Source organism: Clarias gariepinus, chromosome 8, assembly GCF_024256425.1.
Source record: "Clarias gariepinus isolate MV-2021 ecotype Netherlands chromosome 8, CGAR_prim_01v2, whole genome shotgun sequence".
Taxonomy (NCBI): domain Eukaryota; kingdom Metazoa; phylum Chordata; class Actinopteri; order Siluriformes; family Clariidae; genus Clarias; species Clarias gariepinus.
In genome coordinates, this window is record NC_071107.1 from 18591828 (window position 1) to 18711627 (window position 119800).

The 119800-nt window shown below is 36.2% G+C and overlaps 5 protein-coding genes across 7 annotated transcripts; 2 read left to right on the forward strand and 3 right to left on the reverse strand.

Moving 5' to 3' along the window:
* Nucleotides 1-6693: 6693 nt before the first annotated feature.
* nkx3.3 (NK3 homeobox 3) lies at nt 6694-8645 on the reverse strand. 2 transcript variants are annotated; one of them, XM_053502706.1, is made up of 2 exons: nt 8106-8645; nt 6694-7823 (listed from the first exon to the last, which is right to left on the reverse strand). In XM_053502706.1, the coding sequence occupies exons 1-2, from the start codon at nt 8422-8424 to the stop codon at nt 7372-7374; spliced, it is 771 nt and encodes a 256-aa protein (XP_053358681.1). In that variant the 5' UTR covers nt 8425-8645; the 3' UTR covers nt 6694-7371. The 2 variants fall into 2 exon arrangements, with proteins under 2 accessions (XP_053358681.1, XP_053358680.1); XM_053502705.1 differs by having other exon boundaries at nt 6695-7844.
* Nucleotides 8646-11615: 2970 nt separating this feature from the next.
* On the reverse strand, nt 11616-16414 carry nkx2.3 (NK2 homeobox 3). The gene is made up of 2 exons (XM_053503043.1): nt 15680-16414; nt 11616-15173 (listed from the first exon to the last, which is right to left on the reverse strand). Exons 1-2 carry the CDS (start codon nt 16017-16019, stop codon nt 14548-14550), a joined length of 966 nt encoding a protein of 321 aa, XP_053359018.1. The 5' UTR covers nt 16020-16414; the 3' UTR covers nt 11616-14547.
* An 11426-nt stretch (nt 16415-27840) lies between these two features.
* got1 (glutamic-oxaloacetic transaminase 1, soluble) lies at nt 27841-38388 on the forward strand. Its single transcript, XM_053503040.1, has 9 exons — nt 27841-28087; nt 31554-31735; nt 31959-32082; nt 32695-32807; nt 34202-34306; nt 34442-34592; nt 34701-34866; nt 35994-36136; nt 37264-38388. Exons 1-9 carry the CDS (start codon nt 27976-27978, stop codon nt 37401-37403), a joined length of 1236 nt encoding a protein of 411 aa, XP_053359015.1. The 5' UTR covers nt 27841-27975; the 3' UTR covers nt 37404-38388.
* A 4056-nt stretch (nt 38389-42444) lies between these two features.
* On the reverse strand, nt 42445-60801 carry LOC128528856 (metal transporter CNNM1). Its single transcript, XM_053502015.1, has 10 exons — nt 59385-60801; nt 53612-53755; nt 49364-49504; nt 49058-49227; nt 47970-48069; nt 47182-47327; nt 46761-46980; nt 44887-44991; nt 43979-44089; nt 42445-43664 (listed from the first exon to the last, which is right to left on the reverse strand). The coding sequence occupies exons 1-9, from the start codon at nt 60799-60801 to the stop codon at nt 44046-44048; spliced, it is 2487 nt and encodes an 828-aa protein (XP_053357990.1). The 3' UTR covers nt 42445-43664; nt 43979-44045.
* Nucleotides 60802-65131: 4330 nt separating this feature from the next.
* Nucleotides 65132-117639, forward strand: hpse2 (heparanase 2). 2 transcript variants are annotated; one of them, XM_053502960.1, is made up of 13 exons: nt 65132-65582; nt 67974-68128; nt 68318-68479; nt 83877-84050; nt 86742-86913; nt 90916-90963; nt 93898-93991; nt 96995-97101; nt 98264-98378; nt 103593-103738; nt 110069-110215; nt 113148-113175; nt 115381-115547. In XM_053502960.1, the coding sequence occupies exons 1-13, from the start codon at nt 65329-65331 to the stop codon at nt 115423-115425; spliced, it is 1647 nt and encodes a 548-aa protein (XP_053358935.1). In that variant the 5' UTR covers nt 65132-65328; the 3' UTR covers nt 115426-115547. The 2 variants fall into 2 exon arrangements, with proteins under 2 accessions (XP_053358935.1, XP_053358934.1); XM_053502959.1 differs by lacking the exon at nt 113148-113175 and having other exon boundaries at nt 115381-117639.
* The last annotated feature ends 2161 nt before the right edge of the window (nt 117640-119800 follow it).

Genomic DNA, 119800 nt, shown 5'->3' on the forward strand with positions numbered 1-119800 from the left:
TCTGCTATAACTAATAGCTTTTTAGGTAGAGAATGTAATTCTTTTTTTTTTTTTTTTTTAGGCACCTTTGTTTTGCAACATTGCTTTACATATGCCTAAGACATTTGCACATCTTTGCACCTTAGATCTATACAAAGGCAGACCCTTGTCCTATTCCATTTAAAGCTATTTCATTTAGAGTATTACATACATAAGAGAGTATAACAACATATATTACCTGAGAGAGAGAGAGAGAGAGAGAGAGAGAGAGAGAATGAAAGGCAAAAGGATACGCCACACTTAGCATTACATAAAAGAAACTCATGCAAGGCTTGATATGAAAAGAGCACTTCCCTTAATAAATTCATCTTTTTGTAGTGCTCTAACTGTTGGAATGGTCTCCAGTATTGAATGCATAATAACTGGTCTTGTAGCAGCAAGCAAACTGTTGGCATCTGGGCATGGACACAAAAGAAAAATGCCTTGGTAGCAAAAGCCTCCTTTAGCATACCTTGTTCCAGTTTTTTTAAGCTTCATTCCTAAATGCTGTGTATAAATGCAAATAGAAAATCTCAGGTGCATATGAGTTCTACTTAAGCCTGTTACATGTGCTTTTTAAAACAATCATGTGCTAGCTTTAGAACGTAAATCAGGTTGAGAATAATATGCTGTGAAATGACTGTTTGAAGAGAAGCACAGCAATGACATTTGCGCAAGAGCAAGAACGAATTCAAATGCACCCAAATAAAATAACATGTGACCGGCAGATTTACACATACATTCCCTTCCAGTGGATCTTGCTTTCCTCAGGGCTGGTAGACCCCTGCAGACTAGCAAAATAGATGTTCCAAAGAAGCTGTTTTGTGTCCCGTTTATTTACTTTTCTATATACTTCCTACAGAGCATAAAGCCGTATTCACCTGGACATTTACTGAGGTTTCATGCATTAGTTAGAGCAAACAATAAACTCAACCAATAACTCTTTTCCATGGCTTGAAAACCTGACCTGTATTTGGCAAGAATGTTCAGACTGATTTGTGATATGATCATGGGGGAAATATACAATTTAGCCTTTAAAGATTTTTCAGAATTTACATATTTCATGGGTGACAGCTTATTTAGAGTATACATACTAATAACATGCACTACATGGATTAAAGCAATTGAAATTCTGGACATTTGTTGCCAGATCACATAAAAATAACCAGTTTGACAGGTATATATAGACCTAGGTGACAGCATGTCTTTTGATGGTCCGGTTCAAAGTTCAGTAAGAACTTTGCGTTGTTGCTTGGTGTCTGGTCTGCACCTGTGATGTACAGCCAGACATGTCGAGACCTCACAATCTCAATCCTACCTATTTCTTCTGAGAGGAAATGACCCAAAGGTTCCCTAAAGGTACTTGACAGGAGAACTGGAGATTTAATCACTGTTTACTTTCTTAGAGACATTTGTCACAACAATACTATAAGTGTGTGTGTGCTTGCGCATTTGTGCACGCGCATGTGCACTCGCATGTGCATGTGCGTACACACATGTCCGTGCTTGACAGTTTTTTCTTTGTTCTGACATCTACACAAGTCACCATAAGCAATAATAATCCAGGTCAAAGATTCCTATAACCTTTAAGATGCTGCTGCAAACTGTCATAATTTTTACCCCTTAACTTACAATTTATAAAACTGATTAAATTAATAAAATGCTACACATTTGACCAAACATTTTATTTGAGGACACAAACGCTATGTTCAAAAACATAGCATTGACATACATGTTGAAGTCTGATTTTATCCACACTTGAGCATTGACTTGTGGCGATATAAACAAAATAATAACAAAATATCAATAAATCATGTGGCTTTCCAAGGAATAGAGCAAAAGTTGGATTTATTTTGAGTTATTTGATTTTGATACATCTTGAGAGTGTAATGTTGCAGGTGGTGCCTAAGTAACAAACAAATAAAAATTAGGTTTTTATTATTTTTATTATTATTTTGTTTTTCTTTTCTCTCTACAGCATATCTTTTATTATTTTAGTTTGATGATTTTATGACATCTATAACAAACACCCTACTAGATTCTGGTTTAAATTGTCTAATACCTTTGCAGTTAAGGCCTATTTCAAAGTAAGACATAATCACACACATAGTCTGTGTGAAAAACAACTACCTTTACCCCAGAGAACTTTATCTACACTCCCATAAGACAGAACCAGTTCAAGGCCAGACAGTCTTTGTTCAGAAAATTCTTGCAAATTCAGATTGGCTCAGCCATAGTTCACTCATATGTCATGCATGCTACCTGACTAACCACAAAGGCAGTTTTCCAGAAAGAGCACAAGGACCCAGGAATTTATGCCAAGTCTGCGCTGGTAAGACGCTCTAAGAGCTTGTAAGTGGATTACCTATCTGAGCAGTGATAGGAGACGCTGTCTAGTGTCAATGCTTCTTAATACACTCCTTGTTTTTCTTATCTGTGGTAATTAAAACATTTAAATTCTTCACACAGAGCATAGGGAGTGAAATATCAGCCTGTTGGGAAGTATCTCGAGGAAATGTAACAGGTTGGAGGATATCAGCCTTCTCGGCAGGCCATCTATGGCCAGTGGAGTGGAGAAATATTCACAGCACAGTGCCAAGAAACACCATGTTCCCACACTCACAAACATATTGCACAGCCAAAGAGGGATATTTCTTTCCTGAACCTTTTAGGCATAGCAAAGCAATGCTTTCTGTATGTCAATATATTATTCTAATGTCCATAATGTGTCATATAATTCACTTGTTATTCTTAATAGGCCACTTTTCTGAGCATGAGATTCAGAATGCTTACGTTTCATTTAGGCAAATGTGAGGTACACACATCAGTAAGTATGCATGTCCTGGGTGGGCCAATTTGTTAAGCAGTCCCTCACTGACCTTGTCTGTGACCTTCTCCAGTGCTTTAGGAAGCATTAGTGAAAGAGATTGTTTCAATGGCGTCCCATAGTGTGGAAACATCCACAAGAAGGTAAAGAGGAGGGCTCAGATCCTCATCACCTTTTTCCATGGAATTAAATCCTGATGACACTACAAGGCTGGTGGGGATTAAATGTGAACAAAGAGAAAAAGTTCTTCCCAGTATAATTTAACTTTGTATTTAAATTCTTAAGATTTATACTATATTATTTTTAAATGCCATTTGCATTGTAATTCGGGTCATTAGAAAATTTACATGTATATTGTGAAGGACTAAAGAGAAAAAGTTAGTTTTAAATATGTTAGTTTGGTTTTTGATAGAAAGAAGAGTACTGGGTGATGGATTCAGTATAACAGAGAGGAGTTCATCTCTTATGGTTTCTACTGTAAATGTTTACATTCCACCATATGGTGATGTTATCAGCTAATAGTTTCTGGAACGGTCCGAACAGCCCTGTGGGATGGATTTTTGACAGAGGTGGGGGCCTATGCAGTATGAAAGAACTTATGTGCCTTAAGAGACAGGGTCACTGGAAAGCTGTGCTCTCTCCAAACAAAGGTATTAACTGCAGCCCATTTCTTTCCTCTCTCTTGCCCTTTGCTCAGCATAGCTGCTTTAAATCCTTTACCACAAAGTGCTCGGAGCTGCCTCTTTCAATCCATATGTTCTCACCTGGAAGCTCCTTGGCTTAGTGGATCTCACACTTTGTGTGTGTGTGTTGTGTATCTAATGTGATAAAGGGTGATTTTTGTGCAGTCTTTCATTGTGCATTGAAAATCTTTAACCTTTCAAAAAAGAGGTCAGTCAACAATATTAACAATGAGAAATGTTGCTAGCTACGGAAATTGCACTTTGTGTGCAATGTCTCTATTAGTAATAAACAACTATACCTCTGTATGATGATTTTTGATGCAGGTTAACAAAATAGAAATGACTAAGAAAAAGCCAAAAGCCGAACCCCTGGATTGCTGTATTGTGTAGCCTCCATAGCCTTTTTGTCACACCTATCTTAATTCCCCTGCAAATCACAAGGGATTATGGTCTGTCTATTGTGTGTGGTATAATTGCAGGTATTACTTTTAAAGTAGGTTAAAGTGATCTAGTCGTCTCCAGACATTTCCCCCCAATTTGTCAGTAATGCATATGTGTTTGCATCTGTACATGTGCGTGTGAAGTTCACATGGGGGTGGAGGGTTTATGTGTGTGTGTGTGTGTGTGTGTGTGCGTTGGCCTAAGGCTTGCTCACGCTGGTCCACACGAATTCAGGAAGCAATGCCCTTCACGTTGAAACGAAGTGTTTGCATACTTCTCTGCTATACATTTTTGCATAGATGCAGACATGTGTAAAGTCTACGTCATAAATGTGTATGTAAATGTATGGATACAGACACATGCATATACATACATGCACGCATACATGTAATTCGGAACGGTGTATGAATTACAGCACTTTAATATACATGAATATACCCCCTCCCCAATCCCATAACCCCCAACTCCCTCCCCTAATTTCGAATTTGATCTGTAATCAGTTATGGTATACATGACATCTTCATGACACCTACACTTAGTGGATACTGCCAGATTTTTTTTTTTAACTTTACAGTATGGTCAGACGAATGAATCCTGTTAATTAAGCATTGGTGCACAATTATATGCCTGCTTGCAATAAGCAGTATACAAAAACACTAATTTAAATTCCACATTCAACATTAGTTCATTTAGAGATTTGTGGGATATGTGAAAATACAAAAACATTAAAAACAATATCTTTAGTGTTGGAATAAAAATGTTAATGAGTTGACGTTTAAAAAAGTAGTGGACGTGATATTTTCCTGTGTGAGTTTCAATCACAAACTATAGCTATAAAAATATATGCAGAGCTTCTTGAAGAACTACTTTTCCGCCTGTCTCATCATTTATCATAGAGCATAATATTAAGAAATATTCAGTATCATAATTACATTTAGTTATTATGAAAAATTCAGTCACTAAAGTGAATCTATAGAAAAAGTATAAAAGTGTGAACGAGGACGGTACGTCGGGACCCACTGACAGATTCGGGAAGCTTATGGAATTCAGAGGGATTTTAAAGAAAACATAATACAATAAATAAATATTTATATATGAATATAAACAATAAATATTTCCTATTTAAAAAAGGTCTAAAGAATAAAATATGGTACGTCTAGATAGATAGATAGATAGATAGATAGATTTAATGACGGTGGGTCGTTATGGAGGTGTTGGCCTTTCAACAGCACATTATTAATGTATTTTGTCCAAACTCCAAAACTGTGTTTTGAAACACTGACATGGTCTATTGACGGTATCTGAATCATGCAGCTGTGTGCAAAGACCTCTTGAGCTCATACGATATGGACTCGGATATACTTAATACAGATAATGATACTAATAACTACATCATATTATTTTTTATAAAGGTTTTGCTTCTTTACATTTTTAATAAACCTTTTATATGTTAAATATAATTATCCTCCCCAGTGCTAGAAAAAACCTATCTATTTTTATTAGTCTTTATAATTTTATTAGACAGGTTGACAACATTATTATAATAATATCTTACAGGAAATATTCCAAAACATACAATGTAATCAGATGATTTTGCAATTTAACACAGTGTAATTTATATCTGTACTCACTGCTATAAATAGCATCCAGCTCATATTTGTTCCATGCCTGTTCCTCAGCCAGGCCTACATCTGTCCCTATATATCTGTCCCTCAAATTCCAATGTTATATATATTTATGCATATGTACCATAAATTGGAATGAGGTACGATTTGACTATTAAGACAACATAAATCCCCTAGTAACAAACGTAGATTTCCCCCCAAAAAAATTATATAATTTTTAAATAATAATAGATTAGGCTATCTTTTAAAGACGATATTTGACCAATGTGCATTCTAATCATCTTTCATACATATTTTTTACACATCTATTTATTATTATTATTATTATTATTATTATTATTATTATTATTATTGTTGTTGTTGTTGTTGTTGTTGTTGTTGTTGTTGTTGCTGCTGCTGCTGCTGCTGTTGTGCTAAGTTAATGTACATTATCATATTTGTAATAAAACTGCTTATAAAAATATGAATCTGTGCGGTGTGGGGTGTTTTTTAATAAATGTTTATCTTGTGGTAAAGTGAACTAAAAAGAAATAAAAACAGATACGAACTTATACCGGATTTTAAGGCATGCAGTGTGTTTTTAATTGGATTTAAAAACCGTTCACGCATTTCTTTATTTTTGAACACATCAAAGCCAATTTAATATTTATTTAAACTAAAAAAAATTTTTTATTATTATTATTTGTCCAACTACAAACACAAAAAAGAATGAAAACTGTGCTGAAATTATTGTGCTTCAACGTGTTTAATTATTTTTTGGTTCAACATTATTAAAATATCATGCGTGTGCTCTTGTAAGTATAGCGTTACAAGAGAGTGAATTTCGTTACATTTTCCTTTTTTGAAAGATTAACATCTTTTAACATATGCGTGGAGGTCAGTTGGGTGTAGATAATTCGATATGAAAATTATTGAATTAATTTTCCTAAGTTTGATGAAGAATATATCTATGTAAGTAAATTATTTAATGTGCATTTAATGCTGAGTCCAAAAACGATCTCTTGTCTGTGGCGCGTGATAAATTCAAATCAGCCTTGATTTTATTATTGCCGTCTACGCAAATGAGTGGCGTTCGCGTTTGTGTAAGCAATATTTATTATAATGACATATTATTTATTCAGCGGATATATTAAATTCATGAGCAAACTCTGTATTTTTACACGATTTAAACATTATTTTTGGATATGTAAGCTATTCAGACTAAATACTTGTCCATAACACAAACGCATATGAAGACCAAAAAAAATCCACTGTTTATTTTACTCATAATTTCATCATAATACAAAAGTAAATCGTTGTGTTGTTTTTCAGTGTTTATCTAAATTATAAAGTGACAATTAACAGAATTTCACTGCAATTTGTTTATTTATTGGTTAACTAAGTCAAACTTCAAATAAGCCAACATGAAAACCCAGTTAATTGGATGTCGAGGTACAGTGTGCAAGAGTAAACTTTTTACATGACAGCGGATCATTAGACTTTAGTCCATTAGTTAACAAGGGTGATAGAAATAAATGCATTTAAAAAATCGATTGTATCAATTATTCTAGCTGTCACAAACTAAAATCTTAGGCACTTACTTGCATCTCTTAAATATTACATATTAATATGCTTTCATTTCTCAGAACGACATCAAAAGCCATCGATCAATGTCGTTATATATTTGTAGTCTCATCAATCATTTAACTTAGAAAATTAATCGCGCTCTTGTGTGTCCTAAAATCATTTCGAATAAAAACCCGTGTCGCGTGTGGTGAGTGTAAAGCAGAGGAAAGGGTCAGTACAGGTTTCCACTGAGCGCGCTGTTCGAGATCCAGGGCTGAACGCAGTACATGTAAGGGCAGCATTGATATGACTGGTATAGGCGCAGATAGTGGGGCGGGAGAAAATCATCCGCTCCGTACTGCCTCTGGTCGTCCTTCACTAGCACCCTCACTGCCACCCGCTTGGCCAGCGTGGAAGCCGAGGTGGCTGCGAGCTCAGCCGCCATCTGCCGCCGTTTTGTTTTGTATCTGCGGTTCTGGAACCAGATCTTCACCTGAGTCTCGGTGAGTTTAAGCGCTCCTGCCAAGTGCGCGCGCTCCGGGCCGGACAGGTAGCGCTGCAGGTTAAAACGGCGCTCCAGCTCACACACCTGCGCGTGCGAAAAAGCGGCGCGGCACCGCTTCTTACTGGCCTTCGGGTGATGATCGGCGAAAGCACAGCTCTCCCTCTTCTCTTGATCCAGATCTGGAACATGCACATCAAGATCTGTATAAGAACGGATAAAGTGATTAAGTCCGTTAAATCTGAGGATTTTGTTGGACTATTAATGGGGAAAAGCTTAGGGTATTTTGTAGAGCATCTCTCAGCACGCCTATCTCTTATATGTCAGCCTAGAAGCCAATGTTAAACAACTCTAAACTGGATAGATTATTTGTTTGAGTGCGTTCTATACAGTTTTCCCCAAATTGTATCATCTTTATTAATCATACAGCAAATAAATGTTTTTTCTCTATATTGTAAACTTACTTTGTCTGTTTTCTGTATGCAACGTCTCCTCTCCTGTAGACTCCTCTCCACAGGACTGTCTGTCCGATGATGTATCAAGGTCGAGTGCGCAAGGAGCGAGCCTGCTGTGTCCGTACACGATTCTTCCCTGTCTGCTTCCATCCTCACTCCCGCCCTGACACTGAGCGGATCCGGGACAACTTATTCCCTCTACCCTCCCGAGAAGCTCTGCCTTTACAAGTTCGTCGCTGTATTCCCGGGAGAGTCGATTATTTCTGTGAGAATCAAGCCCTCGATTCAGAATGTTATGTATTGAGAATGAAGAGTTGTCGCTCGCCATTTACAACATTTATATAACCTTCGGGTCAGAAATACGCAGGTCCTCAAAATTCTCCAAAAATTTAGACGATTAAAGGGATATATATATATATATATATATATATGTATCCCAGTTGTTTTCTCTTTCTTTCTTTCTTTTTTTTTACATGCAAAACCTGACTTTGCTGGAAAGATTGACGCTGCCTTCCACTTTTACATTGGTTTAATTGTGGTGAAACTCCTTCTGGGCCAATCAACAGGCAAAGTGTCAGAATAAGTCATGCCTGCATTAACACTTTCTCCACTTCTATAGAAACGGGGAGCTGGCCAATGGACTGGCTGTGCCGCGTAACCCCGCCCACTCAGCCTCTCCCGTCCAGGGCTTCCAAAAGTAGGCTATTTAATTAAAGATCACTGTCATTTAACCTTACTTCATTTAGGAATATACAATTTTGTCATTTAAACAGACGTGTTTGTGTGCTGTCACTGTAAACTGCTAATTTATTTGAGGACAGTATGGTTTTCACGAACAGAACTTTAGTTTGTGTAGTATAATGTATACATTTTAAACAGTGGGATATTTGTTTTTATTTGACACAAAGAAAGAAAGAAAGAAAGAAAGAAAGAAAGAAAGAAAGACGCATTTAAAGTTAAACGGCAACTCAGGACGTTTAAGACCATTAAAACTTTTAAGTCAAAATCATACAGAAATATTATCATTCGGCGAACAATGTTTTATATCTGTGTATTCTGCAAAGGGTTAATTAATCCTTTAGTTCCATTCATCTTAACCTGTCGTGGCTTTTAACCTCAGTGTTTGCTTCTGAACGCAGACCTTCGAAACTCCACAGCAACTGCGTTTACAGAGTCATCATAAACCAAAAAGAGTAAAGTACAACATTTGCATTGAAAATTATGTGATTGTATATGTTATAATGTAGATTATTTAATTTGATACAACACTGGACAGTGTTATACAGACCTATATACTGTATACAAAAGCTCACCTATTGTGGATCTTAGTGCCATCAGCGTCTCCTACCGTCCGTTGTTCGGAATTTTCCTGATCTCGCTTCATTATCTCGCAATTAATTATTTTTTTACTGTTCAAAGGCACATGGCTATGCTGTACTTAAATTGTATATTGTCCTACAGATCTACGTGTTTTCTATTTGTTTTAAGACTTATTTATGTTATAAAGAACTTTCTAGGACATATTCACTCTGTCACGTGCTACTGGTGATCAGAATTTTTGTTCTTTTTCTCTTAACTATCAATGAAATGATTGACAGTTTACTTTATTTCTTTCACTAACAATAGGTATAACATTACTTTGCACTAGATCGGTTTTTAAAAATGTTTTAAAATAACTGTAAAACCTTGAATGCCCAGACACATGTAGTAAATCTATCTATCCATCCATCCATCCATCCATAAAAACATACATGCATACATACCTTCAGATTTTCTGTTTGCACTGTGATCACATACTAGATAACACCACTGTGTTCTAATATAATACTGATAATCTGTTCGCTCTGTCTGCCGAGCTGGAGGTGCATTACCCATGTCTCTTGGTGTAACTCCTCTCATCTCCTGGACTTGCCTAATTGACCTAGATGCTCTACATCGGGTTTGCTCTCCCCTGCTTATGCATCTGGAGCGTTTTGAATTTGTTTCTCATCTCCTGTAGCTTTGGATAATCTGACATAGATTTTTGGATGCACATCCAAAAATAGAAGTTCGCGGCTGACCCACTTTGCCGGTTCTGCGATAATATTTCTTGGATACTACAATCCTGTTTGCTGATTTTAACTATTCGCGTTATTCTAATCAGGATGGCGATTCGGAACCTATCGAAAAAAACACTGGGCACGAGAAAGCGACACACCCTGTAAGGGCCACCGCAGTGCGCGATGAATATACTCGTATTTATATTACGAATATATTCACGTTTAGAGAAAAGCTATCTAAGCCAATGCACCTACTGGCATGTGCAGAACTTTACAGGTTTTGGAGGCGGGGGGAAGCATGGGGACCAGGGGGAAAACAGTGGTTTCAAAAAGAATATGCACAAAAACATACACAGTAACTTCAGCGATGTTACCCACTACACTATTGTTCCCCTGCCACTATCTCCTGTAAATCATATACAGTGTAATAAGCTTACCTCCAGACTAATATACTGAACAGTACTACTGGAATACTTAAGGTTGTTTTGTTTTCTATTTGATGCCAAGAAACTTTGGCAGAAATATAGCTCGCCAAAAATACACTGTTGTGTGCACAGAAATAAGACTATAGCCCCTCCTCGTGGTCATCAATGGCATTTAAAGTTTGCGTGAACTTTAAAAGTCAGATTTAGCCGTTAGAGGGCGCACACTTTTAGATTTTCAAACCAACGAGCTCAATCTGTGCAAAATTTCTCTACTTCTTGGACCATTAGTCCTGGATTCCAGTGGACCGCTAGTTACAATTAGCCAAGATTAGCACCTCTTTATCTCCGTTCAGCTCTACTAACTAACTAACTAACTGACTGACTGACTAAATGACATTATACAGATACAGCATGATTTTTAAAACACTAATCGTTTAATTAGAAGACACTGGCAACCGATCATTACTTCTGTTAATATTTTTCAGTTTCTCCCCCCAAATATTATCTTTACTTTCTCTCCTTTCTACTCTGTTAGAAACTGGAGTTTTTCTTTAAAAGCACTGTTAAACTTCGTGCTTTGAATAACTGGCTACTAAACTGAAGACTCGGTGTGTCCGGCTTATGCTTCTTTTTCCTAAAAAAAAAAAAGAATAAAACATTAGGTAAAACCAGTTAGTGTTTTTGTGGCAGCGGGTATGATGGGAATAAAATTCTCGTTGATTAACATTAGGCGCATTTATGCGTGAATGTTGAGTTGTCCCAGTGTAATTTTTTTTTAAATAAATTTACCTGTAGTTAAGGATATTTATACATTTGTAAGTACACTATCTATCTATCTATCTATCTATCTATCTATCTATCTATCTATCTACAATAATAATAATAATAATAATAATAATAATAATATATTATTATTATTAGTTTTCTTCATATAAAATATAAATACCTACTGGTTTTCACCCCCCCCCCCCCCCACACACACACACAAAGAGCACACAAATTTGTTTATTTCTAGTCAATTTTACGATTTATTTCATAGACATATATTATTTCCCTTGTATTGTTTTTTTTAAAATAGCGCAGTTTTCGATTAATTTACCATGCATTTCTAAAACGTGTATTATTATTATTATTATTATGCACACGTATTCTACACAGTGTTCTAAAAGTATCAATACATATAGGAAGTTATAGCAAAATGTAATTTTATTTACAAAAAATCTTATACATTATTGCCATTTCTTTGTAAACACACAAAAACCGTAATTTATCCGCTCATGAACTCATGCGTTATAAATCTAACTGCAATTCGAATGCGTTCCTTTAAATGATCTTTGCGCTGTAACATTTCCTGATGGCCTATACATGCCCCCGTGCGTTTTAAAAGAATGTCTGAAAAGAAGAAGAAATTATATAAACTAGGTATGCAAATGTTTGGAAGACATTTTATTTAAAAAATATATATATATTTCTCCTGTGTGTGGAGACTTTTGGTGCAGCCTCTTGCATGTTTTTAAAATTTCCTGTTCATAGGCATTGTTTATTTGCAGTAATAAAGCAGTAAAGCAGTAACTGCTTTATCCTGAGCAGGATCATGGTGGCTTATCTTTTTCAGTATATGCAGTGGCCGGAACGCCACTCCATTGTAGGGCATCACAATGGCGGGAGGAAACGCACTCGGACCCTGGACCCGTGAGGTGACAACATGCGCCCTTGACTGTATAGTCCTATAATTCTATCTGGTGTGATTATTCACACGTGAAAGCAGCAAGTGTCCCAAATTTTGGTTTAAACACTGTAACTTCAGGGAGATGTTGTCTTCTGTTTGCAGTCACAACAGAACCGACTACTAAATAAACACTGATCTGTGCATGCTTATATCGAGTCAAGTCTTATCACCATGTTGGGGATTGCAATCTGCTACTCCTGTTTACTCACTAAAATAACAAGGCCTTGAAGTGCGGGCTCTCAGGTATATAAGCTAACTGAGATTCTACACGTGTAATTTTTATTTTTAATAAAACTACTCGGTTACTATTTTAAGTCCATCCGTTAATGCTTCTTCTTTAATCAAAACAATCAAATGTATTGTAAAAAGTATATTCATTATTAATGACAAACCTTATATGTAATAAAAGTCTTCCAGTGTTAGTATTCTTTAGAAATAGTATGGTCAAATGTTATCTGGAACCAACTATTAGGGTATGTTTAGGGAAACTCCACGCAGGCTAAGCCTGATGGAAGGGCTGTTATATCTGGTCCTAGATACAAATCATGAGAAGAGGTTGTGTGTGAACGCGCCCTGGCGTCCTGAGGCATCGCCGCTCTGTCGCCAGCGCTATTTACACTCAAGGGTCTAGGCCACTTATCCTGACACCAGGTATGTCCTACCGGTAGTGCACTAGTCAGAAGAAGTGGTCATCCTTGCTTTCGGCGCAGACAAGGTCTTTTCGACGCTTTGTTTACATTTCTATTAATCTCCATTAAAAGCTTCGGCAACGGCTAAACTATATGCAGGATAAACGTTAAGTGTCTAACGACAAAGTTTTCTACTGGAGCTCGCTTTAACTGTCGTACATTTGCGAAAATGTAATTGCATCTATCTATCTATCTATCTATCTATCTATCTATCTATCTATCTATCTATCTATCTATCATTTCTTAAACCACTTTTTTTAAAGTCACTGTTGGACAGAAGCACCTGGTGTCCAAATAGATTTTTAATCCTGCAACATCTCCAAAATATTTCACTTGCAATAGTATATTGTTCTATAATTATTTTAGAGATAACTTCTATTTGAACAGTGGGAATACAAAGTCACTTTGTATCATTTTTAAAGCATCGACTAGACATTAGGTCACATTCATCGCAAAGCTGCAATCGAGTCTAGCTGAATTACCAAAACGCTGATATTAATGTCCACTCTTTATGTCTGTTTAAGTTCCCCGTCGAGCTTCTGCTTTTCGTCAGCAGGCCTCGTGTGCGCCTGGCCTCTCTCAACATAAATAGCCCATACAACAACTGTCTTCATGCTCGATCGGTGAACACGCAAATGAATCAGTGAGAAGCTCTGGGAAGCTTGGAAACAACGTGCATTTCACTGAATCACAAATCGGAACGAATATTCTGACTGGTTTTATTTTATAACAATCTCTCATGCAAAGGCGCGGAGGGAAACATGGTTCTGTCTTGCTTTCTTTTTTAAATCACTGAAAACCTTAGGCAGGCTATAGAAAACTTTATACTCTGGCCCAGTTGAAGAGCTTGGTGTTCCTTCATTCATTCTGTCTTCTGATTTCACAAATATACTTTCACGAATATGTTCACTGCGCATCAGATGATGCTGTATTAAACATCGAGCTGATTTTAACGCTTACTTTGAATACTCTAAGGCAACAACAAAAGAGCCCAACAGAACTCAGCTGCATACAATATTATTCTCAGTATAAAATATGATAATGATTTTTTTTTAAAAATGTGCACATTTTGTTTTCATTTATATGAGGTCCTAAAATAGATGGTCATAAAAATGTGTAACTCTGATCGTAAACTCGTTCTAGATAAGTATGATTTAATACAGTCTATGCTACAAATTGTAGTTATTTAGCAACAGAAATGATTGATAAAATTTTCTGTTTTATATGCGTGCAGCTCCCAGCGTCCAAACTTTTATTTAACATTTGGTCCAACGCAAGGCATAGAAATGCTGCAATACCATGAGATGCCAACCAATTGAAAAACTAATACTTCATATTAATGAAAATATTTTAAGCAACAACAACAAAAAAAACAAAACAAATTATTTTACATGCAATTAACACGTTTGGGGGTCATTACATATTTTATACATTCGCAAATGTAATGTGTCCCGGCTGATCTGTAGCGTGCTGCTATAGTCAGAATACAGTATAGATAATGAATTGCTATTGGCGTGAAGCTTCTTATTCAAGCCTGTACAGAAGACATGTGGTTGTGGTGGCACTATTCTACCACGCCCGGATGCCCTGCAAAGGTCCTTGGCACGATGAAACGGAAGTCCCTTGTGATGACTGTGGCTGGGAGTGTGCTCCGAGATTATTCAGACTCATGGACATTAATGGGTTTGCGCCTGTGTTTGCTGGGAGTGCTGGCAGACTCGGATATGAGCAATTGTAGGCGTTTGAATATGCGGCATTATTATAGCTTGAATAACCATTATACCCGTACGGGTTGGACCCCACGGCGTAAGTAGCGTTATAATTCTGTGATCCAGAAAGACAAGGTTTGCCGTCCCGGACTAGAACCGGCACCGCAACGCGTCTCGGCGGCGGCGGATGGTGATGATGATGACCAGCCATCTCCAAGCTTTTGTCTTGACGCTGGCGCTTGCATTTGTATCTTCGATTTTGAAACCAGATTTTGACTTGGGTGGACGTGAGTTTCAGAGTGTTTGCCAAATGTTCTCGCTCGGGAGCGGAGAGATAGCGTTGCTGCTTGAAGCGCCGCTCCAGCTCGAAAACCTGTGCCTGGGAGAAAAGCACCCGCGGCTTCCGCCTGGCTCTCTGCCTCTGCGCTCTGTCTGGGTCCGAGGGCAGCTCACAATCCGGGGATCTCACTGCAGCACCACAACTCTCTGCAACACACACACACACACACACACACACGGGAGCAGAAAATAATAATAATAATAATAATAATAATAATAATAATAATAATAATATCAGTCAACGTAAGTAGTTTTTGTGACGAATTCATTACACTTTTATAATACTACAAATAATAAAAAATCATTTGCTATAAATCCTGAAACACAAATGAAAAGACGCAATAATTTTACCTTTAATTTAAGATAATGTTTATTTTTAGGATATAAGCCAATTTGTTTTTAAAACTATTATAAGAAAAAAAAACCTAGTAATAAGTCAGCAAAAAGACGCTAATCTTCATTCCAAAACAATAAGGATAAATACAGCCATTAGTTGAAAAAACAAAATTACACTACAGATAGCCTATGTAAAGATTAATATGTTTTGTTTTTCTTTAGAGTTTCAAACTTACTTGAAACTTTGATTAAGCTAAGTCTTAGTTGTAGTTTTTTTTTTTTTTTTTAATTAACGCCTAAAAGTGCAAAGCACTCACTGGTTTCCTGCTCTTCGAGGTCGTCCTCTAACTTTGCGTCTACGACGTGCCCCAGAGCAGGATGGCCAAACATGGGCGGAGAAAGGCTGCTTTCCACCAGGTTGTCTTGTACAGAGAGGGCGTTGAGGAACGCCATCCTGTCCTCACTGTCCGAGAATCCGGGGCTCTCTGCGCCTCCAAGCAGGCAAGATGGTGGAGTGTGAAAGCGCTGCTGGTGCTGCTGTAAATCCGGTAGAGGCGCTTGCAAAGACTGGCCGTGCTGGTGGTGAGATTGCTGCTCCAGTTTTAGTATGTCCTTGACAGAAAACGGGGTTGACGTTACTGGGCTGGGAAGCATCATCGGGCTCTGTTCAGCGACATCTAGAATAGGAGCTCTTGCTGAACTGGCGTCCTAAAGCACTGAGTCTTACTAAAAATATTTATTTTAGATAGGCAAAGATTACATGGAAACATACCCCACTTGTGAACTAATTTTCCATTTTCGGAGAAGAGCGACAAAGGCGCGCAGAGGGACGAGCAGGGTCAGTCCCCTCGTGAAAGCATTGAGCTTCGAGACACTGCTGTGTGTTTTGCAGCAGTTTCTTGAAGTTGTGGCGTTGCTTCGTGCTGGTGATGTCATGCTCCCGGGGCGGGCTGAAGACTGAAGGAGTGACGAGCAACTTGCCCTCAGTACCAAATCAACTAGCTCCATGTTTCATACTCTGTCTGAGTAAAAGAGGTTCCTATTTGACCGCATATTTTAGGATCATGTAAGGTGCAGTGTTGGCTGTGATTAAATTATTATTATTATTATTATTATTATTATAATTATTATTATTATATTCAGTAGCCTACATGCATGTCTTTGTAGAGATAAATAACAGCTGGAGTATAAAGTTTTTAGCCCTACGTGGGCAAATCGCACACATGCAGCTGTACAAATGCCCTTACATGTATTATTATTATTATTATTATTATTATTATTATCTTATAATTATGATTATTTTTATTATTATAGGTAGTATTCGTAGTTTATGATTGCTTTCAATGCTATATCTGATAAAAGTTCAAAGCTTGTTTCTCAGAAGGATAAAATGTAATTGCATTTTTAAAGTATGAGTCTCAGCTATCATTACAAAGCTTTAATATTTCGCCACGCAAACAAATCAAGTGAGTGGGATCAACAGTGCTGTTGAAGTGGACGTGTACACATGACCTTTAGAGATGACCAACCGCAGTGCTGACTCAGTTACACTGTTTAGACAGAAGTTTATTCGTAACGTATTTTGCAATGTCAATTAGAAAGATGTGTATAAAAATCTATTTCTAAAACAAACAACAGCTCTCACTCAAATTGATATCAAATAAGGTTGGAAAACATTTTGTTTAGCCTAATCCAGCATGCCGATGTTTGAGTTTCAGTGTTAAATTCCCTTTAGGGATGATCTTATAAAAAACTAATAACTATATTATATATAAGCATATATTTAAGTATGTTGCATTTGGGCGTGTAGTCGTAATTTATTTTATTAGAAGTGATTGTACCTTTGATGGTTTACTAGCTTAATTACTGTGATTACGGACAAGTCGTAAAGATAAAATCGCATGGAAATACTGCATTGCGTTAAGTAAACTTGATGGTTTATCCAAGGACTTGGCGTTTCTGCAGCAGAAAATTATTTAATAATATAATAGGGAATATAGGCTAATATAATATATATATATATATATATATATATATATATATATATATATATATATGCATTTTACCCAAAATACAGGGCAATAAACTAACCGACATAAAATATACGACATACTAAAATACTCTTTAAAACAACACTGTTAAATTAAAAAAAATTAAATAGGATTTAGATAGCATTTTTCTAACAAGTGAATTGGGTAAAATAATTTTTATAGCCCTGTTAATGATGTAGACCGTTTGCCATAACTTGCAAGCAAATGCTCACGTTAAATGATTATATTTTTTCAAGTGTTTAATGCGTGTTGTATTCTTTAGCTGGTTTCTGGTCTAAGCCACGTAATATATGACTTCAAACATTAATCAATAATAAAAGTGTTGTATATCGTCATAATAGGAAATGGACAAGCTTGTTGCCCGTTGAGCGATGCTCTCTGCTTTCTCTTGTCCTGTGTCATTTGCAGTCCAGCACCGGCGCCAGTGACAAAAGCTGGTCGCTCCTAAAAAGCGGAGGAAAGACAGGGAAGAGTAAAACGAGATAATCTCATCCGTTAGCTATCAACACAGCTGTTTAGATTAGCCTGATGTCTTCCCGGCTGAAGATAAATGTCTCAGAATGGCACAAGGAGGTTAATAGCCCAGCAGATGTTAAAAAGAGTTACAGGCGCACTTAAACAACATCAATGTGCTGAATTAATTATTATTATTTTCTTTGAATTCAGTAGCACTCATGTAACAGCAGGGATTTTGATGTTATTTTAGATACATATTATTTATTATACATTTTATTAGGTGCAGCCGAAATGCACAACATTCTTGAAAAGGGTCTATGCGTTATCGTTTTCCCTGAAACTTTTATCAGCTCCAAGAGTCACGGGCTCTATAAAATGCCCATCATCCATCACGATAAATCCACATGTGTCGACATACTGGAAAAGCGATAAACTGGTGAGGTGTCTGACAGGATCTACTATTAATGAAATTTGCTTAACTGGCGATATATGCATACACATATGCTAATCAGAGATCTGCTGTGCTGCGTGGTGTTAGCGGTGGTGTGTTGTGTGTTGGAGAAGAGGTCACTAATAGCTCCATTATGTTCGGCGCGTCCCACTCAAGCAAGAAATTCAGCTGAGCGTGAAGGGCGCATGTGTGCTGCTCATCCACACACCCGAAAACACCCCCACCAACACACACACACACACACACACACACACACACGCACAAAACACGACATAATTTCATTATCTTGCCTCAACAAAAATACACAGAACACGAATATTTTAGACTTAAAAGGCAAATCGCACGGATTATCAGCCGTATTTCTAACTTATTCTATTTTTGTGCCTACACTAGCATTGAATCATGCAGTTTTATTTCTATATTGTTTTTTTTTCTATTACTACAATATAAATTACTTCTAAAACCTTATATATATATATATATATATATATATATATATATATATATATATATATATATATATATATATATAAAACACTTTCTCACTGACATCCATGTGCCTGTGCAAATTATTAAGTCAGCTTTATACAAACCAATGTCCTCCTCCCAGTATATGTGTAGGACGCGCATGCGCTCTCGGTTTGTTTAAGTCATTTTAAGAGTTTAACATAAACGTCGTATATTTTCATTAGCGCGGATCGCCTCCGTCATTATTGCTTAAGTACGAGCAGCTTATTTTTATTACCTCGTAGCTCACGTCACTCATCCAAATACGATTTTCCTTTCTAAGCGTATTTTCTTGTGTATTTTCATTATTTCGTTTATGTGACATGTATATATTTTTCTATAAAATATTAACACCTAATGTTCTGTCCAACGTTGATGCAATCTTTGTGACTTTTTTATGTTTCGCCATGTAATGGCCTGTGGTTTATATGAGCGCTAAAACCATTTATTCGGGTTTATGGAAACGGGCCTCCCTGACAGCCATGTCCTAAACATGGACGGCTATCAGCTGTACCACACGCATTACTCTCTTTATCGTGATATTTCATTATAGGCCTACACTAATCCACAGAAAAAGCTGCAAATATGTATACCGTATACAGTACGACGATCCCACGACCCAAACAATTTTGGGGATTGTCTCACTTACCTGGCATTGTGGATGTGGATCTTGTTGTCAAAGCTTTTTGACAAATGTCAATTCTCTGTAAAACAAAAAATAAACCAAACAATGTAATCGTTCCCAGTGAATCACTTTACCATCAGCTTCATCTCCTTCCTCAATGAATCTGAGAGAAATGACAGCAATGTTTGCGTGCCAGTACCAGTCTGGATACAAACAGACCTTAAATCCATGTTTACGTGAAGGAAGAGTCTGTTTCCTGAACCTAACAAAACCCAGGCCTGAGCGCCATGACAGTAAGCTGGTCAGCAGAGGGAGGGAGAGGCCAATAGATCATCTTCATCAGGACCTGCACCAAAGTTGCCTGCAGAGGTGTGAAGAGGAGGTAGCTAGCTGTTTAAACATAGTTCTCATGCGACTGCAGTTATATTCAGAAATAACTTTCAAAGAGATTTCCTTATTTAATTAATTTGTCTGGAGGGGCAATTAAAAGACTTTTTTTTAAAACAAAACTAACAAAACTATTGTAGGACCCTTAAAGTAGCTGTTTAACATACATTCATAAATTAAAACAACAACATAGAATCATGTATGAAATATTTTGGTTAATAATATAATTTTGCAAGTATAGTTATATATATATATATATATATATATATATATATATATATATATATATATATATATATATATATGACTCCAGGATAGGATAACTATAATGTGGCTATATAATTGTGGTATTAAAACTGAAACAACTGTATTTTCCCCTTGCATTCACAAAAGGTGTGTCAACATATTAATCTCAATTTGGATGTCTTGATTGTCATGTCAATAAATCACCTAGACAATACAGTGGAATTTGTGGAAGAGCGGTGTGTGTGGTTCAGACATGATCCAATCACTTTTTAGTCAATTGAATAATTGCAAATGTGTGACAAGGAGGGATTTACTTATTCCTTATTCCTTCACACACCCGAAATGCAACCAATCAAAATCATCTTAGTAAATTCCAGAGTAAAATTACACTGTAAGGCTACACAAACAGCCTTGCTTGTCAATTGTTGACACAAGGGTTAAAAAGCTGCTGTTTTGCAAATGAACACCCCTGCTTGTAGACCCACCTAATGGTTTTGGTATAAGGCAGGTCTACAAGAACCATAAAAATGATTAGTCTCCAAAGTGGTGCTAAAGTGGTACCCTAAAATACCCGAATCCCCTATTTCTTATAGCATTTTATAATGTTTAGCCTTGTGGATGAACATATGCAGTCAGAAATTACATCAGTACCAAATATGCTTTTTAAAACACAAATTAGATTAACTTACTGTTTATAATTGTTAATTGTCAAGTTTTATCAGTCACATACAAAAAGCTATATTTATTGTAGTGAAATTATTGATAGCAAAATTCCAGGGCTGTGCTTATACCTGTATATACTACAGGCAAATAGCCTGTACAATATACGACAAACTATGTAAGCACCTTAATGTCTAATATGTGCAAAGGGGAACTGGAATGTAAAAGTCCATAGTAAGTAATGGTAAAAGAGACATGATTCTGAAGATGTGTATTATACAAAATAGCATAAGAGACATCAGTTTGAAAAAGACAAAAGATAGTGGTAGGCATTCACAGTCTGACAAGTCAGTGTTATACAGAAGGCACAGGTGTGTACAGATCGGCATGTTGGTGTGGGTTGTCCAGATTAAGAGATAGATGGCTTTAAATAATATGGCCATTGTGGAGGGATTTTGCAGTGGACTCAAAAATACATTTAGAGAAAAAAAATCAGTGGCAGTAAACCTTTTTTTTCATGGCATATATAAAGAGTATGAAAAATTCAAAGCCACTTGAAATCTACTTTATCTAAAATTATAAACTGTCATTTATTCTATAAATTATTATATCTAATAAAGTGTATATGAATTAAGTTAGGACTTTTCTAAATAAAAGGAGTATATATTTTTTTATTATATATATGTGAAACACTTTATCATTACTTTATTTTAGTTTAATTTTTCTTGTATGCCAAATGATCTATACATAAATCATAAAATAATTATGAATCTTTTGGAAACACAACTATATACTTCACAGTCCTCTCAGATTATCTCCTTTTTTCACTATAAAGGACACCGATTAAGAAATGGGTCTACTGTATGCACTTGGCACACTAGTTGCTGAACCAGGCTTTCTGGCCAGGCACAAAGCTTGCTATATATACAGCATGCATATCTGAAGAGGTGCAGACCCCCCGGGTCCCGGAAGGTGAGCCTTATCAGCTGCTAGTTGGAAGGCTGTTTGTTTCGGCTGTGCCTGAGTCCTAGGCAGCACCATTGTGCTGATTGAGTCAGGTGACTAATGGCCTTGCCTGCCTTGGCCTCAGACTGGAGGAAAGGAAGAGGTGAGCCAAAGGCCTGGGAGTGGACTCTGCTGAAACACCAGACATTTTCTGTGACACTACAGCACCAAGCTGGGGAGGTCTGCTCTCAAAGACCACTGACGGAAGTTAGGCTAGTATAGATCCCCACCTCCTGCTCCTCCTCATGGGACCAATAAATTAGACAGCTGTATTTCTGCCCAGACGGCCTTAGCCTTGCAGGTGTGTGTTTGTATATATGAGTGCAAATTAGTGGCTGTTAAGACTATAATGTGTGTGACCTATGTCTCAGGGAATGTGGTGCAAGAGGAAGCATGTAACCTAAATATTCTCATCCTCTCTATTGCCAGTGATGAGGAGTGATAAAGATATACCAGTGTAAATAGTAGCTACCGTTCATCCACTAGGCCAGTGAAAGGCTACATTTCCTCTTGTTTCATTTAAAATGTCCCCTGGGCTTCACTAAAGTTGCAAAAATAAAACGCAAAGGTTGCATTGAGTTCATCTGACCACTGGAATGTCCATCGTTTACTAAGTTTGTCTCTGAAACAATAATATAATTAATTTCATTTGGATTTATATGGTGTTCACTTGTGCATACACACCATATGACCTCCCACAGGGTAAACATGTTGCGGGCAGCAAGCCTGTGTTGCTCTAAGCAGCCAGTGTGGCGTCTCCCATCAAAATGACAATTTGTTTTTATTAAGCCATGAGTTCCCATTCATGTGTCGTCATATCTGTAAATAAAAGTGACCATATTTCTGCTTGAACATTTCCTTTGCGATTTGAATTTGGCAGAGCAGTTTGCTCCTTTCTCTGTAGGCGTGTGCAAGCTTGGGAAATGCAGAATATCGATCAACCTCTTAAAACATGGAGTAATCCCTGGGAATTACTAACAATGTGAAGACAACTGAAAAGATTAATATATACTACTAGATGTAGAATGTTTGTTCTAATAGCTTCACATCAACAAATATACATTTATAAAAATAAAATGTACTAATATATACTTATATAGTTAAGCTTTTTAAAAATAAGATTTTGTAAGCTTGTACTCTTTTCATTGTTCCTTATAATGAAAAAAAAAATAAAAATAAAACAAAGTAAAACAAAAAATTGAAAGACAACGGGAACAAGGAATTAAACCACACTTTGTCAGTGGTTCGAACAAAAATAGGAGCACTCAAGGGTATTCATAGCATACATGTAGGAACTTGCAATATCCCACTGAGGAACTTGTGAGGCACTGTGAATCGAACAAATTTCTTTCACTGGCATGACTCTACTAAGCACTACTAAATAGTCGCAAACTTCTAGAAAAAAACAGCGAACTTTAGAAGTGTTTTCATTTATAAGTCTGGGGTGTACTGTAAAAGCTTTTTTCCAGAACGTTACAATGGAGTGTTTCCCTCTGTTGTTAAAATATGTTTATTTTTAGAAAAAATAGGTCCCTTTTTTTAAAGCTTAGACCCCTTCACTTTACAAAGAACTACTGAAGGATCCCTTTTGTAAGAAAATGCTGTACAGAAATTGTACTGCTGTACAACTTATATTAGTAATGTGTTAAGATCTGCAATTACCCACTCAGAAAACAAAAAAACCTTAAGAGTACTTTTGGCTTTCCTTGGTTTGTGCCTATCAGAAGGAGGTCTAAGTAGAACCATTTTAGGTGTCTAAGAAACATTTACTTGTTCAATGAAACCTTAATAAAACTGTAAGAAAACGTGTTTCATGCAAAACTTAACACATGGTAATAAATAAATACGCTTATATTATATTACATATATAATTACATTGTTTCCAACTGTCAATAATGATGACGTGCTTTTTTTTAGCTGATATCTAATTACTTCATTTTTTTTTGGCAGTTACTCATAGCTGGCTGCATTATTTTTAAGAAAACAAATATATAATTTTTTGCATTTTGCCTAATGTTGATAATCACACTAGATTTGTTAAATAACAATTAGAAGAAAACATACTGATATATTTTAACACTGTCTTTGTTAATGCTGTGACTTTTGCTAATTAATATAAGGTTTGTGTAGAAGTTCTTGTCTGTTTATTTATTCTTTTCAATAAGATGTAAACCAATTGCTAGGAGTAGACTGGTAGACATGAGGCTACACTTCCTACTATTGTTTAAAACGGCCCTATCTAAATGTAGTGCAGGTCTCCGATGTCATGGTCCAACCAAACACAGTATCAATCAAGCTTGTATAGAATAGGGCTAAATGTATGGATCTCTTTTTTTCCTTCTTTTAGAAACAGGCTGACTACATTTCATCCTACTTAACTGATGGTTCCACAAATGTTTGTAAAGAAAATGCTTGATCACATATTCATTAATAAAACCCACTATTTTATTGATGTATATTAATTTCTAGACAATTATTTTTTATATTTGTGAGTTCACCATTACTGTCTTTTAATCTAATATAATCTTTCATTAATTTTATGTGTTGTCTTTCTTTTTCCATAAACAGAATAAATTATCTCAAAAGTCTCTCAATGATCGATGCTTACAGCTGTCATCATTAGTTTTTTTAATGCCATTGGACCAAGGCACATTTCCTATACCAAGTTACAGACCCATATAAGTTATATACCTTTTTAACCCTTGTTTGTTGCTCAGTTCCGACTTTAAAGCAGTAGAAAGCCGAACATCCAACATGGCTTTGAAAAGGCCTTAAGACTCAGTGACCCATGGACGAAAGGCTAATGTAACACGTGAACAACACGAGAAGGTCCCAGCCTGGAATGTAGTTTTGTGTTCATGTTTGGTATGAATGGCTCACTTCCTTCATGGTCTATGAAGCAAAGAAAGCCTCTGAAATTCTACCCTAAGAGTAAATATTAGTGTATCCTAATGAGGCATTAATCAAAAATGAACATAATTAAAAAGATTTGAATAAGAAGTAGACATCATGTAATAAACATCTAGATGCAATTGGTAAAATGCTGACTAAAAAGAAAGACAATTAAAACATATGAATATAAAATTGTAGTTCTTTATACATTTTTTCCATTCTGTATTTGTATATTGATTTATTTTTTTATTAAATTCTAGGTAGTTTGTGCACTTCTCTTTAATCCTATGTTAATTGAAGAAGCAAGCATTTGTCCAGGAGGCACATATGTCAAGGTTCTTCTGTCTTCAATCTTTCCCCCTAACTCTGTCTCTTTCTCTTTCTGCCCCCCTTCTTTCAAAATCCCATAATTACCAAGTTGACAGGTAACACAGAGGTAGAATAGGCTAACTGCCTAGGAAAGAATGCAAATATCTCCTGTAGGAGGCTGGGAAATGAAGGGAAAGGAGGAGATGTTACAAGTGCAGCTGAAACCCTTCTGTCACTGTCATATGCAAATGTTCCCCCAAACAGAAAAAAACAACCCCAAAAACATTTTACCCATAGATAGCATAATTAATTTTAATTATATTTTGACTGTTCTTGGTTTACCAGAGAAGCTCTCATATTTTAATATGTGCTTTTTTTTTTGGGGGGGGGGGGGGGGGGGGGCATTAAGTAAAACACTCCTACAGTAAAACCAATGATGGAGCCTGAAGTAAGAGAATAAATCAAGTAGAATTTACTGTAAATAGACACGCCTTTCAGTCAGTTAAAAAAGGGAGAATCAAAATATTGCAATAATCACTCTAAGAAAAATAGCTGGTATTTTTTTTTTTAAACAATCAACCAGAGTTCATATTTAGGCCTTCAATTTTACTTTACCTATTAGTTTTATTAAAACTAAGGTAAGTATTTGTTATATTAGTCATGTCATTGATCAACTTGAATTCTGGCCAAAAATACAATAAATAAAATGGGTTGTTCTTTAAGACCTAATAATAATAATAATAATAATAATAATAATAAATTGCCTGGTTTTCCTTTTGAGATATTGCTGAATTTAAGTGTTTAAGTTAAGTGTGAAATTAAACGATTAATTCAGGTAAGATATTAAAAAAGAAATTTCAATTAGCAACAAAAGGTTTTCACTATTCTTAAATCCACACTCTAGCTGCTTTAAATGGTCAAACTACACCCAATTCATATTTTAGGAAAACTCACTGGCTTGTCTTTGTGATCTGTGATGATTTACTGTTTAAACCGGAATACTTAAAAATATTAACTACATTTGAAACAAAGGGGAAAAATATCAACGTGGTTTCTCAGTGGACCTTCCCTGTAAAGTAACAATCTATCACCTGGCATCGTATGTTTACACGCCAGGAAATAATTTCTGACTAGAATAACTGCACACAGTTAAAATCTTCATGCTCTATTGTGACTTGCAAATTAAATCTGATGTAGACTACAGCAATGGCATCTCTTCCTGCAAAGCAAAACTTTTAACGCTTGTACCTGCATATAATGGGACGATCCAACAGCGCCATCTTGTGGTACAGATGCTCACAACAAGTAACATTATTATTGCTGTCAAATTACTCAGAAAAAATGCCGCAAATCATCAAACAAACTTTATTACACAAATAACCCGGGTGAATGCAGAATGCGTTTTTAAACAGTTATTTAATTTTATTACTTTAAAAGATGTCCAAATCTGCCAGGTCCTGTGTGAAAAAAGTTACTTCCCCTTAAACAGAATCTGCAATCAAGTGTTTGTGATAACACTGAGTATTTTACATCACTTTCAATGAATTTTGGCCCATTTGTTTTAATTCAGCCACAATAGGGAGTTTTCGATCATTTTTAGGCTGTTTAAGGTCATGCCACAGGATTTAAGTCTGAAATTTGACAAAACCTTTATTTTTTATTTTTTTCAGCCAACCTTGCTGGTGTGTTTCGGACCATTGTTCTGCTGCATAACCCAAGTGCGTTTCAGGATTTTCTGGAAAAGCACAGAATTCATCAATTATAGCAAGTCAGTCAGGTCCTGAAGCACCCCAGAGCATCACACTACCACCTTTTGTTTGACTTTGGCCTTGACTGTTAGTATGATGTTCTTTTTTTATGAAATGCTGTGTTAGTATTACTCCTGAGGTAACGGGACTCAAACCATCCAAAAAGTTAAGCCTTTTCTCTTACCAGTCCACAAAAGTCTTGAGGATAATCATTTTATTTATTTTTTTTAGTTTTAGTATGTGAGATGTACATCTAAGTTCATTTTTCCCATGGATGTCATTTTTGCCCAGTCTCTTTCTTACTGTTAAATTATAAACACTGAGGCAAGCAAGACCTGCAGTAATTCAGATGTTGTCCTGGGTTATTTTATGAGCTCCTGGATGAGTCATCTTTGTGCTCTTGGAGTAATTTTGGTAGGGTAGCCACTCCTGGAAAGGGTTGTGGATAATGGCTCCCACCATGGTTCGCTGGAGTGCAAAAGCCTTAGAAATGGCTCGGTAACCCTTTCTATATGATATACATGTCAGTTACTGTTTCTTATCTATTATTGAATTTCTTAGAAGATATGTTGTTTTTCTTCTTTTATCGTGATTTATGTTGCAAACAGGTTTCATTTAAGTGATTTCTTGATTTAACGGGTCTGACAGTAATCAGGCCTGTGAGTGGCAGGTTAAATTTAACTCAGCTTTTTAAAAGAAATGTTGTTAATCAATTCAAGAAAATAAATAATTAAATGAATAAATAAACAGGTTTGAATTTGCTAGGTAGCATACACTAGAATGGACACTAGAGCGTCGTGTGGTCTGATGAGTTTACATTTATCCTGTTCCAGAGTGATGGCTGCAGCATCACATATATAAAAGTACACATTATCGTCACCTCATCAGAACTCTCTCCTTGAATACCAAAGTCGGGTTTCCTATCGCATTAGACAAAGAACCGCCCCTGTCCTATCACTATTTGCAAACGCTTGTGTCAATCATACCACAACGCTTGTAATTGGTCGCCGATTGTTCTTTTGTCACGCTCGCCCTTTTACCCTGCGACCTTCTTCACGTTGAAGCATGATTGGCTAATTCTGTGGGTCAACGAACAAAACGCGCATTCCTATTGGTCTGTTTCACTCCGCCCATTCTCCATTGCTCAAGCCAGTTTGAAGGTGAAACTCCTGTCCGGCGACTGAAAGCGATACGATCTGTAGCTTTGCGTTCAGTCAGTGTTGATTGTATTGTATATTTTTTTAAAGAAAAGCTCAGAACAACTAATTAGACCGGCATGTCGTCCATATTCAGCGAGGTTCCTCTAGCCGCTCCCGTCGCCGTGTTCAAACTGACGGCGGATTTCCGTGAAGACCCGAGTCCTAACAAGGTGAACCTCGGAGTAGGAGGTGAGATGCTGTCCGTTATGCGCGTTCACGTTTTGATCTAGCTGCGTCCGTGTATATGCGGTGCTTCTGTCACGCACACTTGCACCAAGTAGTAGTAGCTAGCTAGCTAACTAGTGCTGAGCTGAGTTACCAAGGTTGCCTTTAGTGCCTGACAACAGTGAAGCTCTGAACCTTCAGCTTTGCTCTGTGAAACTGGAAGGCAGAACAGATGACAAGTTTTATGTTTCTGCTCTTTCACTGACCGTCTGCTGCACTCTATACTGCATACCAGGGACCTGATCAGGGATCACATAGCAATATCTGTGCTTTATAACACTCTTCCTGAGTACTGTCCAAATTAAATCATAAATTACTTAAAGTTATCTATTGTCAGTGTCTTAAGGTGTACTAAGATCAGAACCCAGTGCCTAATCCTGGGCAGAACAGTTATTTTTTAGCTGTTCTGTGTCCTTGCTATAAGGACTGAGATCTGCAGTGCACAAAGACCTTTAGGACCAGAGCCAAATCACACACTCACACACACAAAGCTGAGAAATGGTTTCAGATTACTCCTTATTTCTTTGCCAAATACTAAGCTATTTTCTCCACCCCTGTTGGTAGGAGACATTATGATGCACAACACAACCTGTTCTACAGATATGATTTAAAGTAAAGCGCTGAGAAAGCCATGTGTATGCTTATGTGTAATGTTAGAAGGTTTGGGGATATTGTGGCATGTTATGCTATGATGATTAGTTTTTAATCATATCTTGGGTTTGAAATAAAAAAGAAAAAATCCAAAATGTCATATAAGGAAAGGTGTGGATGCAGACTTTTGTGTCACCCTGCATTTTGTGTGTGTGTGTATGTGTGTGTATATATATATATATATATATATATATATATATATATATATATATTGTGTGGGGTTTAATTTGACAGTGTAATTATGTGGGGCATGGCATTTAACTTAATTTTACAAATTATACAGCAATTTTCCAAAAATCAAAGTCCAAGAGGGTTTTCAAGTAAAACATGGATAATTTGGTATCGCATTTAAAGATGAAGAAAGAATGAAGTATAATTGTGCTTTACATTGTTTGTCTTATTGCAATCTTGTTCAATATGTTTATGGGGCCTTGGTTATGAATACTGTATTACCTTTAGCCAGATTAACCAAAATAGATTATTTATTTGTTCATTTTCCATACTGCTTATTTTGTGTAGGGTCACAGGGGCCTAGAGTCTATCCCAGGGAACTCCGGGCACAATGTGTGGTACACCCCACCCTGGATGTGGGGTAAACCCAGGGTACAGGCACACACACATACACTGCAGACGATATGTAAAGCGTCCATCCAGGCTTGCAGTACATCACTTTGGACTGTGGGAGGGGAACCAAAGTACAAGGCATGCAGAAAACATTGCAATATCTAATGCATACAGAGTGACAGATCCAGACTCCCAGCCCTGTAGGTACGAGGCAGCAGTGCTAACCACTAAACTACTAGAGATGGGAGAAAAAAAATCCCTCCAGTGATATACCTTTATTGTAAGGTGTGGCTGATTTGAAAAACCATATTTTAAAATTGTTTTTTAATTTATAAATGTTTGCATTTGAGGGATTAAAATGTTAAAATCCCTCTATAGTCCTACAGGTGGTGCTCTCTAAACTTATTTACAGGTTGGCCGGCAGCAGAGCATCCTGTGTGGTAGAAGCGAACTTTAACGAAATCTAAAAAAACAACAAATAATAATGATATTGAATCAGGATATTTATAAAATTGTGATATTTACAGATTTGCAGTACAGATCATATTAGTGCATAGGTAAAATTATAATATTGTTTTGGGACATCCATGGTGTTTCCCATCCCTATGAACTACCATGCCTCACCACCTAAAGAGTTGAAACTGTTTTTCAGTGAATAGGTAGAAGACCATAAATACGTTTTTTCGTGCATTTTTGTTAAACAGCTAGTGAAGGCACCATATCTTCTTATTTCCCAGTATTTTGTGTTTTGTTTTCCCCAGAGTGATTAATTAACACATCTCAAATGTTTAACAATTTCTTGTAAAGTAACTTAGTTTCCTCATCTCCCACTCTCAGCCTGTTGTCACTGAAACCACAATGAGTCATGAATAATTATAAACAGACCCTCAGTGTTTAAATTAATATGTATTAGTTGACTGTGTAAGTTAGAAATTAGCTTGAATATGAGTCAGAAGCCATATCAAATATTACATCATGCAAGTTGCAGGGACTGTGAGTTTATCAGTATTTTCAGTAAATTCTGTATATTGTAACTAGTTACATTCCCAAACCTCAGGATAAGTAAATTATTGGCATTTGTACTGATCTGTGCAATCAGTGCTAAGACAAATGATAAAATAGTGAACGCAACCTTTACCCTTCGGTTCGGCTATGTAACCAGATAATTTATTTATTGCACTGTAGCGATAAATCTTGGCATACTTTGCTAGCAAGCATGTATCCAGAGGAAATCAGTGGTCATATCATGCATCCATATCACCTCAGTAAAAGGTCATGCCATAGACTGGTGGTGAGTTTAGTACAGTCTTATGTGGTTTGAGTGGCAGTGTCTCTTGTATGCTGATGATTGTAGGCCTGGGTTTATTATGAAGGGGAATTTCCTAGGACTATAAGAGAAGTAGGAAAGAGGATGAGGTTTGTTCAATTTTTGATTTCCCTGACGTTGCTGCAACTCTTTATAACCTGAAAGCCATCAGAATACAGGAACGAAAGGCAATTTGCACATGCTGTGCCTCCACAAAGTATTCACTGTTCAGTGATTGTTTCTCACTTAAGGTGTTTAACAAGGTACAGCAGTCTTAATTTTTTATTTTCACTTGGTCCGATTGTGTACCTGCACAATGAATAATCCAATTATTTTGAGAGGTCTCATATCTAAAAGTCCAAAGCACTGTGTTTAAAGCCTCATCATTTAAAGCTTTGAAACATCTTAAACATCTTCGAAAAATTGGGCACAACTCGATATGCTGTAGACCACGAGCTCAGGGAAAAAATAGAGTTCTCAGAGGAACGTACAAAAGGTGAAAACCAGCTGAAATAGGAAAATATTTTAAATCTCAGCAGTATCATCACCTAAGAGAAAGGCCTTGTTAGTAAGTATGAGGGCTTTTGGAAAGATCTTGTCATCTGATGAGAGTATGGTCTGGCCAAAGTGCAACAAAACCGCTAAACACTACGGTGTAGCAATACGGTTCCCATGATTACCCACAGTGCTGGTAGCATCGTATAAAAAATAAATGATGACTTAAAAATTGCGGTCTTCCAACATTTTCTATATAATTTGCCAAAGTTGAGGAGAAAATAGATTGATGAATGGAAGAAATAATTAAAATAAAAAAGTGTAATGTTCATATAAAACACTGGAGACAATTTAAATACTGTTTATCGTCATGAACATGTAAATTATAGTTGTTTGTTTTTGTGCCTTTTATAGCATATAGGACAGATGAGAGTCAGCCATGGGTACTGCCTGTTGTGAGAAAGGTGGAGAAGCTGATTGCTGGTGATGACAGTCTAAACCACGAGTACCTGCCCATCCTAGGTCTACCTGAGTTCCGTTCCAGCGCTTCAAAGATTGTTCTGGGGATGGACAGTCCTGCTATTCTGGAGAAGAGGGTAAGTACTAGTCTGGGCATCAGTATTTGGGAGTGTGGGGAGAATTTTTTTGGCTAACATTCCATTTAGAATGAGGACTTTATTCAACATGCACACTGTAATTTAAATTTGCAATTCTGGAGAACTGTTCTGATCTTATTGTGAGTTCTAAGGTCATCATTAAAGTAAGAGGTATCGCGCAACACAATAATTTGTTTCAATGTGCTCTTTACATGTCGTGAAGGTAGGAGGCGTTCAGTGTCTTGGAGGAACTGGTGCTTTAAAGATTGGTGCTGAGTTTCTGCGCAGATTTCACAATGGAAACAATAACACAAAAACACCTGTTTATGTCTCTACGCCCACATGGGGTAAGACAAATATTTCTCATGTTTTGTGCATTTTAAATACAGACATCTCATCTTGCAAAATGTCTTACAAGTTGTTGACAGCATTGATTGATGTGTGTACAGAGCTATCCTATTTTATGTTGTTCTTGGTAATCCTGGATAGAATAGATCGGCTTATTTGTATGTATATTATTATTTTTGAATGCTCTTTAAAAGAATACAGATAAGCGGTAATCTCAGTGTTACAATACTAAAAACAAACAAAAAATTTGTATTCCTTACAACCACAATTTTTAACCCCATAATGCTAAAAAGCAGCCAAACTCAAAGAGAAGAAATACCCAACCTGGCAACTCATAGCTTTCACAGAATCATTTCCATCTACCCATTGTTATCTATTGTTCATACCTATCCCTAAATGTTACTGCATGCATTTAAGACTCATTTAATGTTAAGAAGGAACCGTAATTGGTACTTGAGCCAGTTAAACACAGAATAGTCATATTCTGACATGAAACCAATTCATTAAATCACAATTTTTGGAAAGGAATGCATGGTTAAAAGGTACATAAAATAAGTCTTTATCTTAATGTAAGAAAACATTTAGGCTGTTTTTTATTTTTACTTCTCTAGAGAACCACAATGCTGTTTTTGCTAATGCTGGGTTCGAGGATATCCGTTCATACAAATATTGGGATGCAGAGAAGCGTGGACTGAACCTCTCTGGGCTTCTGAGTGATTTAGAGGTGAGGTGTAAACCTGGCAATCCTGTTTTAAATTAAACACTCTCATCTTGACTACAACAACTTATTTACCTAAGAAACACTTACAACTTTCACTTCGACCCTTCATGGGATTTATTCTCATCCAAACATTTTTTTTCCCTCTACTCAAAAGCAGCCGTTGCAAAATTATCATCCTTAAACAATGGGCTGTATATATAAAGAGGCATTATTAACATGCCTTTAATTAAGACCTTTTATACCAAAGAAGTGCAAAATTATCTGGAAATGTTTATCAGAAAGATGATGCATGAACATAACATTTTTTATTGAATTCTTTTTTAATTACTTATGAATTAATTTGTAAAAGTGGATAATTTATGGCCATGGGCACCAATTGTTTGTTTAGTGAAACTTGTCACATACAAGAACAAGAAGTTGGTGCGCCTGCTGTAAAATATGTTGGTGAAAAATCAATGCTATTTGCATTTATATTTACAGCATTTGGTAGATACTCTGAGCGACTTTTTTTTATTTTTTTTATCTCATTATGCAACTAAACAGTCGAGGGTGAAGGGCTTTGATCGAGAGTGCAGTGATCAACGGTTCTGTGATCAACAGTGGAAACTTGGTGGTGGTGGAATTTGAACCTGGGACCTTCTGATCAGTAGTCCAACACCTTAACCAATAAGCTGATGTTATCTGTAAAGGTGTATGTAAAAATAAAATCTAAGAAGGATCTCCATGTGCTAGTGCAAACATCTATAGTTTAGCTTATAGCATTTATGATTTTTGACCTGTTGCTACATACTTGATAAGTATGGTTTGTCTGATAAATTAGCACTTACAGACAAATAGGCATGTGAACAGAAGTCCCATCAAACGCTTGCCTTTCTGTTTTCAGTGTTGCTTAACAAAAGGCCTAGTTAGCCGATGTTGCCTTTAAAAACCTTAAGCTTACTGTAAAGGCCTAACTTTTATTCCCCAGCAGGGGGAGTACTGTATCTGGTAGCATTCTCTTCAGGGCTAACTAACTGCTAATGCTGCAAATTTATGGTATCACATGATCAGTTTAGTCTCCCAAAGAAGTAATTGGGACTTCATTATGTATGTCATGATGTCTAGGTTACATACATTTATATAAAGTAAGCTTTTATACAATCCAAATCATTTTTTTACACAATCCAAATAAGTTCAGCCACAATGTGTTTATTTTTTTTCCCAATCATGCCGTCAGCATTAAGCTGTTAAATCCATGACCATGTGCATTTGTGGTCAAATTCTTCCATATAGTTAAACTTAAAATATCTTGGTGTGTTTTTATTAATTGTCGTCTATTCACATGAAGAGTCTCAAATAGTATAACGTAATTATGCACTACGATATCATTTAATGGTAATGCGTGTTGTGACTTACAGAGTGCACCGGAACACTCTATCTTTGTCCTGCACGCCTGCGCCCATAACCCCACAGGCACAGATCCAAGCCAGGATGACTGGAAGAAGATTGCTGAAGTCATGAAGGTAAGGGGTTCAGTTTAAGTCACTTCATTCATGACACAACATGAGCAATAGTGCACCATGCAGTGACTAATTACTGTGAAATAATGTTTACATTATAATTAGATTTGTTTATAATGTTGTATTTGCGACTTTTAGAGGAGGAATCTCTTTGCCTTCTTTGACTCGGCATATCAAGGATTTGCCTCTGGAAACTTAGAGAAGGATGCTTGGGCAGTCCGTTATTTCGTGTCTCAGGGTTTTGAAACATTCGTTGCCCAGTCTTTCTCTAAGAACTTTGGCCTGTACAGTAAGTTAGTCTTTACTGCTAACTAAAACTAACAGAATCAGTAGAATACCAAGAGAATATCATCTTAAAACTATGAAGACCTGTTTAATGCTAAGCTATTGTACACAGATGAGAGGGTGGGTAACCTGACAGTTGTGGCTAAAGATGCAGACAACATGAGCCGTGTCCTCTCTCAAATGGAAAAGATTGTCCGTATCACCTGGTCCAATCCACCATCACAGGGAGCCCGCGTGGTCGCGATAACGCTGAACACCCCAGAACTCTTTGCTGAGTGGTATGTATTAGTGCCATCAAGTTCCTAAAAAGTTACATTTAAATATAAATTAATGGTGTTTTGTTGCTTTTAAGGTTAAATCCACCATTAAAATCATAAAAAGGCGCACATATTTTCACATTCATATTGCATACATGCTGTCTTTATGGCTATTGAAAATTTTATTTAGTGGCGCAGTGGTAAAGTGCTCGCCCTATCATGTGGAGATCGCTGGTTCGATTCTCGGGTGATGCTGTTACCTCTCACAGCCGGAGGTCTAGAGAGAGCTGATTGGCCGAGCTCTCTCTGAGGGGCGGGATGAGAGGTACTTTGTGCTCCCACGTTAATTACGGCTTTATAGCCATATCAGGGGCGTCTGTGAGCACGCGGAAGAAGCGGCTAGCGCTTTCCTCCGAGTGTGTTACTCCGCCCCTAACGGTGCGTGAGCAAGCAGTTCGAAAAGATGCGGTCGACTTAGCGTCACGCGGTTCGGAGGAAACACGTGATAGTCTTCGGCTTAGTCTTTCTTTCTCTCTGTCTGTCTAATCAATGCAGGTTTTTCCTTCCTTTCCTTTTCCTTCTTATCCTTTTTTGTTGTAAAACAACGCTGAACAATATGCCAAAATGTGCAGTAATCTTCTTTGAACCATTGATATTGAGACATATCTGCTCCCTAAAGTCTAATCTAAGGTGCTGTTAATTGGTAATTTTTGAGGCTGGTAACGCTAAATGAATAACTTCTTCGCAGCAGTGGTCAGTCCATCCTGGGAAGCTCCTGCAAGCCAGTTTTATCATGGATTTCATCGCGAAATCTGCAAATGCATTTTTTTGCAACTGACTTCTTGTTGTTGTTGTTTTTTTACTTAATTATTTAATTCTACATGTGTTATTTCATAGTTTTTCGGGGAAAACCCAGTATTGCTCTAGAATATAGAAAATAAATCCAAACTTTTACCATTTGTCCAAACTTTTGTCTGGTATCGTATTTGCATAAATTATAATTTTCACATTATCAATTTAAATAAAAATTTTATTTGTCACATACACAGTCATACACAGTAGGATATGCAGTGAAATGCTATCAATGTATCAATTTTGAGTTGTACAAAATAAGCCAATCTTAACGCGTTCCTTTTTGCATTGTACAGGAAGGATAATGTTAAGACGATGGCTGATAGGGTTTTGCTGATGCGTGCTGAATTGAAGGCCAAATTGAAGGCACTTGGCACCCCAGGCACCTGGGAGCACATCACTGAGCAAATCGGGATGTTCAGCTTCACAGGCCTTAACCGTAAGCATCGTCCTTACCACAACACACACTGTATTAATCATAGCAGGGTATTTAGGCTGTGTTTAGTATACAGTACATTATTTCATTTTGTACTAGCGTTAGTACTCTTCTTTAACAGGTAAAGAGTTTGTAGAAATAGTTAAAAAGTTAAATGTAAAAAAAGCTGGTCAGCTGTAATGTAACCAGTGATGTTATTATGTTAGGTTGAAGTCCACGTACATGTCTGCCTGTCTTCCTGAACAGCAGAACTCTCTGTCTGACTTATTAATACTAAGAAATACAATTTTGTAAGGTTAAGTAGCTTATGCCTTGTTTACGCAAAGTTGTACTTTTTTCGTCGTCAGCCAAATACACGTCCTGCTTGGTAATCGGAGCGTGAATCACAGATGAGAAATCCCATGTTTAAAGTATTCCCAGTAAAAATATTTAATTTAGCTTTTCTAACTAATATCAGTGCAGGTGTTTTGATCATATAGCTTATCAGTAGCTTTTTTTTTTTTTTTTTTTTTTTAAACTAGATAATTGCATCACTTTTATCAAACATTTTGATTTTACTCATGGTGCAGGTTAAACTTAAGGCACATTTGTAAGTACTACCAAAGTTGAAATAAATTCTAACGGTTGATTTAAGACATGCCCACTGTTTGACACATGCACAGTATGCTGTCAGAACTTGCTCATAACTTCACCTCTACTCAACATTTTTAATTAATCTGTGGCGCAGGTTTATCTTCACGCAGATACCAAAGTACTGCCAAAGTTTCTTTAAATTTCTTCCAGTCAGTTTTGCGTGGTGCTATGACAAAAAGCACACTTGAAATGTAAAGATATCAATAATGGAGCGAGTTCTGACCAATGTACAGATAAAATCTTTCTTTTATTTATATAAATGCATTGTCACTGTACAGGTCCAATTTGTTTAACAGATTAACCTTGTAATAATATCTGTGTATATATAAATAACTATTTAATATAAGTAGATCTATGGTGCGTTTAGGGATATGGCTTAGAATTAGGAAAAAAAAAAACTATCAGCCCTGATGAGTAGACCAAATTATTGAAAACATTTAAAGTAAAACATGCATGTCTGCACATGTTCTAAACAATTTATTTTGCTTGTGTTTCAGCCAAACAAGTGGAGTACATGGTGAAGGAGAAGCACATTTATTTGATGGCCAGTGGCCGTATCAACATGTGTGGCCTAACCACTAAGAATATTGACTACGTGGCTGAGTCCATTCATGAAGCTGTCACCAGGGTCCAATAATCATATTTCTCATGCAGTCTTTCTGTTTGTGTGTGACAAATAAGCCACCTTCTAAATGTGGCGATGTCCTCTCACACTTGTACCCCCGAACCTTATCATTTGCTTGCTCTATGATCAAACATAAACTATAAACTCAATTACAATTCAAGGTTACATAGTTGTCCAAGAGAGATAGTTCTGTGTCGTCTGTATTTCACATGCGCTCATCCTGGATTAGATCATAAATCCGATGCACTTTCTTGTATAATTATGGAGTGATAAATTAATACCACTAATATTCTGTTTTTAAAAATGCCAGTAATATAGTGCTCATGTATGTTTTGTTTGTTAGGCAAAGTTATGAGTTGATTCTGTAAACTGAACAAAGAGGTCAAATATAGACACACCCAAAACTAGTCCTTCGGGTGCAGGGTTATGTTTCCATAAGGGAGTGATAAATAAACACATCTGTGCTTATATGCAATAGGATAAAAAGTGATCTGCATGAGACTATTTGAATATTATACTGTCGAGTCACTAGCTCATGGCTACAAAGGAAGTTGTTTTGCATAAGCTTTACCCAAAACATTAAACTAACTTGCTTTATGTAACCTGCACCAACCTCTGGTGAGGCATAAATACAACCACCACCTGACTATCCTTCGTGGCTGCATCATCTAGATATTATCATTAGTTCTTTTTAGATACTGGCATGAACTACAGTGATTATCACCATAGTCAAAAATAAGAACAGTGTATATTTAATGTCAACAGTTCTTGAAAACATTTTGCACTTTATGATCAGCTTTTGCATCCTGTGAATGCTGTGTATATGTGTGTTTAGGGTCAGTGCAGTGTCATGGTCTCTGTCAAATATAATAACATATTAGCACAAGTAAGCTTTGGCTTATGATTTCCCCAGAATGTTAAATATACATACACGAAATATAATAATTAGGACAAACTGAACCAACCTCTTAAAATAAAAAGAAAAAAAAATGAAGAACACCAACTGTCCTGCTTATTTGAACAAAGTCCTTGGGGCAGAAATACCTGGAATATGTTCTCTTGTTCAGAATGTCTTGTTATCACAGTAGAATAGCCAACAGGTCATGGGACCTTAGCTAACAGAAAAGGCCTTGAAAGAGCATACAGTTATAGTGTTTAGTCAATGCTTTTAGACCTAGACAAAATATGACAATTTGCCTGGTAAAACATACTTTAAAATAAATGCTATAGTATGTTTTTTTTTGTTTTTTTTTCCCGCATGTGGGTAATATTTGACTCATGCATTTTTATATGTTAACTGATCAGTCATAACATTAAGATCACCAAGAGGTAAGGGAAATAACATTATCATTAAAATGGCTTCTTTCGAAGGGTCCGGTGTATTAGGCTGCAATGAACAGTCAGCTTGTAAAGTTCATGTGTCAGAACTAGGAAAAATAGGTAAAAGTGTAAATATCAACACAAATAAGTTAAAGCCTCTTCAAAGCACAAGGCATTATGTGGTGCTCGTGGTATACCTAGTACCTACCGAAAATATTCCAAGGAAGGACAACCAGTGAACTGGAGATAGGGTCATGGGTGACCTCACTGTCTCACTGGTGCTCGTGGACTGTGAAAACTAGTTTGTCTGGTCCACTTCCTGGGTTTTTTTATGTAACTTACCTGGAAATGAGATGGGACAAGGATGCACTGTGCGATGAAGGAAAGCCATCTAACCTGCCTAACTGTGCGTGTGTATACAATGCTTGGCCAAAAATAGTCACTACAGTAGAACTCAAAGCTATGTTAATAGTGAACTAAGAGCATTTCCACATGCACATTCACATGCGGAGGGAACTTAAGACTAAACAGCTATCATTGATGCTAACTGAAAGAAAATGCTTCAATTTGCAAGAGAGCATAAAGAATGGGCTGGGTTACCCTGTTCCAGAATGATGGATGCATCGCAGTCATCTTCAGTAAATGGGGTACAACTGTATTCCTAGTATCAAGTCACTCCTGAACCTGCGATAATGTCAGATAATGTCTTACCTGCGCTATGAAGAAAAAAAAAATAGGACCATTTCTCAGTGATCCACAGTCTTCTGTCACAGAATGCAAGTTGCTTGTAGTCCAGTGTGAAGTTTCCACAGTTGTTAATGATTTTGGATGCCATATCATCTGCTTATAAACCCTTTTTTGATTTTTTTGTAGGAGATATGCTAATATTTTGGGGTAGAGCATTTCTGGTTTTCAAGGCGTGAAATGTTTCACTTTGTTAGGTTTTACTGAGCATGCTGGTGTACAGTATATGAGTTATTGTGGTAACTTTGTCACACTCGCTTCAATTTATTTTTATGCAAATCCCAGGAGCGTACATTAGGTTTTTTGCTTCCATCTGAAAACTGGTTTGTCTTGTACTGTATTTCTTTCTTTACAGCCATGCATATACTCTTCTGTAATGTAATTTATTTATTAGTTTTTAAGTTATGTATGGAAATACTGAATGATTTTGCACATAATTATGCAGACATGATAAACATATATAACAAAATTGGTACAGCATATAATATCGTGCCTAAGACTATGATAGTTTAAATGTTCTAATTAAATTATGCAAAATTTTTTGAGATGGATTATATACCCACCTATATACTGTATATACAAACAGACACACAGCTATACTGCAACAAGACCAACAATTCCAAGTTAAATTTATTTATTTAAAAAGTGTATATAATATGATCTTATACAATTCTTATCTACTATATTTGTAAATCTTTTATTTCTTATACACTCCTTAACATTTCTTTATAAACACTATATTTCTATATCAACTTTACTCTTTTACTCAGCCATTGCTTGCTATCTTTACTGAGAGTACATAGGAGAGATGGCTTCTCAGACCATATTTTTTCCCACTGACTAGCAATACTAACAGGCTATAAGGCTTGAATGTACGCATCATAAGAACAAGTGAGAGAGAGAGAGCCTGAGGGAGGGAAGCAGTGTATTTTGTGCTCTGCCAGCTGCTGCTAGCTTACATAGTGCTACTGCAATTCCCTGAAGCCGCTGTATTGTGTGTGTGTGTGTTTGTGAGTATGAGAGATAGTGTGGGCGTGCATGTGTGGAGGGGGGTTGGGCCCAGACGTCAGCAGGTGTCACATGTTCTTATGCCTGCAATGCAGCAATGGGTCCAAGTGCGCTTTCTCCAAGTCTCCCATGTCTCTCAGTAAAGCAGAGTCAGCTTACTGTATTGCACAACAGAACATCGGTCCACGTGACTTAAGAGCAGCAGCACTGCTGACAAGCGTCTTTTCAAAAAAGAAAAACACACAAAATTTCAAGAAATCAATAGAAAAAGAGGGTTATTCATCATACAGTTTTGTTATTGCTTATCATTACTATACATAGCTAGAGAAGGGATATCAAGGACCTGTTGTTGTTGCCAGCCTGAGTCAGTATTTCTCTGTGCTGTAAACTGATAGAATCGAGTTAAACACCATCATTGATTCCTAGCAGCTCTGAGGCACTGTGGATCTCCTGGGTGTGTGCCTCATGCAGACAGACTTCTCAATTCTCGTTAGCTACAGTGTAGGATACTGATGCCTGCTCCATGCATGCAGGACAGGAGAGCTCTTGTTGGTGAAGGATAGTTAAAAAAAAAAACACAGCAGTGCTGTACATGCAAAATATTTTCTTGCCATGCATCTCACCCCTTTAGTATATCAGTTAGTAATGTTGGCAGGGATGAGCTTTAACTGATATAACATAGCATGAGTACAACATGCTGGTGATTGGATGGCAGTGATGCAGAAATGGCACCTTTGATGTTAGTTTTCATGTACAGTATTGGGTTTTTTCTTCTTTTGAGCGACACAAATGCCGATTAAGCAGTAGCATGGGCAGCATTCCTTGTATTATAAGCTGAGGGTAGACATGAGTAAACTATTCACAAACATAGTTATTATTTCAAGATCAACTTTAAAAATGCCAGAACCTCATATACAATGAAATTGGCATACTTTATAAATATATATATATATATATATATATATATATACTACCAGTCAAAACTTTGGGGTCACTTGCAAATTTCTTTGTTTTTGATTAGTAATTAATTTTCTACATTCTACAACAATACTGGGGATTTCAAAACTATAAAATAACACATATGGAATTAGGTAATTATGTAACAACAAAAACAACAGTTAGGTGTTATTTTAAGACACAGAGGTCAGCCTTTCTGTAATAGTTCTTGCAAGAACGGTATTGTCAAGTGCATTTGCAAAATCTGTCAAGCACCATAATGAAACTGGCTCTCATGAAGGCCATCCCAGGAGGGTGAGACAAAAACCTACCTCTGCCGCAGACGAGAAGTTCATTTAGAGTTATCAGCCTGGAAAATGACCAATTAACAGCACCTCAGACTAGAGGCGTTATGAAGTCTTTACAGAGCATAAGTAGCAGACACATCTCACCATCAACTGTTCAAAGGATATTAATGCATTTTTTGGACGCCTTCAGCATTCCTTCACAATGTAGAAAGAAATAAAAATCAGGAACGATCATGAAGTTAGAAAGTGACCCCAAACTTTTGAACGGTATATATATATATATATATATATATATATACAGAGAGAGAGAGAGACTGAGGTGATAGTTTAGTTCTAATGCATTCAAGTCTGTTCAAGATATGGCTTTTTAACTGCCTAGTGCTATATATACATATATATATATATATATATATATATATATATATATATATATATATATATATTAAAAACTAAACATATGAGATATGAGGCTTCTTTGAAATTGTAGGAATATTAAAATAAAGCATGCCATTAAATAATTACTCTCTGCATGAAAAACCTGTTGACTTAGTGTGCTTAGACTTTGTATGCATGTATATACTGTAAAGTATATTGCAAAAAATGCTCAAATCTTTTAAATGTGATCTAATATTATCTAATAAACCTTTTCGGAAACATTTGTATAATATATTCATATATATTGATATTCTTATTTGTATAAGAAGTATTTTTGCAAATAAAAGGAAACATTTGTTTGGCTAAAAGCTTATATAAAAAAAATAGCAACTACCTAATATAGGCAGCTTATTATTTTTTCTTTATATTGATACCTTACGTAAACTATTCAACTAAATACAAGGATCAGATTTCACTTAAAGTGCTCCATTATCGCTAAAATATCTTATACAACTCCAGACAACCTTTCTAATACCTCTCAATGAAGAAACAATCCATTAATCTATTATCTATACTGCTTATCCTGTGTAGGGTCTTGGAGCCTGTACCAGGGAACTTAGGGCACAAGACAAGGCGCACCCTGAATGGGGTGCCAACTTATTGCAGGGCACAAGCAGACACACACACACACACAATCATACATTACAGGAAATTTGAAAATAGCAATCAGGCCAAACGACAGGCTACAAGATTTTTGATTCTTGGGGGAAACCAGAGAACCACAAGGAAACCCACCAAGTACAGGGAGAACATGCAACCTCCACACACGCTGACTGGGGGCAGGATTAAAACCCCCAACCCTGAAGGTGCATGATAGTGCTAACCACTAAGCCACCATGCCACCATAAATAAATAAACATTCATTAATTATTTCAAAGCAATACTGAAAATCATTTCATGCTTATTAAACCTGCCAGAGGGCTATGCCTTCCTGTAGGTGAAATTTATAACTTAAACTCTGCAGGCTTGTGCTTGTAAGCTTCACCTGCACTAGAGGTTCAAGTGACATCATCCAATAGCAAGAAGTAGTACACAGTACTAAAAAAGTGGTGCCTTAAAAACATAAGCACAAGATATTTGTGTCTTGAATATTTGCTGTTCTCCCTCAACAGACAACAACCTGATGTCTGGTGCCAACGTCACAAACCTGGGCTGAATAGGCCGGGTTACATTACAGATTCTGAAAGCAAATCATATCCTGGAGTTTTCATGACCTTAGGTTACAAAACTTATTAGCAAACTCATTCAGTTGGATCTTGAAATGGCTAGATGAAATAATGACAGCAAGGTCTTATCATTTATCTTCTATAGGGTCATCTCTGTCCACATTGAGCTCCTTTTCTTTTTAGAAATCGGTCATGATGAGTCTAGGACGTTTCACATTGGTGGGTGAGATGTAGAACTGTGATAGAGGGAAGGTTTGAACAGCTATTTCTTATATGTTAGGTCTTCACCTGGGACAGCTCACAAATGTCCTCTACTGGCTTCTCCCCATCACGTGACTTTTTCCGTTTCTTGTTACCTAGATGCAAAAAAATTCCTTGATGTTAATTCACGTCTGAATTAAAACTGAAAGAAATTGATAAAATTTTATGTAAATGGGGATTTTATAAAAATAAAAAAATGCATCACATAATTATTCATGAGAAGTTTCTAAATGGGTCATTACGCTTGCTAAAAATGTGTGTGTAATGTGTGAGTCACGTCTGAGCATGAGTATGTCATGTTTGATAAAACAATGTGTGGGCTGTATCAGAATGACAGATTATGTGTGGTTGCTAAGATACTGCTACCATCAGCTGTGTATGTGTGTGTGTATATTGGTAGAATAATCACTTAGTTTGCGCAGCAGCTTCTTGCCCAGGTTATCATCTGATCCATTCAGAGAGTGAGAGCTAATCAGCTAAGATGAAGACAGGCCTGTTTCTTTTGTTACAGCTGCATTATCTAGTTAGAGAAAAAAGATAGAGGATAAATATAATGGGGGCTATTCTATTCTATTCTATTCTATTCTATTCTATTCTATTCCATTTGTTACATTTCTATTTTATCCTCTGATGTTATAATCCCTGAGCTAACACACACTGCTGAGATGACTTGTGGTGTCTGGTGTCGGCATTCCAGCAAGGGTCATATAAACAGAGCCTGGAAGCCATGCATCTCCCTCCCTAGCAGCATGTCAAACAGTCTCTCCAGTGTTTGACAGTTTCAGTGCATTTACTCATGTCATAGCAGATAGCTAGGACAATTTCTTAAGTGCATCTGGTAAGTGCCATCGCTGGTGTGATAAAACTTTCATTAATGGTAAACTCAACTATTTTAAGTCATAATACATTTTCAAAATTTTCTTACATGATAAATATCAATATAATATATGCTCTGAAGACAATCATTATTCTCTGTTGCTCCAGCTTATAAATGAGAGTAAAAACAGCATCACCTACTGTAAGCAAAGCAAACGAAATCTGTACTTGTATTAGTTCTCTTGCTTGTGAATTTAGAGAGCTCCTCCTCCAGCATAAACCAGCATAAAGGTTTTTTGGGGTAGGCATATGATTGAGAGATGTGAATTTGGGAAATGCAATGAAACTGCTTAATTTTTTTAAAACACTTTAAACCACATTACAGTAACTTTGCTTGATTGATACAGATTATTTTCTGAAGTAGCACAGGCAGTCACACAAAACACTCAGAAACAACAGAATGATGTCATATTTACGTCCAGCGATGAGAATTTCACCCACCAGTTCCTTCTTTTTCCTCCAGACATTCCGTCCGCATGTACGGGATCTCATCCATGCGCAAGAACACAGAGTCACTGGGGCTTTTCTGTCCATCTGATTTGCTCCCTGTACGAAGAGGCCAAAAGCAGCTTAGCATAGTTCCTAAAGTAAGCATAATATTCTGACAGGCACAATAAGTGTTAATTCGTAAATTACTTACTCTTCCCTCTAATAAAAAAAAAATTAAACACATTTTACATTTTAGAATTTGGACAACCCAGGAAGGAACTTCAGTGAATGGAGTAAAATTTTTGCTAAGTTATAACTTCATAAACAGTGTGAAGGTGTGCTATGTATATCTGGCACACCTAGCTGTTCTGAGGAAATGTGAGAAAATGTGTTTCATCATAACAAACCACCTTTTTTTCTTTCTCCATGGTACAGTTCTAATGTCAGGGGTAGCTCAGTGGTTAAGGCATTGTACAACGGTTCGGAAAATCCCAGGTTTAAACCCCACAACCACCAAGTTGCTACTGTTGGGCCCTTGAGCAAGGCCCTTAACCCTCAAGCATGGCCACTTTGACCCTTCTTTAGCTACCCAGAACCAGGCAGCTAGTTGTGATCTTTCATACCTTTCTATTATAACAAACATTAATCTTTTCTGTAATTTGCGCCTCAGTACCTCTTTGAGATGTGCTAGCTTTTGCTCCCCATGTGCATCAGTGAGACTTGGCCACCCATGAGCCCGTAAACCGGTTTTCTTTCCTTGGACCACTTTTGGAAAATACTAACCACTAGAAACCAGGACAAAATGTTCAAGTGTAAGGATCTAATGACTTCCACAAGGGCCAAATAATGATTGTAGCTGCCATTAGATGCAACTCATTTATTTAATTCATAATGTTAAAAAGGTTTAGTAGAATAATCATTAGAATAAATAAGTAATATATTTTATTTTGATAATACATGTTAATTATTTTCATATTGTTCTACTAAATTTCATAAAAAGAGGTGGAACGTTTTTCCTTCTTTTTTGTTTTGCTTGGGAATTGTTTAATTATGACAATCAAGAGTTTCCGGGGCACTGCAGGCGATGTAGCCACACGAGGTGCTGCGTTAGTTACACATCATTAAGAGAGTTAAGTTAAAAGGTGTAAGAAGAATTAAAGAAACCATATCCAAGTTTAAGTTTATTCCTCTTGAGTCAGAGAGGCCAATGAAGTATGTGTTAACGTGTTTGTTGTATGTATTTTTCATTTATTATGTGTACTTTTAGAAGGTTTATTTAAGTTATTTATTTATTTCGTAGTTCTGACGGCATTGTTGGGATTTGAATGTAAAAGATGTTGTCCAAATAAATGTCAGTGAAACCAAGAACGACCTAAACCTTTGTTTAAAACTCGAGGGGAGTAATAATGATGGAACAATAAGTGGATCAGAGCCTTTACAAATCTCTTGTGGTGTGTTTCTGGTAAGTAGAGGTTGGAACCTACCAAAAGTGGGTACTAACCACAATACAAACAAATCAAATGCCTGGATGTGTTAGTCAGCAAGTGAACCTTTTTTGCCTGAAGTTGAAGTGAATCAGAAAAAAACAAGTGTAAATTGTGATGGTGAGACAGATGCTTTTAGAGCAACTCCAAAACTGCAGCTTTTGTAGGAAGTTTTCAGGCTGCAATTGACAGATCTACCAAAAGTGCTCCAAGGAAGGATAAAATAAAGGATAAAAAAAAAGTAACACTGCCACTGCTACATCTAGCACCCTGAAGTGTGTAAGCGTTTCACATCTTTCTCACCTCTAGCCTGAAGTAAATAATTTTGTCTGAAAATACATTCAGACAAAGTGTATTTTAACCACATGTAAGGAAGGTCTAAATGAAGACAATTGCACTCACGGACAATGCGGTTCTTCTCGTTTAGCATGGAGGTGCTGTGGGGATGTCTGAAGTGGTGTGTGTGGTGGTGTGAGCGGGGAAGAGGCAGTGCAATGCTGTTGGAGCGCGTTTCTGGAATTGTGGTCCTCTCTCCTCCAGCCTGGTTGTCTGCATCAGGGGTCTGAGGAGAGCTGTCCATCCGTGTGGCTGTCAGAGCATTCTGGTAGTGGTTACGAGTAACCTAAATAAGATTGAAAGAGACTTTACAGAAACAGTTTATTTCCTTTAAATTATCACAAAACCATGCATTATGGTGAAACTGAACAGTTATCAGAGCATGTTATCATCATTAGATGTTCCTAATTATTTATGCATACTGCCTCTGGGCCTATTAGTTGGTCAGTAAAATTCCCCATGTGTACGTGTGTACTTAATTGACAACCTTGATGATTTGCAGGTCAGTGAGTTGGCGAAGAGAGTAATCTGGTAGGTAAGCTCCTCCTCCTATACTCAGCTGACTTGGGCTCCCTGCATGGATGGTGGTGTCTGAATGATTTAGTCCACTGCTCCGTGATGGTGATCTGTGAACTGAGTCAGACACAACCAGTCACTTTTCTACCTGCGTTATGAAGAAACATACCATTAAGCCACAAATGCCATAGATTAACTGAATTCAATTATAACTGGAAATTCAAATATTACCTAAAGAAATTATACTGAAAGTCAACTATGGATGTAAGTGCTTCAAAATGTAGGAATATAAGGAATGCTCAAGAAAAACATAATAATAATAACTGATTGGCCTGATATGCTAGAACTCTGTAACGTGGCAGTAGAATTCACAGGCATTATTATGAAAATATTATTGGTTAACTCATATGCAATATACAGTAGATCTATTTAGTAAGTTCTTATCACATTCATCCTGACAGAGTTAAATAATTTTAAATCTATGCTTTTTACTTTTTTGAGGATCCTGTTATTCAACTGTGTGCTATTTTTCTTTGAGCTGACCTCATACTTTAATTACTCTAGTGTTCTCCCATATGATTTATACAGCAAATCTAACTGCATTTGTATTAATTATGCCCTATGCATGGCATGTCACATACACTGGAGTTTGCAGACAAGAATCTATCAAGTGTTTTTTTAGCACTGTTTTTAGGGAGGTCTGAGTTCATAAGCCCTAGAAAAAAATAACAACATCCTGCTCTATTAAACACAGCTTACCTGCGGGTAGTACAGCTGTAATGGCAGGCATGCCATAGTAAGTGAATGGACCATTTTCAAACTTTAGCGATTCTTTTCCGATCTCCACCTCCACTCGACCCTGTAAAGCAAAAGAACACCATGCCTCTTTTAAAACCTGTCCCATTCTCACTAGATAAATGTGTTGTCTGTGATAGCTCTCTGTGATCTAATGAAGGAGTATCAGGACGTATTTGTTGATAGAAACTTATAAGTACTCTTATAAGGGAGTCTGCTAAATGCCAAAATTTTAAATGTAAATTTTAAGTGTAAAAGAAATAGAGATGATTTAAAGGGAACAAGCTAATTTTTTCTTACAATGTGCATATAAAAAGCATTTCTGCCTGGAATATACATCCCCACTTTAAGTTCACATACATGTTAATTACGGTTCATGTTAAGTTTGGTACCAATGTTTACTTCTTTACTTACTATAATTTAATTTTTAAACCAGCTAATGCTAATAAAGAGGTAATTTTTAAGACATTATAAAATATTTTGTCAATGTTTCAATATCAATGTTTTAATTGTATAATTTTTTTACAGATTGAACATTACACTTTTGTTAAATTGTTGGTTATGTGCTTTTATGTGTACTTCTGCAATGTTATCAATTAACCAGCATTTGTTTTAGCACTGATGTACGCCAATCAGCCATAATATTGCAAAGCAAAACATTATGCCCAGTATTGTGGAGGTTCAGGTTGTGGGCAGTAGATCCTTTGGGTGCTGTTGGTTTGCAGGGTAAAGTCTCTGTAGATCAAACTTGTTTGTCCATCACATCCCAAAGGTCCTTAAATGGATTGGGATCTGGGAAATTAGAGGCTGGGTCTCCTTAGGCTCTTTGTGTGAATGGCAGGTTTTGACTGCTCCTAACACTTTATGTTTTAGTGGCAAATTGAAACAAGGAAAAAGTTATGTTTTGTTGCACACAAAACATTGATTAATTACAGAGATTGAAGTTTATAAAAAATCTGTTTTACAGTCAAGCTCAACAGCACTCTTGCTATTGCAATGTTGCTTAAAATTCAAAATATCACCTGGTTGTTCCTTCACCTGGCCATTTTTACCTGCAAAATCAACACAAAGTAATCAACAGGTTTGTTGCGCTGGTAGAGGTAATGCTTCGGTGATTTCTTTTTCTTCTCATCAAACTTTAGCTCCTGTACAACACTTGGATGCTTGATGAGGCGCAGCAGGATCTTCTCTGAGATATAAGTAGACTTGAAAGGCTCGACTTCTGAAGACCAAGTTGAAAAAATAAATAAATAAAATAAAATAAAAAAAACATTGTCTATTGTATTCAGTATTTGATGTTACATGCATAATATGTTCTTAAACTCTACTCCTGTACTGTTGTGTCTTGAGAAAGGTACCTGTAGCCAGGAAACGATGTGTAGCTAGCAGCAGCTGAGGGGAGACCTTCACCTTCATCTCACTCTCAGAAAGTTTGAAAATGGAGAAGTCTTGCTGTTTCCTCTCATGGTGAGACACTCGCCTTTTACTGCGGTTATCAGCTACAAAGATACAGGAATGCACTGAGGTAGAGAAACTTTTTCTCTATCTAGGAAGAGACAGAAATCTATCACTTGAATTTAATTAATCATACCTATATACTGTATAGAGATTAATAATGTCTCATGATTCAGCCTGTACAAATAACCCAGATGACATATTAAAATATATTATTGGAGTATATCTGATTAAATGTTTTCTTTTCTGTTCTATTCAGATGAATTCTGTGTATTCATAAAGTGAATAAGTAATTAAATATCTTGGGGCACAGTTAAATCTAACTAATTTAAATTTCACAGACATCATGTACACAGCAAACATTCATTATTCATACAAGTGAACATTGCACAGAGGTTAAAAAAAAACCTGTGATGTGCATGCTTCCCATTGCTATTAAAATTTTTTTATTAGTGTGCTGTAGCTACTGCCAAAATAAATGAGATTGATAAGATGAAACTAGACCATCAAAAACAACTTTCATCCTTTTTAGCTTATCAAGTACTACAATCCAGATTTTATCCAGCCACATAAGCACTGACCACATTACATTAAATATAAATATCTTGCTAGCTGAATTGCACAAACAATAAATAATAGCCTCTAATGTTGTACATTACTTTTCTCTGATTAGCAGTATAGCTTTTATAAAAATCAGAAAAATACCATAACAGTATTTTTTTGCATCAGAGACCCCTTAAGCTTTGCTCATACACTACTCAGCCAAAAAAAGTGTATTTAATTAAGGAAATAATTACTGCAGAGATTAATATGGTTTAGATGGCAAAAAATAACAGATAATAACGCTAACGGATGCAGCGAGTAGCTTCTCATTTCTTAACTACACAACCATGTCAGAAGACATATCCTGTGGAAGTGGCAAAGATGTTACTCTACTTCAGAAGAGTTTCTTACTGCATCAAGCAAAGAAGACAACTGCTAAAATTGGGTTAACACATTATTAAAACCAGGAAGAAACCATCATCTTCTAGAAAAAAATGTGGTTGGAAAAAAAATAATGATTGTGATGAAAGATCATTTTAACATTTGGTGACATCAAATCGTTAAAAAAAATAGCAGCAGAACATATAGCTATGTTAAAAGTGAAAGTAAGAACATTTCCACAATGTAAAGAGAACTTAAGGGATTGGGTCTAAACAACTGTGTTGTCTTAAGAAAACCACTTATTGGAAAAATGGCTAGAATTTGCTAATGAGCATAATAAATTGACTGTAAAGCCTTGGAAAGAGGTCATTTGGTCTGATGAGTTCAGACTTACCCTGCTCTAGAGTGATCAGGGTAAAATGCCTTGTGTCTACCATACAAGCATGTGGGGCAGTGTTACGATCCGGGTTATTTCTTTTGCTAATGTCACAACATTATTAAAAAACCTTGGGAAGGCTTCAGACATAGAGTCCCGACTCTCCCATCATCAATACAATATTGTGATGTTGTATTGATGAAAACAGTGAAATTAACGTGGGAATGTGCATTCTTTCATGCCAACTTCATGTCTGGCGTACGTGTATTTCTTGTGTGTTTGTTTTATTTCCGTTGGCGACTCCTAGAGGCAATTATGTTAAATTGCACACTACAAAGTGCACCAACACATGAAAAACATTGCTATTAATTTATAATTGATATAATGGGTTATAATTGACACAATATTTTTCTACCAATTATGTGATTTAGAACATATAAAAGCATTTTCAAATGTATACAACCCTTAGTCTATAGCAATGGCAGTGTTGGCCTTATTAGAGGACATTGTCAGCGGCCGAATCTGAAGGGACGCGTTTTTAGGGATCACAGTGATTTTCTTGCCCACGATGATGACTGGCTTTTTACCCGTTTCAGATTTCCAAGAGCTATCCTCTTGGATCTCTGTGCTGAGTTGGGTTCAAATTTGGAGAGACAGCGAGGAGCCATGCATTACCCGTTCCCTTACAGGTGCTAACAACGCTTGGGTTCCTGGCAACTGGTTCTTTCCAAAGGGAACTGGCAGACCGCTCGGGGTTAATCCAGTCGTCTTTGAGCCGTGCAATGCCAGCTGTATGGGACGGGATTATCCGCATGTCTAGCAGGTATATAAGGTTTCCATACAATGCAGTTGACCAGCCAAACATTAAAGCGCAATTTGCAGCGATCGCTGATTTTCCTAATGTAATCGAAACGATCAACTGCATGCACATTGCTATAAAGGCGTCATCTGAAGAGGAATTTGCATACGTTAATCGGAAACATTTCCAATTAATAAATGTGTAAATAATATGTGATGCTCAAATGCGCCTAACAAATATTGTGGCAAGATGGCTTGGGACAACCCATGATTCATTCATCCTCACAAACAGCATGGTTGTGATGAGGCTCCAGGGTGCGCGATGGGTGGCTTCTTGGTGAGTGATGTATTTAAAGATATTCCAGCTAAGTTTTTATTTTATTTTGTTATTAATTCCGTAGGACAAACTTGCAAATAACACAGTTTTTCTCCGGTCTACCTCGAATATGAGCACCTCCAATTCACATTCTGTGAAGTTTCTCTTCTTGCTTGCTTTTGCCATTGCTTTTTTGTTGGAGGAGGAGGCAGGGAGGGGTTTTGCGCTCGTGCACGTGTGCTCAATTTTACGTTAATTCAGATGTACAAAGAGAATATGCGTGGGATTCCGTGTACGCAGGTAGAACCTATCCTGCTCCACCAACACCTCTAGCCTGGTCTAGAAGGCTCGCCAGCGCCTATTCTTCTTGAGAACACTTAAGAGGAACAAGCTGTCCTCAACTACTCTGGTGAACTTCTATCGCTGCACAATAGAAAGCATTCTAACCAACTATGTCACAGTTTGGTACGGAAGCTGCTCTGTTGCTGAGCGTAAGGCACTGCAGCGGGTGGTAAAAACTGCCCAGCGTATTATGGGACTCCACTTCCAGCCATTGAGGACATTCAAAAGAAACACTGTGAGCGTCGATCACGCAGTATTCTTAAGGATTACTCTTACCCTGCCCACAAACAGTTTTTTCTCCTGCCTTCTGATAGGCGCTTCAGGTGTCCCAGGTCAAGAACCAGCAGACTGACAAACAGCTTCTTTCCCAGGGCTGTCTCCTTATTGAACTCTGCCCACCACTGACACCTGCCCACCCCTCACGTACCCTATACTCTTCCTATTACCATTACACTATTTAATATGGACTACACTACAATGTACATACCTGTTTGAAAATACAAATATCCATGCACAATACATTTGTAAACATCTGATTGTGTATATGTATTTGTACATGTCTACTTGTAAATTCCTGTCTATAGAAAATAGCAACTAGTACATTATGTTCATATCTATTTGCAAATTCCTGAGTACAGTTAATAGCAACTTGTATATATTGTTTATCCATTATAAATTTATAATTACAGTTACTAGCAATCTGTATATTATGCTCACATAATATCCTATACATTATGTTCATATCTATTTGCAAATTCCTGAGTACAGTTAATAGCAACTTTTATATACTGTTCATTCATTGTACATTTATAAGTATAGTTACTAGCAATCTGTATATTATGCTCACATAATATCCTTCTGCAATAGTTACCTATAGCTTCTCCCTGCACATATCCCTTTTAAATGTACTTAGCACTTCTACCTTTATCCTGCACTTTCTGCTAATTGCACTTCTGGTTAGACCTAAACAGCATTTCGTTGTTTTGTACTTGTACATATGTAATGACAATAAAGTTAAATCTAATCATCTAATCTAATCTAAATGGGATTTATTGAAATCGATGTAAACATATAGGATTAACATCAAGGAATGAATTTTTTCTATAGCATGAATAGTTGAAGTTCAACAAAATAAATTAGTTAAATACAGCAAAAATATTTAAATAATGTTCAATCGAAGTTAGCTATTTATATTAAATGAACACAAATATTTCAAGTTGATTTAACATAATCCACTGTTGTTAAGATAATGTGGTGTAATCATGTGGAACCACTTTACACTATTGAATCATGTTCAACCAAAGGGCTATTTTTCTGCGTGTGTGGTGGTGAGCCCAAAAAAACCCAAAAAGCACAGAATGGCATCTGGAAATGTTGAAAAAACATAAGACTTACTGTACAAGTCAGTCTCATCCACGATTTCTGACTTGATAATCTCTTCAATAACATCTTCCAAGGTGACGATTCCCATAACCTCATAGAAAGGGTCTCCTTCTCCCTCATTGTTAACTCGCTGCACTATGGCTAAGTGGCTTTTTCCTGTAAAAGTAGAAGTTCGAAAAAAAAAAAAATTCTAAAAGTACTTATAAGTACTCAAAAAAAAACTTTTTTTCTGAGTATATATACACATGAGCAATATATTTTTTTGTATTTGTATTTAATATGGCAACAAAAACTATAGCTCTCTATAGAACATGCTATTTGATATGGCTGTAGAAGACCAAGCATGAGATCTCAGATGACTTAGATTCAGATGATGGGAATTAAACATGCCCAGTGCAGACTGTTGAAGAAGCAGACATGTCCTTACACAGGGGTGAAGGATTATGCAATAGGGTTTAGGAAGCCTGGCTCTACTGATGAATATACCCAGACCATGAATAACAACCATGCACAAAACCCTCCAGCAAAAAATAATCTGCTTTTTTAATGTGCACTTAGCTGTCAGAACTAATTACTAGCTTCCCTGCAAACCCATGAGCGTCAACGCATCTCCCAACACAATACTGTAACCTCAGTGTCGTCATCTGAGAGTATATACGTAGAATTACTTGACTTCAATAGGAGTCTGGAAAGCATCAGATGGCAGGATTTGGAATGTAAATTAAAAAAAAGCAGGATAATACGATAAAATCTACTTACTTTTACCTTAGAGCTGAATATAGACCTGCCAAATTATTCATTTTAAATTGAACAGTTCCAATTTGTCATTGAAAGTCTGACCAGTGTCAAGAGTGAAAAGTTTCTGTGCATTCAGGTAAAAGGACACATATGGCACTGCACAGCCTTTAGCTAGTCAATGGAGCTTCATTATATCGATGCACTATTATGTAATATGTGCATAAACACCAACCCACAAATGCAAAAACACCCCGTGGGAAGTCCACATGATGTCCTGTGATTCCCTTTGCTGTTGAGCCAGCCAGTGAGCTCCATAACGCTTACAGCACCATAAGTTTTTATTTGTGATGCTATATTGACACTTCATCATAGTAAAAAGTGCAAAATATGTAACAAAATAAATATGAAGGATTAGATATTAAAAATACCTTCCAGATAACATGAGAAAACTCAGCGACAGATGAAAAGCAAATATGTTCCATATTGCGCCAATTATTATGTATTGTTTTGGATTTTTTTCCCTAGGCACCATATGCAAAGCTTCACTTCTGATTTTATTCCACTATATTAATCAAAACAGTTTATGACAGTAAAAAATCATTGGCCCAGGAAGTACTGCTTGGACCCTTTATGTAACTTTTTAGACATCTGGAATTTCTTTTGAAAATTTATGATTACACTTAAGAAGAATTCAACTGAATCGTTAGCTTGTGGAAGAAAGCATATAATAATAATAATTATTTAATGTCTCTTCTATGGGCTAAATGCTGCCAGATTCCATGACTATTATAAAACTGACTATAAACTCTTTGGGGCCTGTAACTCGAACAAATGACCTCTGTAAATAACCTGCTTCAGTGGTGCTTATCATGGAACAATCTTCAAAGCAAACCTATGCAAATCCTTTCCACAAATTGCATGACCTCCATTAGATTAAGAGTTGTCTTTTGCCATAGTCAACATCTGTGTCTGAAAACTGCTAATGAAGAAAAGATTAGAGATGCTGAGAATGTCAACAAACTGAAGACATCTGTACAGTATCTGAAAGGCAACCTTTTACTGCTTATCATGATATACTAAAAGGGAAAAAATGTTATACTGTTTTATCACTTCAAAAATCTGAAGTAAAAAGAAATGTGTTTTATAAGTATTTTAGCGGACATTGTTACATGGTAACACCATACAAAATATATATATATATATATATATATATATATATATATTTTTTTTTTTTTTTGTCACCGCTGAAGCAGTTGTAAAAATTGCTTCCAGAGCACATATCTCTAATGATATCCTTGTAACCAGGGATTTTGAACATGTTCTGTTAAGCATGGAGTTTCACAAGCTGATATGAGTAGGCATGTCGCCTATCCCCAACAAAATCAAGGCCATAAAAGACATGGCTCTCCCTACACAACAAAGCAGAGCTGAAGACCATAGTGTGCATGGTCACTTACCTCTCCAAACTCACCTCACTCTCTAGAGACCACAGCTCCACTCCAACAGCTTCAAAGAAGAGCAGTGAGGCTGTGTGGAACTCAAATCATGATGTTGTTTTCCAATAAGTGAAAGACCTCCTAGCACAGGAAGCTGGCTCAGTACTCAAATGATTTAGCCACACTAAAGAACTGCAGGTCGATGCATCCAAATGCAGCTTAGGAGCAGTTCTGCTCCAGGAGAGGAAACCAGTCGTATATGTAACAAAGGCACTAAATAGGACTGAAAAAAACTATGCTCAAATTAAAAAGGAGCTGTTCACAGAGGCAAATTGGGATCCTGTTTAAAAAAAATGTATTTTGCCACACTAGCTATGCACTGAAATACTTAAACGCATAATTACCAGACAGAACAGTTGATGTTGAGATGTGTCTGCTACTTATCCCAACATTTTAGGCTGGTAACTCTAAATGAACTTCTCCTCTGCTGCAGAGGCACGTTTTGATCTTTGGTCTTGAGGTAAGTTTGGGTCTTTGGTCACAAACCTCACATCATCAACAGTCATCCAAAAGCTATGTTTGCTATGGAATATCTTAGACAGTAATCAGTGACAATGGACCTTGCTACAGTTTGCAGGAGTTCAGAGCTTTTGCTCATGAATGGGGCTTTGAGCACATCATAAGCAGCCAACTGTAATTACAGGGAGACTAACAGGTTAGCTGAAAAGACTGTTGAGACAGCCAAAGCCATTATGGACAAAGCACATGAACACAGGATAGATTCTTACCTCAGGTTATTGAAATACAGAAACACTTTGGTTAATGGGCTGAAGTCGCCAGGACAGCTACTGATGAGCTGGTATTTGCAATCAATCTTTCCAATTACTAAAAAAGGAACTGCAACCAGAAATTGCCTGCCATAGCACAGTCTACACAGAAGGGAACTAAGCCAAAAACATCAAAAACATAACTTCCAAAACACTACCTGCAGTATGAGTGGGTACCATATCTTCCAACCAGGACGTGGAAACCTGACAATGGAACCTGACTTTGATTAATGATTAATTAATAACCTAATTAATAGGCACCCAGAGATCATACAACATCTTTATAAAGGCCACATGCTCAGGTGCAACAGATCTCTTGAAGGTGGTACAAGTCAGGAAGTTCCACATAATGGGCACAGCCTGAAGCCTAAAGACGCTAAGCCTAAGACTGCAGCAGAATACTGGACACATGCAAGACACCCAACCTGGCCCAGAAGTATCAATGCACTGTACTACTACACGATCAGGCCATATCATGTGGCTCTGAACTAAACTTGTGAGGTTTAAAAAAAAAGGGCGATAAACGTTTGAGCTGTAAAATGTTTACTCTTTTCAAAGGAATGACATAATTGACTTTTATCAGGGAATGACAGATGTGATTTTGCTCAAGTTACATTACAGATGTGGTTTTTCATGTTGATATGGGTCATATATTCCAGATGGGTTTACAATGACATAATGTAATAGTTCTTTCCTAAGTAATACAGTGCCATTTGAGACACAGGTGCCATACAAGTTGAGTTTATTTAAAATGTCTGAAGTTAACATTGTTCATAAATATAAATGGCAGATATATATTATAATATATTTTTTAGATAATATTTTTCCACAACATAATATTTTCATTATTACATTATTAAATGTTATATGGTTATTCTTTTCACAAGAAATCTGATGTAATATCCTGAGGTAATTTGGTTGATGAAGTAATAAACGTACACCGCAGGGTGAAATGTATTGGTAAAAAACAGTACTTTGTCTGTTTATCTAGGAAATCGTATAACCTGATTGAACCACCTCTAATAAGCTATGTATGTTTGTACATGTGAATTATCACAAACTAAATGTAATACTTCTGTAAAATACATATGCTAATAAACATCCGTACCTTTTTATTTATTGTTAAGATCATGCCTGCTCTTTTCTAATGGCTAATTTTAAAAAATGATATTTAACTATTTTTTTTATTTTATGAAATGCATTAAAAGGGGGAAAATATGCAACAGAAGAGTGTAAAATATACAAATTTGGCAAAATTAAGAGCCTCAAACCTCTGGTTCTATTTGACCTCATAATCTATAGCTGTGGATCGCAAGTCAATTCCTTCCAGTCAGGGTGTGATGTATGACACAGTATTTGCATTTAAGGCTTCTGTCATGCAGCTGTCTTTCCATTTTTTTCCCCCTACAGAAACCTACAGTACACACTAAGCCACATGTACACCATATGTTACCATATGTTATCCATATTAACAGTGTGGGACTGTGGCTGAAGCTTTGATCTATGTGGATTTTGTCCTCCAAAGATGGCATGAGGCCTAAACAATTGACAAGGTTCCTTGTAATTTGGAAAGATTTGGTATTTACATAATGCATGTTCGTAGGTCAGACTGTGCCTTTGTTAGAACATCTTGGTTTGAACCTCATGATGGATGCATGGCTTTCACAGTTACATACTGTACATAACTAGCATTTTTAACACAGAATATATCCACTCTTTAACATTTGAGTTTTGTATAAGGATAATCTGCCATTTGCCTAAAGAAACCAGTTAGTTCTTTAAAACTGCGAGAATGTTTAAAAACATTAAACAGAAAGGATTTAATTAAAATTTTATACACTTTATGCATTTTTTTCTGTAATTGACATATGTCTATAATTAATAATATCTTGCATCTGGTAAATTTTGGAAGCTGTGATGTGTCACTTATGTCATTCTGCAATAACTGCAGTGAGAGGCGGCTAATTACTTTTCCCATATACCATCAGCAATCATAATGTCAAAAACTGCCCCCTCCTTACTTGACAGAAGAAAAGGTTGATCTTGCATATTTCATGATTTCCCTTATAACACATTTAGTGGAAGCAGCAGGGGGTGGAAGCTTCAAAGACTAATGCTTGGAGAGCTCAGTCTGAAAGAGAGAAGGCTTCTTCACTATAGCCCCTGACATTTTATTCCCTATGGTCCCAAGCTGAGACAGTGATTAGGAGAAAGGTCATTGCAGCAGGTTAAACTTGCCATAAAGTTTCTGCTCATTTAGTGTCCTGTAATGCAGATCTGACTGTCACTTTTTATGTTGTTGGGTTTAGTTGCTATACTATCATCTGAGTTTCCACAAGAGAATTACTTATTATGAATTACAATAATTTGTGCACAGTAGATGCTGGCAATCGGAATGTGCCAGTGTTATGTAATATCCAGTGATTGCTGTTTTGCAATTCTAAATCCCAGTGCATGGTTTTTATTGCCAGATGTCAAAGCAGCTCAGCTCTATTTCTGGCCGAAATACAGAGCTCAGATAGAAAGATGCTAAATGTTACTTTCTAGTTCAACAATTCACACTAATTTATTTCTCTTTTAGCAGTCTGAACAGCTACTCAGCCAAAAGAAACCAAACCAGTTGTCAAATATGTGCATATTTGTATTAACTTACCATTGTGTTCAACTTTACAGATACATATTTATTTATTTACTTATTTATTTAATATATAGTAGTATATGTTGCAGGTCTGTACACCTGGTCAGCAGCTCTACTCAGATAACTCTGGAGTTTTTATTACTTACCTTTCTTGAACTGCTCAAGCATTGCATCAAGCTTGGTATCATTAAATACACAATGCAAAGGATGTTTGTAGAACTGTGTGATGGTTTTAAGTGGGGTGCAGTCATCTGGATCAACAAAGGCCAGATCTTTAACAAACAGAATGTCAACAATGTTAGACCTCTCGTTCTCAAAAACAGGGATGCGAGTATAACCGCTCTGCATGACGTCAGACATGGTGTAGAAATCCAGGATGGCGTCAGAAGCCAGCATGAAGCAGTCATTGAGCGGGGTCAGAACGTCCTCGACCGTTTTCGTCCTAAGCTCTAGGGCTCCCTGGATGATATTGAGCTCCTCTTTCACCAGGTCATGATAAGGGTCTGTGACGCGCAGCATCGCCAGCAACTTCTCACGAGTGTAAAAGTTACTTATTTCTTGGTGCAACATGTTGTCCAATAGTTTGCTAATCGGGTACGTGATGGGGAAAGTGACCAGCATCAGAAGCCGAGTGAGCCAGATGGTTTTAGACGCTATGGCTAGCCCGTGTCTGGATGCGACGGAATGCGGTAGAATCTCCCCAACAAAAAAGATCAGGAACGTGCAGGCGGCGGTGGACAGAGGCGTGACCCCGAGAATCTGGCACATCCAAACTACTAAAAACGTATTGGTGAGAACGTTGCACAACACCAAAGTGCAGAGCACGTAGTTGCCGTGTTTGCGCACCGACTCAATCTTCCCCGCGTACTTCTGCTCCTTCTCCGTGCCACTGTTTTGGAGCACTTTCAGCTCCACGGGGTCGAGGGCGAGCATGCTTATCACGAGTCCACTGAAGAGAGCAGACAGTGCCAGCAACAGCACAGAAATTGCCGCCTGAAGCCACCCGTCCGCGTGTGGTGGCCGCTCGACCACCGCAAGCCAGAAGTCCCTCGACCTAAAGTGCTCCCACTTGGCCCCGTCAAAGGCGCACATGGAATAATATTTGACTTTCTCACCGCGCCGCAGGTCTTTGGCCAACAACTCCACGAGGATGGAATTCTGGCTGGAGGCCGACTTGAAGGAACCTAGCAGCTCTATGTCAGAAGTTCGCGCGCTTTCTTCCACACACAAGTTTCTCTTCGGGTGAGCTTGACCCTCTCGGCCCGGCTGCGGCTCTTCGACAAACGCGATCCATGGGGCGGTAGCGTCCACTCTGGAGCTCGCGTTTCGGTTCATCCTCTGCGGCGACGCTGCGTAGTACACCCGCAACACGAAGCGCGTTCCCTCGGTTGCCCTCAGCAGTCCGTTTTGCACAGACAGCAAAGGACTCGTGTCCTCTGGACGGAAGCCTAACAGTCCGAGGGTGTGACCAGGAAGATGCGAGACGAGGAGAAGCAACAACGGCAGCTGCCATGGTGCCGGGATGCGGAGCGAGAGGAGAGCATCCGCAGCATCCGCAGCCATGATGCTGAGTGGCTCCGCAAAAGGACATTGGCGAGATGTGTCACGTGGCGATCTCTCTCTCTCTCTCTCTCTCACACACACACACACACACACACAGGCGCACTACAGCAAACAGCTGCTGTATCTTGCAAATAGCTCGAACTGTAATCACTTTCAAAAAAACAAACAAATAAAAAAAATCACACACTGCGATGACGAGTGTTTAGGTCGATTTTCATAGGAAACGTCAAATGTCAATAACAAACCATTCCCCAAATAAGTCATAATTACACCGAATATGTGTTTTACAATCGAATAAACATTTACTAAATCAAAGAACAGTTGATTTCTGGAGACGATCATGCCAGAGAGCAGATCTGCGGTGTAAGATATTCTGTCACATTCGGCATAATTGTCAATTATTTTGTGCACGTTAAGAATGTATATAAATAATACCAGAAATAAACAGAGGGCATGCTTACAATATTTGGGACTAAAATCGCACAGCATATGTGGTTGTGTTGGTCATGCACGCCCACCCTGCTTTATAGGCGATAATTATCCGTGTTGCCACAAGATGGCAGTATTGCATCAACCCTTGATATCAGTCCAGATAACCCAGTTTCTAGTTTCAAGCGCACAAATAACAGTAGAATTGTTGAAGCGTTTTGGTTTTTTAAACAGCTTCTCTCTGGAACAGTTTGCTAGAAGGAATTATTCCCTTTTCCACACACACACACAATATAAAAAAGGGGTTATTACACGGACTGTATATATAGTACACACACACATTTAATCAATACATTACTATAGTGCATATTTAACAATAAATAAATTGCATATTTAACATATCCAGTTATTTGTGGAATTCAGAATTTGGCCTTGATCAAGAGTCAAATACAAGGGTTAAGAATGTTTTTTTATCTATCTATCTATCTATCTATCTATCTATCTATCTCATTTTTAAAAGAACATAAACAAAATCATTAGCCTTTTTTGACACTTTTAGAAAGTAAAATCTTACGAAAGTAAAATTTTAGGTCATACCTTGAATAACTCTTGAAATATGATGTAATATTTTAATTGGTTACTATTTTAATCGTGAAGAGAGTAATTGTCATTTTACTCGCCTAAACGTGTTAGAACAAGCAGTGAACGCTACACATGTGCGTGGGAAACCAAGTGTTCATATTCACCCTGAAGAGAATAGATTAACGCCTCGGCTTTTTGGGGATTTGACCGAATAAATAATGCTTACTCGTCAGTTTAGTAACGCTGCCATGTACTAAATGAGAGAAACAGTCCTGGTGAAAGCACTTTTCTTCCCAAATTTCCTCAGCGCGCAATCGTCAAAAAAGCAAGCGGTAAAAAGAGGCGTTAGACGGTGCGAGGTCGGGACTACATACCATTTCAAAGAATTTTACTGCTGGACCCGACGTTGTGTGAGATCGGTTTTCTCATTAGGCCTTTAGAAAACACTGACGTTTAAGAGCGGAGTCTAGGGAGATGCTCTCGCCAGGGGAACCTATACAACATCCTGAATGTTGCAGAACCATCACAGAAAGACATTCAGCATTGTAAAAGGGGTATGCTGGTTTGATATTCGATATTCCAGTCAGAGTAACAAATTGCGTCCAGGCCAGCAATTGAATTTATTATATTTAGTAATATTTACACAGGGAACCAGCTTAGCAATAACAACAACAACAACAACAACAACAATAATAATAATAATGTCTTGTTTGCTTTGTTTTATAAGTATGTTTTGTTTTCATACTTAATAAAAGACACTTAATACAAGACACTAAAGCTATATATATATATATATATATATATATATATATATATATATATATATATATTATTTATACACACTTTTCCCACCTTTACATTATACACTAGCCTATATATATAGCGACTTCGACTATATATACAGTATATATATAGTCGCTTTTAATTCCACTTAATACTTAGGCTAATATATACTTAATGGACTTTCGGCAGAGAGGTCGCCACAGCAGACCATCCGATACGCATAACATCTTTCATAGGTTTTGCGCCGAATGCCCTTTCTGACGGACTTCTCCCATTTTATCCGGGCTTGGAACCGACATTGCATCCTATATATTGGAGTTTGGGAATTGGGAGGGAATTAAACCCAGGCTATCTTAATATGATATCATATTACTTAATAATATAAGGTAGGCCTGTTTGGATCCAGGGCACTTAGACATGTGGAGGGAAAGTCTTGATGTCTTAGATTTGCAGTGGTTAAAAAAAGTCATATAGATCATTAAAATAGGTAAACAGATCACAAACCCTAGGTAAACCATTATTGTGAAATATGCAACAAAAAGGCAACTTTAAATGAATTAAATAATAAAAATGTAAAGTATACTAAACGCAACTCGCCCGCCGCTCTGTGTAGAACAGAATTCAAGTAGTCATAAGACCTTTAGCTAAAACTACAGAGCGTGTAACTGTACAACTCTACAGCACCTGAAACACAGTTTAGAGGCATAAATCCTGAAAGTTCCAGGGGGGACAACTTTCTGCGCATTTTTCTTTCGTTATTATTATTATTATTATTATTATTATTATTATTATTATTATTGCGGTTGTTATTATTCAGGATTAACCCATAGACCAAGAAAGAAAGAAAGAGAAAATGTTTTAAGTAAGCTTTTTACACGAAAGGAAAATGAAAAATTAGATAACCGGTAATAATGTGGCTACTTGTAGCCTACAACATTAAATTACATGAATGAACAAACAAACTAATAAATTATTGTATTTATTGTTTTAAATAAAAAATAATTTAATTAAATGTAATACAATTTTACTTTGGGTAAAAACACGCGCAAACTCGCAAACTTTAACTTACAGCTGCATGTGAATTGTGATTCTTCCTCGAGGTATCCTAAAATGCATGATGCATAATTATGAACAATATAGTTAAGAGTATAACGAACATAAACAAAGCAACAGTGGCGTTTCTGTAGGCACGTATAGATTATTTATGAGAAAACTAAAAGATAACTGAACATATTGGCCGTATAACAGCACACCCTGTCCGTAGGGCTAATAATAGGGCAGTTTTTCGTACACGGAATAATCAGGCCTAGACAAAAAAATAAAACAAAAATGTATAATTTAGCCTCTGGCAAAAATTCTGGCTAATTCGTTTTATTAACTGCCAAATAAGATTTGTAAAATGTCGGGCCTACATGTTAAGCCTAATGCAGGGAGAAGAGCGTAAAAATTTACCATTCTCGGGTTGCTTTCCGCTTTAACGTGAGTTAACTATTCTAAGTATTCAGGCACATAAGCGGTTATTAGAAAACAATGTGGTTTCATATCCTGCACCGTACTGTTAATGCAACAATCGACTTCTTTCTTTAAAATCCATTTTCTCCTCAGTATGTTTCAGTTTATTTATGCCTATGACTGCATTCTGGCAGTGAATTTGACTATATTTGGCTGTGTTTGACTCAACTGAAGTGAGTGACGCAGGGAACTAGGTGAATGCTTTTGCAAAAGGCTGCTTCATAGTGCATTAAAAAAAACATCAAATGAAATAAATAAACATTTTAAATCAATTTCTTAACATTTCCCCACAAATTATTTCGACAATAATTATACTAAAACACAGGACTGTTGTTACTTACTTACCATATATTAATAAATTGCTATTATATTTCCTTTCTTCTACACCACTTTTTAATCACTACATTTTTATTAACTAGTATTAGAAAGAAACAGGATATAGAGCAGTCCTACAATACTTCGTGTAACTCTTTTAGATGATACAGGGTAATGTGTTTTGAACTACATCTGGAAAGTGTTAATCGGATTGATTTAAGCAAACCTAATACAGAGGGCAAATTCTTCAGCACTTTATAAACAAGTTCTATTGATTTTGTTTATTTTTATCTTTGATATTTATGAACTCTAAAAAGAAAATCACTCAGCCTAAAACAATCCTTTAGATGACAGCCTAAATGCACAGGTTTAAGCTGAGTTTAGAAATTACTTACAGCACATTTGAAGGAAGGAACATCCTATTTTCTGATAGCCTATTTTATGTCCAAGTAGGCTATTAACGTCAGGAGAACGCTTATCCATTACTTTAACGTAATTAAGGTACATTTCTGCAAGCAAAATCACTTCCTAAGTAGTTCAGTACATGGATTCTCTGAGTGGCTGTTTACCTTGTGTGCGTGCGTGCGTGCGTGAGTGTGTGTCTATGTGTGTGTTGAGTGTAGGGGCGGTGCTGCCTCCGGCCCCCGTTAACGGAGAGGCTGGGATTCTGGCCCCGGGGCGGATACGGCAGCTCGAGCTTAACAAACAGCGCAAAACAGGGGGTGGATTGGAGGCCAGATTACAGGACTATACAGAAAACAAACATTCACTTCAAGAGGGTGAACGACAGCACTTAAGGTGATTTTAATCACGTTATTTTTCCATAAGGCTGCTCAGCAAGCTCTCCTCCAGTTCGCAGCGCGCTCGGATCGGATCGGATCGGATCGGCAGCTTTGTGGACAGAAGATGCCCGGGCGATTCTTTTCTCAGATGGTTGCCGTGGCTGTGTGGTGGGCATTTCTAATCCAGTTTTCGATCTCTTCTGCCAATCCTAACTACCGGCGACACGTGGCCGCTGATAAGAGGCAGAATTTTCTACAGAGGACTCTGATTTTACTGGACGTTAATACGCGAAGCCCGGTGCGGGCATTGAATGACAACTTCTTATCGCTGCAAGTCGACCCGTCCATCCTGAAGAACGGCTGGCTAGACTTCTTGAGGTATCTGATTTTGACAGCTCTTTGCACTCACAGCATGCATATAGCTATTAGACACCATTGCACTAACGCATCTGTTTTCATTTTCTGTAAAAAAAAAAAAAAATATATCAGCAATGCTGAAATTTAGGCGCCAAAGTCAATCTCAAGGCGAATAAAAGTTTAGTGTGAAAGATTTTACCTCACTAATGCTAACAGTAAATAACATCCCTCTGTGTAATACCTGTGATATTACACTTTTCGGTTAATTTTGTGCACGTTGAAGTAAAATATTTTCAGCAATATCTACATGCAACTGCCGTGGCAGTAATGTTCTCTTCACTGAGATCAGTCTACTGCATTTGGCTTCTCCATACGCAGTGCGTTGCCTGTGGATTATCAGAATATTATTAGTTTCAGTATTTGATTGCAAAATACAGCCTGCGAGATCAAAGCTGATTAAACAACACTGAAGCTTCCATAGCAAAATCAGTGGTCTCTTATCTTCTCCTCTGTCTCATCTCATGTCAAGTCGATTTTGTTCCACCATGCTGAGGGTGGCCATGACCTTTATAAAGTTTTCAGAGACGACTGGTAGAATATCTGTGTTTGATGAAACACTGCTATGTGGTGGGATCCGCTCTAAATTATGTTTCTATTGATGTAGATGTCCTGTATGCTAGGTATAGGCTTGTAATGGGCGCTGTGATGCTGTGTACTGTTTAGGCCAGGGCATTGAATCTACGACTTCTAGGGGTTAAACCATGTTCAGAGAATCAATTAATAAATAGCCAGTTGTAGGATTATATGTTGTTTTCTAAGGACATAAGTAAAACAGGAAGAATTTAAACAGATTTGTAACGGGAAAGGGATCTCCCTGTCGACCCTGACCAAACATCCCACAGCCACGAAAGTGACCAGGAGATCCACTCAAATTACCCTGTATTATTATACCCTGTATATATATATTATGAGTACCATAAATAAATACTTAATGATACATGCCGTCTACATACCCCAGATAGTTTGACATGCATGCAGTAACATACATATAACGTACATACATAACATGTCTGAAACATGTTATGGGTTTAGTGATTGGTTCATTTATGTATATTTGCGACCGAAGCGTTATTAATCACTGCGTAATGACAACTTACACAACTAGCTTATATATGCGGTTGTTAATAACTAACACCAGCAACAACACTAAAACCACCACCATTATTATTATTATTATTATTATTATTATTATTATTATTTAAAACAGCATTTTAATAATTATATAACCTTAAAATATACCGTTACGTTTGCTACTATTTCAAGAAAACTTCGATCGAATTAAAGCTACGGTGATGATGACTGCGCTATTTACAGCATTTATTTATTTATTTATTTATTGATTTTTTATTTGTCATTTGTCTCATTTTAAGTAGAGACAATTTATTTATTTATTTATTTTTTAATTTTGTTAACTTTGTAGCTTTCTAGGAACATAGTAATCTCTCGCTCTTTCACTTTCTATCCTAAATATTTTATGACAGACTTTTGGATGGAGCTGCGTTAAGCAAGATCTGTATCACTGTAGCAGCATAATAAATAAAAATAGCTAAATAAGCAAACACACATTATTACATTATCGTTGAAATGGTTAGATAATTTTTTACAGCATTCTATGTATTTATTTATTATACATAGACCTATGTGTGTTTGTGTGTGTGTGTGTGTGTGTGTGTGTGTTTGCTAAAGCCGAACCCCGCCCCCCTTATATTCTTGTACTGTCCTTATTTTAGTCAAGATATTTCTCCTTAATAATCAAAAATGTGCTCGAATAGTAATAAAGCGAAACTTAAATAAAATATCCGTTTCACATGAGTATAAGTTATTTCAGCATCAGTTTTCGACCTAACGTATAAAACTCCTTTTTTAATGCTTTTTCTTTCAAACCTTGCGTTTTGACACACAGACCACTAAGACTCTCAAAGCTGAGAGGTTAAGATAGAGAGAAAACACTAGATACACATACTGTAGTTTTAGCGTAGTTATAGGGTCATTTTAATCTTTATTATTATTATTATTATTAGTAGTAGTAGTAGTAGTAGTAGTAGTAGTAGTAGTATTAATAACAATAATAATAATTATTTATTTTAACCTATGTGGCCAAACACGTCTATGTAGACCTATTTTTAAATGACTGCGACAACGTGATTTAAACTGTGACAAACACAGGGTACAATAAAACAAGAAGCCAGAAAAAATTAGAAGCAATTCTGCACCGAAAAATTCACAAGGGTCCTCTCTGGTTAGGTTAAATGCTTAAGGAATTAAATGAAATCTTACTTAATTGTTTTCCTATGATTCTGATTTATTACTGATGCATGTCTGACTTCAAGCAGTCTCTCTCTGTCCCCTCAGTTCCAAGCGTTTAGTGACTTTGGCTAGAGGACTTTCTCCAGCTTATTTAAGGTTTGGAGGCAAGAGGACAGACTTTCTCCAGTTTCATAATCTCAAAAATTTAGCCAAGTTTAGAGGACCAGGACCAGATTATTACCTCAAGAATTATGAGGATGGTATGTAGATTTTTTTTATATATTTATGCAAAGCCTTTTAAAAAATATTATAATTATAAAAATATAATTAGCTTATAATCAGATATGTATTAAGGCATTGTATGCTAAAACATCTGCATTTGTTGTATGAATAAAAAAAGTTTCCTGTTGACATGTTTTTTTCCCCTAATGGTTTCTGTGTCTGCTCAGACATAGTGCGAAGTGACATTGCCCAGGATAAACAAAAGGGGTGTAAGTTGGCCAGTCACCCTGACATGATGTTGGAGTTGCAAAGAGATAAAGCAGCTCAGATGCAACAAGTTTTACTGAAGGAGCAGCTTTCTAACCACTACAGCGATGTCATGATAACAGGTAGGAGATCACAACATCATGTTTTGTTATAGAACACAAAATAAACAATACAGGGACAAGGAGCAAACGTTGTGCTTATGCACTCATTTTAATGATTGGGTTGTAGTCACTTTAATTATGCCTGTTCCAGTGTGTGCAGCTAGCCTAAACTAAAACTTTTGCCCTTGGATCACTGTTAATGGAATTATTATGGAGCTCTGTCTGTTTTGTTAGGCAGCTGCGTCCATTGCAGAAAGTAATCTGTAGGTGGTATTAAAAGTGAAAAGGAAAGGCGTTTGGAAGAGGAAGAGAAATAAAGATACTAATGGCATACAGTTTTATTATAAATGAAATGTCTGCTTGAAAAGACTCAGGTATGTAACGTGTAAATTATTAAAATTCAATGCAATGTTGCTGTAATTTTAGGTGAACTATTTGAGCATAAGTCATTTAAAGCCTTTCATCATTAAAATCCTATTTCAAATTTCCAGCATTTTACAATAATTCATTACTATTTATTGCTGCACTTTTTGCGTTATTTGCATTATTAAATGTAAATAATTAAATTTTTAGACATTTTCAAAATATGTATAATATTATTATTCACATATGAAGCATGATTCTTCACATGACTTGACTGGATAGCTTGTTTTTCATAATATAGCTACAATAATAACTTTTGTTTTTGAAAATCTTAAGCACATTGAAAAAATATTTTGTAAAATTAAATTTAAATTAAGTTGATCTGTGCTAATTAATGCTGGATTTAGCTTAAGACCTGGTGATTAGCAAAGCCTTTGCATGATCATGTTTTAGGGCGTTTTCTCACTAGGATCCGAGAACCGTTTCCGAGCACACTTGGCCCCGGGGCCAGCTGATTTTTGTCTGTGAGCATGCAATCGTTCCAAGCTCGAGAACGAACGATTCATGCGTTCCCGAGCACGGAAGGCGAAACATAATTACGCGCTCAAAAGAGGAAGTGACGTAGTTACTACTGTTTGACTCGGTACACAAACTAACGTGACTGCAAAAGAATCTCTAAAGTAATGCCAAAGTACTGTGCTTGTTGATAATTTAGACAGACAAATCACCCAAAGACAATCGGACACCACACATAAAAACTCCGATATTTACGGAAAGTATCCGGTTATTACGGTTTCATTAAAGGCACTTGTGTTACTAATGAATCCTTTGTGAACTATTGTGCAATGGGCCAAGATCAAGTACAGAGTAGAGCAAAGAGCAATAAAGCAAAAGACGAGGAATAGCTGGATAAAACAAAGCTGTCAAAAAATAAATATACAGGACACTTTAATAAAAGAATAATTACAACACATACAAAGTATACAGTCACATAAGCCTCTTCTGCTCCCGACAGAGCACTAGCTATACTGAAAATACATAAAAATAAATACATAAATAAATAAAAAATTTGCCCTTGACAAGTCCATAAGTTTTAAGCAAGTGTTAGTCGTTAGTCAGAGCTTATTGCAATGTAAATGATCATAAAAGAAGCAAAAGTATATGCTCGATTTCATCCATTTGGAATTTTATTTGACTTTTGGAATGTAAAATGTTTTGCTTATAAATGGTTTTAGCTTGACATGATGTCTTGCAAATCAGACAGGAGTCATTTTTCATCCCCCCAGCCCCACCACACACACTTCCTTTTATTTTTGTAAAATAAGTATTTATTTGGATTATGAAGGCTGTAGATTAAATTAGTCTGGATCTACTGAAAGTAGATGCAGCATTGATTATGGTTTATGGGTCTGCTAATAAAATCAACATTAGCATACTAATAATAAGAACATCAACATGGTGATGAACACTGGGGATTTTCTATAAAGTGCTTTTTTGCTTTTTTTTTTTGTTAATTTGCAGTATCCGTAATTAACTCACAAGTGTTAACAGTACATAGAGACAGACAAGCTTGTTACCAATCAGAATGCCCCCTGTGCAGTGCTTGGCAGGTGGGCAAAGTGGTAAAACAGCTCTCTTTCATCCTTTTCCACTCTCTGCATGTGACCCTTGCTGACCCCCTCTCATTATAGCATGAATTGTACTAGGCGAAAACGCACCCCTGCCAGTTAAAACAAACCGTGGTAAGACACGCAGAGGTCAAACTCTCACTTTTCTCTTTGTCATAGTTTAGTCCAGGTTACTTAAAGCAAGCCATCTGAAACAAGTCAAGGTCAGGGTCAGTAGATGTTCTCAAATTGCTGCAACTTACATTGTTCCCTTCCAATGTCACCAAATTCCTGTTCACTTTATATAATAATATCAGCCACAAAATTTATACACAAAACTTGTATAAATCTAAATCTAAACAAGAAGTTAGTTACTTATATATGTTATATATTTATATGAATAAATTATTTTGATGATGCATTGCTAATCTTATATACAAATGTAATAATTCAGGGAAAACTTTCGTCAAAGTCAGAGCATGTGAAAGCCTGTTATTTATATAAAAAAATTATTTAAATAAGCCTCTTTTACTGGCCAGTTAACACATAATTAAATCTATAGCCACATTATCTTAAATCACTTGACACATTTTCAAACATGCTTAGTATAATGTATATCCGCAATGTTTACTTAAGCATGAATCTTTTTCTTGGTTATTTCTCACTGCTACATGCATATAGGCCTTTCTCAAGTAAAATACAGAAAATTATTGATAAGACGATTGTGCTTGTCATCCTTCCCTGCCTGAACCTATGCTGGAATTGTCTGATCTACCTGAAATCCTACAGTCTATCACAAAAAAACAAAACAAAACACTTACAACAACAGTATTTTTAATAATCTCTTGGCATGATAAACCTGTTGCATTTTTTTACTTTCAGATTAATTTTCTTTTATCCCCTCACTGTTTGTTCAGACAGACACTCCTGCTTTAGTTACTACTTTCCCATCCTTTCCTGTCTTCCTGTACCCCTTTATGTCTGTATATTTATGAGAATTTCACACCGACAATGATTTCTTAAACATTACTACGTGTTGTCAAGATGTTGGTTATATTCGAAGCTGTTTCCTGCCAGCAACCCCCCCCCCCCCCCCACCACCACCACACACACACACACACACACACACACACCACAATCCCTCCTCCCACACTGAAGACAAATGACAGGAAATTGTCCAGTGAGTGTAGTTTGGGCTTTAACTAAAGGTGCCCTTTAGCCTCTCATTTTCGTTGACAGCAGTAACTACTTGGGTTTTCATCTCATTAAAAGCTCTTTAAAGGAAGATCTTGTGAAAACAGTATTGACAGTGCTCTGTAGAAAATCAACTTTGTTTATTCATAGGTGGGAGAGCCAGGATGTCTGATCTTATAAACTTCCTGTTTACAGTGGTCCTGACTTTTTTATGGAAAACAATGTAAAATGGATAAATTAGATATTTGTCCAGATCAAACTGATGTAATGACTAGCTGGGAATGTGTTAAAATGACTGTATTTTTGCAGCTTCTGCGGCAAAATTTGAGTCTTGCCAAGAGTGTTTGCTGCAGAGGGCTAATTTCATGGGAATGACTGATAAATGCTTTTAATGAATAATACATGGCAGACTTTCCTTTTTTGGAATTCATATTGTCTGGGTGCTCATCAGCCCACACGTAAAATACCTCAAAGTTTCATGTTTTGGTTCCCCTCCCCCATCTTCTCTAGTCAGAGCATGCGTGCGTGCACTCAATGCAAACACAGCAAAAGCATGTAGCTCACTGCACTAGTGATGGATCTGAGACTCCAGCAGATGTTGCTGCCTCAGAAGGGAAACATGACTTTTTTCAGTTCCTAAGACGTTAAGCAGATGAAGGTTCCTTTACAGCAACATATACATTAAACACACACACACACACACACACACACACACACACACACACACACACACACACAGGGAGAGATTTCTTGAAGAATATATACACCGTTCATAATGGTTCTGTTTAAAGCATAGAGCATAGAGAGAAAGAGAGAGAGAGAGAGAGAGAGAGAGAGAGAGAGAGAGAGAGAGTACTAATGGCACGTGTAACATGAACATTTACACTATCTAATCACTTGAGATGTTTGGCTGAGCAGAATTGTGAATATATGAGACACTAATACTTGCAACACAATCTCTCCAGGATAGCATAAGAGTCTATCACTGTCAGGTACTCTCTCTCTCTCTCTCTCTCTCTCTCTCTATATATATATATATATATATATATATATATATATATATATATGTGTGTGTGTGTGTGTGTGTGTAATAAATAATACTTTCCTAGTTTTAAAGGCCCACATAGTTGCAAGTTTTCTATAAAATATAAAATATCAATTTAATATAACTGCATAATTTATTTCAACATTTTAATACAGCTGCTTTTTTATTTGCAAACTGCATAATTCCTACATAAAAACCCAAATCTTTTGGGGGCCATCTCTTTTTAGAATAGGCATTCATGGAAGAAATAAACATTTAAATTTCAAGTCTTATGGAATGTATTGGCTTTTTTCTTAGAGTCTGTATTTATTACCTGGGCCTACTGAAAAAAGTGTCTCCTACACTGTACTGAGTGGAGACCAGCATAAATTTCTGGAATAAAAATTATGTTCTATTCATGGCTCTATTTTAATATTAGCTTTCAGTTTCCTCATTTATAAAAAGTATTAAAAAAAACATTTTTTTTCATAAATTTTAATAAACTATTTAATTTAATTTTCCTTTATTCAAAACAATTAAATGAACACCAAATTGTGGTTAGTTTTCATCTTAAATTTAGTTCCGCAACTTTTTTAGTAATAACACTTCCCATTTGCTAACAAGGTTTTATCTATTGCATATTATTTTCTATGTCATAAATAGCTTAAAATATAATAATAATAATAATAATAATAATAATAATAATAATAATAATAATTATAATATGTGTTATATAGATCTACATTTTATCAAACTTCTTCTGCTGTTCCCAATATTTACCTGTGTGATCATTCTTAAACAACCCAAGTTTAACTTAATTTATAAGCGAGTAATTATAGAGACTTTTTCATACAAATACTACAAGCCATTCTTGCATTGGCAGGTTTTTTTTTTGGACCTGAAGTAAAATTACTTTGAAAGCCATGCTTTACTATTGACACCCAAATCTGACACTTGTGCTATCAGGAAAATGCATGTTCTTGCCCTAGGAATGTGGCAGTGTTTGCATCTTTCAAAGAACTGGCAAGGAGTTGATTACATCATTAAAAAGCATTACAACCAGTTGTGGAGAATGTGCATGTGGTTGCAATGTGTCATGTGTAGCTGTGGGTTATTTGTTTATCATCATGGTCATTTCACCTGACTGAATGATCTTAGGTCCATATGGTTAAATTAAATGAGAATGTTTTTTTGAAATTTAAATGTTAGAAGTTTGTACTACAAAACCCATTTTATTGTTAAATTAACTCCTGGCCTACAATGAATATATTAATTTTGGCAAAGTTTTAGCAAATGGAATCAATGTCATACTCTTAAAGTAATTATCATATTTAATTTAGGCCTCATTGCAAGAAATCAAGTGAATGTCAATGTTCTATGTTTATATAGCCATAGATCACAGGCATGGCACCCAGCCTTCTTCCTCCAGACCACCCTGGTTTCCCATTTGCTATGGTCTCAGATGCTCTTTAATGTGCTCTCAGACATGGATACTTGTGGGTGTAGAGCATCTTTTTCTGATTGGATCTCTACTCTGGGTCATATTGGCTTTCCATTTGCTCCAGGAACTCCAGGATTTGTATATCACAGCTGCAGCTTCAGCTTGGATAGATGAACTGTACCAGAGGAATAAAGTTCAGGCTGGCCCCACACTTTGGCAAGGAAATGCAATAGATATGCCGTAAAATATTTAATTAACATAGGGAGTCTTTTACTTATCTATTGCAGACAGTATTATCATTTTTTCTTATGATTATTTTTTTTACATTTATCTAGTGATGGTAGATAGTTCTGTAGTGAAGTTCCAATGGGATGAGATGAATGGCTCAGTGAGAAAAGAACATTTTAGGAAGCAGAAAGGGATAAAAAACAAACAAACAAAAAAACCTACTTAAAAAAGAAACTACTTTACTTGGCTATGATAGCAGTAAGGATTGCAAAAGAGGAAATGATTGCAATGAATGCTGGTGGTATATTGTTGCACCAGGTAATTTAACTTTACAAAAAATTGTATGGTGTACTTAAAAAAAAACTTAAAAAAATATTTTTACTAAGATAATAGCACTTACATTTACATAATTTTAAATACTTTTGACAGAAGTAATTGGCATTGTAATTGATATCTAAAGCAGATCCTTGTGCATGTACAAACAGTTCAAAGTCTGTTAATACTATCCAGCTAAAGCCTTGTTGGCGAGGACTTAGTATAACAAGTTGGTACAGCAACAAAGGCAATTTAATTAGTGTTCATTGGTAAAGAAGTGGGGCAGTTTTCAGTTTTTGTTTAAAGACAACCAGTGACTCAGCTGTACTGCCAGCCAGGAGAAGTTCATTCCACTACATGTGCACAAGTACACAGAAGTGTCTTGATGCATGTCTTTCTTGTACCTTGAGGGATGATGGGTCATGTCAAGCCATGCTGAAGGATTGAAGGAGACATGATGCAGAGTGGGGTGTGATAATTGCATTCAGATAAGTAGTTGATGTAGCAAACAGGGGTAGACCTGTCCAATCTCGACATGACAAGTTACTGAACAAGCACTTGACTGACCCTTGTGGAGATAAATGCAATTCATTTTTGGCTGCTAGCTATGCAAAATCAAGACAGCTAAATCTCTCTCTCTCTCTCTCTCTCTCTCTCTCTCTCTCTATATATATATATATATATATATATATATATATATATATATATAGTAATATGTATATAGGAGTATAAGGGTTTAAGTTGGAGACTGTCAAACCTGACTGAACAGTAACAGGCCACACATGGAATCCTCAGACAGATTCGAGGGCAGTTTGCCCTGCAAACATAATATGTTGATGAAACTGCACTTGAAAGATAAAGGTGTAATAAAATTTGCTGTGGTCTGGAGCTCATTGAAAGAAAAACTTAAATTGAGTTTTCTGTGGTATGTTACAAAGTCCCACACTTGATTCAAGTGGTGGCTGGGGTGCCTTTCAGTAACTGGGAGGAGGTGGGGGCAACAGAAACTCTTTCCCGATCCTTCTTCACCCTTAAATTGAGTGACAGGACCTGACACCTCTAACCAAAGCCAGATGGATACATAGCACTGGGTGTGTTTGGTCTGTTGTACTGTCTGTTAGCTCTTTAGCACTATTAACAAGCATTTGGTCTGTCATGTGGTTAGCGTGGCTAGTGGAGTTTTTATTGCATACACAAAGAAACAAAGAATGCTTCTAGTAGCTTATGCAAATTTCTGCCTCGCATGTAGGGATGTATTTAGGATCATTTTTACTGGCAGTTATTTTTTTAGCAAGAATTGTTTGCTAATGCAAATTTTAAATGTCAAGGATTAGTAAAACATACTAATAAAATCACTACTATATATATATATATATATATATATATATATATATATATATATATATATATATATATATTATACTAAATATATATTATATATATTATACTAGTTTGACAGTTTTGAAGAAATTAAAGCAACACTTTTGATTCATACAGTAGCAATAGTATGCATTAGACATATACACTACCGTTCAAAAGTTTGGGGTCATTTGAAAATTTCTTTGTTTTTGTTTAGTGATTTATTTTCTACATTCTAAAACAATACTGAGGATTTCAAAACTATAAAATAACACATATGGAATTAGGTAATTACGTAACAACAAAAACAACAGTTAATTGTTATTTTAAGACACAGAGGTCAGCCTTTCTGTAATAGTTCTTGCAAGAACAGTATTGTTAGGTGCATTTGCAAAATCCGTCAAGCACCATAATGAAACTGGCTCTCATAAAGGCCATCCCAGGAGGGCGAGACCAAAACCTACCTCTGGGACAGACGAGAAGTTCATTTAGAGTTATCAGCCTGAAAAATGACTAATTAACAGCACCTCGGACTAAAAATGCTCCCCTTCACAAAAAAACAAATTGCCCCAACCTGGAAGATAATACAACAAATCCATAATGCTTTTGGTTACATTCGCCATGGCATAGTTATAACAACCCTGTTCAAACTTTTTATAATTTTTATGTTGTTGGTTGATGTGTTAATTAGTTCATTCTCAGGCTATTTTAGCAAACCGTGTATCCTTAGATTATGGCAGACTCGCTGTCCTAACTCGTGTTACTGGCACTCTCAGTAAAGCACAATGGACAGTCTTCAGGAAAATGCTTTGATGTGTCCTATAAAGAGCCTAGGGGCAGCTCAGGTTAGTTCTGCCTCTCCTAAATGCTCTGCTTCTTTAAAGTGACAAAATAATCAGGGCGCAATTACAGCCTTAGTGCATAGTAAAGGTTTTTAAAAAGATAATACTGTCAGGTATGTAAAGACTCAGCAGAGTCCTCTTTGAAGAGATTAAATCATTTTAACTTGAAGATTCCTTGCTTTGTTACCATTAAGTGCGCCCCTTCTGCTGTCATTTCATTTCTCATCTTTATTTATTATATTTATTTCATTACCTTTTAACTATTATTAAATTTTCTCTTGTATTTTGGAGTCTGCTTGAAGTTGTCAAATTTACTTTTTAATACATGTGAAAGACATTCTAGGAGAGCTAAAACTAATAAAAATGTGTTATTTGAACACCTTAATAATATGTTTGTATGACATGACATTGAGATATAAAATATATGATAAAATATCAAATCAAATATTATGTAAGATTCAAGGAAAAAACACTTGATACATATTAAAACAGTGGACCAGATGTTTCCAGTCAAACTCCTACAAATTGTGCCAATGCCTCATTTGTACTCATTCCATCACTTTCAATCAAAGGATGAAGTAAAAGTGCTGAGAGTGCTTATACATCCCATATTTAGTTTGACTAATGACAAAAACAAGTGAAACCAATCAAGCTTCGTGTTTGATGTCATGATATTGGAATTAGTGCATATTTTAAAGAAATCCTAGTTTAAGATTTTCGACACACAGATTACACAGACTGCACTAAGTTATAATATTAAACCTGTGTTCTGTGTTATTCTGTCATATACAACGTATTATCATAAAAACATATACAAGCAAAAGGTGACTCTTAAAAGGTGACTGCTATTAGGAATACATGTCTTTCATTCAAAGCTTGTCCTTACCAGGGGTTTGCATTCACCGTTCTAAAGCATTGAAAGTGAGTTATGCAATTTGGCGCAGACTTTGGTCTTTGACTTCATCAAATATATCGCCAATCAGCCAAGCTCTCAGAACTGTTGACAATAACGGGAAATCATAATCCAGCATGAAGCTCTGTGCTGCCTCAGCCATGTGCCGCTGTATAAGACTGTCTCTATGGAGAAGATTAATTAGTGTACACAAATGTGTGTGGATGTATACACCAGTGTGTGTTCGGGGATGTTAACATGTCACTCACTCCTTTATCCTTTCCACTGCTAACCACATGGCCTGATATACACACGCGAATATGTACCATTGTATGTCTTACAAATACAGTGATGTGCAGCTGAAATGTTGCTAACATGTTCACATACACACATGGGAAGTTCAACTCTTACCGAACACTGACATTTTATACACACACACACACACACACAGATTTAATACCAACCATACAGAATGAAAAACAGGTGTCTTCATAGCTTGCATTCTTCAACAATAAAAAAAGTATTTTGACCTGAGCAGCTTTTTGCAAAACGTACCCTATCGAACGAGGGTCCCTGTGTAATGCTGTGTTTATAAACACAAGGGTACTTGGGTTTGTATGACATGCAGTGTGCACTTCAGCCTACCAGCAGGCAGAGGATTATTAAAACCATATTTTCACTCTAGCTGTTTTCATAGTGAGAGCTAGTTTGTTTTCCTGCCTTCAGTTTTGCTTTTCTGTTCATTTGCCTATATATTTTTTAATTACTTATTTTTTGGTTTAAATATTTATTTCTTATTTTACTCATAGTACATTACTGATTATTTGCATGTAATAAATTGTAAATGACAATGCAAGACATGTTGTTGATTATCATTATTACCCATCCAGTTCTAATGGATTAAAAGTGAGTGAATACAATGAATACCACTCATGCGGGCATTCATCGAGGCACCATGTTTTATCTGGCAAAATACACCACTATAACTGAAAGCATATTGCCACAGAGACACAATGTGGTCTTTTTCCCTTCCCAAAGAATCCCGCAACATTTGCATGATTAAGCTTTGTTGTTCTTCTCTTGTAATTGAGCAGTTATTTTGCCTCAAATTGGTTTAGTGTGAATTGGGAATTGAAAAATGGCAAACAGTGTGACTGCTTTTCCTCGCATGGAAATGCTTTCTCACAGTTTATAGATCATATACAGTATGTTCTCAGTGGTTTTTTTTTTTAAAGGGGAGGTGTGAGAATTTCCAATCAGCCATCTATTTAGCAATTGATTGATTAGTTTAAAATGATTGGAGAAAGTAGTGTGTCTGTGTAGTATAATTGTGTCTGATTAGTGCTATATATATTTAAAGTATTTCAGTAGTCAGATTAATTCATACAGCCCACAGAAATAATAGAAAACACTGGAAATGTGATGGGCCACAGTTTTTGTAAAATTTTACAAAATACAAACCAACTAACAGCCTGATTTACACCACTACAACCCTGACACAGAAATTTACTAAGAGTGAATAAATGTTTTATGAGATTCATGTCTAATTGCTAATGGCAACATGAAAGCAAAAAAACAGAATAGTGTGCCTCCTATATGTGTGTATATTATGCCTCCAGTCTGAATATTGTATTAAATTTTATTTTTTCCTTATTAAAAATATGATACTTTATTTAAGGCTTTGGATGTTTTACTTTATAAGAATAGATACATTTTATGTCAAATTCACTACCACATGGACTTCACAACATTTTTAAAAAACAAATACCTACTTATATGTAATACGTTTCCTTAGCTCTTAATAGTGCCCTTATAATGTTGGTAATATCCAATTACTTTTGACCTTTCCACAATCTATAGATCTCTTAGTCCAACTTTAAAAATGTACCTCAATATGCATGCAGTGTTACAGAGTCAACCTATTAACACATCACTATTTTTTTCCTTTGTCAGAAAAAAAAACATTTAAGTCTAACTAAAGTCTTTTTAAAGTTAGCACCAGAGCCCTACTGAATATTTAACAAGAGCATTCAGTATTGGAAACTGCCCAGTGTTGGAAGCTGTGCTGACTTGCCACTAAATATTAGATCATTAAATTAATGGGATCATTAATTTATGATGTACACATTTTATATTTTACAGTCCTCTTAGAAATCCTGCCAGGATAGCTGGCTTGTGCTAGCTACAAGTGAACACTGCAGTTTTGTCACACAAAAGGTTGCTCATTTTCAGTTCAGAATAACGCTGTGTGAATGGTGAAAAACTCTGCGATTTTTAGTCTTAACAACAGCTAATGCTGGAGCTAAGTGACTACGGTATAAATTTCTATGTCAGTGTCCCTCCTGATTCAGACAACCAGATGACAGACAGAGTGATACATTTGCAAATCGGCTTTTGTTGTCATGAAATCCTGAAGTGCTGGTCTTTTTTTTTTTTTATCACTTATTTACACACATTATTTTCATAATTTTTTTTAAATAAAAAATAAATCTCAATGATGTTTTTTTTTTTATCATTTGATTGAATAATAAGCACTGCTCAAATTTACATACAGTAAGTGTATTCATTGATTTATTCCCATTTCGTAAAATATAATAGAAAATTCCCCAAGTAGTAAAATGACAAAAGTTTATGTTATGCATGGCTTCTTCTTGTGTGTCCTAAATCTTCTTTTTTTAAGCTATACTTGGTGAATATCTGGCTGATAAGCCAGACATGCTGTTACTCCCAGTGGATTAAAGGCCTGTGTTGGGACACTTCTTGCACCCATTGTTTTCTTTACGAGTAGACATTGTAGATGTTGTCTGGCTATGGAAATGCTTTGCTTTGATGTGTATGGTTTTTTTTTTGGGAATATGCAGTTTGTTGCTGTAGGTAATCACTGGACATAAATGGAAATGCTGTGGCTCCGAAATGAGCCGTGGCGCTCTGGTACAGTCCTGCTCGTTATGGAAGTCTTATGTCTGTGATCAGATAGCTAGCCTGACAATAACCAGACCCCTCTCTTTCCATTACGTTTGTAAGGCTTGTTGGGAATCAGTGCTTTCCTTTACAGTTGATACTAAGTTCATGCACTCAATTTCAAGAATAAATAACCTTTAATACATTTACATTACTTTTAGAAGTTCTTTTCTGGCACTGCTTAAAGATATGACCTGGGTTGGATTATTACATTGTTGTTTAAATAAGCGAACTTGTATTTTTGTCCTAAAAAATAACATTATATTCGACAATTTCCACAGTGAATTTCTCAAATGCGTATAAATGTCCATTGCAGTTAAGTTACTAAAATTAATCATGTAAGCATAAAAACATTAAGGACATTGTTAAACATCTCCATCTTCCGATTCTTGGATTTTTGACGCTTAATTTTGTAATTTGTTGCATAATTTAGTCTATTGTTTTTTGATATTCTTTAGCTCTTACATTGTAAAATTACAGAGAGAGAGAGAGAGAGAGAGAGAGAGACAGAGAGACTGATCTGGAAACACTTTGTGTCTGCTGTAAATGTGAACCAGAGTTCAATTCCTGATGTCTTCTCTATATTTGCTGTGTCTGTACTGAGCCCTTAGGAGCCTGCATGCTGTTCATGGTGTAATTACCTTACTTTAGAAACATGGAATTGATCACAGTTGGCTGCTTTTGGTACAAGTAGCTGTTCTTTCATTGGGAATATTCCTGAGATAACGAAACACCAAGAGTGAAATGTTGTATTTTAAACTGTATGTGTGTTGATTTGTGAAAATGTGATTGTGATTTAAGATTAGTTGTACAAAAGTAGCAGAATAGAATCTAAGCTTCCTTACAGAAGTTGGCTCATTGATTATTATTATTATCATATTATTATAGAATGTCAGTGTAGTTTAATGTTCTATACAACAATAAAGAGGGCAAATAGACCAGTTACAGATAGATACTTGCTTGGTCTATATCCAGACTCCTCAACAGTACCAGCTCTTGTGCAATAGTCTGCTCAAGTAAAGAAGGGCTTCAAATCTCCCTGGCCCACATCTGGTTCTGCTTCTACTTTTACCCTGACAGCATGGCTCTGCTTTTTATCCACCTGACATTGTTTTATCTCAATCAGCTCACTGTGCTAAAGGCTGTATAACAGTCAAGACTTCCAGAATGCCACTCAGACACATCAAGGTGGGCTTCCCTAACTTATGCAACTGTAAGGGAAAAGAAAAATCTGTCTGGAACAAAATGTTGCATTGCTATTTGTTTGCTATTATATTGTTTATTCTTGTTTGAATTAAACCAGCTTTTGTCCTTCTCATTAATGTTTTATAGCTTTGTACCCTATTAAATGATGCATTAAATTAAAGACTTAATTACAGGCTTAGACTTTAATGTGCTTTGAACAACAGTGATACATTAAATATGCTTTGCATTAGGCTATTCTGTTGAAATTATGAGATAGTCACCCATCGTTATTAGTGTGGCAACTAAAGTTTTAAAGTTGCCCACCCTATAAAATCAGGAATTTTGTAATAATGTTATTACGCACATCTGGTCTAGGAATTTATTTGGGTTAAATGTGGCTATATTGTAGGAATTTTATGTTTACAGCGTTTACACACCTTTACTTTAACAACTTTACTAATCACGTTCTAGTGATCTGTCTCTGTAGGTTCATTGGCTCATCAAATTGAAGGTTAAACTGAGATTAATTCCATTTTAAAATCACATAAAGGTCCTATACAGACATACAGGCAGAGAATCGCTTTATCTAATGTCAGTACCGCCTAAGGCATTTCTGTTTTTTTTTGTTTTTGTTTTTTGTGGCATGTCACTGATAATCAGGTTTGTATGTATGCATGCAACCAGATTTTTTATTTTATTTTATTGACAGATTAATTGATTGATTGTGGCTTTAAGAGCAACAATTCTCCTAGGCATAGAATGAGAAGGTTGTCCTCATTCATTGTGAAGACATTTTAAAGAAAGCCCAGGTCAACGAGTTCATGACACGTTGGCGCTTTACTCTTTTCTTTAAATTGAACTATCATTCTGTTAAGGGTAAAAAGGGTATTTAAAGATGAGTAGCTATTTGTCTTTGGTCAAGGCCACCCTCTGGCTGACCAATAATCCAATCTTTTTTAAAAATTAAGAATTTGTAAAAATGTGTTATTTGTTTCAAAATGTATTTATTTGGTTTATTTATGTATTGAATGTGCTTATTTATGTATTAAATGTGTGTATGTGTGTGTGTGTGTGTGTGTGTGTGTGTGTGTGTGTGTGTGTGTGTGTGCAAAAATAAATGTAGACATATTTGAGTATGGCATTATAAGCAAATACATCAGCCTTGAAACTTAGCTCTGCTGGTACATCACCCACAGTTTTGGCTTCATCAAATCCCTCAGGGCCATTTGAGATGTCTCATCTGCTTCTTTTTAAAGAGAGGAAATGAAGTCAAAGGGCACTGAAATATTTGTGTTTATTGTCACTGCTCTTAACTGATAGAATTTCAAAACAACCAACGAGCATGTGCTGGATAAGTTCAAGTTATTGTAGACCATCCAATAGCTTTTGCACTAAAATGCTTTCCTTGGCACAATTCTGTGTTTGTGTCTGCCACTATTCTCTTTGTGGTGTGCACTGATGAACCGTTTACAGTTTGTGTGCAGCATGTAGAATATTTTTTTTTCTGTTGTCTTCTTTAGAAGCTGCTTATCTTTCTGTTCTTTTCTTGTGGTGTTATATATTATATATTTAGAACCCAATAAGTTTAATGTTAAATCGAAAATTATCTTAATTATTGATAAATTTTCTATGACTTAGTAAAAAATTTATGATTTAGCTTAGTTTGAATTTTAGAAAATCTTTAAAGAAAAAAAACAAAGATAAAAACAGCAAAAGACAGGTTAAATTAGCTAGGTAGGTTAGCTAGCCTTTGCACTTAGGTATAAAACTTATAGAATATAAAATGTGGCTCTATACTACAGGGAAGGTCAGGTAGATTCAAGCCTTTTTAATATCTAAAAAAGTGAAATGTGGCCTTCTCTACAGAAACATAAACACATTTATTATAACACATTTAGATAAACATTTATTTAAAAAATTAGAGATGTATTGTACTGTCAGCGAATATTGTATTTTAAGATAAAGTTTGCAGTGCCAAAGTTACAACTGTGTTTCGCTTTCTCCCAGCCAGGTCTTTAGACAAACTGTACAATTTTGCTGATTGTGCTGGTCTGCACCTGATCTTTGGGCTCAATGCTCTACATCGGAATCCTGACAACTCATGGAATGCCTCCAGTGCGTTAAGTTTGTTAAAATACAGCGCTGGCAAGAAGTATAACATATCCTGGGAGCTGGGCAATGGTAGGTCTGTTCATAATACTAATAAAACTGATCTGAGACTGTGTTTGTCTATGGCAAGGAATCACATATCATCACGACCAGTTAGTATTCTCATCCATGCTGACATGGCATAACCATTGAACTTTAAAAAAACAACAATAAAGCAATACTATATTTTTCGTCATCCCAAAGCTCTGTTGAGCCTTAACTGGTGAGGACAGATGGAGCTCTGGAAATCATTACCACACTTGGGGTGCACAGACTACCAGTTGCAAGAAACTTTTTTTTTAAATGACTTACATAAAAAGCAAGTACTGTACACATGCGAAAATGAATACTGAAATTTTCCTGAGCTTAGAACCAACCAAATAAGTGTTGTGTTCCAGTCCAATGTAGACATTTACTATCTACAAACTTTACAAATTTAGGGAATCCATTTGGTGTCCAAATATTTGCTTGGAATTTAATAATGAAAGAACTAAAGAAATATAATAAATATACTACTAAGGCTTTTTTTCCCTTTTTGGTGCATTAACTAGGGCAGTTATATTGTATCTTTAATGTTATATCATCATCCTGTTGAATTTTTAAATTTGATTGGACAGGAAATATTAATTAGCTTTTGAATTGTCATGAATGAATTTACATTTAATGAATCCTCACTTACATTTACTGGGATGTAAATGAATAAAAGTGTGATTCATCGACAACAAGAAATAATATTTTGCAATTATAATTTCATAAATTATTTTTTTTTCTGTGCCATAGAATATTTAAATAAAATATTAAAAATATTTTTAATATTTCATTTCTGTAAAATATTAAACAATTCAACATGTTGTTTTTAGAAAATAAAATTTAGGCACAATGGATAGGACCTGTCCTCCAAAGGGGTGTAAAACGCAGACATTCACAGAATAAATTACACTTAGAGGCAATTAATTCTAGTCAGTTAATGTCCTGGTTTGTTTTTTGGAGATGGGGAAAAAAATGGAGAACCCAGAGGAAACTACACAGGGGGAATACATTTGAAAAGGCACACTGGCCGTAACCCGAGCTCAGGATAAAAACCTAGGCTGTGGAACTGAGGCACTAACACTACATGCTGCTCCACCGTACAGTGCAAGGGTTAACATTTAAATTCATTTTTCTTTTCGTAAATTCCAGTATTTAAGGGTTTATGAAAAGCAGTTATGCTTTTTGGATTGTTCTCATTATAACCATAGTGAGAACAGCCATCGTGACTAATAGAAAATCTGTTAGGAATCATAGTCAGGTTTCATGAATATGATTCATTTTCAAACAAACGAGTGATCCATAAAAAAATAAAAAGAAGCAAAAATGTTATCATGGGGTTCATGTTTATTAAGCCAACATGATCTATTAGAATGCTCTGGTATAATAAACACCCTGTGGCGTATAGGGGTACATCCATAACAAAAGTGCATAATTTTAAAACTGTGCTTTGAATAAAGATTTAAAAAAATGTTGTGATGGTTATATTTTGAGTGCTGGAGGCCTCACACTGGCTAAGGTTTAAAAGTCAAATACTTCCAATTTTATCCTCTCATGATCAGTGCAAATAATAATTACATAACAGTCTGTTTTGCTTTATGAATAGCTCATATGAAGTATTATAACAATACTCTATTGTCATTGTATTTAACTTGAAAGATTATTAATGTTGTCATAAGTAAATATAATCTAATTGACCACATGCATTACATCTTCAGTAAGCTACAATCCAGGCAGCCCAAGCAATCCTTACTGTCTCACATGCAAATGAAAGCCAAACATGTCTTACCACTCAGAAAAAAACAGCTCAATTTGATAAAAAAAATATATATATCTATTGTAGCCTGTTTCTTCATCTACAAAACAAGATTACTGATTGGAGCAACAATAAATAGCATATAATAATTAATGGTGCACTGAATATTGTATTTGCATGTAACGCCCATATGTTGTTATATCTTTTATCATATACTTAAATAATTACATTGTCTGAGCTAATATTTAAATATTGCACACGATTATTCAACATAATAACACTAAGGTTTACTGAAATTACAAGAATCCCTCATAAAAAGGTAATTTAAACTTATACTCACTGAGCACTTTATTTGGAACATTCTACTAATACTAGGTAGGGCTTTACTTTGCTCTTAAAATAGCTTCAATCCTGACTTTAGCCTGACTATGCAACAAAACATTCCCATCCACAGAACTACTGCACACTAGGTGTTTCTTCTCTCTTGATTTTACTCTCTACTGAGTAAAATCTGGCAACTTCTGTGCATGAAAATGACAGGAGATCAGCAATTATAGAAATACTCAAACCAGCCAACAATCATGCCAGGATTTAAAATCACTGAGATCATATTTTTCCTTATACTGATGGCTGATGAGGACATTATCCAAAATGCTGGTCCATATTTGCATGATTTTATGCCTTGCCCTCCAGCCACACAACTGCCTGATTAGATAATTGGATGAATGTGTAGTCGTACAGGTGTTCCTAATAAAGTGCCTAGTGAGTGTTTATATCAAAACAAGTGTTTATATATGAACTTATATATAATCTTATACTAAACTCTTGAACAACTTTTAGAAAGTTAATGCAGTTGGTGTCCAATCTTTTTTCTAAATTAAATTAAGATAATGCTTTTGAGATCAGTGTTTCTTATTTTAGACACTTTTTTTCCCTTGTAGAGCCGAACAGTTACCGCACAATGGTAGCTCATTCAGTCAACAGCAGTCGACTGGCTCAGGACTACATTTTGTTGAAGACTCTGCTACAGTCTGTCCGCTACTACAGCCGGGCCAATCTCTATGGTCCCAACATTGGCCGTCCTCGCAAAAACGCAATCATGCTTCTAGATGGGTGAGTACTGTGGGAGGCTAGTGATTACGTTTTAATATAACCTGCTAGCATTATGGCTTACCCAACAAATAACACATGCCAAAGAATAATGACAATAAAAGCTTGTAGGCAGCCACTATAAATCTGTTCACTTTGTGAATCTGGCATTCTCTCAGAACTGAATTGTTTATGCAGATGTTCACATCAAGTTGGTAAAACTTGCCAAGCCCAGTTGGGAGAAGAGTAAAAACATATTTTCCTTTAAAATGATTTCAATATTTTATTTTATTTTTATGTTAGGCCTTATGCCAAAGCTTGTCCTGTATATCAAGATCCAATGTTTGTTTATTTTTCTTTATTTCTTTGTGCATTTCTCTACTTATCTAGAAAATAAACTGTGTTTTTTAACCTCATCAAAGTAGACAGGTTAATTGTGTTGAAGGTTTATTAAGTTGTAACTAGCCTGAAGGTGTGGAACTGATCAAAGTAAAATTTGTGAATTACAGGGATTTTACAATGCAGTTAGTCAACAATGTTGTATCTCTAATGGGGAGTTGCTTGGATTTGATCCCTAACCATAGCATGCAATTAGACCACGTGCAATCACTGTGAAAGCATAAAAAGCACAACAAAAGCAGGGAATTATTTAATTGTGTGCCCCCCCCCCTCCAAAAAAACAGCTGCTAAAAAGAATAAGATTAATTTAAATTAAATGAAAGCAACCAAAAAAGCTATCAGTACAATGCAGTGAGATTTATAATATTGCCAGAATGTGTATGATATTATAAATAGCAGGAATAGTGAAGTGAATGGATTAATACACAAAGTAGGCAGTGATAGGTCCCAGTCACCAACAAGTGTGAGATAATTCATTGTGCTTTCTTCTCCATGCCCACAGAACATTATAGATGTTTGGTTATGGCATAGTGAAAAATTAGATTTATTTGTTAATATATGAGTCAACTGACAGTTCATTTTACTTTATGTGCAAGGACACTTAATTTGAACTCAGCTCATAAAGTTATAGTACTGCTCTGGTACATTTCAAGATTGTCAACAATCTTGTAACACTTACATTATGAGCTCAGCAACACACATAGAAGGATTATAGAATTTGCACTAAAATTAAAATAAGAAATATTTGTACTAGTTCTGTCCCATAACTTTTATTCTCATGTGCTTTAGCATAAAGAGCTCACCACAGTAACTGTCAATTCAAAGCCAGACACCTGGTGAAAATTCTATTTTTTAAAATGAGTGTGTAATTCTTGCTGTTTATCTAAAATAACAAATATTATTATAGCCAGGACTTGTCCCACACCAGAATTCGAATAAACGAAATCAGTGCTGTCTCCTGAATGATCATGTGGGTAGATTGTTGCCTGTAATGAAATGCAGTGTTGAATGGTTTCCTACACATCATCTTATTTATCTTGCTTGCAACTGGCTGATCATAATGGGGATTCATTACTGAGTCATTTATCATAGGAATTTGCTAGAAGGCTAGGGACCTTCTACTGCAAAATGGTATTTTGTCATACATTTTGTGTAGATTTAGATATGATGACTATCAATCTGGAACATTGCATAATAAGCAAATTGTTTGCAATACATTGTTAAAACTAATGCCATGTCCACAACTTAGGAATTTAACTACTACTACTACTACTACTACTACTACTAATAATAATAATAATAATAATAATAATAATACCCTGACATGGAGAATTAGTTTCACAGTCATTAAAACTATGTAATGCACATTGCAAAAGAGGGGAGTCTCTCACAGGGGTTTATTTTCAGATGTTCAGTTTTATTCGATTGGAAATTTGTGTTCCATTAAAAAAAAAACTAGGATCAGTCAGTGGTGTTAGAAAAATAGTGGTGTTAAAAAAATACATTTAAGTTTTAAAGAGAAAGAAACCTGGCTCATGCTTATACTGCCCACAGTATGACCCGAGTAATTTACAAAACATCATGGGAAGCAATAAGGCCAAGTACCACTGCATCACAGCTAAAAGTAAGCTTACATGCTTTATACAGTTCCACAAGAAACAGGACTATTTCATCTTAGTGACTCTTTCACAGAACTGGGAATTTATATACAAGATGTTTTGCCCAAATAACTTATTTTGTGTAATTTGAATTCTTTCTCAATTACATAAAAGAAGTTATTTGATCATATAGGATCATATAAGAAGCCTTCATCATTTTGTCTTTGTTGATGCTTTGTAAGACTTTCGGTCTCTATAGTGGAGCATATCACAACCATGTTTATGTTGCTCCCAGTGGGTTATTGCTGGCGCTCCTTGCACCAGGGAAATCTTCGGTCAGCTAAATGAAGTGTCACTCGATTGATAGTGTGGCTGAGCAATATTCCACCTGCATAATCCCTGCTCTCCAAATCAAGGCAATCACACTTTGTTCCTTATAAATCCCTCTGCATGAATATTTTACATACTGAAAAACATTGTTTCTTTTTTTGATGTTCAAATGTTATTCATAGACTGATTTGAGGTAATATATAAAGTTTTATTGGTATATTTATCAGATATAAAAGGCTTGTTTTTATGTGCATAAGGACAGGATTTTTTTTTGTCTGAACACTAATTTAAACTGCCTATTCTTTTGTAGCTTTGCCATGGGAAGAAAAAAACTCATATCATCAACCATACTGTGATTATTGCTGATTTGTATGAAAAAAAACATCATTGTTCAATGACTTTTTACTGTACTAAGAGAGTATTGTGTGTGAGTCTGTGTGTGTGTGTGTGTGTGTGTGTGTGTGTGTGTGTGTGTGTGTGTGTGTGTGTGTGTGTGTGTGTGTGTGTTTTGTGGCAATTGGCTATGACTTTAACATGTCTGGTAATGAGACCATTTGGAGACAGAAAGAGTTTGTTAAGGTAATTGATTGGTGTACAGACATGACCAAGCCACACATAAATATGTCATTGCCTTGTTAGGAAGTGACATGCATGAATGCCTCCTGCACATAATCAGAGGCTGTTGGCAGCAGATGTCCGCACATTTTGGCTATGCGATCAAAAAGAAATCATTCAGTTTTACTCTTTTAGAATTTTAGCGAATACATCAAAATAAAGTACAGTAAAATAACGTTAAGCCTTCTAGTTCTTTTATAGGTAATTTGTTGATAGCTGCAACATATTGTTATTCTATGTAGCAGTTAAACAAAGTGTACATTTGATTGCAACTTGTCTGTGTGCATTGCATGATGCAGACAAGTAATTTTGCTTAATTGCTCCACAAATTCTGTCATAATTTCTTGGCCATGAACTAAAATTATAGCAATTATAAGGACACTCTGAGGGAAAACACACAGAAGGGAAAAAGAAACTCAGAACCTTAATAGTTTTGCGGTCTTTAGATGCCTGCCAGATATTTGGCCTCTTCACTTTAAATTTTTTTTTTAATACCATATCTGACCTACTCTTCCTTTCCCATGTAGTTTCTACAATGAAATTTTGGCTAACAGTGATGAACCTTTGACCAATAACCACAAGTGGTTTGCCAAAGACATTTTTTAGAAATAGATGTCACCCTGTGTTGCTAAAAGTTGGAGTTTAGTTGGAAGTTAACAACTGTCAAAGCTCTTCAGACAACAAGGTCTGCCTGGTTACGCTGACTTTGGAGAGGAAAAAAATGAAGGTGTGAACAGTTTTACTGCACACATCACACTTTTGCTTTTCTTTCATCAGAATGACTGTTTAGAAATAGAGGCCTTCTTAGAGTGAAACATGTTGCCAAAAAAGGATTGTGCAGATTTTTTTGCTAAACTGTCAACTGACATCTGTTCAAAGCTGGTTTACACACTGGCTGAACGATCACCCACCATCGGCCTTATAAACAAGTTCCCCATGTGAGTGTGTCTTAGCTGGCTTTGACATTCACTGCCTATGCCATTTACAATTGCATCACAGACAGGAAAAGCAGCTATAAATAATGTATACTTCCTCTGCTATATTTGCACTCACCAAGCGAATACCCTTTTTATTTGTCTCACAGGTTCATGAAGAACGGTGGATCTGTTGTTGATGCAGTTACGTGGCAACAGTAGGTATTTTACCCTTTAATTTTTCTATTCTAATTGCAGTTTTCTCACTAGAGCAATGGAAAACAGACCTACAAATGTCCCTTTAGGGCATTACCTCTAAAGTCAACTTTTTAGATGCATACCCAAGTACAACAGTTTGGATTTGTAACCTTAGATTTAAATAATGTACAGCATGGTAATATAGAACTGTTCCACAACTATTTCACATCACAAAATCACCACTACTAATCCAAAACTGCTTCTAACCACTTGCTCTGTATACCTCTGTCCATAATTGCTGACACCTGTTTGATGAGAAAGTACACACTCCCTCCAAAAACATGCACACCTAATTTAGTCCTTTCTTCCTAATCACATTAGGAACAATTACTTTAATGTGATGCAAAATCATTTACCCTTGTCTGCATCTGGTTTCTATAGAAGTCAAGCTAGCTAAAATCAAACATTTATTTTTACATTTCTGTATAGTGACACATAGGTTTATGGTACATCTGTTTTGTTGGTTGATTTTGTTTATTTCTAAACAATACATTGTGCAGAATGTCTATGCCAATAAAAAGTAAAGGAAAAAGAAAAGGAAAAGGGAAATATTCCAACATTTCTCAGGCTCCCATGGGCAGTATATGCTACCATTTGTGTGAAAAGATTCATATTGTAGTTATAGTTCATATGGTTGGATTTCATTAGTATAAAAACCAAGAATAGTGTTAGGTAATTGCGGTAGACTTCATTTTGAAACTTAAATAGGTTGTAATTAGTTCAACGGAATTGCTATCAGTCATTTTCACTAAGCATCTGGTCAAGACTGTGGTGAATTCAGAGTCTATCCTTAGAAAACTGAGTATGAGGTAGCAATATAACCTTTATAGGATGCCAGTCTATCTCAAGGCACTGTGCACACATGTATTTGCACACAATTTTACACCTAGTGGTAGCCAAATCATATGCTGGAATGTTTCTTCTAGGAAAGAAAACCACATGGATATGCAGAGAATAACCTGATCTTTGAATAAACCCTAAGAACAGTTATGGCTCCACCTTCTCCATTTGCTTAACTGGCCCTTATTATCAACATATTGTTTAGTGTATGTTCAGATTTTGAAACATTTTTTATTATTGTAAAATGAGATGGACATATATTTTGTCATTGATTTCATTTTCCATCTAAATTGGTTATCAGAATATTATATATATTATATTACTTTTGTCCAGGAAATTGCCCTTTCTCTTAAAAAGATGAGGTGTGATCTGCTTATGATTTCTGCATTACATGTATACACAATTTCAAATTACAGAACATATATGGAATTGCGAATCCCCTCAGTTAGGTAATGTGTGTCTCTAGAGAGGCAGTAGGTTTGGAGAGATATATACCTAAACTACCAGGGTAGAGTCATTAATCCAGAGGTTAGCTCTAAATAGGGGAAACAGGATAAAAAAAAGCTGTGTCCTTGGAATTAAAAACACACCACACACACTGACAAATTTAAACCATATGCTTTAACACATTTACCTTTAGGATTATAAACTTTTTTATACAGCTGGAACACCTTGACTACCACCTTTCATGACCTACTGAAATACAGCACATACTGTATTTAACTTAGGTATTTGCTTGACAAAAACATCCTTTTTGGCATCTTTTTTTAAACTTGAATTTTAAGTAACACAATATACTGTTGAGAATAACCGCAGAGCTTTTCATATTCAGTATCAACAATTTTCTGTTCTCTCTTTCTTAAAGACTCACTATTTTTCAGTGTGTCATGAAACAGTTGCAAAGTATTAACATTTTTTTCTTAGCTCTCTGTCTTTTTCTCTCCCTCTGTCCTTGGCTTTCATTTTTCAGTTATCCAGAGTTTTTCTATTATAAAAATGTACAATATGTTAAAAATATGGCCAAACTATGTAGGTTGATCCTTACTTTAACATACACCCTGATCCTTAAATGCTTAATGCACAGACACAAAGTAAAGATAATGAGGAATTGATGTTGAATGCATGTTAAGTGATGTTTGAAATGTAAGGATTATGAAGATTGGTTGACTCTACAGTTGCACAGCCTCAGTCCCACTGAGACTGTAAAATGTGAGGGTCTGTGTCAACACATGTTCAGCAGGTCTTTATCTCTCAAAGACTTTCAAATGGTTTGATTAATAAGAGTTCACAGAAGCCTCCTGCTTTCCTGGTTCATTCACCAGATGTTCAGCGCCATCAATACTTCAGTCTGACCTGTTCTAACTTGACATGAACAGAGTTAACTAAAAGGAACTCTGTATCTTTTTAGGCTATTTATCTTGACATCTTAATATACTTCACATTCTAAATCTTTTAGCTTTTCGGCAGGCTGACCTTGGTTGAGATTCCCAGTACCATTACAATACAGAGGTCATGATTAAATGGAAGAGTGAGTGTCACATTTAAACACTCTCTCCTGTAGTTATTTTAATTTTACAGTGATTTGGGGAACCAGCTTTTTTGAGCATGGTTTCAGGGTGTCTAGCAATGCCACAATCATGTATTTTTTTGGTACATGAGCCCTACCACTAAAAATCTGAAAACACTGGAAACCAGTAGAGGTATATTTAGCAAATACAAATAAATGCAGCAGTGGGAGGATGTGGTTCTGTTCAGGCCGTTCCTAAAGTTGAATAAATGAACACTATAAATGCAGAGCATTCATGTTAATGAGTGTGGTCTTTGGTTGTCTTCTAAACATCTTTAATACATCTTTACACTGTTAATCTTAATCACCCTTCATGAAAGATTTCTTAAAACAAAGAAACCAACAAAAAATTATTATTTGTACCTGTTTTTACTAATAATGTATTCATCTATCTTCATATTTCCCTTCCTATGCTGACCCTTATACATCATTTTATTCTGAATAATGTGATGATGCAATTCTTACTGGGCTGTACTCTGGTCTCCAGTTTTTACATCGATCGGCGTGTGACTAAAGTGGAAGATTTTTTGAAAACACGTCTTCTGGACACACTAACAGACCAGATCACAAAGGTGTTAAAGGTGAGATTTTCTGCACGTCTCTGTAGTGTTTGCAATTAGGTTATATCTGTTTGTTGTTCCTGTTTTACTGGGAAAGTATGTTGTGGGATGCTGTTTTATTGCTGTGTTCTTCTCTAGCACCATAGACCTAGATTTGTTATGGTCTGGCACTCAGAGGTAGTAAACTCCCACTTGTACTTATTAGCTCCTTGCTTCTTAATTATCCCATTGTGCCTCTTCCCTTTGGTGGAGCATCCAAACAAGCCATATTCAGGGTGGGCTATTGCTAAGGGAAGCATAATAGGGGAGTGGGGTATTAAGGTAGGGTTTCAACTTACTTCATTTGTTTCTGTGCCGCATCACACCCTAGCTGTTTTAGGAACAGCTCCTCTGGGGCTATGTTCTGCTGGGTTTCAAAAGAAAGCAATCTCCCATGACTCTTTATCTCTAAATACACAGGTATCAGATTTTACATTTGTGGGGCCCACATCTGGATGAGTGTTCCCAATAAAGGGAAAAAAGAAAAAAAAACCTGACTCAATTTACAAACATTAAGATAAATAAAAGCCTTCATTGTTCTTTTGAAGTTCATTCGTAACCAGTATCAGAACATGAGTTAAGGTCAGGGGTTTCTTTTAGCCAATCTCTAAAAAGACACATTTGTCAAATTAGTCATGTCATATTCACATATAAAGATGTGTCCAAAAAGATGATATGTTAGGCTCATGGCCACATTCTGGCAAATAAGAAAATGTATATGGTCCTAAAAGTTTTTTTTTTCCCCATTCTTAAAAGTTTGGTGTGTTTTAAAGCATCAAACATGTTTGCCAGCTATAATGGAAGTCAGCTCATATTTTATGCTTCTCTGACAGCATGTACAATATGTAAAAAAAGTTTTATTTAACACTAACACTGGATAGAGCATAATCCTTAATTCTGAGTGTATGCCAACTTCAACATTAATTTATTTTGTTCTTGTTATGACTTTGTAAAATCACTTTTAGTGATTTTACATAAAATTAAATTAAAATTGGGATTGTAAACACTATGATTTGAAACACCATAAAAACATCACTCTATATACTGTATAGAAGGCAGATACTGTACATGACTTGAAAACATGATTATACTACATTATATGCTGTATACTATGTGGGCTCTAATAACTGCACTGACTGGCCAGAAAGAAAGAAAAAGTCGTGCAGATTTTATTTCACTGCATTTAGCTTTCATTATGGTATGCAGTATGAAGGGCAATTTATGTGTGAAAATGATTCCTCATGCTCTCATAACCAGTCTTCCACAATTCCTGGAATATAACTGTGCCACCAGGGAAAAATGTCCATTGATGGGTTAACCTGGTCTTTACATAGTGGTTGTCAGCAGACTTTATTTATTTTTTTATTTTTTTATTTTTTTACCACACTAGTATGTTGCCAAGCCTAGACACAACCAATTGAACAGTTCGAAAGCAAAATACATTTTTACAGTTTTAAGAAAAGCTAGTGTCCTAAATAATGCCAAAAGACTAATAAAGGATACTTTTTCTTGTTTTTTTTTTTTTTAGTCATAAGGGTTTTAAAAATCACAAAGGCAAATATTATATTAAAGTTATATCAGAATAAATTTTGGTTATATCAGAATGAATTTTGTGATATTTAAAATAATAATAATAATAATAATAATAATAATAATAATAATAAATAAATATGAAATAGCTTTCTACACGCAGTATGTGCATTTTCTTTCAGAAAAAGTGCGCCATGACTATCAAATGCAGCCAATAGCAGAAGAAAAAGATAAACATCAATTTGGAAGTTGAGAAGTTTGTACTACAACTTAATTTTACCATGGTCACAGCATCTTGGTTAAGTATATAACATAGTGTTCACGCAACAACCAAATTGCATGTCCTGTTTTATAGAACATGAAGACATCAAGCAATGCATACTTGTATGTTATTGGTTTTAACATTCTCCAAAAATTCTTTGAATTCATTGAGCACACTTTTGGCAGCCACAATTTCTCAAAATTGACAGTTCCAATACACTGATCACAGGACAGAAAGAAGGACTGAAATGTGATTGGCTTGTCACAGTATGTCAACTTTTGCTAAAAAATGTGACTACCACCTGTTGTGGTGGGGAAGTTTAAAGACTCTATAATAAGGTGAAATAGTGGTTTTCTAATTAAATATTTGGTTATAGACAGAATTGCATGTCAGAGAAACAGTACTTGCCAAAATGAGTAAAAGCCAGAAAATCACTGTTCCGTGAAAACAACCATGGATCATACCGCTGTGTCCAGAGGCTTGTACAGTAGCCACTAGACAAAATGGGGCATCGCTTCGTGTGCTTCCCTTCTTACCTTGATGCACCCATTGTTCTGGAATAGGATCAATCTGCATCACCAGACCACATGACCTTTTATTCACTACTCCAAAGTCCCTTTAAAGTTCCTTCTTTATTCTCCCTACCAAATTGAAGCCTGTTTGATGTGAAAAGTTCAGGCAGGTGATATGTGAGTGTTTTCCCTGCACACATTATTACCCCTTTTACTAAACAATGGTGAACAACATGGTGTATCTTAGCACTGTTTCTGACCAGGTTTAGTGCTAGTTTATCAACAAATCCAATACGATACTGCATCATGTCACAGCACCACCACATGGTTTCAGGAATGTGTCAAAGAGTTTTGTTGCCTCAGTGCTCTGCATAGTCTCCAGATCTCAACCCTGTGAAGCATCTTTGGGGGGAGGTGGAACACACTATTTACAGCAAGTCCACACAGCTGTCCAATTTACAGCAAATGTGCAGTGCAATTATTTCCGTATGGTGCAATGTTTCTCCTGCAGAATCTATGTCCAGGCAAACAGTTGCTGTTCTGAAGCCCAAAGCTGCTTCAGCATGCTTCTAGAAAGATGCATCTGTGAATACCTAAGTGTATTCAAACTTAATATATATTTGAATCTTTGTTTACAATATTTATTATATTAATGAATGTAATTTTTTCCCTCTTGTGCAGATCGTAAAGATGCATGCTCCTGAGAAGAGGGTGTGGTTGGGAGGAGTTGGTCCTGCATGGTCTGGAGGCATCAGTAATTTGTCAGACACATTTGCAGCTGGACTATTGTAAGTAACATACCATCATCCAATTAAGCTAATAATGTTGTGATTTTAAGCCAGCTGCACAGCTGATTTGTCCAAAATAAACTCTCTTTCTTAACTCTGTTTTAGTTCATCCAAATACTACTGCTACATTGTACCGTTACTTCCTGAATTCTTCCTAAATTTTGTTTAGTATACTTATCATTTGTATAAGTAATGGAGGCTTATGGTTACCACAAAAAAATTATTATAAGATGAACGGATTTAATTCTGAATTTGATCCAAACTGGGTCACAGCAAGATTAAATATCTGTTCCGTTTTTTTGTCGTGCAAAGATATTAATCTGATGAGTTCAGGATCTTAATCTCATTTTCTTTTCACAACAATGATCTTTGCCATTGGTTTATTTATATGTGAGCCTGTCCAAGATTATTGTACGTACGGTTTTCCTACAAATAGTGATTTAATGTGTTTGTTTTTTCTTTTACAATTATCTTTTTTTTTTTTTTTTGTAACCAGCAATTGAGCTGAATAGAATCTTGAATTGATCCAAACTGGGTCAAGGTCCAGGCAAGGTTATGTCTGAAACAGTTTTTCTTCAATAGCTTCCTTCCTGTTTGAAATATACTATATGGGTATTTCTGGCATACAGATTAGTAACAAGAGTAACCATACTTGTATTGGTAGCTACTGGTTTTTAATACACAAATTGCTACAAGTAGACTTGTTTTTATAATTTATTGTTTTTATTTTAAGAAATAGGCCAGCTTGTTGGCTTATTGGTTAACACTGTCGCCTTGTACCTCTAGGGTTAGGAAATCACACTCTCTGTGTTTTGTGTTTTCATGTCCTCCCAGTGCTTGGTGGGTTTCCTTTAAAAACTCCAGTTTCCTCTCAAAGTCCAATTTAAGTTGATTGGTGTTTCCAAATTGGGCTGTGGTGTATATTTCAAGTGTTGAAACCCCATTCAGGGTGTAAGTCCCCTGAGGGAGATTCCAGGCCCCAGTGACTCTTTGGTCCCCAGTGGTATACAGTATATATGGGATAAATGAATGGATTATAAAAAAAATATGGATGTAATAAATGGTAAGATGCCTTAATCCTGAGTTGCTAAACTTATTTTGTATTTTATATATCATGATGTGCACAATAATTGACATTCTTTTTTCCCCCCTTTTATTTTAGGTGGCTAAACACTCTTGGCATTTCTGCAATGCAAGGAATTGATGTAGTACTTCGACATTCTTTTTTTGACTATGGTTACAGCCATCTAGTGGACCAGCAATTCAATCCTTTACCGGTAAGTTAAAATTTAATTATCATTTTACAAATGCACATTTTTGCCCTGCGATGGATTGGCACCCTATCCTGGGTGTAGCACGCCTCATGACCTTAGTCTCCTGGGATAGATTCCAGGTCCCTGCGAGTACTGTAGGTATACGGAATAAAGCGATATAGGCGATGAGTGAGTGAGAAATGCACATTATGATATAGTCAGCCCAAGTTATTAACAAATAACGCATTTGTTTATCTTATGATTAAATTGAAATGAAATTGAAGTCTTTGATATATAAATGCAACAATTCAGTTTGATTGGTTCACTGTTTTATACAAATTACATAGTGTTGAAGCTGTGATACAACTGGATACAAATTTCATCCATGTATCCATTATCTATATCACTTATCCTGTGTATAGATGTGGGGGTGTCTTAGGGAATTTAAGGCACAAGACAGGGTGCACCCTGGATGGAGTGCCAACCCATTGCAGAGCTCAAACAGACACAATCACACACCCACTCACATAATATGGGCAATTTGGAAATGCCAATCAACCTACTGTACTGCGCATGTCTTTGAATTGTGGAAGGAAAGCAGTGCTCCAGGAGGAAACCCACTAAGCACAGGGAGAACATGCAAACTCCACACACACAGGACCAGAGGCGAGAATTAAACCCATATTTTAAAACTCAATGATGACAATGATAACTTGAGGCAGACTTAATTTATACTCAGAAAAGTTCCATAGTATAAAAAATAGACAATGTCAACTTTGAGGGCAAATAAATTAGTGTAGTAATAACAATGGTAATAAAAGCTATAGACCCTTAAGCTATTCTCTGTGGCTTGTGAAACCCTTTCAGCCACATAAGCTGAGTGTGTGAGACAGTTTCATTTCAGTCTGATGCCTAGACACTTTGCAGCCTTTTCCCGTGGGACCTATTAGCCAAGATGAAAGGTGTTTAATGGTGTTGAATACTGGGCAGCTGATGTGAGGTGCACTGAAACTCTAACCCTCTGTCAAATACCCCAGGACAGTGTCACCTGCCCCCAACTCCACTGCTCCTAAACATGTATGCTTCAGTATGTGTGTGTGTGTGTGTGTGTGTGTGTGTGTGTGACTGCAAGGTACCAACAGACATGCAACCTGAGCCTGAGCCACTCCACAGGTTGCAGCTACAATGACATTCAGCTTCTTTATGTTAGCAGGTCAGACTGGCTCTAGCTACCATACTGTGTACTACAGTCTTACACATTTTCTAGCGGTGAGCCTCACAGACAGAGCAAACAGAAGACTTCAATTAAAATTCAATTTCATTTTGTGAACTCCTACCGCGCCTTTGCTATAAAACAGCTTAAAAGGCTCAGAGAATTGAAGTGCCATAGTACAATGCCTTAGGGTAAAAGCTTATTTCTTTTATGGTGACTTTTCCTCCTTTCCTTTGCTTCATCACTCAACTGTTTTATATGGATTTGTTTGAACAGTCCTGAAAAACTAAGGAAGGGCTTTTATGTTTTGATATTCTCTTCTTTTTTATTTCGACTGTTGTATAAAGCCTTAAAAAAATTATTTTGAATTCACAGTAATGATTTCTAGTGTTGACTAGCAAAAATAGTAAAAGTTAGCAGAAGGAGTACAGTTTTTGTGTATTGTATTTGTATTTTTGCACTGTATTGTTGCTGGCAGAATAACATTTTTTTATTATTTATTCAGAGGATTTTAATTCGATAGCAGTAAATTATAACAAAACTTGTGGACTTACTTTCTCAGGATGAACCCATGTTTTATAATAGTTGTCCTGCAGCTAAACCTAAATCAGTGCAGCTTTATGTCAACATAAGGAACACGTTGCAGAATTTACTGTTGACATACAGTACTGTTAGGTCATAAAACTTAAAATTAATAAGAAAATATGTTGAAACGCCAAAAAAAATATTGTCTGAATGATGTTCTGAACTACAATTTGTTAGCCTCTCCACAGGAACTTGTAATATTCCAAGTTATTCTAATCCAGTCCATCTATACTGTACATGGTTATTCTTTAAAATCGTACAGAAATTTGTCTATACATCCGGCAAAAATGTATTCCTCATTCTTTCATGAAATCATCTTCATTTTTTTTCTCTTTGGAAAGTCATTTTTCCTTTCCTTGGTTCAATATCTCCGGTCATTGCTGGGAAGAACCACCTCCTGCTGCGATCACAATGCTTTAAACATAGCTGGGCGTCTGTGGTGACTGCCAGACTTCCCACTGTGAGAATTCGCAACAGGCCCAACCTGTCGGGCAGGAGGAGAAATTTATGTCCAGACGCATTCACGTTAATCATTAGTCAGTCCTGCAGTGCTAGTCCAGGATATCTCTCCCTATTCTTCTCCATCCCACCTAAAAAAAAACACTGAAATCCTCTTCCAAGCCCCTCAGCCAACAATGTTCTATTTTCCCATTTCTATATTTTTTGGCTATAAAATCCTACAATGCTTGTCGGATAACTCTTGTCATAATTTGTCATCGTTGAGACTCATTAATGTTAAGATATCTGGCAGTCTTACTGGTGTACTAAATTTATCAGGATTTATTCATGTGTTAAATAAACTCAGTTGTGTGAACTGTAAGGAAATTTAGGTAATGCTTTAATCTAAGATTCTTAATCTTATATTATTAATGCATTAGTTAACATAAACTGGCCATGGACATAACCATTGATCTACAATAAAAAAAACTAACAAAGTAGCTAATGATTGTTTAAGTTCGTGCTATTTTTAAGGACGGTTTGTTAAATAATAAATCAGGTAAGCCAAAAATCTACTGTATTTGCGAATGCACAAAATAGTAAAATGGGATCCAAAATCCTCAGTATAAATAAAATGCTTTAAGTATCTAGCAAAACTCTTAATGGCACATTCCCATAATTACTTTTTAACATTTAAGTAAATGCCATATTTATTCATTATTTATGTGGACTACCTTTTAGTCATGGATTGAATAAACATTAGTCATTGTGGGTCTATTTACCAACATAACAAACACCAATTAATATATATGTAATATATCTTTCTGACATTGCAGATTATTTTTTTGTTAAAGCTTATTTGTTTGTTAATGTTGATAAGAAGGTTTCTGACCCACCACAATTGTGCTCAGGATTAAAGAATTTACTAGAGAAAATAAATGAATGAATTAATAAATTACTGACTTTTTACATATAACATGCTCTATGCAGGTCTTCTCAATATTCCACTGCATTTATATATTACTATAGTAAATCGCACATCAGTGTTAATGTCCAGAATTCTCGACCATATTTATGTCCTTACTACATAGTTTTTTATTTTACAGGTTTTTTAGATGAGAAATTCTATTAATTAAATTACTGCACACAAATACTCACAAAGGTCTTTGTGTGGGAAAGACTCTCTTGATGTAGGAATTCCTGAGGTTTATTAGTACCATAGTTCTGGGAATTGCTGTCCAACACACCTTCCACACTCCTAATGCCCACTGGCAGATGCATGCAGCCATCTGGCCATCCATCTTTGCAGAAATCATAACATATAAATGTTCAGTCCCTGCTTTTCTTTAAGGGTGGTTCCAGAGCTTATTCTATGGTGAGCGGCAGGAATGAATTCTGTATGGGTTGCCGATGGTACAAAGTGCACATGGATTCGTTCATACCTGGGATTGTTTAGGGAAGTCAATTCACCTACCATGCTATTTTTAGGATGGTGAGATGAAACCAGAGAACATGAACGAAACCCATGGGGAGATTATACACAGAAACTTTGCATCAATTGCTCAGGAATCCAGGAGCTGTGAGGCGGTAGCTCCGCTGCTATACCTGCTGCGTCAAAACGCAGTTTATATACAGTATTTATTTATTGTGAGCGGTATATACTACATGTGGAGTACAGAGAGACTGTCCTAATGCTGAAACTTTTGTCCTTTTAGTCATAGCAGATCCTATAGAGTAGTTGTTGCCGGAGCAAATTAAGTTAATGTTTCCCTGAAAAAGAAGCCTTTAAATGATCCCATATGCGGGATTGCATGGGAACTTCCTGATTCACATATTCTGCTTTGAATTCTTTCAGTTAGGTGTTAAAATTGAAAGTAATACGATTTTTTCAAGGACAGTTACCAGACGGTTACTGACAGGGATGATTCATTGTACACCCTTTCTGTCCTACTTGTATATATCTTTAATCATTGGCCACTTTTGAATACAAAATGCTTTATAGCAGCATATTGTGTTTGGCTATAAATTTTTAAAAAGACACACATGAACTTCCTGCTATTCATACTTTTGTCAAAGAGATTAAAGTAATACTTTTTTAGTATCCGTGGCACACAAGTGCAAGTTGTGATTTTTACATTTGTTCTTGGTTGTAAATAAGATTAATTAAATTGATTTAGTAGGATTTTGGTGTTTCTGTCAACTTTTAGACCTAATTAGATGAATTGCAACATCATTCACTAACAAAGTGCTTATTTTCTTTAACAGCTAGTAGATTGTGTCCTGTAATAGATTTGAGAAGAACATATTCTTTGATCTTTTGTTTACACCGTTATATATTCACAGGAAAGTAAAAAAGTGCATTAAGTTGTCTTCATTGACATGACATGACATGAATAGCAAATGTTCACCACAGTGCCTTGAATCAAGTCAAGTATTTTGTTGTAGTGAAAAGAGAAATGCTCCTTTTCTTGTTGTTCCATGCATATAACAGGAAAAGCTTCCAAACATTACCTGTAGATATATTACTCCAATTGGTTGTCCAAGAAAATGTCTTCTGCAATAAAAGCTTGGGGCATGGGTGGGCTTGTTTAACCAGAGGATAAAAGAGCTCAGTCGTCACATTGCTTTCCGTCCCTCCAGCAGAGGAGGCTAATATGAGAATGGCACAAGCTGTGACTCTCTATTTGTTTTTCACACTTTTCATCTGTAATTTCCGGCAAATATGTCAATCTTGCCGCACTAATTTTCTTTCAGATTTGAAATACAGCAGGATGAATAGCTTGCCACCTGCAGTCAAATAAACAGAGTGTCTGCTCTTTGTATTTGAGCTCTAATCTTCCTGCATAAAAATCACCTTTATTCTTAAATGTTGACCTTTACTATTATCCTCATAGAGCAGAATAAATTAACCTAACACGTGTGTTGACGTGCTGGTTCCTGTACAAATAAGTCACTAGGTCATTTTTTGTAACATGTGGCATATGTGTATGTTGTTTTTGTAGGATTACTGGCTGTCACTGCTTTTTAAGCATTTGGTGGGTCCCAGGGTGCTGGCAGTACAAGTTGCTGGGCTCCAAAGAAAGCCGCGTCCTGGGAAAGTGATCCGGGACAAGTTACGCATCTATGCCCACTGTACAAGCTTTACCAAGTAGGTTTACTAGTGTATCCCTATTAAGTGCTTACACAATGTACTAAAACACATTTTTGTATTTCTGATTAGTTTTTTTTTTAACACAATATGCTCAATATATTGGAATGAGATGTAGCGGTCAACTCTTACCTACTGTATTTCCTCATCAAATTATTATGTTTAAGTGATGTGAGTTTATTTATGCCAGTATATCAATGACTGGCGAAAAAAGGTTCATCCATAGTGGTTAACGCTGTATGTTATATCTGCTTTTGCTCAAGAACATAAATTCCTGGCTCCAGACCCTCCAACCCCCACCCCCGTTCAGAGTGAGTGCCCATAAAAATGAACAAGTATCAATTATCATGTATGCATGGGCCTTTTCTACTGTCACAAAGTTGTTGAAAGAGTTTAGAACCCTTTATCCCAGCATCCCAGTATTAGGACAATAGGAGTATCTGTCTCTAGAACAGATAAAAAATGCCTCCATCCCCTTTGATGATTATCATTTATCTCCAGGATGATGTACATAGGGCTTGCTTGCTTGTCAGCAACAGTGTAGACTTACTGACCACAGTCCGTGTCCCGTCTCAGCTCAGTTACAAGCTTCCTCCTGGCCCCTGGCCGAAATTGCTTGTTTTCTCATTATTGCAATAAAACTATATAAAATTTAATAGTGTGGTGTTTTAATGTTCTGTAATGCTTCGTTGTAGAATTTTGACCATCACTAAACTCTATGCTATTTTATGGCCATAAAATCCTTAGAGCAAGGCAGTATATTCATAAAGAAAGAGGAAAGTTGAGGGCATACATAGCAATACACTCGCACACACACACACACACACACACACACACACACACACACACACACACACACACACACACATACACACACACACACACACAGAGAAAGTGTACTCATGTTAATGTGTTTGAATACAGTTCATATGCTGGAACTTTTCTTTTCACAATTGAAAAGAAAAACCCACCTAATGTGTCTCTGTAGGCACAGCAAGATGTTGGGCCACCGCAGGCTGCCAAAGCAGAATCAGTGTACCTTGATGTCTCTTAGAGCATGTTAAAGAAATTCTTTGGAAAATACTGTTTGGATGATGGTATTGCAGGGTGCTATGTGACATAGGTCCAATGTCTTTTATAGGTGTTTAGTTATGTTGTAATCTAATCACTGCCAAAGCGAATGATTTACATCATTGTTATACCCATCAATCTATTTGTTGAGGCCGCAAGCCCTGTGAATGAGGGTGTTGCCATCAGGATATCATCATGGGATAAAGGCCATCATGGGATAAAGGTTTTCAGCAAAGGATAGTGTCAGGAGCCAGAGAATAACTGAACACAAAAGGAGACTCAAGACACAAAAAGCTTTTAATGTTTATGTAAAATGTAAAAGCGTTTCTTTTTATGTATAAAATAAAACAATCCTGGCAGAGCTGGCAGTGTGTTGATGTGGTGGCTTGTTAAGCGTTTGGAGATTTCAGAGGGGAATCCCCGATGACATGGAGGGGCTTGGTCAATGACGTAGACAGAATTCTGAAAAAACCCGGAAGTAGAGTCTGATGGAGAATCTCCCGTGATGATTGTGTTTTTGAGAAAATACAGAGCACGCGCAGCTGCAGCGTCTGCTCATCAGTTGATTATTCCGGCACGAGGCAAAAAGATCCGAGTTGTCAGTGAAAGCACTTTTATTCGTCACCCACCTAAGTGGAAGTGCCGCGAGCATACACGCACACACAGATGTGAATCGTAATCAAACTGTGAGAGCAAACAAATCCGGAAGCATGGTCCAAGATCAAAGGTTGGTAAACATCCGAAGTCATACACAAAGGCAAAATACGAAAGCAAGCGATAATCCAAAGGGCGAGCAACCAGGTCCTTTTGCAACGGCGAACAAAGGCCTGGGCTGAGGGAACTGCCACCTCTTCTTTTTCTGGGGCGGGGAATGAGGGGGAGTTGATAACCCAGACTGCACTGGACTGGTGGGAGCCCTGTGGAGGCTGTAAGTAACGAGTTGTGTGCATACTCGATTCATGGCAACATTTGACTCCAGGAGCGTGAATCTTGGGAGGTCATATAGCGAAAAGTCATTTCAAGATCTTGGTTGGCTCTCTCAGTTTTACCATTAGTCTGGGGGTGGTAGCCAGATGAAAGGCTGGTAGGGCCTTGATGTCTAAGGAAGTTGTTCCAACAAGGCAGTGGGGTGGCAAAATGGTCGATATGGGAGAGGCAAATTGACGTGAAAGGGCATCAGGCTTGGTGTTCTTGTTACCTGGTCGGTAGGACAGGGAGAAATTAAAGCGGGAGAAAAACAGCAACCTCCTGAAGTTCAATCGCTTGGCTGACTTGAGGTACTCCAGATTGTTATGGTCCGTCCAGATGAAATGGGATGTCGGCCCCCTCAAGCCAGTGTCTGCACTCCTCCAATGCTAGTTTTATAGCCAGAAGCTCCCGATCACTAATCTCATAGTGTCTTTCTGGGACAGATTGGTGACGGAAGAAAAAGTGGCAAGGATGCACTTTACCATTAGCTGGTGACCTCTGAGAGAGTATGGCCCCTACGCCAGAGGCCGAAGCGTCAACCTCCAGTATGAATTGGTTGGCAGGATCTGGCTGCGTGAGGATGGGCACTGAGGTGAATCGGTTCTTGAGTTCATAGAACGCCTCTTCTGCCTGGCTAGACCACTGAAAAAGGTTTTTAGAGAACGTAAGAGAGAGCTAGACCAAATGCCATTATCAGGTATTCATAATGACCTGATGGCGTGTTGAATGCTGTCTTCCACTCGTCTCCCTCCTTGATTCTGACTAAGTGATAGGCATTGCACAGGTCGAGCTTCATGAAAAAATTGGCCCCTTTGTGGGAGATCAAAGGCCGTTGACATAAGGGGGAGCGGGTACCAATTCTTGACTGTGATCTGGTTTAGACCGCGATAATCAATACATGGCCGTTGCATCTTGTCCTTTTTAGCTACAAAAAAGAAACCAATCCAAGCAGGAGATAAAGACGGGCAGATGATCCCGGCAGCGAGCGACTCTGAAATATATCTGTCCATAACCTCCCTTTCCTTTGAAGAAAGCGAGTACAGTCTCCCCCTGAGGGAGTTGTGCCCGGGAGGAGATCGATGGCACAATCATAGAGTCTGTGGGGTGGTAGCGAGAGAGCTATCTGTGTATTAAGATCTGTGTATTCAGGAGGCACGGTGGTCAGGTCGGGGAAGTCCTCAGCGGGGAGATATGTAGAAGGCGGGTAATGGGCTGACCTGAGACAGGATGCCAGACATGACGGACTCCATTCCTGGATCGTATTCTTTATCCAGTCAATGCATGGATTGTGATGGGTAAGCCAGGGCCGTCCAAGAACCAGGGACGAGTGGGCGTGGCTCATGATTAGGAGGGGGAGGTCTTCGGTATGGTTACCAGAGATCGGAGCAACCGGGAAAGTGCCATCAAGGGCCCAAACAGCTAGTGGATTTTCAAGGAAGGTTGGTGGGAGGTCCTTCACCTTTAATGCAGAAATGGAATTCTGGTCCAAACCAGAGTCAGTTAGACCTGAGACCATATAAAGTTTGCCATGTGTTACAATGATGGCCGGCAGAAGTGGACACGGGTTAGGGAAAAGCTTACGGGCCGACGCCTTCAGCGCCCCCAGTTTCACCGGAGGTGCTCAGGCCTTGACAGTAGTGATCAGACTGCCCACAATAAAGACAGGAACCAGACTGGAGCCTTCGCTGGGCAGCTCTTGGATGAGCAGGTGATTCTTGATCTCCTCAGAAAGGCCGTGGAGGAAGGCATCATAGAGCGCTTGGGTGTCCCAATTCGTGGATGCGGCCAGTGTGCAGAACTCAATTGCATAATCATACACAGAGCGATAATCCAAAGGGCAAGACACAAAGGCAAAATCCAGAAAACTGGCAGGGTCAAAATACAGATAACTAGTAAAAAATATCAAGACAGGCTGGGAGGCACGCAAGTAAGATACATCGACATGGAGTGAAGTTTTTGGCTTCCTTTTAAAGATGCAGGAGAGTAGCTTGATTAGTGACAGGTGTGCTCAGGTAATTGGCTGGGAGAGCGGTAAACAGCATGGATGGGGGTTATGACCTGGAAGTACTAGGGTGAGCAGGCTGGCTCGTGACAGATAGATAGACACAGAAAGATAGACATGCAGAGGAATTTTTCTTCTTCTCTATTAAAAAGCTGCCCCTGTTCTTTTTTCTGAGTTTGCTCACACAAGACACAATTTGCTTTGTGCTTTTCATATTTCCTTTTAAGGATTTTGCTAAAATTAAACAAAATGTTAACTGTTTATTTCCCCTATGCAAATGCATGAAAAGTACATTGTTTCAAAGTGTTATCACTGTTTAATCTGTTTGTCTGCTCTAATGCTCTAATCTAAGTTAGTATATGTAGTATAGTAAAATTGAGACACCACATCCATATCTAATGTAGGCTGTTTTCCTTTTGTTTCTTGGCCTTTTCCAAGTTTACTTTGTGCCAAGGTGTAAAAGCCTATATGGATGGGAGGCTAGGCTGGTTGCACAGAGTTTATTAACAGGCTTGTCTGACAAAAGCCAAGCTCTGACCTGTTCACTTGCTTCTTTGCAACATATGTTATTCACTACAGCAATTTTGTTCATGCCAATACATTAAAGCCCTTATTTAACCATGTTATTTTTCATCATTTTTACATATAGGTATCTTCAATATTTCTCAGAGACTTAGTCTTTAGTAGTTACTAATACCCATCATTGATTGGAAAAGAGTTTGTAAAAATAGTGCAAAGATTAAAGCTAAATATAAGCTCACCATCTTTAATGTAATTTCAGGTTACATGTACATTACTACCTGTCTTTCTGTAGGGCAGAATTTTGCACCTAACATATTAATAAAAAGGAATAGAAGCTTGTATCTTATTCCTTGTTTATGCTAAGTTGTACTTCTTTTCTTGTCAGTCAAATACTCTCCCTGTTCTGTAATCGAAGAGTAAATCACAGATGAGAAATTAAAAAAAGGATATGGGATAAAGATTAAGCTGTGTCTTAAAACAGTGCATGTGAAAATTAATTTATACCAATTAAGCACTGTTAATTCAGAGGTGAAAATATTGATAATGCCAGTATAAATATTCAGTTTATCTTTTCTAATTAAAATATTAGTGCAGGTGTTTGTTTACACTGAGCAAGTAGTTTATTATTGGATTATTTTCAAGTACATGATTAAATCATTCATAGTATTGCTTTTATTTAATATTTTTAGTTTATATTTTATTTTAAGTTTATGTGTATATTTTATTTTTGGTGCAGTTTACACTTCAGGAAGATATGTAAGCATTGCAAAGGTTTCATAAAATTTCATCCAGCCATTTTTGCATGATGAAATTTTTTTTTTTTTTTTTTTTTTTAGAGCAAAACACTGGGCCCTCAGTTTGGGTATTTTACATGCCTCGGAATTCTGCAGATACTGTATGTTTACTCTAACAACCCGTGTTTTTTTCTGATAATAGTGCATTGCTTGTTATTAGCACCATGGTTTCGGGCCATGTGAGACAAACTTGTTTTAAACTTCCCGCAGGAAGGATAAAGGTACCTTGTTCTGTCCATTCATCTTTCAAGGACCACTTTCCTTACTTTATTTTTTACAAAATCTGGCTGGACAGACATACATATAGACAGGCAGACAGACAGAAAGTTTTCTGAGACTGATTTTGGGTCCTCTGACCAAGCTCTGATCAATGTACAGACAGAACCTTTCTATTATTTATAGATAACTCTGTAACCTAAGTGCAGTTCTGGCTGAATAGTGGAATAAGTTAGACGTTGATTATTCACTGCAACAAGAGCTGTTTTATCCATTGGGCAAAACTATTAACCCTCAAGTCTGATTTCATTCAGGTTGATATATTTAACTATGATGGAAAACAGCATCCTCCTTGCTTGCCCTTGTAAGGGTCTCATCTACCTATATATAAACATGTTTTGATGTGGTTATATACTCAAAATAAAAGACAGGTTTAAGGTTTGAATAAAGCAGAGCAGATGATATCTGCATTATGTAGCTTTACAAACAGTGCTGTCTTTCTGGCTGCATCAGAGCTTTGCACATGTTAAAGCGGATAGTAAAGTCAAAGGTACAAATGCTACAAGTCTTGACAAAAATGATTACATTAAATAGTTTGAGAAGAACAGTGGTGCACGAATTATATGTTATCCTATTTAAATAAAGTAAATGTTTAGAAGGTTTGTTTTGGATTTGTTATGGGAAGAAGTAATTGTTTAAAGACACTCCATGTTTCTTTCATCACTTAGTCTACTTCTGTTTTGTCATCCCCTGCAGTCACAATTATGTCAAGGGCTCCATAACAATCTACATCATCAACTTGCATCGGTCGAGAAAGAAAATAAAGCTGGCTGGGACATTACGAAATAAAACAGTTCACCAATACCTGTTACAGTCGTTTGGAGCTGATGGTCTTCACTCAAAGTAAGTACATTTTATATGTACGTATAACTTTTATATGCATAAACAATAATTGAAATTCTGTCTATGCATGTATGAACACATTATTGTAATGTTTTTAATCATCTATACAAAATGTCATTTTTGTTAGAAAGAAATAAATGCATAAAACAAATAAAACTTAGAAAACGTGTTTACTATCTTGTCATGTGGGCAGCACAGTGGCATAGTGGTTAGCACTGTCACCTTGCACCTCCACGGTCCAGGTTCAATTTCCGGCCAGGTTACCCCGCGATTCTCTCCTCTATGTGCATGGAGTTTATGTGTTCTCTCCATGCATGGTGGATTTCCTCTGGGGGCTTCGGTTTCCTCCCACTGTTTAAATTGCCCGTAGTGTGAATGAGGGTGTGAGTGTGTATATACAGCATGTGTGCGTGCCCTGTGATGGATTGGCACCCTCTACAGGGTGTACCGCGCCTCGTGCCCTAAGTTTCCTGGGATAGGCTCCAGGCAACCCGTGACCCTGAATACAGGATAAAGCTGTATAGATGATGAGTAAGTAAGAGTGAGCTTGTCATGCCGTAATTTTGGGTATTTAACATGTTAATAACCATGGTTGAGATATGCTAGGTAAATTAGATCTCTTGTTTTGTTTACCAAACAGTTAAATTTTTTATCTTATATATCTGTTGCTCTGGGCCAGTAAGACGATCCCAGAAACACTAAGCTGATTTAATTGTTTTCTAACAAAATAATCAGCTGCTGTACCAGTGGCTGATCCACTTTCAACATTGCTCTAACATGCTAAATAGCAGTCGCAAGGAAAAAGAGAAGATGCTCTTGGCCCGGGAAAGATATGGCCTGTCTAAATAGGGAATGTATAGATTTCCTCATTCTGCAATCATATTAAATATATATTTGTAATAAACATATTTAATTAAGATGACTTTCATAATATTCAATAATCCATATCTTTATGGAAAATTTTTACTTAGATGGCAAGTATGGTCTAATGCTGATTTTATTAAGAGTTTTTTAGACATAAAATGTTTAATAGTAGTATTAACACTGCATGGCAATGTATACTGTTGGTTACTATAATTACTTTTGCAAATTTTATTTTATTAATTTAATATATCTTTAGTCACATTTGATTATGGTTCCTACTCTGTAAGATATTATATTTGATTATACTTGGTAAGGTCTATATCACATGGAATATAAGGTTTTATATTTAGCATTAACTCAATGCTTAAAGAAACTGAATGGAGTGAATACAGTTGGTCTCGTTAATCATGAACGGCAGTGGACCTGACAGGCGGAAACTTCACATCAGTTTCTGAAAATTTACCAAGAGGAAAAAAATAAAAGGAAAAAAAGATAAATTGCATTTGAAACATGCTTTCACTTACTGTGCTGTAAATGTCTAGAAACTACTTCAAGTGATTTCTAGGACTATCTTGAAGCCAAGAACAAAACATTGCCATCAAAATTGACCATAAAATTGGATTAGTGTAATAACTTTGTCTTGGCTTATTGAAACTGAAAACAAACTGACGATGCAGTGATAATTTACTTCCCTTAGTACAGTCCTTGTTAATGGTTTAATGAGTGATTAAGTGGTTAGGTTTTCTCGGTTTCACATGGGATGCAGAGGTTCAGGAAGTCACCCCTACCCAAAGCCTGTTTTTGGAACTGACCTGCAAATCAGTGTAGAAATCAATTTTGTTGTGATAAGTGGAGTGAAATTTCTTATAGTGATTTTTAGATAAAATAAAATAATCACAAGTGATGAACTCAGGCATACCAGATGTTGTGGAAATAACCAAAAACTAACATTTTGGTTTCATTTTTGGCATGTGCCTTTTCCACAGTTAAAACATGAAGATAAATGAAACAAAGTATTCAAGAGAATTGCAAAAGCCCACTACTAATTATATCTAATGTTGTCATCCATCACACAGTTCATTATGGAAAAATAACAATAATTACGTCCACTGAAACATTAGTTGCCATGTTGAACAGCTATACTCAATTTACCACAATATTTGTCAAGGAAATATAAAGAATGTTTAGCTAATTTGTTCTGTTTTTTGAGCTGAATGGCAATATATTTTCAGTACTCAAGAGCAGCTCCCCACATATTCCATTATTGGACTGTGTCAGTACTTTCTGTCTTCATTAAAAAGAAATACATAATAAATAAATAAATAAATTCAGAGTAAACTCTGTTCAATGTTTATACCTAGGTAAAGTTTTGAACCTGTACTTATGATATTAATTAATTCCATTATCCTGCAATAGTAACTCCATTTATCCTTTGTAGTAAGTAACAGAAAAAAATTATGGGGGATTTATCTCCTTTACAATTTTCCATGTTCCATATGGGCTAAATCAGTACCTCCTAGTCCAAATTGAGGGAGTAACATATACAGGAAGGCTATAATGTTACTCATGACACATTCCGTTGCTAAAATCCTTTGTAAAACATGCAGCCAAATGTTAATTTTGTGGGATTACACTTCACCATGCTTAGATTAGTCATTTAGGCTACACAGATGTTCTCTTTTGGGTAACAGAGCTACTAATTTATGTAATGTCCTCTGTGAAAAATATTCATCATGAAAAATTATGATGTGTAGGCTTTTTAGTCAAGCATTTTGTTTAAATTAATGGCTTAAGGCGGAGGTAGTTAATGTCATAAGTCGAAGTTTGGGATAAATCAGAATATAAAAGATATATATACGATACCTTTCAAAAGTTTTAGAAAACTTTCTAACTCCATGATCGTTCCTGATTTTTATTTCTTTCTACATTGTAAAGAAATGCTGAAGGCGTCAAAAAAATGCATTAATTTCCTTTGAACAGTTGATATTGAGATATTTCTGCTACTTATGCTCTGTAAAGACTTTATAACGCCTCTAATCTGAGGTGCTGTTAATTGGTCATTTTTCAGGCTGATGAACTTCTCGTCTGCGGCAGAGGTAGGTTTTGGCCAGTTTCATTATGGTGCTTGACAGATTTATTACAAGAACTATTACAGAAAGGCTGACCTCTGTGTCTTAGAATAACAACTAACTGTTCTTGTTGTTACGTAATTACCTAATCCCATATGTGTTATTTTATAGTTTTAAAATCCCCAGTATTTTTGTAAAATGTAGAAAATAAATCACAAAAAAAAAAAAAAAAAAAGAAATTTGCAAGTGTTCTAAAACTTTTGAACGGTAGTGTATACAAGTAAGTTGATACTTTAAAATATAAATAAATGAATAATAATAATAATAATAATAATAATAATAATAATAATATAATAACTATTATTATTATTATTATTATTGGTCTTAATCCAAGAGACTCAATATAATAAAATATGTTACTTTAACGCATAAAGCATGGCAATATAACGGACAGGTTAACTTTAGAAAATGCATGCTATACTGCTGATATTTTGCTTATGTTAAGTTACCCATTTCCTGCTTAATAATCTTCCCATCGCTGAGTTAGGCAGATATAGAAATGCTCATGTACAGTACATCTGTAGCCAGGAGCTTGACTAGGTCAGGCATATGGAACCATTAGGACACTTAAATTTAATTTATATCACATATCTAAAGAAATGCAAAAACGAACCTTCTGTCTAGGTCTGAAGTGATCCACAGCATATTGTGTGCTTACGTACATACCTATCCTTTCTGCTTTTAACTTCAGTGTATAAATCCTCAAGAGAGTGGATTGTGGAGATCAACAAATGCTATTTGGCATGACTTCTAAAGCATGCTGTGTCACACTGCATCACCACAACCTGTAGTGTATTCTAGAGAGATTCCAGGCCCACAGGCAACATGCTGGATTAAAACAATTCCAACTTCCTGATCACTTCAATCTGTGGTATCAGAAGGTGAAACAAGATTTTTATACCAATGTCTTATCTGTTAATAGCCTATCACAACCCAATGGAAAATAGCTATGAGCATGAACTTGTTGGGTATTCAGTAATGAATGAAAGAAAGAAAGAAAGAAAGAAAGAAAGAAAGAAAGAAAGACAGAAAGAAAGAAAGAAAGAAAGAAAGAAAGAAAGAACGAAAGAACGAAAGAACGGATGTTGGGGTTTAGTAACAGTATGATTTTGTTCATGTGTAATTTGTAAATAAATAAAATATTTTATTCTTTGTTATAACTCTCACCTATGTCAATTCTCTCATGTAAAAAAAACTGCCAGTGTTGTAAGTTCTTTTCCATTTTATCCCCATAAAATCCCCTAGGTTACCTATAAAAAGCAGTCTAGTGATTTTACAGTCCAGACAAAGTGTCCAGTGTTTTATCAAGCTTACTGAATAAGTAATATATAAATATTAATATTGGACCCTACACCTCATCTCTCACGCACACACACAGAGGGAAACCTATATAAGTGTAGTGTTCTGGATACGAACCAAAAAAGGTGAACTTAAATCTTAATCCAAATATCATTCTTCCAAAAGTACAGACAGTGTGTAATAAAGTGGTATGGGTAGATGCAACTGCTTTTCTTGCCTTAGCAGTTTACATGCTTATTTATTAAAACACTCAGGAATAAAAAATAAATAAATAAATAAATCTTTCTAGAGAAAAATAAAGGTATGAATTAGTGGGTATGTGCAAAAAATAGAGATTAATTTGTGCTTTTAAATTTGGCATTGTTTGATTTTTCAGATTGCAGCAATTAGCTAAAGAAGAACTGGCAATACATATTTCTATTGCATGGCCTTTTGTTTGTAGGTTCCATTGTGTAACTGTGGCGCCACCAAGTGGGGGAACTTTATTTATTTATTTATTTATTTATTTATTTACACTTTTTTACAATAATTCACAAAATTATTTGTATTTGTATTTGTATGTATTTATTTGCTTCATTTTATTTTATTTAAACCTGATTATAAATGTGGTTCAGTTATGTACCTTCTAAAATGTATTTTATTTTTTTATTTTTTTATTTATTTGTTTTGCTTCATGATTGTCTTGCAGTATTGAGTAACTAGTTCTGTTTACTAATACGTTATGTACCATTATTAATTTATTAGCCAATTATTTATTAGTCAGTTCTAAGTTTTTAAAATTAAAATTAAAGTTTTGCCCTACCCTGAGGTTTCTACAGTCCTCTGAGGATCAACTGCTGAGATTTTGACCCACACTGTCTCTGTGCCCTGCAGGTCCGTGCAGCTGAATGGAGAACCTTTGGTCATGTTAGACAGTGACACTTTTCCTGAGTTAAAACCGCGGATACTGAGAGCAGGACGAACAATACTCATGCCCCCAGTTTCCATCGGCTTTTATGTCATCAAGAATATCAATGCCTATGCTTGTCGCAGATAATACACAATCAGATTTTTGTGAAAAGGAACTGCCCTTCATATAAGCAAGGGTTGCACTGAATCCCTTATAAAAAATATATATCCCTTGCCTTCACTCTACAAGCCCAACACTGTTTCTGAAAGAGCATTAATTTTCTCCCACATCCAGCTATCACTTTGGTTTTTAGTGTTCCTTGTATTTTGGGGGATATCAAAGCGAAAGCCGTCTTAAATCAATCCAGTGCCCTGGGTTTCTTTGATCTAGATTTCTTACTGTCATTGGAATGCTGGTCATCCTGGAGAATAATGTTAAATAATGTTAATTTATATTAACTAAAAGGATGATAAAAAGAAATAAAATAATAGCGCACTAGTTGTATTACTAGATGTTGTATGTTGTGGTAGAGAATGTTACTGTTTACTCCCTGCAGCAAATATTACTCATAGTCCTTGTCACCCTAAGGTGTAGACTTGTGTAAACATAAAAGCCTAATATTTTATCTGCTCTATTTTTCCCAGTTATTTTATAACGGTTTAGTACAAAGTTATATTATTTTTCTTTTTCTTTATTGGTAACTGGACATAAAGCCTGAACTACAAATGTGACAAATGAAAGTGTATTTAATATCTGTTCAGCTCAGGAAATAGGTCATATTCTCTCATTTTATTTAGTCTGTTATTTGCTTCTCTCTTTTCATACTGTACATTATAGGTTGTTTACCTGTGCATGTTAACCAAACAGACACACACTTTGTACACTGCCATAACACTGTAAGCCTTTATTTCATCTGATTTATCTATCTCAGGCTCCATCAAAAATTCTTCCTGAAACTGTACCCAGCACTACCTTATAGAATATATAGTGTAAATAAATGTACAGTCAATCCCTTGTGCTGCTAGACATTTGGTAAATATTACGCTTGACAAGTACCAATTTATTTTAACAGATATGCACATAATTGTTCTGTGTACATATGTTTATCATAGACGTTTTGGTGTGTGCTGTTTCTTTACCTATATTATTTATAGAAATATATATTTGTATATATTTTAACCTGTTGAGATAAAAAATCAAATATTGTAGTTTAATAAATTGTTTACTATTTCTTTCATTCTTTTTTTTCTGTAAAGCATATGGGAACCCTCACAAGAAGAGACTCCTATCTAGCCAAAGTAATAGCATGTTCATAATGAATGCAAAGTACAGCCCATGCTGTTTCTATATAATGCCTTAATGTTTTCTCACATTGTGTAAAACCTTTAAGTGATAAATTGTCTAATTATATAATGCTCAAAGTGGAGCTGAGATACTGCTGGTTTGTGGCTGCAAACTGTTTTGTGACAAACAAAGTAAAGAAGAAGTAAAATTTATTGTAATATAAGAAAGTAAAATGGTATGAATCAAAGTTTGAAATAATTCATTCACATCACCAGTCTTGTCTCATGAAGTGTTCTTAATTGATGCTAACCTCTGGGCATTTCCATCTTGGTATTTAAACAAGCATCTATAAATACTTTGATAATGTATAGCACAAAAAACACAGGTTCACTGTTAAGGGTTTGTCTCAACCCAAGCTCAGTGGCTGAGTTAGCGTCATTCTTTTATGAATGTGTTTACAGATTATTTGATGATGTTATTATTTAATTTTTATGTTTTATTGTGTAAAATATCTGTTTGCACATTATTTGTTTAAATATGCTACCACTAATAAAATAATAATTTAAACTTGTATTTTTTTTTTCAATAGAGCAGTGTTTATGCAGTGAGATTTTAAGCAGTGTTTAAGTGATGAGTTTATTAGACCGTGTTTATGCAGTCAGATCGTATTTAGGCAATAAGTTTTTAGATTATGTTTATGCAGGGAGTTGTCAGTGTTTATGCAGTAAGTTTTAAACAGGGGTGCAGTTTTTAGGCAGTTAGTTGTTAGACAGTATTTACACAGCCCAGATGGCAAAATTGTTATGACACAGTTCTACCTGTACCACTTTGATCTGGCATACATACCACATGGAATGGTGGCCCTCGTGTGGTCCACTCCCGTTTGCCAAATGCCAAAAGCACATTTGAACCATTATTACATATTTACAGATTCTACAATAAGAATTAAAAAAATGATACATAAACAGAACTTTGTTTATGTGTATTGAACACATTATTACTTGAGCAACTGAACTTTTTTTGGGGGAAAAAATAAAGCATCTAAAAACCATCTTTAAACCTGTCATGTTCTTTAAATATTGTTGTTGCTGTTGTGGTTATTGCTATTATTATTATTATTATTATTATTATTATTATTATTATTATTTAAAAATAGTGTAATAATGCAACTAGTGCTTAGGTGGTGGGTTTTAGGTGATGAGGTTTTATGTAGTGTTTACATGAGAAGGTAAGTTTCACTTCCAGTCAAACTTTTGAAACACCTTGTTATTCAATGTATTTGTGTGTGTGTGTGTGTGTGTGTGTTCATCCCAAATTAATTGATGAGCATTTAGACAGTGTTTGCTCAGTAAGTTTTCAGATATTGTCAAGGCCATAGGTCTATATACATGTTTATGCAATCAGCATTTGTATTTTATATTGTTATTCTGTTAGAAGTCTGTCTGTTAAAAGTATTGTTTTGCTACTGTACATGTTATACCTTACCAGTAATATACTAATTTAACTTCCCAATTATTAAACTGCATATATAATGTCTTTACTGCATCATACAGGCTCAGCGGGAGGAAAAACAAATCTCAGAATGGCAAAGTGGTGCATTAGATACTGTTAGAGCCTCACAGCTCCAGGGTCTGTGGTTAGATTTTTAGCTCAGGTTTCTGTTTGTGTTTTCTGGCCATGTCTGTATGTTTTACCACTATGCTCTTTGGTTTCCTTCCATCTTCTATGTGTGTGTGTGTGTGTGTGCATGCATGCACGTGTGGTACATTGTGATAGACTGGCATCCCATCCATGGTGTAAGCTCAACATGCATCCAGGGTTTTCCGGATTGGCTCTGGATCCACCATGAGTAGAACAAAGCAGTGACTGATGATGAATGACTTAATTAATAAACACCACATATACAGTACATGCCCCATTTTAATCAAGCTGGAAAACCCAGTGTAAGAAAATGATAAGTAGGCAGCATGGAAAAAGGGAATGTCCTCATGCTTTAGACCATGAGTTAACCAAGTACAGTTTTGCAACACATACAGTATTTAGACATGCAAGCTATATAAATATATATATATATATATATATATATATATATATATATATATATATATATATATATATATATATATTATGTGCCATGCTCTGTATTTGTTATTCTGAACACCTTTAAATAGTAGACAGTCAATTTAAAGTTGTTGGGTGACCAGAATCAATAATGGTAAAACTAAATATTCATTCATTCTTTTATTTAACTCCAGTAACTGATTTATCCTCATTAGGGTTACACTTCAAAGATACTTTGTCCTTTTAATACTACTGCTAAAAGGCACAGACACTGCATTACTTGTCATAGCACTTTATAGTTTCATTTAAACTAAATCCATTTCTGTAATATCTTCTGTTGTATGTTCCAGCATTTTCAGACTTTAAAACAGGATAAATATTCATTTTTGCAAAAGAAAGAATGGGGGAAAGTAGTGTATTTGCACAGGATTAACACAGCACAACAATCTTTGCTATCACACGAACATCAGAAAACTTCTGTATTTCACATATGGTTCATCTTAAATAAGTCAACTTGGTTCATTTCTAAACACCGTGCTAGATCATTCACACTTGGGTTTGTTTGGTAAAAAGCCAAAATACCAACATTACCCAGAAGTCCTTTATAAGCATATTTTATCATTCAAAGATATTTATCCACATTTAAAACATGGGAAATACTTCAAGGAAACTTGTTGAGTAAACAGCACGTTAAAAAAAACATAGTTTGCATAGTTTAAAGAAAAATATTGAGGCTTCATAAGAAACTGGTGGGGAAAAGATGAAGAGCAAGAATAAAAAAGCATCTCTTTCATAGAACCATATGGCATACACAGATCAAAACCAATGGCATACAAAACAAAACACCTATTCCTCCTGAAAATATTTATGCTTGAACAAAAATAAAATAAGATATTTTAATCTCATGATTGATTTGATATCACACATGCAAGAAAGGTGCACTATAAACTGCAATATCCAGCCATAATTTGTCTAAATGAATCAGTAATACAACTAAGAGGCCTGTGCAGAGTCAACAAACCTTTGCGTGACTATTCCCTCTTAGCCATGCAAACTGTA

What these genes read in the sequence shown, in the direction of transcription:
- nkx2.3 (XM_053503043.1), bottom strand. Translation starts at nt 16,019, where the DNA reads ATGATGCTTCCCAGCCCAGTAACGTCAACCCCGTTTTCTGTCAAGGAC. An exon ending in CCTCGAAGAGCAGGAAACCA is followed by an intron (nt 15,174 to 15,679) that starts GTGAGTGCTTTG and finishes TGTGTGTTGCAG; the next exon opens with AGAGTTGTGGTGCTGCAGTG.
- hpse2 (XM_053502959.1), top strand. Translation starts at nt 65,329, where the DNA reads ATGCCCGGGCGATTCTTTTCTCAGATGGTTGCCGTGGCTGTGTGGTGG. An exon ending in ACATTTGCAGCTGGACTATT is followed by an intron (nt 97,102 to 98,263) that starts GTAAGTAACATA and finishes CTTTTATTTTAG; the next exon opens with GTGGCTAAACACTCTTGGCA. An exon ending in CACTGTACAAGCTTTACCAA is followed by an intron (nt 103,739 to 110,068) that starts GTAGGTTTACTA and finishes CATCCCCTGCAG; the next exon opens with TCACAATTATGTCAAGGGCT.
- LOC128528856 (XM_053502015.1), bottom strand. Translation starts at nt 60,801, where the DNA reads ATGGCTGCGGATGCTGCGGATGCTCTCCTCTCGCTCCGCATCCCGGCA. An exon ending in ACTTTGTGTTGATTTTGCAG is followed by an intron (nt 48,070 to 49,057) that starts GTAAAAATGGCC and finishes TTTGCTTTACAG; the next exon opens with GGTCGAGTGGAGGTGGAGAT. An exon ending in GGAGGAAAAAGAAGGAACTG is followed by an intron (nt 44,090 to 44,886) that starts GTGGGTGAAATT and finishes TTCTCTAACTAG; the next exon opens with ATAATGCAGCTGTAACAAAA.
- got1 (XM_053503040.1), top strand. Translation starts at nt 27,976, where the DNA reads ATGTCGTCCATATTCAGCGAGGTTCCTCTAGCCGCTCCCGTCGCCGTG. An exon ending in GGCTTCTGAGTGATTTAGAG is followed by an intron (nt 32,808 to 34,201) that starts GTGAGGTGTAAA and finishes TGTGACTTACAG; the next exon opens with AGTGCACCGGAACACTCTAT. An exon ending in TAAGAACTTTGGCCTGTACA is followed by an intron (nt 34,593 to 34,700) that starts GTAAGTTAGTCT and finishes TATTGTACACAG; the next exon opens with ATGAGAGGGTGGGTAACCTG.
- nkx3.3 (XM_053502705.1), bottom strand. Translation starts at nt 8,424, where the DNA reads ATGGCGAGCGACAACTCTTCATTCTCAATACATAACATTCTGAATCGA. An exon ending in GCATACAGAAAACAGACAAA is followed by an intron (nt 7,845 to 8,105) that starts GTAAGTTTACAA and finishes GTTCTTATACAG; the next exon opens with ATCTTGATGTGCATGTTCCA.